Genomic DNA, 107838 nt, shown 5'->3' on the forward strand with positions numbered 1-107838 from the left:
CAAAGAGGAGGAGAAATACTACTAACATATTTAAAAAGTTAGCCTGTTGCATACAGTATATGTTGTTACTACTCCCTAATGCCAAACTATATTCTTTCCCCTGTTTCCCAACATAGGACCCACATCAACCCACTGGATCTTGGCAATCTCCTAAAGAATACTCAAAACCTTAGCAACATCTCCAAGAACACTCAGTGGTGGATTAAATATTACACAGGTCCAAAGTCCACGGCTTGCTCCAATACTTTATGTTAAATCTTGGATTAGTGCCAAAATTGCACTGCTTGTCTGAGGGGTAGCAAAATAATAATAATACTTAGCACTTTTATGGTACTTTGCAACCATCTATCTCAAAGTGCTTTTCCAAGAAGGATAAGCATCTTTATATCTATTTTACATCTGGGGAAATGAAGGCACAGAGAGGCAAATTAACTTGCCTAAGGTCACATGTAGTCAGTGGCACAAAGGTAATGGAACCCAGATCTCCAGACTTCAGAGGCCATTTTAATTTCCATTATCTTGAAATTTCAGGGTCAGAAATCACAACTTTGCAAGGATATAGCATTCAGATTTAGATCTACTGATTCATGGGATACCTGGCCTTAAGTAAGATCATTCTGATTACCATCTTGCCTTTGCCCCTCCACATCCTCTTCTTCAGTTCTAACCTGATTTGCACAGCCTGGAATCCCCAGCTTTCCGATGGTGAAAGTCATTAATCTCTAGCTCCCAACATTCAGGAGACTATCACTGTTAAAACCATACAATTCAGGAGACTATCACTGTTAAAACCATACAACAATTTAGGGATTGGGAGGGAGTGGGGGAAAGAAATTGAGAAGTTAATTCTTGTACTTCCATTGTGGTTCCTTCTCTCAGCAATGCCTATGAAATTACTTAAGACTCAACTAGCTGCTGACTTCATAATCAGCTCTTGTTTCCAAACTCAAGAGAAGCTACAATCCAATTAAGTGAAACAGAGAAAGTATCAATTTTTAAAGTCCAGTATTTTTTTTCATGTAATTAGACCCATAACGATGCATTTGTTTAGTCCAATAAATTAAAAACCAGCAGGATCTTATTTTAGGGGAAAAGGCAAAATACCACATTTATTGTGAATACAGAAAGAATCATAGTAAGCAGTTAGTTATAGCTATAACATTCCATTCAATCTCATATTTATTCATGCATTCATTCATACAAACACACACACAGAGGTTCTGCAAGGTTGTTATCATAGTTACCAGCCTTAGAGTTGCTCATGCCAAGCCACTGGCCAGGTGGCCTGGACATGAGGAGGGAGCAGGGCCTTGTCAGATGCACATCTGATGCTCCTGGAAGTTGGTTTGCAGAATCGGACCCCAAAGTTCTCACTTTTTAGAGTCCATTTTTATAGGACTTTCTTCCTATGCCAATCTATGGGATTTGCTTCATCATGCTGTTGCTGAATCAATCAGCAGATAGCACACTCTTGATGGCTCCGTGCTGCTAGATGTTATCTTGTTCTTTGGTTCTCCCATTCTTGAGGTTGTTGGGTGGATTCCAGTCTGCCCTCCGGGGGCCCTCTGGTTATTTCCACTTGCCGCTTTCGTCAGCCGATGGACACTGGATTCTTAGACTGGCACCTCCCTGATCATTCAGTTATTATCCACACCAAGCATCCATCCACATACATCCTCTATCTCTATTTTAATCACAATTGTTAATACAACAAAAGGGCGGGGAGTCTCTGGGTGCTGTTTCTGTTGTTACAGAGTATTGCTTTGAGTCTCTCTCTGTGTGAATTGCTTTAAGAACAGACTCTGTCTTAGAATGTACTAACGCAATTAGCAGCTTGCAAGTTTCACACATAGAGAGAGAGAAACAGTACCAAAAACCAAGAGACCTCTTAATTAGTAATACCCTGGAATTTAAACTATGGGGAATCAAATTCATTTGTGATTTTAATACAGAACTTCTTTAATATGATCCAACACATTAAGCATGGAAACTGGAACTGCTTAAGAAGTCAGCAGTAGCATCATGGACTCAACCTTCCCCTTAACTTTGCTAGGAGAACAAACCATAGCCGCAGTACAATTTTTTTCCTAATGTTTTGCAAAACTATTGAAAAGTTTTATACAGTTGGCTTTCAATACACAATACAATATGTTAATAAATGAAGGTCCAATCCAGCAATCCAGGAGGAAAAGCAGAAAAAAATGTTATAATTCAGAATTATGTTAGCCAAGTGCAGATATCGGGCTGTTCAGTTCCTTTCCAGTATGATGCAACTGTGCAACTGGCTATGAGATTAATTTCCCCCATTTACTCTGTATAGATTCTTAACAGGAAGGTTGAAGAAGAAGCTGGATGAATTCCATTGAAGGCCTGCAGAAGTTATTAGATATATAGGAAAGGAAAAGAATCCAGAAGGCCTGAATTTTGGGATATCCCATTCAAAAGCCCAGTCCTGCAAGGTTCTGAGCATCCTAAACTATCACTGAATCCCATGGGAGTTAAGGTTGTTTGGCATCTTGCAGGATTGGGCCCCAAATAAGAAGACATGACTCCAAGTATTTCATAGCGGGTTCCATGTGTCTTTGTACAATTCAAGGATGCTGGATTGGGGATTTTGGCTTGAATCTATAAAGACAGGATGTATTTAAGATCTAGATCCTGATTCAGACTTCAGCTGAAAGGCTCTGAGAGGGTGTGGAGTAGTCACACTGATGTGAAATCCTTGCTATGCTGAAGTTAATAGGAGTTTTGCCATTTACTTCACTGGAGCCAGGATTGCATTCTAGGAGTCTGGGTTTCACAGCACTTTTAATATTTTCTTGATGTTCCTCCTCCATAGTTTTTCTATTTACTAAACTTTCCTATATCTATATAGTCTTTTCAGACTACTATATATAGCTAGAAAGCTTTCAAGTAATAATAAACTTATTGATCAAGGTTTGTTTCTTTTCTTAGTAGAATAGTGTACAAGTTGATTGCATAGTTATAGCAAGGGTGTTTTGACATAAATATAACAAGGTATTCTATTACATTTGCAGACAATACAAGGCACAGATACCTTAGCAAAATAATATTTCTATAGTGCAAGCAATAGTTCAATGCAATTCTGTTTTTTCTCTATGCCCTAAACACAGAAATAATACTTTGTCCTAACATAAAGTTTCAGCAGCATTCACTTGAGGCTGAGGGAGGTGAGAAGAAAAGGGAACAGCAGGAGAAAGCTAAAAGTAAACTTATGACCCCAGATACCGCGATATTCCAGAGCCTCATTACAACATCCAGTCAGGTGCAACGGAAATGCAGCTGCACAGATTCAGTGAAAGCTGCTTGTTATAAATTAAAAATATGTCACATCAGGAACTTAAACCTTATTAAAACATGTGATCCGATTTTTGTTTTCAAAGACAAAAATAAATCTAAATGTCACAATACCATGTGATCACCCATTTTCATACTTTTCTAAGCACACGTAGCTCATGGTTTACCAATTTTAGATTTTTCATTAGAATGAAACAGCTAACTCATTTTAAGGTTTGTTGATTTTGTGGGGGGAGGGATTAAATCCAAGACTCAGCTACTGAAAGAAATATAATTTGTTCTCCAGGACATTTCAAGGTTGAACGGCTCTTGTCTTTGAAGGAGAGTCTGGGAGATCTGTTGTTTGTAATCTTGCAGCCTTGCAAGTATCTGAACTTCAGCAACCCATTAACACTATGGCACATAATCAAACCTCTGGGTTGGAGAATAGGCTACCAGTTTTCAGCACTTGGTTTAACGTTTTTTTCCAAAACTGCCATGTCCAAAGTATTACTCACCATATGAACCCTCTTCTTCCTGTTTTTCCTAGGTCTACTAATGGGCCTGATTCCAACTGGGTTGTTTTTTTTTTTTTTTGGTGTTTGTTTGGTTGTGCTAACTTTAGACCCAACTCGAAGTCCACTCTAAAGTCAAAGGAAAGACTCCCATTGACTTCAATGGGCTTTGGATGAGGCCCTTTTTCTGCTTTTGAATTGTTAATAGCTACTTAACACATTTTCATGAAATATAAATGATCCTGAAACTGACAGCATGCAGGAGCACAGATGTGTTCAGTAAGGACCCCAGTGGGGGGCATAGATCTGGATTCATAGCGCACTCCCCACCAGTACCTGGCCTGGGCTGGAGAAGCTAATGATCCAACCAGTGGTGGACCAAATTCGGTGATGAATCCTGGTCACGTGCCGTCTGAGGTACATTGTGCATACACTAAGAAGGACACCACTGAAGTTAATGGGGCTCTTGGTGGTGGTGGCAGTTCACCTGTGTGCCATCAATAGCAGGATTAGGGATTAAACCATTTGTTATTAACTAAAATTATGTTTTATATAACTTTTGCCAAGACAAAGCCATGACTTTTCCCATGACAAACAATCAGCCTCGACCATAATCAATTAATGTGTTAATCTGCTTCCATGTCATGTTTTACTAACTAAATGGCAGATGTCTGTCCCCTTCTCACTCGTTTGCTTTTTAATGTTCTTTAATTTATTTCATTTCCGTATATCTCATTTCATTAGGTCTTATTTTATTTTCTCTTTTCTACATTGTTTGTATTAAGAAAATGATTTTTCCACCAGTGCCTGTCATGAACTGTTAGATAATTCCTGTGAGGAAATGCTTAGTGAGGAGAAAGTCCTCAGGGCTCTTTGACGAGCATCCAGCCATCTCTTTCTTGGATCAATAATAGTCTGCCTCCATAGTCCTAAACTATTGATTAGTGTCAAAACTGTTTCAAGTCTCTCATTTTGATTTATGGCATTTGCCTCATTCCTAACACGCACTATTTCAGGCATGAGCAAAATCAGCTTTGCTTTTCCTACCATAAGCTGCAGCCCTGTACTCACAAAAATGTGAAGTTGCTTCTTAGAATCCAGGTGGTTAGCACAAACAAATGCAGTTTATTAAAACATATATAAATAAAATACGTGAGCATGTAATCTCAGGCAAAAGCTATCTAGTCCTGTGAGATATGGTGTGTTTTATATAAGCGGGGTGTACATGGAAAATAGCTCACTTAAAAATATTTGTATTTGTCAATACAGCTTTTGAAAGTCCGTAAATGATACCTGTCTAGGAAGAGCAGTCATACAAATAAAATAGTGGCATTTCCATTTCTTTTTGTGTGGAACTTGTCCCTCTATTTTATTTTATTCCCAAAACCCAAAGCAGATTAATTAATTTATTTTATTCCCAAAGCAGATTAATTTAAACAGTCACAGATCAGAGAATTGCTCGTCAAATTTGAGAGGCAGCTGACAGGAGGGAGTCACTGCAGATTCTGTGCTTGGAGGTAGCAGGACTTGATGAGGGATGTGTTTGATCCATCTATGGGTTAGTTGTTGATTGTTTGTTCTCTGTGTATGGGCTGAGTAGCTGAGCCATGGGCCCCTGAGTAAGCACAGTATCCTGCTAAAGGCCACAAGGCTTTAACCTTGGGAACTTCGATTAGTGCCTTGCTAAAGCCTGTGAGGCTCTAACCCTTGGACTTGTGAGGCTATTTGAGGCCTCTGAGTGGTGAGGGGACAGAGTTGAGTAGAGCAAAGCAGGCAAGACTTAGTTTAAAAAGTCACTTGCTAGGCAAACTTGAGAGCCACAAACAAGAGGCAGCCAACAGGAGAGTTTCAGAGGGAGTTCAGACAGGGAGTGTGAGTGATTTTCCTTCCATGTTCAGCACTACATGTGATATCAAGATGCCAGCACTGGTGGTGACTTGCAATGGTTGTACCATGTTCTCCTTCCTGCCTAATGTCAGAAGGGATTCCCTGTGCACTGGGTGCAAATTGGTGGCTGTACTGGAGGAAAAGATTCTTGCACTGGAGGGACAAGTGGAGATGCTACTGAGAATTGGAGAAGCTGAGGAGTTCCTAGAAAGCCAGATTCAGGAAACACCAGTACCTGAGGAATAATGGAGCTGGCTGCCAAGGAACTGGAGAGGGAGGAGGCCTGGCAGTTCATAACCACCAGATATAAGAGGTCACGGTGGCATTCTACACAGGTGGAGACAGATGAGGACAGGCAGGCTGTGGCCACTAGCGAGAAGAAAAGCAAGAAGAATTCCACATAGCTAGAAGTTTCAAAGCAAAACCAGATCCTCAACATGGAAACTATGAAAGATACCTCTCAAGATCCAGTAGGTCCAAGGAAATGGAGAGATGCAAGGGACACACATGTGAATGGCAGCTTGGTCCAACTGTAAGTAAATCAAGCTTGCCCTTAAAGAGTTCTCTCACCATCCAAGAAAGACAGATGATCTGTGTTGGAGATTCAATACTCAGAAGAATCAAAAGAACATTCTTCAAGGGACAGGCGGACAACAGGACAGTGTGCTGCCTTCCCAGAGCAAAGACACATGACATCACTCTAAGACTGGACAGGCTTCTGAAGTTAACAGGCAAGGATCCACTGGTGATGATTCACAAGATATCTCACAGATAACAGATGACTTCAGGGAACTCAGAAGTGTGCTGAAGAAGAAAGTTCAAGAGATCTTTTCTGAGATACTTCCTGTCCTATGAGCAAAGGAAGACAGAAGGCAGAAGATTCTGGAAGTGACGAGGTAAACTAAAGGGCAAAGGGTTTCATTTTCCAGAGCTGATCCAGAAAATAGGAGGGTGTGCTGTCTTCCGGGTGCTAAGATACGGGATGTAGACCTGAGGTTGAAAAGGATTCTAAAGGGAGCGGGAAAGAATCCCCTAATTATCCTTCATGTGGGAACAAATGATACGGCTAGATTCTCGCTGGAAAGTATTAAGGGAGACTATGCTAGGCTGGGGAGGACACTTAAGGAAATTGAGGCTCAGGTGATCTTTAGTGGGATTCTGCCTGTTCCTAGAGAAGGGCAACAAAGGTGTGACAAGATTATGACTATCAATAGATGGCTTAGGCAGTGGTGCTATAAGGAGGGCTTTGGGATGTATGGCCATTGGGAGGCATTCATGGATAGAGGACAGTTCTCTCGGGATGGACTTCATCTGAGTAGGGAAGGAAATAGACTTCTAGGATGGAGGCTGGCACAACTGATTAAGAGAGCTTTAAACTAGGAATTTGGGGGAGATGGTTGGGAGATGTCCAGGTAATCTCCACGCCAGAATTCAGCATAGAGTGGAAAGAAAATGAAGTAAGAGTGGATACAGCTGTAGGTAGGAGGAAGGGCAGTGTAGATACAAGTCTAATAGGTTATACTGGTAGTAAAATAACCGTGCCTAATAGGGTACAGAATGTGAGTGAGGCTAAACAGCAAAAATTAAGATGTTTGTACACTAATGCAAGGAGCCTAGGTAACAAAATGGAGGAACTAGAGTTACTGGTGCAGGAAGTGAAACCAGATATCATAGGTATAACAGAGACCTGGTGGAATAGTAGTCATGACTGGGCTACAGGTATTGAAGGGTATGTGCTGTTTAGGAAAGACCGAAATAAAGGTAAAGGTGGTGGAGTAGCACTGTATATCAATGATAAGATAGAATGTAAAGAAATAAGAAGCGATGAAATGGGTATGACTGAGTCTGTCTGGGCAAAAATTAAATTGGGGAAGAAAACTATTAGAGCCTCCCCTGGGATAGTGCTTGGGGTGTGCTATAGACCGCCGGGATCTAATTTGGATATGGATAGAGCCCTTTTTAATGTTTTTAATAAAGTAAATACTAATGGAAACTGTGTGATCATGGGAGACTTTAACTTCCCAGATATAGACTGGAGGACGAGTGCTAGTAATAATAATAGGGCTCAGATTTTCCTAGATGCGATAGCTGATGGATTCCTTCAGCAAGTAGTTGCTGAACCGACTAGAGGGGATGCCATTTTAGATTTGGTCTAGGTGAGTAATGAGGACCTCATAGAGGAAATGGTTGTAGGGGATAATCTTGGCTCAAGTGATCATGAGCTAATTCAGTTCAAACTGAATGGAAGGATTAACAAAAATAAATCTGCGACTAGGGTTTTTGATTTCAAAAGGGCTGACTTTCAAAAATTAAGGAAATTAGTTAGGGAAGTGGATTGGACTGAAGAATTTATGGGTTTAAAGGTAGAGCAGGCCTGGGATTATTTTAAATTAAAGCTGCAGAAGCTATCGGAAGCCTGCATCCCAAGAAAGGGGAAAAAATTCATAGGCAGGAGTTGTAGACCAAGCTGGATGAGCAAGCATCTTAGAGAGGTAATTAAGAAAAAGCAGAAAGCATATAGGGAGTGGAAGAAGGGAGGGATCAGTAAGGCAAGCTACCTTATTGAGGTCAGAATATGTAGGGATAAAGTGAGACAGGCTAAAAGTCAAGTAGAGTTGGACCTTGCAAAGGGAATTAAAACCAATAGTAAAAGGTTCTATAGTCATATAAATAGGAAGAAAACAAAGAAAGAGGAAGTGGGACCGCTAAAAACTGAGGATGGAGTGGAGGTCAAGGATAATCTAGGCATGGCCCAATATCTAAACAAATACTTTGCCTCAGTCTTTAATAAGACTAAAGAGGATCTTAGGGATAATGGTAGCATGATAAATGGGAATGAGGATATGGAGGTAGACATCACCATATCTGAGGTAGAAGCGAAACTCAAACAGCTTAATGGGACTAAATCGGGGGGCCCAGATAATCTTCATCCAAGAATATTAAAGGAATTGGCACAAGAAATTGCAAGCCCATTAGCAAGAATTTTTAATGAATCTGTAAACTCAGGGGTTGTACCGTATGATTGGAGAATTGCTAACATAGTTCCTATTTTTAAGAAAGGGAAAAAAAGTGATCCAAGTAATTATAGGCCTGTTAGTTTGACATCTGTAGTATGCAAGGTCTTGGAAAAAATTTTGAAGGAGAAGGTAGTTAAGGACATTGAAGTCAATGGTAAATGGGACAAAATACAACATGGTTTTACAAAAGGTAGATCGTGCCAAACCAACCTGATCTCCTTCTTTGAGAAAGTAACAGATTTTTTAGATAAAGGAAACGCAGTGGATCTAATTTACTTAGATTTTAGTAAGGCGTTTGATACGGTGCCACATGGGGAATTATTAGTTAAATTGGATAAGATGGGCATCAATAGGAAAATTGAAAGGTGGATAGGGAATTGGTTAAAGGGGAGACTACAACGGGTCCTACTGAAAGGTGAACTGTCAAGTTGGAGGGAGGTTACCAGTGGAGTTCCTCAGGGATCGGTTTTGGGACCAATCTTATTTAATCTTTTTATTACTGACCTGGGCACAAAAAGTGGGAGTGTGCTAATAAAGTTTGCAGATGATACAAAGCTGGGAGGTATTGCTAATTTAGAGAAGGATAGGGATACCCTACAGGAGGATCTGGATGACCTTGTAAACTGGAGTAATAGGAATAGGATGAAATTTAATAGTGAGAAGTGTAAGGTCATGCATTTAGGGATTAATAACAAGAATTTTAGTTATAAGCTAGGGACGCATCAACTAGAAGTAACGGAGGAGGAAAAGGACCTTGGAGTATTGGTTGATCATAGGATGACTATGAGCTGCCAATGTGATATGGCTGTGAAAAAAGCTAATGTCGTCTTGGGATGCATCAGGAGAGGTATTTCCAGTAGGGATAAGGAGGTCTTAGTACCGTTATATAAGGCACTGGTGAGACCTCACCTGGAGTACTGTGTGCAGTTCTGGTCTCCCATGTTTAAGAAGGATGAATTCAAACTGGAACAGGTACAGAGAAGGGCTACTAGGATGATCCGAGGAATGGAAAACTTGTCTTATGAAAGGAGACTCAGGGAGCTTGGCTTGTTTAGCCTAACTAAAAGAAGGTTGAGGGGAGATATGATTGCTCTCTATAAATATATCAGAGGGATAAATACCAGAGAGGGAGAGGAATTATTTAAACTCAGTACCAATGTGGACACAAGAACAAATGGATATAAACTGGCCACTAGGAAATTTAGATTAGAAATTAGACGAAGGTTTCTAACCATCAGAGGAGTGAAGTTTTGGAATAGCCTACCGAGGGAAGTAGTGGGGGCAAAAGATCTATCTTGCTTTAAGATTAAACTCGATAAGTTTATGGAGGAGATGGTATGATGGGATAACATGGCTTTGGTAATTAAATATTCATGGTAAATAGGCCCAATGGCCTGTGATGGGTTTTAGATGGGGTAAGATCCAAGTTACCTGGGAAAGAATTTTCTGTAGTATCTGGCTGATGAATCTTGCCCATATGCTCAGGGTTTAGCTGATCGCTATATTTGGGGTCGGGAAGGAATTTTCCTCCAGGGCAGATTGGAAGGCCCTGGAGGTTTTTCGCCTTCCTCTGTAGCATGGGGCACGGATCACTTGCTGGAGGATTCTCTGCTCCTTGAGGTCTTTAAACTACAATTTGAGGACTTCAATAGCACAGATATAGGTGTGAGGTTTTTTTGTGGGAGTGGTGGGTGAAATTCTGTGGCCTGCGTTGTGCAGGAGGTCAGACTAGATGATCATAATGGTCCCTTCTGACCTAAATATCTATGAATCTATGAAACATTGGTCCATCTTCTGTGGGGAGAGAGGGCTGTATAGTTTGGATGGCCTCCACCTCAGCAGAAAGGAAGCCAATCTCCATGGGGACAGGCTGGCTAGAGTAGTCAGGAGGGCATTAAACTAATAGAAAAAAGGGAGAGGGAAAAAAGCAGAACGATATAAGCACTCAGCATAAAATCGAGAAGTTGAGAATAAAATTAATCAAGGAACCAAAGGACATGAAGAGAAGAGATTCTTGAATTGTCTATCCACCAGTGCTAGGAGCCTGGGTAACAAACAAGATGAACTGGGATTGCTCAGTTATGAGCATAAAATTTGATTTAGTTGGCATTACTGAAACCTGGTAGGATGATTCCTATGATTGGAATGTTAAAATAAGTGGTTATCATCTATTTAGGAAGGATCAAGTAAGCAAACGGGGAGAGGGAGTGGCATTACCTGTTTCCCAGTCACTGATAACTCAGAAAAAAACAATCTTGAATGCTTATGGATTAATGTCCTAACAGATAAAGCACAAGATGGGGGTATTAGTTGGTGTCTGCTAACGATCACCAAATCATACTACGGAACAAGATGACCAGCTCCTTACACACCTATCTATAATGTGTAGGAAAAAAAGCGGTATGACCACTGGGGACTTCAATTTGAGTGACATATGCTGGAGGTCTCATGTTGCCAGTATGAAAACATCCTTGGAATTTCTAAACATAGATGACACTTTCCTAACTCAAAAAGTGATGCAGCCAACTCAGGGGAATTCTTTATTAAACCTTGTTTTAGCAGTTAAAGAGGAACTGATCACAGAACTAAAAATCAGTGATGGCTTAGGTACAAATGAAAGTGACTTGATCACATTTATAGTATGCAAGCAGAATAAAGTCCAGACCAGTAAAAAAAATATATATATATTTTACTGTGTATGTGTACACACATACATATACTTGATGCTTTTATAGGGCCAATTGCACAAAGGTGAAAACAATTATGAGCCCATCAGCTTAGCTTGGAGGAAGAATGTAATCAAAAAATATTAATGACAATTGGGATAATTTAAGAACATCTTACTAGATACCTAAAAAAACATAATCCCACAATCAAGGAAGAAGGCGGTACTGGTTAGAAAATAAACTACTTGGATTAGCAGGGAAGTGAAGGCAGCTATAAAAAACAAACAAAAATATATATAACAAATGGAAGAAAGGGGAAGTTGACATAAATGAATATAAATCAGAAGTTCAGAATTATAGAAAAATGATAAGGGAAGCAAAGGAACACTAAGAGAAATCTATGGCCAGCAAAGTTGTTAACAAAAAAGAGGAGTTTTAAAAATATATTGGCAATTAAAAGAATCCTGACTATGGTACTGGTCCATTACTAGATAGAAAAGGTAGAATTATCAATAATAATGCAGAAAAGGCAGAAGTGTTCAATAAAAATTTCTGTTCTGTAATGGGGTGGGCGGACAGATTATATAGTTTCATCATATGGAATCTTTCCATTCCACTAGTATTTCATGAGGATGTCAAAGAACAGCTACTAAAGTTAAACATTTTTAAATCAGCAGGTCCAGATAACTTGCATCCAAGAATTTTAAAAGAGCTTGCTTAGGAATGCACTGGACAATGAATGTTGATTTTCAATAAGTCTTAAAGCACTGCGGAAGTTTCAGAAGACTGAAAGAAAGCTAATGTTTTGCCAATTTTTAAAAGGGGTAAATGGGATGACCCAAGTAATTATAGGCCCATCAATCTGACTTTGATCCTGGGCAAGATAATGGAGCTGCTGATATTTGACTCGATTAATAAAGAATTTAAGGAGGGTAATGTAAATTAGTGCAAATCAACATGGGTTTATGGAAATAGAGCCTATCAAATTAACTTGATATCCTTTTTGATAAGACTACAAATATGGTTGATAAAGGTAATAGTGATGACATAACATACTTTGACTTGGTATCTCATGACATTTTGATTAAAAAACTAGAATGTATAAAATTAACATAGAATACATTAAATGGATTAAAAATTGGCTAACTGATAGGTCTCAAAATGTAATCAGAAATGGGGAATCATCATCAAGTGGGCATGGTTCCAGTGGGGTCCTTCAGGGATTAGTTCTTGGCCCTACACTATTTAATATTTTTATCAAATGACCTGGAAGAAAACAGAAGCTCACCACTGACACAGTCTGCAGATAACACAAAAATTGGGCAAGTGGTAAATAATAAATTGATTCTTTGATTCAGCATGATCAGTATGACTTGATAAACTGGGGACAAGCAAGCAGTATGAATTTTAATACAGCTAAATGTAAATGTCAGGGGCGGCTCTTCCAATTTTGCCACCCCACGTAGTAGCTGCTGAATTGCCGCCGAGCCCTGAAGAGCCCAAAAGCCGCCGTGGCGGGAAGAGCGGTTGAGCTGCTGCCAAATTGCGGCCGCGGGACATGGACTGCTGCCCCATTCTGAATGCCGCCCCAAGCACCTGCTTAGAAAGCTGGTGCCTGGAGCTGGCACTGGTAAATGTATACATCTGGGAGCAAAGGAGATAGGTCATATTGACAGGATGGGAGACTCAATCCTGGGGAGCAGTGACTGAAAAAGATTTGGGGGTGTGTGGTGGAGAATCAGCTGAACATGAGATCCCAATGTGACACTGTGGCCAAAAGACCTCGTGCAATCCTGGCATGCATAAGCAGGGGAATCTTGAGTAGGAGTAAAGAGGTTATTTTACCTCTATATTTGGCACTGGTGCGATTTAAGAAGATCAGTCTATTTAGTTCTACAAAGAGAAGGTTAAGGAGAGACTTGATTTAATAATGGGCTCTTCAGTCTAACAGAGAAAGGTATAACACAATCCAATGACTGGAAGTTGAGGCATAAATTCTTAACGATGAAAGCAATGAACGACTGGAACAATTTACCAAGGTTCGTGGTGGATTCTCCATCACTGACAATTTTTAAATCAAGATTGGATGTTTTTCTAAAAGATCTACTCTAAGAATATGTTGGGGAAGTTCTATGAGCTGTGTTATACAGGCGGTCAAACTAGATGATCACAATGATCCATTCTGGCCTGGAATCTATGAATTTGTCCCCAATCTACAACTGGCTTTGATGGGCAGACCCTTGTGCGTACAACAACACAGTTGCAGAATTAGGGGTTTTTTTAAAACAAAAGACAAAAAACCAAGGATGCACTTCAGCTGAAAGTTGCAACAGGGCACAAGAAAGTTGTTGAGTCCACCTCAAGTGGGATTGAAAGCTATGCGTAAGTGATGTCAGGTTAAAACTGTTGTCTTCTGCAGTAAGCAGTAGTAGTTCTCAAACCTCCTGCTTGCCTGTTCCATTCCTGGCATGTACTCAGGGTGCAGAATGGTTAGCTGTGGGTGGGAAATAGCTGGATGAGGAGACATTGGTTTAAAAACAATCCACCTCCTCCTTCAAAGCTAGATATTTTCTTCTTTGGCCTTACTCTACTCCTAGGCAAAAAAGTAGTTTGCTCCCATAAACGCAGGATTCACTCCATTGCTCTCTCTTTCTTGCCCATCATCACTTTTTATCTTGCATTTGTATGATATGTGCAATACTGCACCTGCAACTTACACAGGATCAAGCTTTATGTGGAAAAAGGGCACAACTAGTATTCAGCCATTTTAATTTCCTCCTCCTCCTCTCTGGTTGCCTCATTTGGTAAAGTTTAAAAAAGTTAGGAACCATGTTTAACTTTTTAATTAAATTCTTCAAAAATATGTCGATGCAGAACGCACGTGAACATGAGACTGTGTTGAATTTCTTTTTCTCACTTAAAATTGTGCCTAAGCTCTTGCCAAAGTACTTTTGAAAACAATTGCTCTTGCTAGAATAGCACAACACTTAGAACAGTTACAGTTTCAACTGATTTATTATTTTTAAGAGGAAAAAGACTTTCTAATATTTAATCTCACTCTCCAAAAAACATGAAGAGAAAAATCAAATGAGTGTAGATACCGTCAGTGATACTGCTATTCACAAAATGAGTAATAACAACACCTAATCAGCGTTCCATGATAAACTCAATCAGAACACTAAATTACTGGGGAAAATCCTCTGCTGTAGGAAATGTCTCTGTCAAGGCAGAAGCTGGGAGTAGTGACATCAGCATGCACTTAATAAAAAAAATTTACTTTAGTCTGTTGTCAGAACATCTCATGGCCCTAAAAATGTTGCCAGAAAATACTGTCGTTTTTTTTTATTTTGAAAATCTTATCTTACTGCACAGACTCAGAGTATGGAGCTGGTAGATTAGTGAGTGGGGATGATTAGAGATATTGGGAGGGGGATATAAGTTTTGCAAGGGACATGTGTGTGGGTGGGAGCAGGAGGACTCAAGAGGAAATTGAAGGCTCTTAGGACTTTCTGTTATCGGGAACTCATTCTCTAACTGCTGTTCTTCACATTTGGCCTTGGAAGTACATCTCATTGAAGACTATTTACATGCTAAGTTTCAGAATTCAGCTTTAGTGTGAGCTAACTGCATCAAAAACTGGCAATATGGCAATAACTTCTTATACTGGAAAGAGTGCCATTTTTTTCAGTCTCACATAAATTGAAAATGGCTAAATGGATTTTCCTTAAATCTTCATGGAGACTTTTTTCACCTTTGGGCCACAATCAAGCATGGAAAATTTCAAACACAAAGAAAAGCCCTCCAGAAAGTTTTGAGTGCGTGAAATCGTGGAGTTATAAATGAAATTTTAAGTACAACATTCACTGCAATTAATACAACATATATTACACTGTTGTCAATATGAATCATATTGACATAGTACCTTTCATCCCTAAAGATATTACATATTGAGGCCAGATCCTATGTTATACCAATAAAATAAAAACCAGCAGGATCTTATTAAAGGGAAAAAGGCAAAATACCACATTTATTGTGAATACAGAAAGAATCATAGTAAGCAGTTAGTTATAGCTATAACATTCCATTCAATCTCATATTTATTCATACATTCATACACACACACACACACACAGAGGTTGTGCAAGGTTGTTATCATAGTTACCAGCCTTAGAGTTGCTCATGCCAAGCCACTGGCCAGGTGGCCTGGACATGAGGAGGGAGCAGGGCCTTGTCAGATGCTCATCTGATGCTCCTGGAAGTTGGTTTGCAGAATCAGACCCCAAAGTTCTCACTTTTTAGAGTCCATTTTTATAGGAATTTCTTCCTATAAAACACTATGCAAACACTAGTTTCATTCTCTCATGTTTTGGACAGCGCATATCACACATTATATTAATTACTGCACATGGCAAAAATGTTCAGATTTGCTGCTGGAAAATACAATTTAGCTTATATTTACAATACATAGGCTACAGATTGGTATTTCCCTTATCATGACTCACTGTATTGAAAATCTAATACTTCTGGTTCTGATGATATTATTAGTTAGGCTGCGATTTAATCACGGAGGTCACGGAAATCACGGAATCCGTGACTTCCAAAGACCTCCATGACTTCAGCTAGCACCAGCTGGGAGCTGCAGGGTCCCCTGCCGCTTGTGGAGGCAAGGAGCTGTGGGGTACCCGCCCTGCAGCTTCCGGCATGGGTGGCAGGCAGACCCCCGCAGCTCCCAGCCACTGCAGGCAGTAGGGGGACACCCCCACAGCTCACAGCCACCAGTGGTGTGAGACCCTGGAGCTCCAGCCCACCGGCAGATGTCCAGGCTCCCTATTTTGTCATGGATATTTTTAGTCAGGGACAGGTCATGGGCTTCCATGAATTTTCATTATTGCCTGTGATCTGTCCGTGACTTTTACTAAAAAATATCTGTGACAAAAAACTTAGCCTTAATTATTAGGAATAATTCTCTCTCTGTTAAGGCCAGCACCGTCACAAATTCTCAACACTTCTGAGGGTGGAATATTTCTTACTAGTCTAGTCTTCCTGTTTGTTTCCAGTCATCTGCTGCTGGGTTCAGTTTTCATTCATCAGCAGCACTTTCACATTTAAGAACTGCAGATGTTCGCCTCTTCCTGTTGCACAATTTGGCCAAATCAGAGGAGCTGTGGGGTGACGAATAATGGTGGAGCAGGGAAGTGGCACTCTTACTATACATGTTCTATGGTCAAACAGAACTTCAGGGCTGCCATTCTGGCACTTTTTGTGAGCATTACAGTCCCTTAAATGTAAAAAAATCCAAGTCAAAATGCTGGGATCGCAGCAGCCAATTTGATCTCATATTAAGGTCCTCTGAGTGAAAGAGTCTTATTTGTTTGTGCAACAACCAAGGGCAGAGCCCAGAGCTTGGAAGAATGGCAGAAGGCTGTTCCATCCTTGTAAATCTCAACAATGCTACTTTCATAAGGGCAGACTTTTCGTCATTGCAAGTCAGTGGATTGTTTTCTCACTTCCTCAGAACTAGCTGGGTGTTTCGTATTTAATTTTGGTGTATTTGACTCAGTGGTGATTTATGTCTTATTCAGGCATTCAAGAAATTTGTTTGAGTAAGCTGGTCTATAAATTGAGATTTCCCTGAAGTGTATCCAAACCACCTGGAAGAAAACTAAAGGTCCTCACATTTTCCAAATACACAGCTGTTACATGACCAACAACAAAATTACCTAAGAACTGGTTAGTGAGATATTCTATGCTGCTTGTAGTGCTAGGAAGAACAACTGTTAGCAACAATATACTCTTCCTTTGTATAACATATGGAATTTCACATCTCAGTTGCAGATAATTTAATATTTTAATTTTCACCAGTGGCATAGTATCATTTTAGGAACTATCATCTGTTTCATGCAACTTGCTTCTTTCTGAAAAGGGTTTAAGTTCCTAATATGAGATGTGGAATTGTACTGTCTCAATGATTTTCATAAGTTAATCATGAATTAGAGATGATCCCAAGTGGAATAATGTTAGCATGTCTTTGGCCTCTTAAGAAAGTACACTCTTCAGACATTGCTCTAGCTTATTTCTCTTTGCATTCAGAGAATCATAGAATATCAGGGTTGGAAGGGACCTCAGGAGGTCATCTAGTCCAACCCCCTGCTCAAAGCAGGACCAATCCCCAACTAAATCATCCCAGCCAGGGCTTTGTCAAGCCTGACCTTAAAAACTTCTAAGGAAGGAGATTCCACCACCTCTCTAGGTAACACATTCCAGTGTTTCACCACCCGCCTAGTGAAAAAGTTTTTTCCTAATATCCAACCTAAACTCCCCCACTGCAACTTGAGACCATTACTCCTCGTTCTGTCATCTGCTACCACTGAGAACAGTCTAGATCCATCCTCTTTGGAACCCCCTTTCAGGTAGTTGAAAGCAGCTATCAAATCCCCCCTCATTCTTCTCTTCCGCAGCCTAAACAATCCCAGTTCCCTCAGCCTTCCTCATAAGTCATGTGATCCAGTCCCCTAATCATTTTTGTTGCCCGCCGCTGGACGTTTTCCAATTTTTCCACATTCTTCTTGTAGTGTGGAGCCCAAAACTGGACACAGTACTCCAGATGAGGCCTCACCAATGTCGAACAAAGGGGAACGATCACGTCCCTCGATCTGCTGGCAATGCCCCTACTTATACATCCCAAAATGCCATTGGCCTTCTTGGCAACAATGGCACACTGTTGACTCATATCCAGCTTCTCGTCCACTGTAACGCCTAGGTCCTCTTCTGCAGAACTGCTGCCTAGCCATTCGGTCCCTAGTCTGTAGCGGTGCATGGGATTCTTCCGTCCTAAGTGCAGGACTTGGCACTTGTCCTTGTTGAACCTCATCAGATTTCTTTTGGCCCAATCCTCTAATTTGTCTAGGTCCCTCTGTATCCTATCCCTACCTTCCAGCATATCTACTACTCCTCCCAGGTTAGTGTCATCTGCAAACTTGCTGAGGGTGCAATCCACACCATCCTCCAGATCATTAATGAAGATATTGAACAAAACCAGCCCCAGGACCGACCCTGGGGGCACTCCACTTGATACCAGCTGCCAACTAGACATCGAGCCATTGATCACTACCCGTTGAGCCTGATAATCTAGCCAGCTTTCTATCCACCTTATCGTCCATTCATCCAGCCCATACTTCTTTAACTTACTGGCAAGAATACTGTGGGAGACCGTGTCAAAACCTTTGCTAAAGTCAAGGAACAACACGTCCACTGCTTTCCCCTCATCCTCAGAGCCAGTTATCTCGTCATAGAAGGCAATTAGATTGGTCAGGTATGACTTGCCCTTGGTGAATCCATGCTGACTGTTCCTAATCACTTTCCTCTCCTCTAAGTGCTTCAGAATTGATTCCTTGAGGACCTGCTCCATGATTTTTCCAGGGACTGAGGTGAGGCTGACTGGCCTGTAGTTCCCAGGATCCTCCTTCTTCCCTTTTTTAAAGATGGGCACTACATTAGCCTTTACATTGTAAACTTAGACATTCTGCTATTAGTGCCTTATGTTTTAGAGATCTCTGGTACGAGCTCATCTCACTTTTACAAATTTAACCTTCCACCTACAAGCCAAGGATATACCAGGACTGTATCCACTCTGTGTATTTCAGACCAGCTCACAGTGAAGCTCTCCCTTCTTCTACAGGAAACAAGAGATGCTCGCATCTTACCATGTCTTCTGTCAGTGTGTACACCTGATATTCTACAAGTATTAAGAAACTAATGAGAGTTGTAAAGATGGTGGTTCTTAAGTTTGTGACCATTTCCTAAGGCAATTACCTGTAAATGTGGCACTGATACGAAGTATACCCCCACAAAAAATTCACTAAATTACTGGGGAAAATCCTCTGCTGTAGGAAATGTCTCTGTCAAGGCAGAAGCTGGGAGTAGTGACATCAGCATGCACTTAATAAAAAAAATTTACTTTAGTCTGTTGTCAGAACATCTCATGGCCCTAAAAATGTTGCCAGAAAATACTGTCGTTTTTTTTTATTTTGAAAATCTTATCTTACTGCATAGACTCACAGAGTATGGAGCTGGTAGATTATGAGTGGGGATGATTAGAGATATTGGGAGGGGGATATAAGTTTTGCAAGGGACATGTGTGTGGGTGGGAGCAGGAGGACTCAAGAGGAAATTGAAGGCTCTTAGGACTTTCTATTATCGGGAACTCATTCTCTAACTGCTGTTCTTCACATTTGGCCTTGGAAGTACATCTCATTGAAGACTATTTACATGCTAAGTTTCAGAATTCAGCTTTAGTTTGAGCTAACTGCATCAAAAACTGGCAATATGGCAATAACTTCTTATACTGGAAAGAGTGCCATTTTTTTCAGTCTCACATAAATTGAAAATGGCTAAATGGATTTTCCTTAAATCTTCATGGAGATTTTTTTCACCTTTGGGCCACAATCAAGCATGGAAAATTTCAAACACAAAGAAAAGCCCTCCAGAAAGTTTTGAGTGCGTGAAATCATGGAGTTATAAATGAAATTTTAAGTACAACATTCACTGCAATTAATACAACATATATTACACTGTTGTCAATATGAATCATATTGACATAGCACCTTTCATCCCTAAAGATATTACATATTGAGGCCAGATCCTATGTTATACCAATAAAATAAAAACCAGCAGGATCTTATTAAAGGGAAAAAGGCAAAATACCACATTTATTGTGAATACAGAAAGAATCATAGTAAGCAGTTAGTTATAGCTATAACATTCCATTCAATCTCATATTTATTCACACATTCATACACACACACACACAGAGGTTGTGCAAGGTTGTTATCATAGTTACCAGCCTTAGAGTTGCTCATGCCAAGCCACTGGCCAGGTGGCCTGGACATGAGGAGGGAGCAGGGCCTTGTCAGATGCTCATCTGATGCTCCTGGAAGTTGGTTTGCAGAATCAGACCCCAAAGTTCTCACTTTTTAGAGTCCATTTTTATAGGAATTTCTTCCTATGCCAGTCTATGGGAATTGCTTCATCATGTTGTTGCTGAATCAGTCAGCAGATAGCACATTCCTGACGGCTCCGTGCTGCCAGATGTTATCTTGTTCTTTGGTTCTCCCATTCTTGAGGCTGTTGGGTGGATTCCAGTCTGCCCTCTGGGGGTCCTCTGGTTATTTCCACTTGACGCCTTCTTCAGCCGATGGGCACTGGATTCTTAGGCTGGCACCTCCCTGATCATTCAGTTATTATGCACACCAAGCATCCATCCACATACATCCTCTATCTCTATTTTAATCACAATTGTTAACAAAGCAAGATGAATACAACAAAAGGGCGGGGAGTTTCTGTTGTTACAGAGTATTGCTTTGAGTCTCTCTCTGTGCGAGTAGTTGTTATTACAAAGAATTGCTTTGAGAACAGACTCTGTCTTAGAATGTACTAACGCAATTAGCAGCTTGCAAGTTTCACACATAGAGGGAGAGAAACAGTACCAAAAATCAAGAGACCTCTTAATTAGTAATACCCTGGAATTTAAACTATTGGGAATCAAACTCATTTGTGATTTTAATACAGAACTTCTTTAATATGATCCAACACCTAAACTCACTTAAGGCAATGCGAGTCTTGCCATTAACTTTAGTTGGAGTAGGACCAGGCTCTTGAACTGATATACCCATTGATCATTTCATTCACTATGGTGAAGCAGCTACCTCCATACATAGCAACACTATATAATAAGCACAATATACCAAGAAGGTAATGGAAAACTGGAATGCCCCATACTGAACTTTGGGCAGGATGTAGGGATAATGCCACTACCAAGAGTCTTCTTCTTCTAGTCTTAGTCCTATCTGTATGGGCTTGGCTCTTTTGAGTCCCTCTTCTCCATTTCAGTCTGTCTTGAAGCAGTTCCTTGGAAAGTCAGAAGTTAATCTGACTTTTTTGTATGACATCCATCCAGCTACCTTTGGGTCTTCTAACTCTTCTCTTAACCTTAGAAGTAGAGAGTAACACAGTTTCCTACATATTTTTTTGATCTTCTTTTCACATCTTTTCTGTAATTGGTACCATTTTCATACTTCCCCTAATTTGTTCATTCTGAATATGGTTCATCCTTGTAACTCCAAGCATCTATTTTAACATTTTCGTTTTCACTGTATTCAAGATCTGCGCCTGTCTTTTCCTCATGTGCCCAGCATTCAGAGCCATACGAAGTACAGGCCTAACTACCATCTTGTAGATTTTGCTTACTAAAAAATAACAACTGCAAACAATCCAGACCTCAAATATACATTTTACCTCAAAAACCACCTCTCAGTAAACATAATGAGCCCTGTCACATGCAGGGAGGTTGCCTCCATACTCAGGAAAATGCCCAGTAACACTTCTTGAAACAACTTCTCTGGTGGTCTCTCATCCAAGTACTGATCAGGCCCAAGCCTATTTGGTATGTGAATACTTATATGCCAAGATTTTTCCGCGAGGTAGATTTCACTGTAGTAATAAACACCATGAAAACTCTGCCACCCACGAAAGCTTATGCCCAAATAAATTTGTTAGTCTCTAAGGTGCCATAAGGACTCCTCGTTGTTTTTGCTGATACAGACTTACACGGCTACCCCTCTGAAACCTGTCAACATGAGAAGGGGTGACACTGATGTGATTTGGGGGCGGGTAGAAAGAAGAAACATTTCCTGAAAAACTTCAGTTCATTGTAAGACATTCTGATTCTGTTGAACTTTTAAAAGCAAAAGAGAAGTTTGTATACAGCTGAAGCTCATTGCCATTGAGTGATGTAAACATGAGAGCAGAAGAGCCAAAAAAGAAATGGAAAATGGCTTTTGCTATTGGGAGAGTTTGTAAAACATGTTCAGACATTGCGTCATTCCATGGACCACATATAAAGATTGATCAGAAAACCCTCTGATCAGAAATGTTTCTGAGCCCACATTAAGACACAGGCTTTCATTGTTAATGTATTAGTGTCAGCATGAGAAACAAAGAGCTGCCAATTTAAAATGTCAAATTTGCATCTCTGAACTATAAAATATTAATCTGGTTCCTGCCGTAGTTGCATTTCCTTAAAGACTCTCGAGGGTATCAAACCCAAATCCTTCACATTTCAGTTTTATTTAGTGAAACAGCAGAACAATTTGTCAGACCACATTGTATCCTCTGTTGAAAGGAACTTAACTAATGAATTAGCTGCATTTTGTTGGTGATAGCACCAACAAATGTTTGGAAGGGCTGCTTGCCAGCTTAAAAATAATGTGTTCTACTAATTGCAGGCGGAACCTGGCGACAACCAATGTGCACTGGCTGCAGTGCACAGATTGTGCACAATGTTGTCTGGCTGGGGCCCAGGGCTGCCAACGAAAATGTAGAAGCAACTGTCAACAAGATTTACAGTGATGCTTCCATTTATGCAGCAGTAATGGGAGTTCTGTGATTTTTGTTGAAGGTTGGCACAAACAACTACCGATCCGTAGCAACACGCTGATCATTGCCAGAGAAAAAAATTTACATTGATTTAACATCATCCTTCCTGACAGTAAAATGCCCAAACCTAGCAACCCTCTGGCAAGTAAAATGAGAGATCAGTTCACAGACACACACACAAATCTGAAAAATTAGAAACGTATGAACAAATTGGAGTTTATGCTTAACTTACATGTTTGATACACAGTCGAGCTCCAGACAAGAACTAAAGCATGGTGTCTATATGTCATTAAACAATTCCCATTTTTATCTGATCCATTTCTATGAGAAGTTTTTAATATAAAGAGCAAATGTTAAAAGAATGCAAACACTAGTTTCATTCTCTCATGTTTTGGACAGCGCATATCACACATTATATTAATTACTGCACATAGCAAAAATGTTCAGATTTGCTGCTGGAAAATACAATTTAGCCTATATTTACAATACATAGGCTACAGACTGGTATTTCCCTTATCATGACTCACTGTATTGAAAATCTAATACTTCTGGTTCTGATGATATTATTAGTTAGGCTGCGATTTAATCACGGAGGTCACGGAAATCACGGAATCCGTGACTTCCAAAGACCTCCATGACTTCAGCTAGCACCAGCTGGGAGCTGCAGGGTCCCCTGCCGCTTGTGGAGGCAAGGAGCTGTGGGGTACCCGCCCTGCAGCTTCCGGCATGGGTGGCAGGCAGACCCCCGCAGCTCCCAGCCACTGCAGGCAGTAGGGGGACACCCCCACAGCTCACAGCCACCAGTGGTGTGAGACCCTGGAGCTCCAGCCCACCGGCAGATGTCCAGGCTCCCTATTTTGTCATGGATATTTTTAGTCAGGGACAGGTCATGGGCTTCCATGAATTTTCATTATTGCCTGTGATCTGTCCGTGACTTTTACTAAAAAATATCTGTGACAAAAAACTTAGCCTTAATTATTAGGAATAATTCTCTCTCTGTTAAGGCCAGCACCGTCACAAATTCTCAACACTTCTGAGGGTGGAATATTTCTTACTAGTCTAGTCTTCCTGTTTGTTTCCAGTCATCTGCTGCTGGGTTCAGTTTTCATTCATCAGCAGCACTTTCACATTTAAGAACTGCAGATGTTCGCCTCTTCCTGTTGCACAATTTGGCCAAATCAGAGGAGCTGTGGGGTGACGAATAATGGTGGAGCAGGGAAGTGGCACTCTTACTATACATGTTCTATGGTCAAACAGAACTTCAGAGCTGCCATTCTGGCACTTTTTGTGAGCATTACAGTCCCTTAAATGTAAAAAAATCCAAGTCAAAATGCTGGGATCGCAGCAGCCAATTTGATCTCATATTAAGGTCCTCTGAGTGAAAGAGTCTTATTTGTTTGTGCAACAACCAAGGGCAGAGCCCAGAGCTTGGAAGAATGGCAGAAGGCTGTTCCATCCTTGTAAATCTCAACAATGCTACTTTCATAAGGGCAGACTTTTCGTCATTGCAAGTCAGTGGATTGTTTTCTCACTTCCTCAGAACTAGCTGGGTGTTTCGTATTTAATTTTGGTGTATTTGACTCAGTGGTGATTTATGTCTTATTCAGGCATTCAAGAAATTTGTTTGAGTAAGCTGGTCTATAAATTGAGATTTCCCTGAAGTGTATCCAAACCACCTGGAAGAAAACTAAAGGTCCTCACATTTTCCAAATACACAGCTGTTACATGACCAACAACAAAATTACCTAAGAACTGGTTAGTGAGATATTCTATGCTGCTTGTAGTGCTAGGAAGAACAACTGTTAGCAACAATATACTCTTCCTTTGTATAACATATGGAATTTCACATCTCAGTTGCAGATAATTTAATATTTTAATTTTCACCAGTGGCATAGTATCATTTTAGGAACTATCATCTGTTTCATGCAACTTGCTTCTTTCTGAAAAGGGTTTAAGTTCCTAATATGAGATGTGGAATTGTACTGTCTCAATGATTTTCATAAGTTAATCATGAATTAGAGATGATCCCAAGTGGAATAATGTTAGCATGTCTTTGGCCTCTTAAGAAAGTACACTCTTCAGACATTGCTCTAGCTTATTTCTCTTTGCATTCAGAGAATCATAGAATATCAGGGTTGGAAGGGACCTCAGGAGGTCATCTAGTCCAACCCCCTGCTCAAAGCAGGACCAATCCCCAACTAAATCATCCCAGCCAGGGCTTTGTCAAGCCTGACCTTAAAAACTTCTAAGGAAGGAGATTCCACCACCTCTCTAGGTAACACATTCCAGTGTTTCACCACCCGCCTAGTGAAAAAGTTTTTTCCTAATATCCAACCTAAACTCCCCCACTGCAACTTGAGACCATTACTCCTCGTTCTGTCATCTGCTACCACTGAGAACAGTCTAGATCCATCCTCTTTGGAACCCCCTTTCAGGTAGTTGAAAGCAGCTATCAAATCCCCCCTCATTCTTCTCTTCCGCAGCCTAAACAATCCCAGTTCCCTCAGCCTCTCCTCATAAGTCATGTGATCCAGTCCCCTAATCATTTTTGTTGCCCGCCGCTGGACGTTTTCCAATTTTTCCACATTCTTCTTGTAGTGTGGAGCCCAAAACTGGACACAGTACTCCAGATGAGGCCTCACCAATGTCGAACAGAGGGGAACGATCACGTCCCTCGATCTGCTGGCAATGCCCCTACTTATACATCCCAAAATGCCATTGGCCTTCTTGGCAACAATGGCACACTGTTGACTCATATCCAGCTTCTCGTCCACTGTAACGCCTAGGTCCTTTTCTGCAGAACTGCTGCCTAGCCATTCGGTCCCTAGTCTGTAGCGGTGCATGCACTAATTAGTACATGCACTAATTAGTACATGCACTAATTAGTACATGCACTAATCTGGAGTTTTAAAAGATTCTTTTTTGTGGGGGTATACTTCGTATCAGTGCCACATTTACAGGTAACTGCCTTAGGAAATGGTCACTAACTTAAGAACCACCATCTTTACAACTCTCATTAGTTTCTTAATACTTGTAGAATATCAGGTGTACACACTGACAGAAGACATGGTAAGATGCGAGCATCTCTTGTTTCCTGTAAATGTGGCACTGATACGAAGTATACCCCCACAAAAAAGAATCTTTTAAAACTCCAGATTAGTGCATGTACTGAATTAGTAATCTTGAAACAGTAAATATGCTATCCAAGGGTAGACAAACAATTTCATTCTGAACTCCACCACTAGGATACGGTCTCATTATTAAACAAACAGGGAAACTGACCCCAAATTACATACATATAGCATAACCAGAACTGACACTAAAAGGGCTTATATTGTGATCGCTGTTTAATATATTTATTAACTTTTTGGAGGATGAAAGGAAACACTGAGTTTGTTAAATCAGCTGACTCCACTAAAACTCTGATCCTGTGTGAATAACTTTTTGCATGTTAGTAGTCTCGTTGAGTTCACACAGTTACTCATGGGCTTCAGTGTTTGCAGGCTCAGGACCACTGTTTTTATTCATCAAAACTAAAGTAGATTGGACAGCACAAGGGCAGATTAAAAGTTATGCACACTGACAAATATAGTTAGATTTCTTATCGATACGTACTGCCTCTGAACTAGCAGGATCCTCTGAGGAAAAAAGATCAGAAGTCCTCATGGATAATTCAATGGAGAAGTTTTCCCAATGTGCAGCAGCAGTTAAAAGACTTCTCTGAAGCCTAATCATGACATTTTCAATTTCACTGAAAGCTGGAATAATTTTAAAAGGGATATAAAATACAGAAAATATTATAATGAGATATCAATCAATTGTATATCTTCATATGAATGACTGTGTCTAATTTTGGTCCACTCACCACTAACACGCAGCAGAACCTGAGAAGGTTCAGTACTGGCAATCTGGGCCATCTCTCTTAGCCTGTCCATTAAGACAAGAACAAGGGGAAGCACAATTATGTTAAAGGGCAGTAAATTTAGAGCCAATAAAAAGTTAAATAATTATTTATGCAATATATATTCAACCTATGAAATTCACTGCTACAAAAGATCATTGAGACACAGTACTGTAGAGTTTTTTCTTCAGACCAAAAAAGTTTTTATTGCCATAGAAGATACTGACAGTTTACATAAACTTACATCCAAGTTTACATTACATATAATTTATACACACATGGTATCTTGGCTAATGCAGAAGTATCATCCACACAGCATTATGAGCTCTCTGAACTTACAAAGAGAATTTCAAAATCCTGTTTCTGCTCATTGCCTGACCTTGACCATTCCATAACATATTATTTACAGAGACCAAGAGGGCATTTACTGGAAGTCTATTTGCAAATATATTCCCAGATTTCTTGAAGCAGGAAATGCACTTAAGATCATATTACACAGTGTTATTTTGTGAACAGATTCAAAAATATTTATGCTTCAAAATCAGGAAGGTAGTGTATTGTCTCACATGCCAGAAACACGTTCTTTCTGCCAAAATGGTTGGTAACAAAGGGTGGACCTTGCATTTTCCTGTACAGACACTGGTACTGCTGGATTCTAACAGATATCTGTTTTCTTTGTTCCCAAAGCCCTTTAAGGAGAAGTAGCTGGATCTCAAATCAGATAGAGCTCTGAATAATAAAAAAGGGAACCTCTATTGCATCGCATTGGCTTATTGCATTGCTTTGTTTTGTTTTGTTGCATAGATCACCCTGTGAGTGGAATGAATAGGTCTGAATGCAAAATACTGGAAGTTTTTCTGCCTCCTTGTAAGCCAAGCAGATTCAAAAGCATCTTCATAATATATACCCAAGTGTTATGCTCAGCTACACAAATTTTCAGTTCACTAGAATACATTTTACAGTGCTACCAACTCACCACCACTTTCTTCCTTCAGAAGCCTGAGCTAGTGCCGTTCTGCCCTACTCACTGGACATTAAAACCAACTGGATTAGGTGCAGACTGTCATTATATAACTGTCAAAGGGAAATGAAGTGTTCATGGTTGGATTTAATAATGAATTGGATAGTTTTCTGAACACTAACATTTATAACTATAAAAGCTATTGCAAGTGTACAATCAAATCTCATGCTTAAGGGCCTAATCTGACCATGACAGAGGTCAGGAAGGAATTTCTCCCCTTCTCTGTGTACAAACACTGCATGACTAACTAACTAGGTCATCAGTAAAATCTGAACTTACCCTAAGCAAGTTCAGCCTTGAATAATTAAAAAGATCAACTCTTCAGAACTTGATTTATCCAATAACAAATTTTGTAGACTATAAAAATTTTTTAAAACTCCCTCTATGAATAATCGTTGAAAATAAAAATAAGCAGACCATAGTTATTGATGGATAAAACAAAATGCCACGCTTTATTTACTTGAAAACACGCAATGGGGCCATAAAGAACTTGTTTTGTAAACTACCGTGAAATGCCAAAGTCAGAACTGAACTGGAAAAGTTGTAAAAGAAAATAAACACAATTTTGTCCAAATTCATTCCATTCCATTGCAAAGGTATCTATTAGTGATTATGAGCCCATGTGGTCTGTTGTAAAAGCTTTATACAGGTTATAGCCAATATTCTTCAAATATGACATAACTTAAAATAACTGGTTGCTAAACAAATATTTGATGCATGAGAAACAGCTGTAAGAAAAAGAAAATCTCAGATTGCTTTGTACACGAACAGTTCAATAAGTCCAAAACACTTCCTGCTTCCATTTCAATTATAAGAAACCCTAAGGGGATAGAGTCAGAGATGATACAAAATTGTGGTGTAAGTTGTACAATGGTAAATAGAGGATAAATGTGTGGAATTTACAGGTTGTAGAAGGAAAGTGGTCAATAGAAGGGTGAAAACAAAACAGGCCATGAGCCCTCACCTTTATCTTAGTTTTTCTCACACCATCCTTGTGTCTGTTTTTCAACACACCCTTGACTTATAAATTATCCTTGTTTCAGTGCCCTGGAAGGTTCTCTACCTTGTTACATAACACACACTTACTCCCATTTATTAGCATGTAACTTACATCACCATTTATGTTACCTCTACATTTGGTCAAAGTTGTGTGAACTGAGGTAAACGTACTCTAAAAAGATACAAAATTGCATATTCCAGCCTCTAATCATCTTGTATAAATATGTAGAGGGAATTTTTTTTATTTTGACAACTAATCTTTTTCCTACTATCAGTCATTAGACATTAAACAGATTTCCTTGTTATCTCCACCATATGAGCAGAGTATAGGTACCTTCAGAACCTGCTGCTACAGAATGCTCCCTCAGTTCTCAAGGACCACTCATTGGCAACCAGATTTTAAGTGAGTATATTTGTCTCAGTCTTGTGGAAGGAGCAAATGCCTTTGCTTCGATGTACGAAAGAGGCCTTCCCTAACCCAGCCCCAGACCAGTGAATGAGCTCAGCATTCAAGCTTTGTATTCCCCAAATCAAAACACTTTGTTAATTTAGAATCAAGGTTGCTCAAGTGCAAATGTTACCTTTGTAATCTCTAAAAATCTAGGAAATCAGCACTGCAAGTCCTCCTTCTTCCCACTTCACAGTATAGGTTCTCTATCCTTGTCATACTCACGCATAACCATCCACTACTCACAATGTACATACCTTCTCCGCCATACTTGGGAGCAAGTGAGTAGCCTTAACTCTGACAATGATGATGGTAAAGAGAGCAGGGGCTGGGGAAGAGCACAGTAGCGTATAGTGGTCAAGGGTCGAACAGGATGCTTGGGTGGAGGTGAGCCTAGTGGCATCAGTGATTGTAGGGCTTCCCAGTGTTGGTGATTTAGAGCCTCTGGTGTACGAGGTAGCTGCACTACGGGGACCCTTGATGCACCAGTATCCTGGACTGGGACCCCAGGGTCCCTGCAAAGCCCTGATTCCCTACCACTTTAGGGTCTCCCTTACACAAAATCCTCTTCCCACCAGACCATCCCTGCTCAACCTCCCTTCCTGTCCAAAACCTTCCTCAACCCCTAATGCCCTTATTGGCCTTGACTTCCTTCACCTGCTTGGCTTTGCAGAGCCCATCTCCTTAGCTGCTGCAGCCCATCCTGCCTCCAAGGGTGTCTGTGCAGAGTGGAGCAGGTGAGGCAAGAAGGTAGCATCAGGAAACACCTGACATAGCTCAGATCACTTATGCCAGATAAGGGGAATCACATTTTGTATTTAATTTTTAAAGTGGCCTATATCAAGATGTTATCAGAGTATGCATGTGAGAGAGAAGGTTGGAGTTTGTGGGAGTGGGGCTGTTTAGCTAGAGGAAATCAAAGGGAATGTGAGCCAAACATCAAAAACATTTAAAAGGGAGCATTTTAGAATAAAAACATACATGGAAGACTCCATTGTTCCCTGAAAAATTATGATGCCAATTTGGACACAAATTTAAATAAGTGATTAGGTTGTGAAACAGAGGGACTTTAGTCAAATATCCAGTCTCTACTGACACCTCCAGAAGTATAAACTTTCCATCCAGTTTATTTAGGTAACTCCAGGGTTAGCTGAGAGGTTTGACCCTTGTAACAGATGCAAGGGACTTAGTCCACTGCATGAGTTAATAAACAAACATGCATAAAATTCAAAGATATTCTTAATGGAACATGGTAACTTTGAAGCCTAAAGGCAAAATACTGCTGTAATCTATAGCTTCTAGAATGAAGCTTTGCTTTACCAAAAGTAATAGAAATAAAATGGTGGAGTGTCTTCACTTAAAACAGGCATTTTCATAAGCTACAATTCACCCACTTGTGGTGACTGTCCCCTCATCTGTTGGAAAAGGCTTAAATGTATCATACCTGCTCAGGTGGGATAACTGGGTTACTATTGGGTAGGCGAAGCAAGTTGCCCTTCCTCATTACTCTCTTAAAAGGATTCTGCACATAATTAAAAAGAACAGTAATATCATGATAACTGGAAATACATACAAGCCACATAATTATCCTTTACCACTGACTGATGAATTTATTGAAGTCTCACAGCAGAGTTAATAATTGGTGTCAAATTAACTTTTCCTGATAAATGCACAAGTTCTGGCTAGGGTGGGGAAATTCCCAGGGACAGATGGGCCTTTGAGGGGGTGTCAGAATGGGTAAAGGTGGAAAAGCTAGGAAGGGGAGGCAAAGTGAGAAGAGAGCAGAATAGCTCATTGTTTGGATGTGGAGTAGACCAGGATTTTCAGAGGAAGGGCTGCAACTGGAAGAGGGGACACACTGAAGGGAAGGCAGAGTGAGAAAGGGATGGAACAATGCAATATCAGTGGGTTTTATTTGTCTGAATTCCACATGGAAAATACTTCCATTTTGCACAGTATCATTTCACATACACAGGTTTCAGAGAAGCAGCCGTGTTAGTCTGTATTCGCAAAAATAAAAATAAAAAAAAAATTTGCATAAGCTCAAATAAATTTGTTAGTCTCTAAGGTGCCACAAGTACTCCTTTCCATTTCACATACACATATCTCACTTTAGCATGATTTTGAGAAAATGACTGTTCTTGCACCAAAAAATCCCAAAAGTGCACATTTTTGCAGGTTTGGATTGTAAAAGCCATCTTTGCTTATAAAATTTTCCCCCAGGAACATGCCAGTTTGGTTTGGGGGGGAAGTGCTATTTTCTTGAAAAATTTTCGAGTTTGCAACAAAATGTTTGCACGAGATGTACTTGTGGGGGGACACAGCGGTGAGAAGAGGAGGTTTAAGAAGAGATGCAGGAAATGGGATTAGGAAGGCTACAAAGAATATATAGATTTACCTTTGCAAAATAAAAATAAAATGCTGAAAAGTCCTCTGCTGTATACGAGTATTTCATGTTTGCGTGCTTCAGTTGTGTGTGAGTGGGACATACTTGCCCCAAGCCGTCTAAGTGACTTTCCACAAAATCAGAGCCATTTTTATTTAGCTTTGGAAGATGCAGATCTAACGCTCACCTGATGTTGGTTTTTTTGGTCTATTTGCTATCTTGTGATTATTTATATCTACTGTGGTCTTTGACATTAACTTTAGTTTTGAGCAAGGCAATTGATCACCACTCCAACAGCATTTGCACTTTTGAGTCACATTCTCGTATTGAAGGATTTCTATATTCTACGGTATTTCTTCCAAGCAGCCTCTTATGCACAGGAGGACCTACCCATAAACAGCTGCAAAACCACCTCATTGTTCTCTTGCTAATACCTCCTAAAGACTTTGCTGTGATGCTTACAAAAAACTCAACAAGGGTTAGGCATTGGGTGTTAATGACTGCCACTTCTCATGCTGACTAGACTTGTCTCCTTACCTGGTGCTCTCCCAGGACCAGCTCTAGGCACCAGCAAAGCAAGCACGTACCTGGGGCGGCACAATTCCAGGGGCGGCATTCCGGCCACCCCCACCCCCCCTTTTTTTTTTTGCTTGGGCAGTTGCATTCTTGGAGCTTGGGGGGGGCAGCACATTTTTTGCTTGGGGCGGCAAAAAACCTAGAGCCGGCCCTGTGCTCTCGCCACCGGTTTGTTAAAGCCACCTGTTGTCTCCTATTTTATACTCTGATTATAATTTCTTCAGAGCTGGACAAGGCCCATCTTTCTGTTAGATGTCTGTACAGTGCCTGGCACAATGAGGGTCTCATCCCTGATTGGGGCTCCTATGCACTACAGCTGTACAAATAGTAATAGTAACTTTAAGAGAGGGAATCTTCCCTCCAAACCCTCGCCTTCTCTAGTAACCAACATTGGAAGCCTGCTGGTGCCAGGGTATTGACCTGATTTTCAGTGGAGCTAAATGCTCAGAACTTTGAACGCCAGTAGATGCTCTGCCCCTCGGGAAATCAGACCAAAAAAGTGTTCATAAACATGGGTTTTACTTTTCTCCCCATTGTCACACAAGACTTTTGAATTCCTTATTTATAAACCATAGTCCATGATTGTCCAATGCCTCTGCTATTACACTGTGGTTCATTTTTGTCTGGTTTTATCTGGTGCCGTACAGCTGTGTGTTGCCACAACTGAGCCTACACGGCTTTTAGTGTTCCATGTTTCCTGTGTTGTTTGACTAATGATCTGTGGCAACTCCTATTTCCTTGGGAACAAGACTGCTCCCAGACTCAGGGAAGTGTGCCGTGGATTTGCATTCCCCTTGGCATTTGTAATTCCTCCTCTGTTTAAATCCAGGACTGTGCAGATTCCTCATTCATACTCATCATAAGCTTTGACAGGTCTAGATTTACACTCAGCCAGACTCCTGGTGATCTCAAACACTGTGTGTAAGACACTTTGGTCGGAAGGAATGAAAACGTTAACCTAACAAAATTGTATGCAGGGTAGTTGTAGCCCGGTCAGTCACAGGATATCAGAGAGACAAGGTGGGTGAGGCGATATCTCTTCTTGGAGAAGTTGGTGCAATAAAAGATATTACCTCACCCACTTGTCTCTTTAACCTACCAAGGTGTCTGTAGCTCATCAAAAGATATGAGACAATTGTGAGGGAGAAAGAGACTAGCCAGAGAGTGAGAATAGAAGAGGAAAGGCTGTGGGAACTCTACAGAGCACCAGGGCTGGCTTCCATGAGCTGCTCTCTTACCTCCCAGCACCCGAAAGCCTTTGGGAGTGCAAACTGGGCGAGTTGAGATCTGCCTCCCTCCCAAGCAGGCTGGGCGCTCTGGGGGTGAAGGCTGAGCAGAGGAAGGAAAGGGGGAAGAATGAGAGGCAGAAGGCAGGGAGGAGAGAAAAGGAGGGAGGGTTGGAGAAGAGACAGAGAAGAGGCAAGAAACAGGGGAAGGGTTTAAGGTGAAGGGGGGAAGGAGAAAGGTTCTGGGGGCAAGGAGAGAGGGACAGGCGGGAGGACTCACGGAAGGAGCTCGGGCAGGAGGGAAGGAAAGGGAGGGAGGCCGGGGGCGGGAAAAGGGGAAGGCAAGAAGTCGCCACCGGAGACTGGACGGAGCCTCCTTGGTGGTGCTCGAGCGCTTCCCGGCACTGACAGCCGGGGCAGGAGGGGCGGGGAGCCGGCCCTACCCTCGCTATTTGTACTGGCGCTTGCGGGCTCAGTGCGGAGCAGCTTCTGGACGCGCAGCACCTCGAGCAGCCGGCATAGCTGAGCATGCAGCGGCGAAGCGCAGCCCGGCTCGGCCCCCTTCTGCTCCTGCTCCTGCTGCCTCTGGCGTGGGGTGAGGGCCCCTCGCCGCCCCGGGCAGACGGAGAGCTGCAAGTCTCCAACCGCCTGGCCGGGCAGGCGGCCCGGGTGGCGCTGCACTATCTCAACTACCGCCTGGGGTCGCCCAGCGCGCTGCGGGCGCTGGGACAGGTCCGGAAAGCCACACTCAAGGTAAGGGACGGCCGGGCAGCGCGGCGCGCCGAGCCGGGGAGCGTCGGGTACCGCACCGAGCAAAGCGCAGCGTTCGGGTACCGCACCGAGCACAGGGCAGCGCCCCGAGCTGGGGAGTGCCCGGGTACCGCACCGAGCACAGGGCAGCGCCCCGAGCTGGGGAGTGCCCGGGTACCGCACCGAGCACAGGGCAGCGCCCCGAGCCCTCTTGTTCCCTGGGTACCGCACCGAGTAAAGGGCAACTCCAGAGCCTGCTGGTGCCTGGGTACTGCACAGAACAAAGGGCAGAGCCCCGAGCCGGGGAGTATCCAGGTACCGCCCGGAGCAAAGGGCAATGCACCGAGCCAGCTGGTGCCCGGGTACCGCACCGAGCAAAGGGCAATGCACCGAGCCCGCTGGTGCCCGGGTACCGCACCGAGCAAAGGGCAATGCACCGAGCCAGCTGGTGCCCGGGTACCGCACCGAGCAAAGGGCAATGCACCGAGCCCGCTGGTGCCCGGGTACCGCACCGAGCAAAGGGCAATGCACCGAGCCAGCTGGTGCCCGGGTACCGCACCGAGCAAAGGGCAATGCACCGAGCCCGCTGGTGCCCGGGTACCGCACCGAGCAAAGGGCAATGCACCGAGCCCGCTGGTGCCCGGGTACCGCACCGAGCAAAGGGCAATGCACCGAGCCCGCTGGTGCCCGGGTACCGCACCGAGCAAAGGGCAATGCACCGAGCCCGCTGGTGCCCGGGTACCGCACCGAGCACAGGGCAATGCACCGAGCCCGCTGGTGCCCGGGTACCGCACCGAGCAAAGGGCAATGCCGGAGCCCGCTGGTGCCCGGGTACCGCACCGAGCAAAGGGCAATGCACCGAGCCCGCTGGTGCCCGGGTACCGCACCGAGCAAAGGGCAATGCACCGAGCCAGCTGGTGCCCGGGTACCGCACCGAGCAAAGGGCAATGCACCGAGCCCGCTGGTGCCCGGGTACCGCACCGAGCAAAGGGCAATGCACCGAGCCAGCTGGTGCCCGGGTACCGCACCGAGCAAAGGGCAATGCACCGAGCCCGCTGGTGCCCGGGTACCGCACCGAGCAAAGGGCAATGCACCGAGCCCGCTGGTGCCCGGGTACCGCACCGAGCAAAGGGCAATGCACCGAGCCCGCTGGTGCCCGGGGACCGCACCGAGCAAAGGGCAATGCACCGAGCCCGCTGGTGCCCGGGTACCGCACCGAGCAAAGGGCAATGCACCGAGCCCGCTGGTGCCCGGGTACCGCACCGAGCAAAGGGCAATGCCGGAGCCCGCTGGTGCCCGGGTACCGCACCGAGCAAAGGGCAATGCACCGAGCCCGCTGGTGCCCGGGTACCGCACCGAGCAAAGGGCAATGCACCGAGCCAGCTGGTGCCCGGGTACCGCACCGAGCAAAGGGCAATGCACCGAGCCAGCTGGTGCACAGGTACCGCACCGAGCAAAGGGCAATGCACCGAGCCCGCTGGTGCCCGGGTACCGAACCGAGCAAAGGGCAATGCCGGAGCCCGGGTACTGCACTGAGCAAAAGGCAGAGCCCTGACCCAGGGAGTGCCTGGGTACTGCACCGAGCCCACATACCACACCGAGCAAAGGGCAGTGCCTGGAGCCTGCTGGTGCCTGGACAACGCACAGAGCAAAGGGCAATACCCGACTCTGGAGCCCACTTGTTCCCTGGTAACACACCGAGCAAAGGGTATTACACAGAGTCCGCTGGTGCTCAGGGTAACACACAGAGGCAATGCCGCTAGCCCACTTGTTCCCTGGATAATACACAGAGAAAAAGGCATTGCACCGAGTGTGTGGTACTGGGATAATGCACACAGCAAAGAGTAATACACTGAGCCCACTTGCAAATAGCACAATGCACACATTTCAGACCCTGACACCTCAGCTGTTTTCATAGGGAGACGATGGAAAAAGACTTGGATTTAGTATTCTTGTGTGTCAGGGGCTGGATGGTGTAAAGGAGACAAGCAAAGGGAGACAGGAGGGCCGGAGGAACCACTTCCAAAGGAAAGGTGAAAGAAGGGCTATGAGAGGGACCAATATACCCCCCTCAAATGTGCCCACTGGTACTCCCAAGCAGCAAATCTTCTAATAAATTACGAATTACACTCCTGGCCACGGGCTCCTGAGCGAGCTGCTAGAATAGCAGCCATTTCCCAAATGGTCAGTGCTAGCCCCTGAATATGTCTAGAAGCACTTCAATAGCCAGTACATACAGAGTTAAACTATTCATCAACTCTGTGACCAAACCAGCCCAGAAAAACAAAGGCAGGCAGTCTACTACACACTTCATTAACATTAAAACAGCTCTTAAAATGCCCTGGTCCCTAGTGAAATAGTCTATTTGTCACGGCAACTGTGAATTCTCTTCAGATTTAGCAAACCTCATGCTAATTTTTATGCTAACGCTTAATTTTTAACAAAAAAAAAATACCTAAACTGCTTCCAAACTCCATGTTTCCAAAGAATTTTCTGCTGGAAAGTACAATGGCCTCTTGTGTTGCTTCAATCTTCATCTTGCAAACATAGAATACTAAGGCTGCTAAATGAGTAACTGCACTGGCAGAAAGGGTTTACAGTGTATATGTGATTATAGTATCTTTTGCTATGACTGCAAGAGAGAAAAATCATCTACTTCCTTAAACTTGTAGAGTTTAGATTATATTTTGGATTAAATGAACAATTTCAGTATCCTGTAAGAGAATAAAAGGTGCAACAAAGGAGAACACCTATTGCCCTATGGCCATTAATCGTACTGAAATCAATGGTGTCTGATAGAAATGGGCGTAGCCCCTGGGCATGCTTTTACGTTCTAGCGTGTTATGGGCTAACCAAGAAATCTAGGTCAGTGCTTCCAGCCTTAGCTCTTATTTCTCCATTTATGTTAAATAGATATTACCTTGGTGTCAGCCTCTTCTGGAACATACATAAAATGACATTTTGCACACAACGAAAGTCCTATGCTTAAAGCTAGTGGAAGGTGAGCAGAGTGACTCTTCAGTGTAACACGTTTGTGCCTTGAAAGAAATCTAAAGTCAAGGGGTGGGGATGTGGTAGGATTTTAGATCATCTGAAATTAAATTGGTGCTGGTTCTTGGCAGCTTTCAAGACTTTGTAAATAGGCTGGGACAATCCTCAAGCTACCATGTAGCTCAAAACACTAACCGTCCTATGTGCCTTACATTTTTACCTCTTGATGCTGTTTCTTAGTTGCCAATCATAAAACAGACAGGCCTAAGAGAGCATGCAGACAGGTTAAAGGTTCCAGCTCTGGGACTCTGTCAAAAGCAAGGTTTTGAAATTGACAAAGTTTGGTCTGAGACCACTATGTTGAGAGAAACCAGTGCTTTGAAAACACAGGTATGTTTCGTTCCCCTCGGTGGGTCATCTTTTCCTTCCTAGAGGCTGGCCACAGCCTGAATCACTTCAAGTTTAAAATTCTGCCCTCACAATCCACCATATCAGGTACAACACTGAAGCAATATCCAAAAACACTGACACTCAGGAGCAGCTTTGAGTGGATTTTACAGAGAATCGCTCTAGCCCGCCTGGCCAGAGAAAAGCAAATTAATAAGGAGACATGTAAACAGGGCTAATACATTCTAATACACTTAGTTAAATGACCTCCCTGCTTCTTTTGATAGCAATATTTGTAACAGAATTTGATATGGATACACTAAATGTATGTTATGAATTAATTGATTTCCTACTTAAAAACCTTGAAATCTTATCTCCGTTTCATTTTGTGCTCCTGGCTTAAACAAACACTTAAGTAGTTTATGTCCAAAATATAGTAGAAAAAAGTTTTATAAAACCTATGATTAGATTCCAGCCCTGCCCCATAATTTTAGAAAGTTGTATTTGAATGGGAAAAGGGAAACTGACAACAAAGGTAAAACTTCCTAATCTTTTGACCAAGCCGCAGCACTTGCTCAAATTCCAGTGTCATGCATTATTAGAGCGTATAGTTCTAAGGGTTGAGCTGTCTCTCCAGAAATGTATCAGGATGCTGAACAGTATAATTTCCTGTGTTAGAAATCTTTACTCTAAATGAAAGACAACGGAAGAAAAGTTAACTCTTTAGGGGCTACAAAGAAACATACATTTCCTGGCCCGAGAAGAACAAGTATTTTTTAATTTTCTTACAATTATAAGAATGATGATCATTGTGTATGACTGATACTTTGTTTTAATTAAGTCTGGGCCTGATCCAGAACCCACTGAAGTCAGTGCAAAGATTGGGGGAAACCTGGGGCCAATATTATGCCCCTTTCACCTTCTGTTCCCATAGTTGCTGCTGCCATTATTGCTGGCTGCTCCTTCCCAGCGGGGAGTCGGCCGTGGGAGCAGCGTGACAGAGCCAGGAGTAACAGTTGCTGGCTATCCCCACAGCCCAGCAGAACACTTGACATCTCAGTTAGTTTGCAGGGATAATGACAGGGCTGGTAGGTGTATGTATGTCACACAAGGTGCATGATACTTGGCAGTCCTGTCTAGAACCTTTCTAAAGCAGCTATTCTAGTATATTGAGAACTGAAAATCTATCATGGAAGTTGGATGAAGTTTATCCCAACAATAAGCTAGGTATCCCTCAGCCCAGACATTCAGCAGAGAAATGTCAACTTAAACCGTTAAATTATTTTCTTTCCTCTTCTGAAATCCTTCAGAGACTTCCTGGTTGGCTGACAATAACCCAGCATACATTGTTTGATGTCCTATATCCTGGAGGTCTCATTTAGACCCATGGTCTTGGGGTCATGTAATAATGCATTCTGGGATATCATCAGCTAACCTTGAAGTGAGAGTGAAAGTGAAGACAGTGAAAATCTTTTCATAGAAGGCAGGAAAGGAAGAATTTTAAAAAGGCTAGTTAAATAAAAACTTATTTCTGTGCCAGATGCTGCCCCCGTTGTGTTGATAGGGAAATCTTTCAACACATCTTTCTTTACTTAAGTCAGTTTGTACTTTAGCTTTGCAGCTCACCCTTGAAAATTTTCTAAAAACCCATGTACCAGATGGCATAGTTACAAATAAAGAGATTACATCCATTTCAAAGAAGCATATAATTCTATATTTACATAACAGATATATACAAAATTATGATAGATTTTATTTCTTTCATTAATATTTATTTTAAACAAGTAAAATGAAACTACTGCAGTTTTTGTCATGAAATTTGATTGTCATACTTAAAGTTATCTCAGTAGTAATAATAATACAATGAAAATGTTTCTCAAAAGACAGAAAGGGATGAGGCCACCATTAAGGATAAGCATCGTGGAAGGAAAAACACAGCATTTATTATATGACTTAGGACATTTCTGATAGGGAAGTTTTGGATTAACTACATAGTGGCTACTGCAAGTATTTTAAGCTTCAAAGCATGCAGGCAGACTGCTGCATCTCTGCAAGGCTGCAGTGACTTTAACGAGGTTCCCCAAGGGTTCAGAAGTCCCCCCCACTCACTGTCAATGGCAGTCTCAAACCCCCATTTCTTCTATTTTAAAAGTATTATAATCCCCTTGGTGGTAATTATTTCATGTTATCTGTGTTAACACAGGACCCTAAAATATTTTTTCTGCTATGCAATATATGGAAATAATTCCCTGTGTCCCTTTAAGGCTAAATTGCAAGCTGACATAGGGCCCATCTCTCCTTAGTGCTGAGTGCCTCCCACAGGGTGCTCAATCCCTCCCAATACTGGGTCTTGGTTTCCATGCCACAAACACTTATAACACCTTCATAAGTCGCTCATAAAACTCCAGGCAGCTACTTTGTTACTATACTAAGAATGCCTGTTCATTTAATAGCCTTTGTCATTTTGACTTGATGGTTGAGTAGATCAAAAGGACAACACTTTGTTAGCTAGGGCTCAAAGTGGAAGGGAAAAAGAAAAGAAAAGCAGATTATGAGGGTCAACATTCAGTCTCCCTGCCCTTTGAGGCCAAACAAGCTTATTTTAAAGTTGTGTAAGTGGCTAATCCACTGTCGCCTCTTATCTGAAATATATAACCACATGTATATACATAGGGCAGATGCCAGGCCCACAGCTTTGCTCTCCTAGTAAACTTTTACAAACATTTGATAGTAATAGTTGCCTGGAGAAAAAAAAGTGTGTGTGTGTGTGTGTGTAAAAGGAGAGCCAAGTTTGGATAAGTAAAATATGTGCACACCTGCTCAAGGTTCTAACCTCTAACACTGTACAAACAGCCAGAATTCTTTTCACTGTTCACTTGGAGAGGATCACATGCAAAACAAATATAAGATTAACAAATTGTAGTAATTTTTGCTATCATACAGTAATTTACCTTTACATTTAAACACACACATTTGGTAAACAACTAGCACTCTCAAATAAAATAATTAGGCACTGCAATATAGACAACCCCTTAAGGGAAAATCTGTATGACAACATCCAAATAGATTTATTTGGTTTGATTTTCTTATAATTGATTTTATCAAAGAAAAATGTGCAAACATGCCAGCCATTTAACTGATGCAAAATATTAATTGACAAACAAGACTTCAACAGATAACTAATTTGTAAACACCCTTTACCTGTATATGTTCACTAGGTCCCAAACCATTCCAACTCCCTGCTTGCAAAAAATGAAAAAGACAAAAGTTGGTGGGAGGATAAGTGATTAACTAGCAAAGGAAGGAGCAGATCCTGCAAATACTTCTTACCAGGCTTAGTACTTACTACTTTGAGTGGTACAATGGGACTATTCATGATAGCGTTTTTCAGAATCTGACCCTAAAATATTTGTTTCTGTGCAACTTCAGTGCACTTTGTCCCAAATATTCTGTGGTTAAGCAGACCACATCAGAATTAGAGCTTGTTAGTTGAAGTGTTTCTGTAAAGATCCACTGAGGAATCTTACTGAACCATTTCAGTCAGCAATCATCATCATGAAGGACTGCAATGTTAAACCACGGTGACAAGATTTGCAGATCTGAAAAATGCCACAATTTCAGATGTGTACACTCAGACATAGGTGATGGAAGTAGGGGTGCTGCAGTGCCCTCTGGCTTGAAGTGATTTCCATCATATACAGGGTTCACAGTTTGGTTCATTGGCTTTCAGCACCCCCACTTTACAAATAATTCCAGCTCCTCTGTGCTCAAATTTTCCAGTTTTCAAAAGTCTCCTGAACCTGTGTGGTAACTGTGGTACCATCGGTTATTTCCACTCCGCAAGAATTGAATCTTTTTTGTTTCAGTCATAGCTTTTAGGAACTGAAACTTCTGATGAGATTTGAGAGTCTCTTACCTGCTAGCATCTTCAGGGATGACAGCCTCAGTCTTCACTTGTAAATCAGTGTGCAACATGACAGACATCTAAACTGTATGTAATTAAGGGAACCCCTGTTGCCTATGTTTAAAAACTCCACCTGGTCTTTCCAGCACTGATCTGAAGATGTGAGTTTCATTCTTTTGAATCTAGACTATCAGCCTCTTCAGAACAGAATCTTAATCTGTACTACCTTGGCTTTAGAACATTCCTTAATCTAAGCTCCAAAGTTTGGGATGGAATGCTGTGCCCAGTATTGTACTCCCATACCGTCTTCAGACCAATGTTTTGTTTTTTCTAACTTTTCAGTAAAATATATAAGCTACATGATACACACTCTGAATTAATTTTGGAGACTACACACAGCCAGGCAGAATGATTCATGAACATACTTGCATCTTTCTTCATCACCTCTCTAAGGCCCAGATCCTGCAAAGACTTATACATGTGCTTAATCTTATGCACCATGAGCAGAACCCGACTGATGTCAATGAGACTACTGGTGGGTGCATAAAGTTAAGTACATACACAAGTCTTTGCAGGACTGCTGCAAAGACAGCTCTTAGGCTGTATGCACTTTCAATGTGAATCAGCCTGATGTCCATATCTAACAGTTGTTTCGGAAGGTTTCTGCTTTTATCTTTGTCAAACATGTCCTTTTTAGTTATCTATCACATGAAAAACCATAATCAAATGGAAGTCTGGGTTACATTTTTAGAGAACATTATTTCTGATAAAGTGACGGAAGTAGTCTTTGCACACTCTACTTTGCTACTCTGTGATCACAGTATTATCAGTAATAATTGATTATAATTCAGAGTGGACTCACACTGATTTGGCATTCAGTATAATGAGAAGGGAAGAATCTTCTGTCCAGTGATCATCACCTCTTCCTGACAGAGATCCATCTGAAAGTCAGCCGAGGAAGAACTCACCTGGTTTCTAGGTCATTGGGAATGCAGCGACCATGTATGACTGTGCCCTGGGAATAGAACAGACAAAGGCAGGCACAAAGTTGAAATTGGTTTCCATGGCCCTTCAGAATAAGCAGCAGAGTCAATGACTGTAGGTTAGCAGAAACATTTGCAGACTGGCAGGGCCTTTGCAGACTTGAAGCTGCATAGATGTCTTTGGGCCGGATAGGGTCCTTAGTAGCAATTTGTATTGTTCTGTAACAAATGTATATACATATTTGTGCTCCCCCTGACTGCATCTGGTTTCCATTGCTCATAGCTGGGACTAAAATAGAACCTATTTTCATAGTAGAAGTGGTGCTACTATTAAGTTTTGTTTCTGATAGGTTGAACAAATTCAATGGAGAAAGAACAGCAGAATTTAGTTTCACACTATGCTGATTTTTAAAGCTGGCTCAGTTGGCACAGTTTTGCTTCGAGTAGAAATGGGGAATAACTAAATTTCTGAAGCACGGAGGGAGAATCAAACATCTTTCTAAAAATATATGCACCAAATTACACCCCTTTCAAAGCTAGTTCAAGCTCCATGTTTAAATAAAAATGGGTCTTATGCAGTGAAGAACTGCCAAAATCTTAACAACGGGTTCCCACCTCACCCCACAAGGGGGTCGTTGCCCACCTCCGCCCCCCAAGACTCCTGCCCCATCCAACCCCCCCGTGTTCCTTGACGCCCCCGCCCCAGGACCCCTGCCCCATCCACCCCCCTCCCCTGTCTGCCCCCAGAACCAGGCAGGAGGGTCTCGTGGGCCACCGTAGTGGGTGCCCACCCCACCCCTAAGAGCCAGAGGCACCTGCCAGGGAGGGCAAGGAGGGGGGGGGAGTCCCAGCGGTGCTTACCTGGGGCAGCTCCCAGGAAGCATCCAGCAGGTCCCTCTGGCTCCTAGGGGCAGGGGAGCATAGCTTGGGGGGGGAGCAGGGGGAGCAGCCGCTCCCCCCACTGATCACATCAAAAGTGGCGCCTTAGGCGCCGACTCCACGGGGAAAATTTGGTGGGTGCAGAGCACCCACCAGCAGCCCCCCACCCCGCACTCGGCCCCAGCTCACCTCCGTCTCCTCCCCGAACCCACCGCCCCACTCTGCTTCTCCGCCCCCTCCCCTGGCTTCCCGCAAATCAGCTGTTCAGCGGGAAGCTGGGGAGGACTGAGCAGCAAGCCGCGGCTTCCTGCTCAGGCCGAGGGTGGCGGAGGTGAGCTGGGGCGGGGAGCGGTTCCCCTGCGCCGCCGCCCCCTCCCCCCGGTTACCTGCTGCGGTGCAGGCGGCCCTCCTCGTGTCCCCCCTTCCCCCCGCCCCAGCTCACCTCCGCCTCCCTGGGCCTGAGTGGGAAGCCACGGCTTGCTTCTCAGCCCGCCCTGGCTTCCCGCGCGAACAGCTGATTCGCGGTAAGCCTGGTGGGGGGCGGAGAAGCAGAGCGGGGTGGCGCGTTCAGGAGAGGAGGCGGAGTGGAGGTGAGGTGAGCTGGGGCCGGGCGGGGAGCTGCCGGTGGGTGCTCTGCACCCACTAAATTTTCCCCTTGGGTGCTCCAGGGCTGGAGCACCCGTGGAGTCGGTGCCTAAGGCGCCACTTTTGGCCGGTTAAATTTAGAAGCCCTTTTAGAACCGGTTGTCCCTTGCAGAACAACTGGTTCTAAAAGGGCTTCTAAATTTAACACCGGTTCTAGCAAACTGGTGCGAACCGGCTCCAGCTCACCTCTGGTCTTATGAGCAGTGTCTGGGCATTGGTGTTAGTAATGTAGATGGTGCCTTTCTCTGTAATGCTTTATATCTAAATCTTTTAAAGAGTTAAGCGTAGTAGTTATTGTGTAAGCAAATAAAACAGCCATTTATGGATCAGCTGCTGCTGTTATTGAAGTCAATGTGAATCTTTCTATTTCCATTACTGGGAGCTGGATCAGGTCCTGTGTGCTAATTCGTAGCATGGACATTATAAAACTGGTTTTAATAAGAGCAGAAATAGTCATTAGGGCACTCAGGTTATCCCCTCATCATTTCAAGTAGTACCATGCGATCTTTAATTTCAGATTGGACAGTCAAAGCAAGGCAAAAGTGACCCCAGACACCACCTCTAATAATGCATCGCTGTCTTGTCCATAATATCATATTGTAGTGCCCACACTGGATACAAGGGTAAGCCACAGCATGGGTTTCCCTGCTATCACCTGAATACTGTATTTAGCAATAATCAGTAAATATTTTAATGATGACCTACCTACGCAACCAGAACAATCTGTGCTAAAATACAATCTGAACTTCCCCTTTTATAAAGATCCTGTTTCTTTCACTTCTAGACTATCCCAGGAATTGGCCATAAGTACTACCTGCAGTTCACTACAGAAGACTACAAAAGCAGCGTAAGTTTGTAATGTAAGATGGTCCTTCCTACACAAAGTACAATACTTACCCCTAAAAATACAGCTCATTTCAATGCTTTTGTGAGTGGACCCTTCATAGGGTTTATTTGGCTCAATGCCTGAGGAGGATAATCCTGACCTGGAGCTATATTGTCCCATCAAGCTTTTAAGTCAAACTTCCTACTGATGTCAAAATCAATGGCACAGTATGGCCCTCATTATCCAAATGTATCTCCTGTGGTGTCCACGCTCCAAAATCTGAATACGTACCTGATGAATTTGTTGAAATTATAACCCTCACTGCACTTACACTCCACTGGGGACTTATCATTACTGATTTCACCATATGCATCTGGGATTCCATTACAGGCAGATCTACACCATACAGAATGATTTTTAAAATGAATCCCTGGCTCTTCTCTGAATAAAGTCCATGTTTATGATACAGGGAAAACCTGTCCAAAAGACCTCTCTTATCAGTTAATCTCCTGTTCTGAGAGAGATGATCCCAAAGTATCCCCAAGGGTACCGTGGACAGCTCTGCTCCCCTGTACTAGAAGACCAGCTCTGTTAAGCAACTAATTTCTGTCTGTTGCTCAGGACAGGTCTGATTGTATTTTTTCTGAACACTGTTTACTTCAAGAGATGCAAAAGCAATAACTGATAAATCATAGGTGTTTTGCCCCAATACTCCTAACCCTATACACATCCTATATAGTTTCACATAACATGCCAACCGTATATGCTTTGCCTCAGAGATTAACACAATGGAGTTTTTTTGTTTTGTTTTGAAAACATGCTGCATGCACATAAAGACATGGAGTGAAAGATAATAGCTTTGATATTTATGTTTTTAGCAAAACGTTGGGACTTGCCTTGCTACAGTGTTCTACCTGAAGAGGAAACCTCGACCTGCCGTTAATATAAACTGCACATATACCAAAGATCAGAAGCAAACCCGAGAAGATGACTACAGCTTTTACAAAAAAATGAGGCAACAAACCAAACCACTCATTGGAAATGATATTCCCGGTACATTCCCTTTCAGTCATTATTTTAAATTTTTGTGCTAAACAGTTTTTGTAACCACTACAAAAATCAAGCAAATATGCACAAACTTCTTTTAAAGATATTTATTTTGACAATAGCAGCTTTAAAACAAAGAGATTTTAAAAAGGGGCCAACATTCCAGAAGATTTCTGAAAAAATTTGCTGGGGCTTTGCAGGATGAAGACAACATGATGGACTAGAGATATCTGTACAATTCGACGACACATAATTCTGTACAAAATTCTGCAATGAAAGACCCACTCTTTCGCTGCTTTTAGGGAAGTCATAGAGTATTAACAAGTGTCTCTTAGGCCACTGGTGTTCCCTCAACTGAGAGGAGGCACATAGGGGACTGACTAGTAGAATATTTGTATACTGGAAATAGAGTGATAATGTGCCTCAGTTATTCACCCACTCTGGATAGGCGCATCCTAACTCTGTCATCATGGAGATTGGGTTTCCCATTTCACTCTACACTGTGGGGACCCAGTGGATAATGTTGCTTGCTAAACTCAACTCCACCAGGGTCAGCCCATGCTTTTGTATTTCTATATCTACAATAAGCTTATTATCAGTTCATTACCCTCTCCATTCAATATTGCAAAACAGACATGGAGGAAAGAGTTACTTCCTGGGAATAATTCAATGTCAGTGCAAAAGTGGTTTCCGGTGTGTCTGATGTAAAAGCAGAATTATTTTTACATCACTGTCTTTTACTTCCCCTCTCAGACAGCTATGGAAATATTGAACCAGCCTTGGAGCCAGCGTGGGCTTTGGCAGTTGCTGGCAGCAGCTACCTAATGTGGGAAAAGTCAACAGAGAACTTAGGCTATTTCATGGCACAAGTCAAGAATGTGAAGCAGTGGGTAAGTGAAGCTGAAATTAAATCTGCATTACAAGGTTAACACATCATCTCACAATAAGCAATACATAACAGACCAACAATCAGGAACTCATAATCACTATCAAATATCAGATTCATACAAGATCTCAGTATCCAAAGTGAAAGTATTTCAATCAGAAATGACTTATTTTGTCCAAGAATTTATCTGAAAAATGTTAGTACAAAGTGTGAGCCAAATCCTGCTTGCCTTACTTATGCAAATACCTCCACTGATTTCTGTAAGACTAAACATGAGAGTGAGGATTTGACCCCGTGTTAGTATAAAGTCAGCATATTACAGTAACTCATTCCAGTTGTCTTTTGGCCTTTTAGCTAAGCTTAAGTATAATGCCAGTTGAATATTTGACCTGCCCTCTCTCAGGGGACTATATCTTGTATCTGGAGGGTATGGAATCTGTGATCTAATAGGTTTTTTCCATCTCTAATTTCTATGATCAGTATGCACACTGTGTTTAGTTTTTGGTCCTGGGTGTTTAGGGTCAGATTTTCAGAAGAAAAGGCTATGGGAAGGCTTCCCAAACTATGGGAAGATGAAAGATCCTTTTTTCGGTGGCACCCTCAAGTGGTTGATGAGGTAGAATTCTTGAACCTGGAGTAAGTCTTTATTGCCAAGTTAACTCAGGTGAGCAGCATCCAGCTCTGAGCATCTTGGATTCACCTAGCCCAGGTGTGATCAGCCAAACTGCAAAGCCATGTCCAAGTTACTGTGTCCTCACTGGTGCTGCACTCCGCCATGTATATCACTAGGAGTTCTTGGGGCACATGCCATGGTTCTTTGTGCTGAAGTAAGATGAGCTGCCGTGGTGCTTTCCCAGTGAATTGTGGGAGAAACTGTCATTCCTTCTGGTTACATGGGAGAAATTGTGGGAGCGCACTGGAGGACCATCAGCATTGGAGTGATTTAGCTGATGTCATCATTTCAAAGTGAGGTTACCAGCTCAAGTGAAAACAGCATCTGAGCTTTAACCGACAGCCCCAGCAGGGACAGCCAGCTCAGGCTGAAAACACACCACCACACTTGGGTGAGAGGGTTTTATGTGTGGATGGAGGGGAGTTAGCAGCAAACCCCAAGTTAACTCTCCAGTGGAGACATAGCCTTCAGCATCTATGGCCATAGTTAGCCATTTCAACAGGTGGTACTTGGTGCCTGCAGCTCCAGAGGCAATCCTGGCAATTACAGAACAGCAAGCCTAACTCCAGTATCAGGCAAATTGGTTGATACTATAGTAAAGAACAGAATTATCAGACACATTTATTGGGGAGAAGTCAACACAGCTTTTGTAAAGGGAAATCATGCCTCACCAATCTATTTGGAGTCTTTAAGAGGGTCAATAAACATGTGGACAAGAGTGACCCAGTGAATACAGTGTACCTGGACTTTCACAAAGCCTTTGACAAGGTCCCTCACTAAAGGCTCTTAAGCAAGGTAAGCACTCACGGGATAAAAGGAAAGGTCCTCTCATGGACTGTTAACTGATTAAAAGACAGGAAACAAAGGGCAGGAATAAATGTTCAGTTTTCAGAATGGGGAGAGGTAAATAGTACTGTCCCCCAGTGATCTGTACTGGGCCCAGTGCTGTTCAATATATTCATAACTGATGTGGAAAAAGGGGTAAACAGTGAGCTGGCAAAATTTGCAGAACATACAAAATTACTCATGATAGTTAAGTCCAGAGCAGACTGTGAAGAGTTACAAGAGGATCTCACAAGGTGGGATCTAAATTAGCTTTTGCCACTCAAGAAATAGATCTTGGAGTTGTGGACAGTCCTCTGAAAACATCAGCTGAACGAGCAGCAGCAGTCAAAAAAGCTAACAGAATGTTTGGAACCATTAGGAAAAGGATAGATAATGAAACAGAAAATATCATAATACCATTATATAAATCCATGGTATGCCTTGAATACTGCATACAATTCTGGTTGCCCCATCTTAAAAGAGATATATTAGAATTGGAAACGATACAGAGAAGGGCAACAAAAATTATTAAGTGTACGGAACAGCTTTCGTATGACAAGAGATTAAAAATACTGGATCTAGTCAACTTGGAAAAGAAACAATTAAGGGGGACATGACAGGTCTATAAAATCATGAATGGCTTAGCTAAAGTGAATAAGGAAGTGTTATTTACTCCTTCACATAAACACACGAACCAGGGGTCACCCAATGAAATTAATAGGCAGCAGGTTTAAAACAAACCAAAGGAAGTATTTATTTACACAACACAGTCAACCTGTGGAACTCATTGCCAGTGGATGTAGTGAAGGCCAAAACTATAATGGTGTTCAAAAGAGAAGTAAATAAGTTCATGGAGGATAGGTCCATCAACAGCTATTAGCCAAGATGGTCAGGGATGCAACCCCTCACTCTGGGTGTCCCTAGCCTCTGACTGCCAGAAGCTGCGAGTGGGTAACAGGGGATGGATCACTCGATGTTTGCCTGTTCTGTTCATTCCCTCTGAAGCACCAGGCATTGGCCACTGTCAGAAGACAGGATACTGGGCTAGATGGACTATTGCTCTGACCTAGTATGGCCATTATGTTCTTATGACAAGTCATGTTTAGCATCATGTCAACTATTAAACAAAGAGCTACGTTTTACATCATGTTTTTACCACAACTCTCAACGTCATATTTCATCATGACCTAATTTGCTAGTAAAGAAAAACCTTCCTAGAGATAACTCAAGAACAATGGATCTTTGAGCTGGATAGATCTCAGGGATGGTGCAGCCCCACTGCTTTGGGAAGGTGACAAGTCTGGGGCTCAAGGGAGAGGATAGTAGGATATCCCCTACTATATGAGAGGAAGAAAGGGCAAGGCTGAAAGTCTCAAGGAGGGTTATGCTTTTGCTTAGGTGTGTGTTATATGCTGGTCTAGGAGGGGGCACAGGAAGTGATGGGAAAACACACAGATCCTGTTGGGCGTGTTCCTTAGTTCAGAGCTTGAGATGGAGAGTCCATCCATAGCTGTGTGAAAAGCCCACACAATGAATCAAAAAGCTACAGCATGTATTAAATATCTAACTGGCCGTACTAATGGAGCCAGGAAGAATTGCTTCTGAACATTAGTCTCATTTTGGTTGACCCTCTTCATTGTCTTTTGTGTGCATCCAGATAACTAAAGATGATTCGATTGACTTTGACTACTCGGTTGTACTACATGAAATTCCAACACAGGTACAAAAACACATATTGTCTGAAATCTCTTTTCATCAACAAAAAAGACAATGTAGAGATAACCTTGGTTTTGTCTGCTCTCCAGGAAATGATTTCATGCCACCTCCGTGTCATTTGGACTCCTGGTCATCCCCTGAAAGTGAAGTACTTCTGCTTGTCAGAGAATCAATGGTCAGAATCTGGAGAAGGATCTGGAACAGAATCTGGGTCTACTAATGGAATTTTCAATGAGAAAGAAGCAAATATTTAAAAAGATTAATGTTGGCTTTTATATAAAGATTTGAAATGGAAAAAAATATTGCATTAATAGTTCCAATCAGTATTGTGATAACTCTTCTACACAAACTGTATTGCAATGAATTCGAAGCCTTTTAACTAGTCAACCTTCACCAAAAATAAATCTCTGTAGAATTTTTTAAATGAAAGAAATCACACATTATATCTATCTACCTAAAAATGTTCTTATAAAATAAATATATACACACACACCCCTGATTTTATTTCACTAAGTTACTTAGTTGTAACTCAGAATGTGAACAAAGTTAATATATTTGGATGAAAGTCTTGAGAAAAGTGTTAATTTTCCATCTCCGTAAGAAAAATATTTGTCTACTAATTTTTTAAATTTTTGAACAGAAATATGATGTTAGCTTTTAATTTATATCTACAGTAAAATAAATACCATTACATTTGGAGGAAGTTGTGTTTTATTTTTGCATGACACTGCTGATTCATTCCTTATCCTCAGCAACTCCACGCAATCTCCATTGTGGGCATTGGTTCCAAATCCATGGCCATTACAGGCTGCAGACCAGCCTAGGCAGCACTTCTGGAAAGAGCAGCAGGCAAGGCAGAGAAAACATTCTCTATCACAAACTAAAATAAACATAAGCCAAGAAGAAGAACCTGGTGTATTCCACTGTTCTGTGACCACAACATTTTTAGTGCACAAGCTACTCCTTGACACAAAATTGTGCTCCATTATCTAAGATTTCATTTAAAAAAAAAAAGTTTCTAGCCCTCATGGTTAGGAAGGCAACTGTAAAAATAAGGACAGAGCAAAAACTGATGTAGTGTCATCTTCCTCAGCGTGCAGACAGCCTGGAACAATTTGCTTGGAGAAGTACAAATTTTTCAGAAGAAAAATGAGGACAAAGACCCAGGATGGTCATTCCTAGTCTATTTTTGTTTACAATATGCACAGAGTTCCTGTTATTACCTTGAACAAAGATAGATAGAACAAAAAAAGCTTTGTACAGATGTATCCCCACAGCAGGGCTCCAGCAAACATTTTCAATTTACCCAGCTAGTACTCTCAGACTGTCTTTTCTACTGCTGCCTTTTTGCCCCATCCCATACATATTAAAGTCCTTTTGTAAAAACATTCATAGTTTTTCACTCAAAATTCCTTGCCCTAAGCCACGTGTTCTAGGTTTAGGGCAATTGGGGTGTCCCCTCACCTCCAACTCTTAAATCTATGCCAATCTATCTGGGATTGTCTTAATACCAAGGAAAACAGCATTTTTACTTATAACAAGTTAAAGGAATTCCTTGCAATAGGTGAACTACTATGGTCTAAATTCTCAGCTAAATTCTCCCAGTCAAATGTTTTAATCAGAGTCATCAAGCTCAGTCTGTATGCGGGGGGGGGGGGGGGGGGGGGGGGGGGGGGGGGGGGGGGGGGGGGGAGGGGGGGGGCAACTTAAATAACAGTATTTCAATCAGTAAGCCCAGATTCAACAAAGTATTTATTTTCAAAGCTTTGCCACTTTAGAATGTTTTGGTCCTTTCTGTTCTTTCTCCCTGAGAGGACAGCTGCCTCACAAACCCATGAACAGCTGAAATTCACCCACCTGATGCAATGGACTATTCATTTACTGAAAGTAGGAGCACTGCCTCTTTTTCCATAAAAATTGAGATTGGTGACAGATACAAAGATAGAAGTGACCCCTCAAAATTCTTGAACAAACTAATGGTTACTACCCAAAGAGAAAACAATGGAGCGGTCTGGACTGTTACCGAAACTCCTTATTACAGGATGTGTTACCATGTTACAGATCCAACAAAACCTGTGCAAGACACCATCCTTCCCCACCAAACCACCAAAAATCTATAGGGTCTGATTCTTATTCACTCACGTAGGTTTATATTGGTGTAATTCCACTGACAAACATGGAGTTTCTCCAATTAACACTAGTGTGAGATCAGAATTAGGGCCTAAATTCTATCTGACCGTTATTCTAAGGCCACTTGTATTGAGCAACCAGCTTTTGTCAGTCCCTTCAATAACCATATCACACTGTATTCCTGTAGAGAGATTTCTGACCTAAATTCAGGAAACTCTTGTGACCTTTACATTGATAAATCTGGGTCTATGTAAGCTATTTGTTAAAAAAAAAAAAAAGTGATCCTCTGATAAGAGGACAAAATGAGGGCCACAAATATATGGAAAATAAGTGACAATTACCCAGTTTTTACTTTCTCAAATATATCCTTATTACTTTTATGAGGGGGTTTATCTGTTTATGGCAAAGGAAGATCCTGCTAGAACAATTATTTTACTGGATTACAAAGGAATAAGCAATGTGTGGGGCACTTTTAAAGGCCAAATCCAGTTGATCTTATTCACAAGAGTACTCCAGCTGAGAATTGCTACATACACGAGCCGGGCAAGCAGGATTTGATCCTATGAGGTTTAGTGGGCATGGAGCTAGATGCATCTGTTTTGTGTCTATGTGCACCTGGCAAATCCTTGAAATTGTATTTGTTTACAATAGTTATTTAAAAATAACCATCTTCGCTATCTTTTTGTGAATGCTAATGCAAAGCACGTCACTACAGTTCTGTTCTGTGTCTGGATAACCAGAACAAGGTGCCAGGAACGTTGTCCCAAAACGCTTTCTTGCTTTTGAACTTCACACCCCATCCCCACCCCATGGCCTGTTAACTGAAAATCTGCAGAGAATGTTGTAAGCATAGCAGGAGTTGCAGTGGTCAGGGATGAACAAATGTGCATGTGAAAATCAAACGTTTCAGAGTAGCACCCGTGTTAGTCTGTATCCGCAAAAAGAAAAGGAGTACTTGTGGCACCTTAGAGACTAACAAATTTATTTGAGCATAAGCTTTCGCGAGCTATGATGAAGTGAGCTGTAGCTCACGAAAGCTTATGCTTAAATAAATTGGTTAGTCTCTAAGGTGCCACAAGTACTCCTTTTCTTTTTGTGAAAATCAAAGTTATTCTTTTGGTTAGGTAATAAAAACTCTAATTAAAGCACATGAACAATAGCCTGCCCAATTATAATAGCCTGGCTTTTACTCTGTGCAACCACCTAATGGGAACTAATTGATTCTGAGGATCACTGTTGATGCCAATTTCAATGGTAGATAAAACTACCTTCTTCAATATGAGATTTGAGGAAGAATTAGCACAGCTTGTTTGTTTGTTTTTGTCTGTTTGTTTTGCAGTCACAAAAAGATCCCATTGGAAAGGCAGAGAACCTGATGATAGGCAAGCAAATGAAATAGTAGCTAAATCCATAAAACATTACAGTTTATGAAGGATATTCACTTTAATTCTATTTAGGGCTGGTATAATCCTAAATCCTGGGCAGTTTTTTTCAAATTTGCTATAGTGGGCTCCTCTGTCCTGAGCAGCGCTGGTGAGCAGCAAACTGCATTAACAGATAAATTTGGCCAGTGGATTATTTATGACTTTGGAAGATCTTACAATTTTGTTTTGGAATCAGAGTAAAATAAATATCTATGTTCACTTCCTGAAATCACATATTGCTAATGAGTGACTTATAGAAGCAAAGGGATCTGTTTGGGAACAGCCTTCAAGGACACATTTTCATTCTATTGGATAAGAATTCATCCACCTGATGCCCATCAAGCTGTGTAAATTTAGTCCTCTGAATTGGGATCCTAGAAGATTCAAAATTGAGGCACAATAGTCACAGTATCGTATTTTCCCAAGTAACAAAATAAAATAATTACCATATCACCATTTTAATACAAGTGCTTTAAAACAAAAAATTCAAAGACAAATTATTATTATAATTAAACAGATTTTTTTGCTAATGAATGGAATTTGTATGTGACCATTTCAGCTGTGATTGCCAGGTAACTTCTGAATGTATCATAAAGGAAGGAGCTTTTAATAAAGATTAGGTCCTGATACAGTCTGAATTCATCTATTCACCCTGGAGGTGTTGAGTCACTGAGGTTACAGAGCTTTGCAGGAGAAAGAGTTTGTCGGAAGATTGTGAAAAGCTGCTAATTAACACTCAGGAGGAGGCAAGTCAGCTCTTGGCCTTGCCCTTTTTCACGGGAAGTTGTCCTGTTGCTTCTAGGTATTTGTGAATTAGGTCTTCTTGAATACTAGGTAAACATGGCTGGTATCTACTGTATTCCATTGTATATTCACCCTTTCCCTGAAGGGGGGGAAAAAAATCAAAGTTAGGGACACTGTAAACACACACATACTTGACAGTTAGATTGCACAATGTTCTGCAAAGCAGTATGCAGTAATAACTGCCAGTAAAGCATGAAGAGCCACGCAATGAAGTGTTCTGTAATGTAAGTCCAGATTTATTTCACATACAATATATTTTTCTTGGAAAGGAGCCGAGACAAATAGTTTTATAACAACCAACTGACCATCACTGGGTTATAATTTTGCTTCCTCTTTTTTTGGAAAAGAATGATGCTGGTGTTAATAATGACCCACTCAACACCTCACAGGTAGAAGTACCTGCATGTAACAGAATGTTGAGCTGCTATTTGTGAGTGACTTATGTACAGAAAATCTCACTTGGGAAGAGTACTCTAGTAATTGAGTCAACATACAGTCTTAAAAATTCATATTGTTAAAGATGGAGATCTTGCTTGCTGAAGTGCTGCTTTCAAAGATCTCCATTACCTACACAGAAATTCAAAATGGGCAACACGTATTGGACTTGGAAAGTAGCTTCTATGCCCAAGCTTTTCCATTCTGACAGACACTAAGAAGAGTGTTAAATTCATGCCTTATATTATCACTTAAGATTAGGGAAGACTTTTTTTTTCCCAAAGCATGTGAAAATCATTAGTCTGCAACAACATAGCAAGTATTTAGGAGGTATCCAAATTTAGATTTTCATTTTCAGTGTATCAATATTTATTATTTGTCTTTTGTAGAAGACATAAGTGAAAGCCCACCCATCCATAAACACATTTTAAATATGGAGGTGTCCTCCTGTTTAACATATCTTCCTGTCTCCCACCAAACATACATTTATACAGCAACACCTGCTGGGGGCAATGACTCCAGCTACGTAGACAATGTAGGTTTCTGCACAAAATACTAGTGCTCTGGGGTTCAAAAGTGGCAGTATTATTCTCCTCAATTCTCACTTGCCCTACCCTGACAACTGTCTCCCCGCCCTTTCCCCATATTCCCCCTTCTTGATACCCTGCATCCTGGGCATAGAGTGGAATTGGGAGCAGTACTCTATTAGCTCTATTTTAAAAAAAAAACATTTTTTTGGACCATGCTTAAGCACTTCCAGAATAAGGATGGACTTATACACATGCATAAATCCTATTGACTTCAATGGAATAGGGATGCTTTCTTGAACCAGGGCCATCAGAACTTAACTGGGAGAAAAAATGGCAGAATTCTCCAAATTTCAGTCCTGCCAATACTGTTCCATTAACTGTTTGTTCCAAGTACTCTCCATTCCTTTCTAAAAGAAAAAAGTGCCCTAGAAAGATTAGGCTTCTCATTCAGAATGTATGAAATATGTTGCTTTGATTCCTTCAGTACTCTATGGTACCCCTACCTGACTCTCTTCCTCAAAGGAGACAATACCTGTACATTTACTGTATATTCTAATCAGCTGAAAACTATGGGCCAGAGTCTCAGGTGGTATAAATTACATAGCTCCACTGACTTCAAAATAACTGTTGTTGTTGTTACATCAGCTGAAGATCTGGCCCTTTATTTCAACCATCCAACAATACCAACATTTTTTGCTTAGAAGAGAGAAATTTCCATCCCCTAGAACTCCAAGAATCTGCAGTTTGAATATCAGCCAATTTGTAAACATTTAAAGTTTCTAAAATCATTAATTATTATTGTTAAAAGAATGTAATGCTACAGGAAGTTTACATGCAATGAAACTCTGGCAAGAACATAGCAGCCTGGGATGATAACTATTTTAAGTACAAATGCATTATACAAGGATCTAGTCTTTCACCTCCTTTCTAAACTTCTCAACAGACATTGCTTCTAAGAGTTACTGGTACTATTAATTACTGGCATACAATTGCCAGCAGGTTGTATTGTTTTCTGTGGAAACTACCTTCGACCCAGACAGACCAATGGGCACAGGCCTTTCTAAATTTGGTTACTCTGGGGAGGTCTCCCCTTTTAGAAGACCTGGCTTCAGTTGAATCTGGAGCCCTTCTCCAGAATGGTGTCAAGTTAGATATTGCCATGATATGCCACAGTGTACATGATGTGTAACTCCTTTTGGACCTTCACAGTGAACTGGACACCCTAGGGGACTGGCTGTTTGTATGGCTAAGCCATTCCCCTTATACCCCGATGCAAGGCAGTGCAATTTGCTTCCATCTCTGTACCTTTTTCCATGAATGAAACTCCTCCCATTCTATTCTTCTATGCCTCTACCTGTCTTAATTCAAACTACTACTTAAGAGTCATAGAATATCAGGGTTGGAAGGGACCTCAGGAGGTCATCTAGTCCAACCCCTTCCTCAAAGCAGGATCAATCCCCTATTTCTGCCCCAGATCCCTAAATGGCTCCCTCAGGGATTGAACTCACAACCCTGGGTTTAGCAGACCAATGCTCAAACCACTGAGCTATCCCTCCCCCTACCCCAAAAGTCCTTCTTCTGTGTTGCCCTAATAGTAATTGAAAAACCCAACTATACTATCAAAATGTGCATGTGCTCAACTGTAGATCACTTTGCCATAACCCACATCTTCCTTTTCTCCATCCCCTCTCTACCAATTATTACTCTCACTCACAATTGTTGTGTCTAATATTAAATAAATAATTTATCGCAGGCATCTTTGGCCCATTTTTGTCCTAAAGTGTCTAACACCTGTACAGCTTCTGACTGCTGTAGAAATTAATAAAATTGAGTACTCTTAAGTAAACTACATTAGTGATGCACATGTTTATATTATGACTCTACTCCCTATTTGGATTCTCTTTTCTACTGTTGCTGTCACCATTGTGACCCACTGATAAACACAACTTCAGATGCTTATTTCTGCAAATCCAATATTCTTCAATAAAAAGTATCCAGAGTTTATTTGCTGACTTACCTCTGTGAAGGATCTCAGTTCTGTGGCGTATCCAAACATATTATTCAGTGGCACCTGAAATCCAATTGAAATTGTATTATACATGTTATTCTTGTGCAAGCAAGAAATTTTTCAATGTAATTTTGAATTAAAGGCTCCATTCTCCTACTCTTTACTATGACATCAAAAAAGCCAGTTGGTAACACTTTAAAAATTATGCTTTGCGTTTAGTATTGATTTTCTTATATGGTTTTATAAATGTTGTTTATTTCAAAGCATTTATTTTCATTATGCTCAGCAGGAAAACAAGGACATTCTCAGTTTAAGGACATCTCAGCTAGCTTAATGGCACAACCTCAGTACGCTGTAGTACCACATAAGAGGTCCCAGTTGGAAATATCTCTGGGCTGCAGGTTTTAACCACAATTTCTGTAACAGCACTGAGAAGGTTCGTCCTTGGCTGTAGTTGCATTTAAACCATGTTCAGCAGTGATCTGGCTGCACATGTTACTGACACTCACTGTCAGCAATGGATTATTTTTCCTTAGGTAGACAAAGCTATAGATGGAGATAAAGTACTGCCACGGTGGTTAAAAAATGCTTTTTGGGGGGTAAGAGATGAAAATGAATGACCAGGCAGCCAGAGATAAGGAGTTGTGCTGAGGTATTTTAACCTCCTACAACTGTTCAGAAATAAATTTAACCTGAACTAGCAAGACAATTAAATGTAAAAAAGGGACACTAATCAGCTTGAAAAAAAATCTCATTTGTCTGTAAATCTGCAATTGTTACTTGTAACACTACAGATTACTATAACTGGAAGAAGTTAGAGGAAGAAATATTTCTTCTACTTTTTAGGTAGTTTACTCTGCTTCTTCCAGGACTTTGTGTATAATTTGGTTTCACTGCTTCCACTGTATAGTTAGTTGGTCAGACCCTTCTCTTGGCTGAAAAGACCTTTGTAAACAACAGAGGAGAGGAAAAATCCTTTTAAAAACAAACAAAATAATAAAAAAAGACGTCTGGACATATTATTTAAAGTGTGCTCTACTAGAAAACTTAATTATTAGTTTTAAAAAGTAGAGCGTGTCCCTTTCAGTGAAGAGCTTTTCATCTATACCTCTCAATGCACAAAGCAGGGGAAGTATCAATATCCTTGTTTTTAAGATGGGACTGCTGGGCATAGAGAGTTACCCAAGATCATATAATGGCAGGGCAGGTAACAGAACTCAGGTCTCCCAAGTCCCAGTCTAATGCTCTATCCACTGCATGAAACTGCTTTGCTAAAATAGCGGAGACTTACAATAGGTTTAATAGTACTGTTCTACATGTTGCTATACAATGACATTTAACTTCTTCCACCAGGTCACACTTAGTCCTTTACTTATCAGACTAATATGGGCAAATTTGGAGCTCAGAAAAAGCAGCCATAGACTTAATAATAATGCAGAAGAGGAAACAAGAAATTGCTTCTGTTCATAACATAATTGTCTAAATATTAAAATAAAGTTTCTTGTAAATCAGCTTTAGGTCTGTCATTGAAAGGGGAAACAGGTTTAGGCACATTGAACAGCACATACATCAGCATACAGAGTGAAATAGCCATCTACTCCATCTTGTCCTGTGATCACTCCATGACGACGATTCACTCCAGCAATCACAGCTCCTTGGAATTCATTCGGTGCTACAATTTCCACAGACATAATGGGCTCAAGTATACACAGAGTTGCATTTTCCATAGCTGGATAAAAAGGAAAATGAAGTAGAATAGTCACATCCTTATGTTTCCCTCATCCATACATATTACACATTCTTCAAAAATGATCTAACTCAGGCATGCAAAATTATATTCAACCACTAGCCCACCGGACCTGATCCAAAGCCCATTGAAATCAATGCAAGTTTTTCAAAGTGCTTTGGATAAGGCCAAAAGTGACAGACAAGTGTGTCCATTTCCCATTATAATCATCATGACAGTAAAGGGTCAGAAAACAGATATTGCACCTGGGCTTGAAGATTTCCATGGCAGTTTTGAAAGGTAACACTTAGCTATAAGTTATACTTGTGCATGGACCATCATAGGAACTAGTGGAGAATCCTGGCTGTGATGACTTGATATTCATAATATTCTGGCGCACAACAATGTCAAGGGCTTTCATGATTAATGTTAAGTGTATTTCTTACATTACTGGAGAAGAATGTCTTGACTTCCAACCTCCCACAGTGAGGACTTGCACTCTTTATATCACAGATTTTAAGGCCAGAAGGGGTCATTATGATAATCTAGTCCAGTGGTGCCCAAACTTTTCCTCTCACGCCCCCCCTTATCAGTAATGGAATGTGTCCGAGACCGCCCCCTGCCCCCCAGGCCAGGAGCAGAGTCATAGCTGGGGACTGGGAGTGGAGCCAGAGCCGGAGCCAGGGGATGATGCCGCAGCTAGGGCCAGGGGGTGAGCCACAACCTGGAGCTGCAGCCAGGGCCAGGGGCCAAGCCGCAGCCACAGGCCAGGAGCGGGGCTGTGACAGAGGGCCAGCAGCGGAACTGGGGGGATCACAACTGCAGCTGGGGCTGGAGAGGGGCTGGGGGCAGAGCAGGGCCGTGTAGTACTCCCTCCCCGCCCCCTGTGGGGGCTGGCTCAGGCCCCCCCAGTCCCTCCAGACATTCCTCCGTGCCTCCTTAGGGGGCTTGGGGACCACTGGTCTAGTCTGTATAATACTGGCCTCAGAACCTGCTGCATAATACAGGCAACAGAACTGCACCCAGTTATTACTCCATCATGTCTATAACTTCAGTTTGAACTACAGCATATCTTTTAGTCTTGAAATACTTGATTTAGAAGCTTGAGTTACAGTGCCATCAGATATTTCCTACTTCTAAAATAATCATTATATGGATAAGGGAATCTATTCTTTATGGAAAATGCCCTTTGACTCATGCTCTCTTTCAAATAATAGCTATGTGTACACCTAAACCAGCTTGACATGACTTGTTACTTGAGAATTAATAATAAAATACTGAAAATATATTAGTTCAAGAAGATGCAAGCAGAACGTCAAAACCTCTGAGGGCATAATGTAACTTCATATGATTCAGTGCACGTTACAGACCCATAATGTGAATTTTTTGGCAACTGTTGCTAATAGGAGAAAGAAAAGGAGTACTTGTGGCACCTTAGAGACTAACCAATTTATTTGAGCATAAGCTTTCGTGAGCTACAGCTCACTTCATCCGATGAAGTGAGCTGTAGCTCACGAAAGCTTATGCTCAAATAAATTGGTTAGTCTCTAAGGTGCCACAAGTACTCCTTTTCTTTTTGCAAATACAGACTAACACGGCTGTTACTCTGAAACCAGCTAATAGGAAAATGCCTTGAAAACACAGGATTGTCCTACAGTCTCTACACAATATGACAAACTTTTATTCTAGAGGCAGATGATTAGAAAATGCTGGTGCAGATTCAATGGTAAGGTTTACCCCATATGAATAATTAATTTGGGGTATTTTGCTGAATTGGCATTAGGAGTGGGGAAAGAGGAACCATTTCCTCAAGATGCCTTCTCTTCTAAATAACCTGACTTTACTTTAGGCTCAGCCAAATACCATCTCAGATACTCTTAAGAAAAAATTTACTTCTCTGTTTCCTTGGGGAATTAACAACTCCCTACAGAGGTCTGACACACAGATCATACTTTCTAAGTTTTACTTAGAAGGGGCTTCTATTTGCTGTTTCGGCTTGACAGATTCAGAAAACATTTGGCAGCATCATTTAGAACTTCTTCAACAAGAATTTGAAATTGTTAGTTTTAGGGATGGGGACGAGGCATGATCACAATTTGTAGTATAAAAAGCAGAGACATAAACCCATCTTAAAAGAGATCAGTGTAGAGATGTTGTATTTGACTTTGAAATTAAATCTAATCAATTACAATTGCTTGGAACTGAGTGATCAGGGCAGGTTCCTATGACAAGTGTTTTATTATTTCTGCAGAGTTTAAATGCTATGAAAACTTTACATCCCTTCTAACCCAAGTGCTATTTAGAATCAACAGCTTCTTAGTACTCTTGGAAGACCAGCTTCTAGAAGAAACCCTTTTCTGATTTCTCAAAAGTTGCCAATCCCCTACCCTAGCTGGTATGTCATGTGTGTTCACTAATTTGTGACATTTTATACAAGGGAAGATTAAGTTTACCATTACAATATCAGAGTACATGTTCTTTCAAATATAACTGTACAATCTAAATTTGTTCGTGATGAATATAAGCCCAGATGGAGCCATTCAGGGAGTATGAATTAGGATGTAAATGAACAAACACTGGGCCAGATTTTGATTTCAGTTTCACTACCACAAACAAGATCAGAATCTGGCCCATTGTCTAGGTAGGAGCTTCTGAGTTTTCTGTTCTTCAATTCTGTGAATCATTCTGATAAAGTCTATTATCAGCTAATGATAGCACTTCTAAAGCATCAATTTTTATACCATTAAAGGAACCAATGTTCCACTGTAGCAGCTACCTACTCTACATGACATTCCAGGAGAGACTGTCCAAACATAATTACTCTTACAGGTGTCTATGATTACGGAAGGGGTGGTTCCCACAAAGATCTATGAAAAAAGCGTCCATTGTCTCTTTCCTACAGCTTCAGGAGTGAGGTCACATTCCTCAGAATGACTGTTTGGAATTTCTACAAATCTTACACATCCATTATTCAACACAGGTTACATTTGGCTGACTGCCTCTGAATGGGAAAGGTGTATGAGTAGGGAAGCAAGAAAGGAGCATAAAAATGAAATCAATAGCTTAATTTGGTTTGAACAAAGATTCAATTATGAACATGTAAAACAGCACATCTTCAAAGATACCTTGTTTGAGGGCCCCTTCTCCTGCTCGGATGAAAGAGAATTCATTAGAATCCACCATGTGATGTGCACCGTCTTCTAGGACAAACCGGACTCCAGAAATCTTGTGACCTATCAGAGGACCCTTTTCACATGCTTCATGGAATCCCTGTGGAGAAGTGTCTCAAAGTTAGCAATTTTCACCCCAAAATATAGCTTTAAAAAAGGATAATGTTAATGGTAGTGTGTAAGGAACAGTAAACTGCCTCCAGAGACTAAGCATCAAGTCTTTTGCTAAGAGAAAGAAAGCTTCACAGCAAGCATAATCCTAAACTAATTCTAGTCCTATTACTTGACAAGAAGAAAAAACAAGACCCAAAAACATAATACAGTAAAGGAAAAAATGTTTCTCCCTCAGAAGAGTTTGAAAGCTCTTTACTGGCATTTTCTTAGACTTTGGTTTGCTGTCACGTTGGAAGACGGATCAGGTGAGGAATTCAGGGCAAGTTTTATTTTTTTAAAATAATCTATTTACGTTTTTATAAGATTGCCCACGATTGTGGTATCTGAAGTATCATCCTGAGTAGAAAGAGAATGGCTTGACGAGGCACACTATCAGTAAAGATGTCACCTTCATTTTTGATAGCATCCTTTTTTTTTTTCTTGGCAGTGGTTGACCAAAATCCTTCTTTTGTTGTGCGACTGAAGTTAGGGGTGCAAAACAGAAGTGTCCAAGAATGATCTCTTTGCATAATCAACAAGAGATTCAGAAATACAGCAACATAAAATGGTGCAGCAGTGCTATGATGGAGACATTGCCATTAACATGCTAATATTAAAAGTTATATGTACTAAACTATACAGCCACATAAAAACAGACACACACAGTGGAGCAATTTGGGAAATTATTCAGGAAATTTAACTTAGCTGGAGTTTCCTGCACAAAAAGATCTCAGATATATCACACACAATACATTTTTTCAGAATTTGCTGCTGGTTAGACATAGCCAAAAGCAGGTACATTCAGGAAAGGGGTTGTTCAAAAACCAGTCTCAATGGAAGTAGGATTGTTTTATTAAAACATTTGAAAAACAACTTGTTCTTTTTTGTTTGTTTCTTGTCTTACACTGAATATCACATGCCAAAGATGAGGAAACTGATCTGTTTACATTGTCTTTAGTAATATAAGTAACAAAACCTTCTCAATTACATAGAAAACTGGAAATCTTAGGAATTGGGCGAAACACAGCAAAATCACTTTTAGGCTTTGATCCTGCCTGAACTTGAATCAACAGTAAAACTCTCATTCCCTCCAATGGGGCAAGATTGGTCTCCTCAGGGATGACAACAGAAGGAAGGTAAGAATTGTGCAATTGTTATGTCATAAATACAAAATATTAGAAAATATTTGTCACCTTTTCAACAGCAGGTATAAACTGCTTTGGGATGTTTGTTCCAATAGTTCTGTCTTCAAACTCCAACTGCGTGTAGTTCTCTGGATCCAGAGGCTGTAGACACCCTATTACTTTACCATACTGGCCTGCCCCACCAGACTGTCTCTTGTGAGTATAGTCAAACCTAAAAAGACAAAGAACTGTGTTATCTATCATAGAAGCTATGCTCTAGTCAGAATTCCAAAGGAATATGTCCCTTTACTGATATTTTGCCTTATCCTATTTAGTTATACATAACCAAAATGGCTACACATTTCTATTAATCATTGAAACAATAGCCAAAAATATTCAAGGACCCACATGAGAGTAAAAACAGACTTTTTTATCCCAGTAGACCAGGATACTACTTTATAGGTCACTGCAGTCCAAATGCTCCAAAATAGTCTATATTAAAAAACAAAACATAGCTGACAGACACCCATATGGGATATTAGCACAAAAATCAGAACTCTTTTGCGGCCCCAAATTCATTTTCTTTCGCTGTCTAATCTCCACTTGAAGTCATAATCCTCAACTGTGACATCAGTTTTTTTGGATGCAAAAACTGGGTTGTCAATAAATGTCTGAGATGCTCAGATAGGTAAAGAAAACCTTGATAGGATTAACTTGTTAGACAGCTGTCATGCAAATGACACTTATAACAGAGAATGAAGAAAAATATAGACATTTCTGTGAAACAGAAATTCGAATTTTTCATAAAGCACTAGCTGTTTAAGCATGGATGATCCAGGTAGTCCCTCATGCTAACAAGGATGCACTGGTGGGGCTTCTAGTGGCAGAATAAGCTCCAAAAGTGAATCTGCGTAATAAAATGTATTAACAAGAAAGAATGTAACAGCAGAGACTGGATTTATGAAACAGACACTCCAGGGGAAGCTGAGACAGGGCTGATCACAGACGTGCCTAGTCCCACTACTAGAAGCCCCCCCAGCAGGGTTCATTTTAGGGGCAGTATTTGCGAAGGACTGTGATGTATAGTGTCTTACATACACACACACACACAACTTCCAGCCTCCCGCATCAGCCTGTCCCAGCGGCTGCGGCTCCTCACTCCTCCTCCGCAAAAGCGAAAGCAGAACACAGCTGCTCCCGTTCCCACGAAACAAGGTGACTAGCCGCTGATCCGCAGTGCCCAGTGCTGCACACGCATCAGCCGGGCCCCTCGGCGCGGAGGCTGCAGCGGCTGCTTCCTGCTTTCGCGGGAGCGGCAGCTGAAGGGATCGTACGCTCGCAACCGCTGCGCCTTGCGCGGTCCTTGCTCCGGCCTCAGCCTTCCCGCTTGTGCTAGCAAGTCAAGCGCCCTGCGCCATGGAGATCCCCCCGACCCACTACCCGGCGACCAGAGCGGCCGCCGTCGCTGTGAACTACATCAACTACCAGCACGGCAGCCCCAGTAAGATTTTTATGGTGCAGAAGGTGACCAAAGCCAGCAGGGAGGTGAGTGTGTGAGGAGGGGGAAAGCACTGCGACGAGGGGCTGGCTAGAAACGCCCTGGCACATGAACTAGAACGAATTAGTCCGGGTCTGGAAAGCTGGACACGGCCCAGCGCATTTAGGGCATGTAGGGCGGAGCTAGGCTAGTTTCCGTGCTGCCCGTGCTGTAAGGAATTGCCCCAGAGCCACTCCCCACTCCTCTGCTCAGTGCTGATTTAGTGCTGATACAGAGCCTGGGCAGGGAGAGTCCTGCTTCCCGCCCCGGGGGAGTCTCGCAGCAGCGTCACGCTCCTACCACAGGTGTTCCTTTGCAGAAGTGCTGTAACTGAGTATTTACCAGCCGGCGGCAGCTATGCTACCAAATAGCCAAATTATAGTCTCCTTTAGTCTTTCTTGTCTGTCAGGACATTAAAATATATCTTTAAATCACATAGACGTAATCTTCTAATGTTAAAATATTGATCCCACATAAGACCACGTTTTAACCCAGGAAGATTTAGGCTAAATTATGGTTCTCTGCTATGGTTTAAAAAAAAAAGTGTCTACACAGGTAAAACTACTGTTACCCTGGCTCCTGCTTTTACCCTGAGTATTGCTGTATTTGGTGTTTTGCCTAAAGCCTCAGTTCCTGGAGTCACACAGTTCTCAGCTTTCTTTAAAAAAAAACAACACAGCCCTCATGGTTGCAAAGAAAAGCCTGGAAACATAAGCCATTACTACCACCACAAGACAAATAAAAAGAATGCCAAATTTATAATTTAAAATCTCATGGATTTCAGTGAGGCTTGGCTCAGGATTTTTCAATGCTTGGCCTTGTCAGTACTGAAAATAAGCCAAGCTATTGTCCTGTTTGGGTCACAACAATGAAGAGGGCCTAAGAATTTAGGAGACTTGGTTTCAAGCTCTCCACTGAGGTCAGCTCCCCTATTCATTCTACCTGTCACCATAAAGCACTGACAAATGATTAAGTCATTGTTCAAGAGTTTCTTCCTGCCATATAGAAATTCTGTAGCTCTCCTCAATCCAGAAAGGATCATTGTTGATACTTGTAGTTATTCCAGGTCTGGCTCCACAAGTAACAGAACTTTGCATTCTTTCCAGATTGAATTGCATTAACCCTTAATTTGCCATACTCTCTCTCATTCTCAATTCAACTCTACTCTTTAGGAGACTACTATGCATGGATGAAAGTCACCTTTGAGACTGTGCCTTTAGTAACTTGAGTTACAGATTAATTTACATATCAATAACCAAAACTGCTGCTTTATGCTGCACAAACATCTATTTGATAAGTAGGCTGAATTGTCTACTGGATTGAGCACATCAGGAAGCCAGGAGCTCCCAAATTCCAATCCTGACTCTTGATAACGATGTTGCCTTGGACAAGTGACTTGACTAACACTGAAACAATTCTCCACAAGAGTGTAGTGAGGATTAGTCACCGTTCGTGCATTTTGAAAATGGGCCACAATATAAATGCTAAGTATTAATAAACCTGTTTGTCACAGCTTTGAGCTTTTTCTTCATTGTTCTTACAGATAATAGCTGGGACAGATCTGCTCAAATGTCCCACGCACCAGTTGCTCAAAGATTTCTTAAGTGGCCTTGCCCCCACTACTGGCACAGTCTGAAGAATAAGAATTAGCTTGTGCCCATTTTCTTTTTTGTAGTTCTGAAGTATGGAGATAAAGCTGTTTTTACATCTGCACTGCCCTCTCCCCAGACAACGTCCTTTTATATCAGCTCAAAGCAGCAGAGAAAGCATAAATAACCTGGTGGTGATAACTTCTTGCAAAGATTGTTCTCCAGTTCAACACTTCCTGTACTATACCATTTATTGTGTTGAGATACCTGGTTACGTGATTAAAACAGGGTTTAGTCTTGCAGTGTAGGTAAGAATGAACTATGTTCCAACCTGTGCAGCAGACTTGCTAGTGCCCAAGGAGGTAGCACGGTTCAGGAACATTGTTTTATTCCACCTATAAGGCTAGTATGAAACATGTTTAATACAGTTGGGGAGAGGGAAAGGACTGCTGTGTAGTAACTGTGCCCCCAACACTTCTGCTACTGTACTGATGGGATTTTAGGCTCTCTCTGTATTGGCCAAGGAATCAGTTACCATCTTTCCACCAAGAACCTCATTTAAGCAGCTTCGCTGGAAAGATAGTGTCATGGTTACAATCAGAACAGCTAGGACTCTCTCAGCACAGAGCTGTCCTTGATTGAGACTGTACCATGTTCCAGAACACAAACAGCTTAGACTTGAGGATAAGTCTATGATATTCTGTAGTGTTTTCATTCTACAGCTCAAATACTTTAAGACCATATACAGTTCTTAATTCCTGGAGGGTGAAAGTCACCCAATGCACGTGGTCCTCACAAGGCTATTATTATTTGTAATACTGTAGTGCTTAAGAGCAGTGAGAATGGGTTTTATGTGACAGATAGGACCTCTGAACTTGATGTATTTCACCCGATAGGACTTTAAATAAGCTGGACCATGGATAACTAACCAGATGTGACATCAGGAACGATGGTGCTGTGTATTAAATGACTAACCTTTAAGTCTGGTCACATGTACACAAAAGATAAGAGTTAAATATATACTGTACAGAGTGGTACTGTGCATTGTCATACTTCACAGGAATAACCTGAACAATCTCCATCAGGTACAGAAATGAGGAGGATTAAAGACAGAACAGTTTAACTTTTAAAAAAATATTTCCTCACTTTAGGACATTCCTGATGTTGGGCACAAATACCACCTTAAATTTTTAATAGAAGATCTCCTCCTCAAGGTGAGTTCTGCTTTATATACTTGAATTGTGGATTCTTTAGGGCAAGAATCATCTTTTAATTATACATGTAGACAGCACGTAGATTAATGGAGCTCTGCTCTCTGTTGGGGCTTCTAGACAGTACCAGTAAATAATCATTTGAAAGTGATCTGATTGTAAAATTGGAGCACAATACACAAATTTCAGAGCTCCCTTCACTGCTAATGAGGCCATAGGACTGGATTTAACCAAAATATGAAACATCCAGTTTTTGCACCATGAAAGCCCTGAAAAGTCACTTTTTGCTGTACAATACCATGGTATGGCAATTGGTTGAGAAAGGCAATTAGCATATTAAAAACAAGGATGACTTAGTGTCAGCCACTGTGAGTTAGATAACATCTTCAAATTGCAGACCTCATTTGAATAGATTTCTCTAGCTAAATAACAAGCAAAATACTGTGTCAAATTGATATAAAAGGGAAAGCATCATCACTAAATATATAGCTTTGACATGTTCTATATAAACTACACAGAAAGTTGGTGAATATATTTTAAGGGTAATTATGATTTTGACCCTGCATTAATCTTAATGAAATAGTCTACACATCCTCACATAACATCAGACTTGCAGAAAAAATAGCTAATACATAAAACAATAAAATAGATGCATTGTGGAGTTTTCTACATATTAACTGTATTTTACTTTATTAAAATGGATTAAATCCATATAACTATTTCTGTAACAGGACAACGCCATTAACTGCACTGCTGAAATTCTTTATCTTCTGGGCAACCAACGTACTGCACCACAAGTGCATTTTACAGTGGAAGGAGAACTTGGGAAGAACACAAATGAAGCAGATAACAAATTTTACAACAGAATCAAGAGCCTTCAAGAACCGTTGGTTGCACAAAATATTCCAGGTATGAAGATGGGGGGGAAGGATTTTGGCAGAAACGTTCACTTCCTTCATTCAAACTCTAGTGTCAAGCATAGCAGCAGCAAGCATTCATTTGTTTTGAATGTGCTGAGATTGACTCAATTTTTTTTTTAAATTGCTCTTTCCCTGAATATTTATTAGGCTAGTTGCTTTGCTTTAAAAACGTATGGCTCACTACTGTTGTTAACCATTACAGTAGCTGCTGGAGGCCCCAACTGAGACCAGGCCATCATTGTGCAAAGCTCTGTACTTAAACACTGGAATAGATAATCCCTGTTCTGAACAGTTTACCATCTAAATAGAAACGGGTAGAAGGAGAAACAGACCTTGCTCAAGGTCACACAGCAGGTGTGCAGTAGAGCAAAGAATAGAACCCAGGTCTCCTGCCTCCTAGTCCAGTATCCTACCCACTAGGGTGAGATTGAATGAGTTTCAATTTGTCAGATTTTCACACATTTAATACAGATTATTTGCTTTGGTTCTCAGACAGTTATGGCAACATGTCACCAGAAATGGAGCCCATCAGCCATCTAGCCCGGGTGGCCTGTGGTTATATAATATGGCAGAACTCAACTGAAAACACATTGTACAATTTGGTTCATATCAGAGATGTCAGGCAGGTGGTAAGTAATGCACCTATCAATGCACTGGGATGATGATGATAATTAGGAATAAATTCAGAGAAGCTGCTATGTAAGGATACTCCATTGTTAAAACTATAGATTGCTGGAGAATAAGTAGAAACATATACATTCAGATTTAAGGTCTACAGGGGAACAGATTCTGTGAATCCGACAGATTTGGACGATATCAAGATTTTAAATGGGTTCTTTGCTCACCATTCACAAAACTGTGTAGACAATTTCCTACCCTGATTAGGTATAAGATAGCAGTCTTATATGTACATACTGACTGACCTATTACTTATTTTCTCTATCCTTTGCACCTCAAAGTTGATATGCATTTACATATCAATACCTAAAAAAAATTCAGGACACTGAACATAACAGGACAGCTTGCTCTCTCTAGGTATGCCACAATCATCATGGTATTAGTACCAAGGTGTTTCTGGAATTTAATATTCAGTGTCCCAATTTTTGAATTCACGCACATGCATGTGATTGCATGTTTTTTCGACCCTGTTACAGGAGCACTCATACAATGGATGCAATTAGATATCACTATCAAAGAGTGCATCAATAAAGAAGCAAACCTGCCCACTCCTAATCCCCCCAAATAGCTAGTATGTCAAAGGACATGCTCCAGGCAGAAAATTGAACTGCTTTATGGCACGGGCCAACCTACACCTGTGATCCACACCCCTCATATGAAAAGCATACCTCTAGGATTGAGTCAAAGCAAAAGTAATTAAAAAGATTTCTATTTTAAACCATTCCTATGAATTTCTTGGTCTGTTGCACTTTTAACCAGTAAATATTGTTTCTGCTCTAGCAAAACAGTGCACCTGCTTGATGACTGGAATGTTCTCCTAGATCTTCTCTTCATTAATTTAATTTTGCTCCATTTCTCATACAGTTTCTTGGTACTTACAGCATTGCAAGTTTATTAGTTATAAGTCTTTTGACATTTTATCTCTGGTCTAATCACTTCATTTGATTAGGGGTTTCTATTACTTTTCTTTCCTTCCCTTCATTTATATTCTTGGTAGGTCCAATTTACAGTCGTCTTACATCTGTACAATATCAAAATACTCTCCTTTATCTTTCAGTCTACACTACAGTCTCACAGTCAGTCACAGTAATATTGTTTGACATCTCTATACTATCTGAGTTTGGACAAATAGCAATGGGCTTCATCTCAACTCCAATAAGATCAAAATCCATCTATGTTTGTACTGGTTTGTAACACTCCGGTCTTCAACCATTGTTAATTTACCTAAAAGGATATTCAAAGAAGGGATCAAGTCTCAGTTTAATTCTTAATTTAATATCACCAAATATTATTTTTAACCTTGCTCTTGCTATATTTGCTTTTATTAATTTCTGTACGTTTCATTTCACTAAAGCACGTGTCTTAAAAGAATACTCAAGCAGCCCATACCTTGAAAGAGTTATATAGTTGGGATATGCCCTCTGAATTCTTCTCTTTTAAAACTATATAATTGAAAGAGGGCCATTATTAATATGATTCATATTATAATTACTTCTGCTGCAGAAGCAGCCATCCAGCTCATTAAAGCAGTACATTATTAGCTAGTTAATGATCACAGGATTATATGGTATAGTGATCACTGATTAAGTTTGACAAGAAAATAAATGCAGGAAAAGCAAGGTGATGGTCCCTAAGGGAAGGGCCAAAACATGTAGATGTTATTTCATGTTTTATCCTTATTACTCTGATTGCCCATTGAAAGTCTCTTCTTACTGAATTGATCTTGATGTGCCATAAACCATTTAGAAGTACATGACCTGTGGCTGCCAAAACAAATTAGAGCTTTTCAAGTTAGTCAAAAGTAATGCATCTGCCACAGCCAAAAGACCCTGTGGATTTCTTACCAGAAAGAGACTTCACTCAATTTGTCTGAGTATAAGTTTCCTTAAGAAAACCATAGATGGTGTTTAGGCAAGTGGAAATCTGTTGACTCCCTGCTTCTATTGTCTGCTTGCTGAGAAGAAATATGGATTCTTTTTTGCAATTACTGAGAGACAACTTAAAATTCAAACACATTAATCCTGGACACTGAAATGCAGAATAGGACCTGACATTCAGAAAAACCACAACTGGCATATCATTTAGGATCACGCCGTTGTACAATGGTCCCTTAGTTGTTTAGACTACATTTTCAAAGCCCAGCCTTGGATATTCAATATGTCCAATTAACTCAGCTGGGGTTGTATGTGCGAAAGGAATGCAGTCACAAACTCACTTTGGGAATGAAAAACTGTCACAGAATGGGAATAAAGACTAATCACCTGAGCATCATCACTTCAGTGATGTTTGTATCATTCTGGGAACAGAATTTGTTAGTTAGTTTTTCTCCTTCTGATGGCTGACTTGGAGCAGGAGTGGATTATGTGTGGATTTTAACACAACTGTCTGCAACAGATAAATTTTAGAACAGGGAAAAGCAGACACTATATAACACTTAAATTAGATTAAATTTCAGATCTGTGCTGTGTTCCTTTCATACAGAGATAAGAAATTATTGGCAAATTATCAGGTTTCACTTTATCCTTAGATTTTAGTCTGTTTTTGTGTATTCTGCTGTCCACACCCATCTCTTATAACATGTTACCATGGTGAGACTTCCTGCAGTGCCTGGCATGTCTTACCCTATTAACATAATTTCATTTACAAGTTAATTTCCTTGTTAGCACACCTTACAGACTTGAGATCTTGAAATCAGTGGGATTTGTGCTCCTAACTCATTTAGGCGCTTTTGAAAAGTCCCACTCTATTCACCACTATTAGGTGCAAAAATGCATCTGTACAGAAGGAGTAATAAAGAGACCGGGGCCCTACTGTCTCTTCTTGCAAGCAGAAGAGATCCTTATTGAGTGTGTGGAATGCCAACACCGAAGTATCATTTCCCTCTTCCTTGGAAACCTGCAGAAATGCACGTGCTGTAGGGATTGGTCTTAGAGGCTGATGACAGGCCACAGGAGCAGCAACGAGGGAGTTACCTTTCGCACAGATCCCTGGAGTTGGGAGGCTACACCCCCGTGCTTCCTCTAACCTCTTCACCTAAGGGAACAATTTTTTCATATCTCTGCATGGTGACGTTCAAACACCTATACTCAACATTTATGCAAGAGGATACAATTTCTCTGAATTCCAACATCTTTCAGATTAGATCTGGCCTTGAAATATTCATATATTATGGACATAGTGATTAACTGCCCCAATTGACTGGACCATGGCACGTGCAAATATTTGCTACGCTTGAAACAAGACGTATGGTTTTAAAAGTGTTTAGTATCAACAGAAACAGAACTTCTATGGGATTCCATCCAGCATAGTGTTCTCCCATCCGGCATAGTGTTCTCCCATCCAAGATTACATTATGAACAGCAATATCTGTGGTTGGAGGACTAATCCAACTGATTGCAGCTGCTAGTTTCCCAAATCAGGTATTTTTATAGCAAGATTTGCTTTCCCTAAAATATGTACTAGCTTCTGCTGCTTACCATTTCCATGTCACTTTGGATTTTCTTAAATGACCAATTGCTCTACTTTGCTTCTTCGTCCAAACCCTAAATTATTCACAGTCAAAAAAATCTAAACACAACCAAAGGAAAGAGTCTCTATAGCAACATAAGTAAATGGAAAATGAGTCAACACTAAAAAAGTTAAGTTGTTTTGGAAAATAAACCCAATATTTCCCCTGAAAGAGAACATTAGTCATGCCTGACTTTGTAAACAGAGCTGTTTGAGCAATCAGTGTGGAGTTAAACTTTGTGTTCTGCCTTTCAGATGTTATTCTGTCGTTAAATGAAGTACGCATAGAGCAAAACTACGTTTCATCTGTTTTATTCATTACTCTTTTGTAATATTTTGGGCATTTTATTGCTGCCAAGTACAACTAAATGACTGTTTTTATTAATGAAAAGGTAACTTAAAATCTCAGTCCTTATTGTCTTGTCTTTACGTGGTTCTAGAAAAGAAACGATGATTACTTGGAATTTGACTACACAGTCCTACTTCATGATATTGTGTCACAGGTAAAAGTTTTATCATCAAGCAAAAGGGAAAATAAGATTACTACCTATGAATTGTCTTTCTAGAACCCTCCACATTAGACAGACTGACAGTGACGTGTTCCCCCTTCGCCCTGGTGGTTGGACCAGTAGATTGGCTGCATGACAGGGCTAGACCACTCTTTCCACTCTGTATTCTCCAGAGTACTCCGCCTCGATTTGTATGCAGGTAGCAGACCAAGGGTCTCCGCTTATGTCAGGGCTTCAGGGATCTTAAATTCTTTGGTTATAATTCTAATTGACTACAAAAACTAAAGAGAAAAAGGTGAAATTCCTGGGCCTTTCCTGTGAGGTGGAGGAGGTTCTTTGAGCAGCTTCTCTCATATCTCTCCATCAAGGGGAAATTATTGCTAGGGTGGACCCGTTCCCCTTTATGGCCATGTCTGAAGGAGCCAAAAACATCCTAATCTGCTTTAACGCCCTCACAAGGACCAAAATGCTCATGTGTTGGAGCAATTTGGGCACAGAACAAGATGACCAGAGACATGAGGGAGAGGCTAGGTCCTCCATAGCCTGGAGGAATGAAAGCAGTGTACCCAACCAGCATAAGGGCAAGGTCCACAAAGAGCTTTTGGATCAGGCCATGGAGCTACCCTCCACACTGGGCATGGCACTGGCAGCAGCACCTTAGGTTCCCAAAATGGCACCATCTTACACCTGGCACCATCTTACTACACAGTACTGTGTCCCAGATAAATCTTTTTTTACAAAGAAAATAATTTGCATTTGATTTAGGGAAAAAGTTTTAGACTCAAAGCTTTAGATACTGCAATTCAGTATTAAATCATATACAGATAACAAGAGATTCCCCTCTCATTACAAATATTACCATTCAGACACCCACTGCATCTCCATTAATATTTGCATCGCGTGTACATACCATACTTTAGTCACCTGCGGGGAGGGAAGGTCCTGAAAAGAATTAGCCAACTAACTGCAGTACAAAACACAGTTTTTGTTTCTTTTGCAGTCCTGCAATTGTTTTTGTTTCTTCAACAGCAATTGGTATTCTAGTTCAGTATTGTTCTAAGAAAATTTCCAGTCTTCTCCAGTATGTTATGTATTTTTTTATTCACAGGAAATTATTCCTTGGCAAATGCAAGTTCTTTGGCATCCACAGCATGGAGTTAAAGTAATAAAGAACAGCTGTCAGCCAAAACATGCTGAGCAGGACTAGAAGCATATCCAGATGGCAATAATAGATGCTCAGAAGCTATGGTGACGGAGAAGTCATATAAGCAGGCAGCTATATAGACAGACTAAGAGATGAACAATAGCCTCACTCACTCAGTGAAACCCTCTATTCCTACCGTGTGTATTTACTTCATGCCCAACCAAATCAAAATAAGTGTTATGTATTTGTTCTCTGTAGTGTAAATGTTGTGATGAAGGTATAATAAAATGTCTCAGTGCTTGGCTAATTTGGTGTATTATACTGGAAAGAGAAAATACTTACAGTACAGGTGCTGTTATGCTCTCTCTAAAGGCAACTTTAGGCTTTCCCATGGTACAAAGACAAGCATATTCTTTTTCCATTCGCTGCAGAGAAAGCAGAAAAAATTCAGGACTGTTCCTGTCAGTGACAATGTCTTTGATCACAGTCATTAAAGTAGTTTGAAAAAACAAACTGCGTGTCACTGTCATTCTGATATAATCCCGGTTTAGGAACAGTAACTTCTGAACTAGAAGTGTTCCGCAATACAGGTAACAGCAACATTCTTATTCAGATTTAAGCTGTACAAGATTTTCTATGTTCTTTAAAATGCCAGCTCCATTTATTGTTATATAAAATTGTTAAAGGGACACTATCATCTTGAAATATCATACTTTTTTTTCAAGTCAAAACTAGTTTTAAGGGAATAACCCCATACAGACTCCAGATCTTCCTGCCAATTAGTTTTACAACCCATTTTCCTTTATAATTTTTAGAGCTTTTTCTTCTTTCTGTTGCTAAACAGGGGAAACTGACTATGGTGACATTCACTGTAAACAAAAGGCTGTCAAATGTACAAAATGAGGAAATAGGGAAGAAAGTGCTCTTCTGAAATTTTAATTATAGGAATCTTAGGTGGTGTTTGTACTAATAAGTAAAAAATTTCAGACCAAAGTCTGATTTTTAAGATGATAGAAAGCCTTCAACTAAAACTATTAACGCCAATAAAAGGTTACTAAGAAATGTACAAATATCTATATCTAGACATTTATTAAATCCTGACCTTAAGCAGCCAATAATTATTTACATTAATATTTTAGTGCTTTTCATTCTGGAGATCCAAAAATCCTTTATGAACTGTGGCCCCAACCCTCCACTGGATCTAAACAAGTGGAATCGTGCACTTTTGCAGAGCACTGGTAGTACAGCTTGTCAGGAATTTTTCAATGAAATGTTTTTTCATTGGAAAATGCCGATTCACCAAAATGGATGTTTTCACAGGAAAAGGTCAGTTTTGACGATACTTTCATCAAGGTTTCTCAAATCCAGGATGGGTGTGATTGGAACTCTCACCCAGAATGTGAAAAAGACCTTGGTTCAAATCCCTGCTCTGCCTAATTCACGCCATGAATTTAGACTTATGCCCAAGTCATCCCAGGTGACTGCCCCAACTACTAGGCTACTGGCTGCTGACTTTTTTTTGGCAACACACGTCAAAAGATGTGTTTCATCCCAATGTGCAGTGGGAAATCTTTGAAATCTCAAAACAGCTTTCCACCCAAACTCTACCTGTTAGCACCACACAAGCATAGTGATTCACAACTGCAGAATCAGGGCCTATATTTTGTGATTACTTAGCCCACCTACAAGAAAGATTGTTGCAGATGTTTTTAAAAGCACATAGCAACACTACACAATATTCTAGGGCAGAACATAAAGAGCAATACTTTCCCCAGCCAAGACTCAACTGCATGTGTCTCAGATTCAGTTTTTATAATCACCTGAGCATAGATTTCCAAGTGCAGTTCTCCCATTCCAGAAACGATGGTCTCTTTGCTCTCATTGTCAAAGTGGACTCTAAAGGTAGGATCTTCTCTTGTAAACCGGTTCAGGCCTTTTGAAAATTTATCTAGGTCATTCTAAAAAAAAAAAAAAAAAAAAAATTACACACATGCAAAATAAATTAACCACTTTATTCAACATTCTATAAACAGCAGATGATAGAAAGGTCTGAAAAGTTCATCTTAACTAGCTAGCACTGTTTCCTCCCAATAAGAGGTCTACGGATTTGCCATCCCAAACAGATCCATAAACTTACAATCAGGTTCATTCTCCAAACTCTTGCAAGTGTGCCTGCATGTGCCATACCACAAAGCAGGAACACCTCCAGAGTAGGAAAAGAGGTCATGATTGGGTCAGCGTTAGTTAACCCCAATCTTTTTCTTCGTGAACATGCAGGTTATCACCTTTTACCTTGATTTAGCGGATAGCCTTTTCTTAATGAATATATATCCCTACAGTTAATCAGGGCCAGCTAACATTTAATTCATATGTTAAACAATTTGAGTAGCAAATAAATGTTGATAAATGCATCAGCTAACATGTTTTAAGACACCACTCATTTTCACAGCATAGACAAATCCAGAGTGTTTCCCTCAATAAACTGCAAAATGACAAGAGTAGAATGATAGGGGAGGGGAACTCAGACAGAAAGTTTTATATTATTGGCTATAAATTTGATTGACAGCTCTTACCTTGTTGGAAGGCTTCATGGCTACTGAAATGACAGGTTCAGGGACATGAATCGATTCCTGTAGTAGTTAAAAAGGAACAGTTACCAAATAAACAAGTTTCAGTACAGCTGGCAATGCAATCATAGCAGAAAACTGAAGTTTTGGTCTCAGGGACTATGCGTTCCAAACAAAAGTGACTATTTTTATAACATGGTTTTGTTCAGATTTACATCTAACATGGTAAAAGTAGGGATGCAAAATACTAAATGGTTAACTGGTAAGCATTAGTCTTCCTGGTTAACCGACCCTAACTGTAAATCTCCAGCCCCATCCCAGCAGTGCCGGCCGGAGCAGCCCCAGCTGCAGCAGCCCTAGCCTCTCTCCCTTTAATCAGTTAAGTGGTTAAACAATATAATTTTAATCATTTAAACGTTTAACTTTTTAAACAGGTATTCATATCCCTAGGTAAAAGTTAAATTAAAATAATGTTATGTTCTTACAATCACAAAGCCAGGAAAATTCAGATTTAAGGCTGTCACTCTGTCCTTGACCCACTCTCTATTGTGTGTAGTTTGGGCTCAAGCTTTACGGCATTGGGAATGAAGGGTGTGCATGGAAGCAATCTAAATCTATACTAGAATACTACCCTGATCACCACCAACCCTCCTAAGGAAGGAAGGAAGGAAGGAAGGAAGAGTACTAAGGTGGAAGGAAAGGGATAAGAACTTGCCCATTTGCCAAGCTCAAACCTTATGCAATAACTGCTGAAGGACAGTGGGATGAGGTAAGCATGACACATTCGTATATACAATGTATTCAAATATTTTTGCACGTATGAGTGAGTGATATTTGTACAGGTTTATGTTTCGGGTGATGGGGAGGATTTTTTTTTTAATTGAATTATAAAACTGGAAAAACATTGCCACAAGTGGATATGTATTAGAACCAAGAATCCTTCTGACCCAACATCATTTCAAACACAGTAAAGAAAACTGACTAGTTACAATTCTTGTATGTATATCAAAAAGGTTTTAAAATCTGAAGCTAATGATTTAATGGTTGATTGCTCATCAGTGATAGTGCCTCAACGACCAATGCGGTTATGGGAGTGATGATGATGATAAATGATTTTATATATTGTACATGACAAACCAGCAACATATCTGCATTAGTTTTACAGCTCTCTTTAAAGCACTTTGCCTTATCAGATATTTTCAAAGCACTATAACTCCTTCCCCATTTTCTTACTAAATTCTGTTAGTTCCTCTCAAGACCATGACAAAACCGTACTCTAATATATATAGTAATTATAAGAAAAATATTTCTAATACTAGGTTTCAGAGTAACAGCCGTGTTAGTCTGTATTCGCAAAAAGAAAAGGAGTACTTGTGGCACCTTAGAGACTAACCAATTTATTTGAGCATGAGCTTTCGTGCTCAAATAAGTTGGTTAGTCTCTAAGGTGCCACAAGTACTCCTTTTCTTATTTCTAATACTGTTGCTTGAATGTGAAATTACCTTTTTTCTGGACAGTGGGCCTCCTAGTTAGTTAAATGGTTTGGCTTCCATGTTTTTAACTCCAAATTTTATATGTACATTGACACACACAACATTTTACCTATTATACCTAACTTTTACTCCTGAGAGCTGACATTTGGTATTATGTGTGTATAATATCTTGTATACATGCCTACATATATATACACACCACAATTTTACGTTTGTATCATTTTTACGGAATCTAAACTGGCATCAGAAATGTTTCTAAAAGTTATTTTCAGTTAGATATCCTTTGTCTGAATAAACAGAGCATTTAAATTAAGAAAAAGTGGCTTAAAAACCCAATAAAGTCCCAAGGCATGATGGATCAGGTCCATGAAAAGAGTTATACTTACCATGGAAATGTCAGTACTGGTTTTATCAGTGAATGTATCCCCACTAGCACAGTCAACTCCAAACAATGCACATATGTCTCCTGCATAAACTTCATCTACATCCTAAGAGGAGAAAATCAGGTTAGCTATGTACATGGTATTGAAAAGAAATGGCAAAGAATATCTAATATATACACACACAGCTACATCTGGTTTCAAGTGGAAAGAACTACGATAAAAAGGACTGGGTTGGAATTTGCAAAAGGGGCTTAAGAGTCTAGCCATTTTAACATTCCAGCTTTGACAAAAAATGTGCTGTAAACAGCTGGATACAAACTTGACACGAAGATCTTCAGTGCAAATTCATAAAGGGGTCTTAGTTTCAATATTAGCTAGCCCAAGAGAAAGGGTGCTAAGCATGTCGCTTGCTAACTTTCATGCAATCTTGACTTGCCCATAGTATCACAGTTGCAAGAACTCTAGAAGCAAACCTACTTGCTTTCCACAGCTGCATGTTTTCTGGATGGGGTAGTTTTTGTAGCATTTTGGGAGGTAATTTTTAGTTTGAGAATTATATTAAAAACCTCACAGCAGAGCTATTTTATTGGGAGAGAGAGGAAATAGCCTTTGAAAAACAGACATGAGTAAAGAAGCTGAAAAGGAGAAAGTGACATCTAGCCTTCTTCAGCCAGAAGGCGAAGAGCCATGTTGTAAGGCATCAGGGGTAGAGAACAGACATATGTGGAGAATCGTCCAACTCAATGGGGAAAAAAAATACAATGGAGTAGATTTTAATTTCCAGTTCTACCTTTAGAACTCTACTAAAGGAAATAGGGTAACATGGGCCAAGTGAGAGCAGAATTTTGCCATGTGTTGCTTTATTTTGAGATGCTGAACAAGCACCTCAACTTTTCAAAAAAGCTTGAAGGACAGATAACAGCATCCAAATATTTTCCTCTAGTTCTAGTTCCTACACTTACCTCCATCAAGTCTGCATGCATGCGAACCAGTCTCTGCACTCGCACCTTTTTCCCTGTCCTGGTGTTGTAAATGTATTCACTTTTCCTCAACATCCCCTGATAAACTCGAATGTACGTTAGCTGCCCAAAACGGCCAGCCTGCAAATGGCATTAAAAAATGGAGATAAAGGTTAGAACCACTATGAGAGTCAACAGCACTGCTACTCTACATGCACTCTACTCTGGCTGTTGCTAAAGGACCATTAATTTGGGTTTATTAGTTTGAAATTATACATCAAAAAGAATTTCATCTAAATTTCTAAAACAGTCAAACCTTCTCTCAACTCTGGGGTAGAATTTGGCATCTCCTGACGAGTTTCCTACCTCCCCAACTCACCATTCCAAAAGCTTGCCCGCTAAAACGTATGCCACAGCATCCTAGCAACAATCCAGATGGTAATGTCTCATATGACACAGGTGTCTGTCACTACTCTAATTAAAGATGCAACCATGTTTTCATTTTAAGCCTTATTTTCCCTCTCACACATGCACAAACCCATCCCCTTTTCCAGCTTTTCACAGGAACATAACATTTCCCTCTGAAAATATCGGTGATAAATCAAAGGAATGCAAAACTTTTCAGCTACAGTTCCGTTCCAACTGGTGACAACTGGTGGGAAAAGTGGGATGTACTGCACCCCGTGGACGGCACTTCCTGCAGTAAGTGACTGGGGGGCAGTAAAACGAAGGAGGATTGACGGGGACCAGGCATGCTGAAGATTCAGAGAGAGACAGTTTCAGGGGGCAGTTAACCCCTGGGAGTGCGTGACCAGAGAGAAGGACTTTTGCAGTAGCAGGGTCCCCCGGGGGATTGCAGCGAGCGGTCCCAGGGGCGGAGGAGTCTGCAGCTTGACCCTGGCAAAGAGATGGTGACCTCAAGAAGGACTGGCACCCTAGGGGTTCTTCCTGGAAGGAAGAGAAGGAAGGTAACACCTTTCAACCCAGAAAAAGTGGAAAAATCAAATCCTTTTGAAAAAAACATGATGTGTATCAGGAATGCAATTGTTTTAAAATTTCCAAATTCACCCATGTTTAGATGCATTCAGACACAGCAGGATGAAAAAAGGTTATTAAAATAAAGAAATGTATTGTCTAACAGTCATTATTAACTAGATCTCTGATAGTAAGATCTCCATTTAAAAGATTTACTTGTCAGTCTGTGGCAACAGGCACAGACATCAAAGGAGCACTGAGACCAGAGCTCAGCAGCTCCATGGGGCTTTGGGAGCCGGGATAGCTGCTGACCCCACAAATATGTTACAACACAGCTATTTTTAAGATAAGAAGTCTTGCTGAGCCAAAATAGAAGAAAGGGGGAAGGATAAAAATGGAGGTTGAAAGACAGCACAGAATGGAGTCAAAGAAATGGGCTAAATGAGTTTGTCTGGACTAAAAGAACTGATTAGGGGTTTTCAAGCCTTCTGTTGAAGCTACAAAATTGTTACTGCAATAAACCAGAATCATCTTAAGATGAGAAGCAATGAGAAGCGAGAGCTATCTGGAATAAAAAACAATTGTTCTGTGCATTTTTCTGTGGAAAAACTTAACTCAATGGGCAGCAGCATCACCACGTGGGCTATTGTCAGCATCCTATTCATGGTCATCACCATGTACCAGGACCTGCCATTTACCAATACACCACTATCCCTTTTTCCAGACAGTAAAAATTTTCTAACTGGACAAAATGAGATGTCATCACCACCTCCTTGGCCTGTCCTAAGAAACAACCAATGTCCTGGCTATTCTCCTCCTAGTGTATCAGCTTCATTGCCACTTTATTCCTACCTCCTGATCATGTCTCTCTTATTTTTTGCCTTCTATCTCATAAGATCTACCAGTTCTGGTAAGATACAGTAGTACACATTAGAGGCCATCCATGTTTTCACCCTCAATTAGAATCACAGAAATTTAGGGCTGAGGACCTCAAGAGGTCATCTAGTCCATAAACCACCCCAATTCTGAGGCAAGATTAATTATACCTGCACCATCTCACCCCATCCTACATCCATTTGTTAATGCTTTTTCCTGGCAATTCATCTTGAGATCAAAGCTATGCTCATGAAATGAAAACCTGGTTTAAAAGTCATTCCCCAGAATTCAGTGCACACTGAATGTTAGAGTCAAATTCTTTTGCTAGCCAACCAGAGTACATGTGGTGCCTTACACAGGGTGCTAATATTAACAGCATTAAAGATCTACCTCGTACAGAATGGAAGAATTCTTATTCCTCTGCCCCTTTTGAGAGATTTGAGCTATATACATTATGGCAGATCCCTTTGGTTTTGTTTGCTCTGTTCTCTACCCAGGTCACAAATAATGAATGTGGGTACAGTATGTCTTTAAGGTGATTAATAGAAGCTGTATTCAACACTCTAAGTCAGTCAGCTGGGATCAGATGTTGGCAGCATGAAAAAGATAAATGAAAAACTCAAACAATTAAAGCAAGTCAACTGGCTAATGTACCAGACATCCATCTGCTAGAAATCCTTAGCTCAGCCACGTAACAAACGCGTCATATGCACAAATAGGCATATTTACCAGAAAACTTTTAAACAAAACTCTAGTATGTTTCATTTACAAAACCAATAACCATCCCTGCCTAGGACATTTCCTGGGGATTAATGACAAGCTGCCATTAATGGTCCAGTGCAGATAAATCTTACTTAATCCAGCAGTTCTCCCAGGAAATGCCCTGTGCCTCAATTGTTCTTGCTGAACTAGAAATTCCTCTCAAATGAAAAAGAAACATTAATAACCCACCTCCAGTTTGAAAGCCAGACCTACAAAGGGCTCAGAGTCATCTCTGACTGAGTTCAGCAGCAGTTTGGTTTTATCCTCAGAATCCCTTAAAAAAAAAAGGGGGGGGGGGTGTTAAGGTGATTAGACAATACATAGCAACTTCTCCTGAATGTGTGCTCAATCCTGCTAGGTGCTGCAGTGCCCTACACTTCCACTGAATTTGTTTGGGAATTGCAAAGTGCTGCTCAGCACCTCCCAGTAGGATCTGTGCACCTCTGGAGACAGGCTCTCTGGAGACAACTTCAGACAAACTACAGCCATCACTGAAGTGGAGGTCCATAGCACTGACACATTTATCACCAGCATTCACATCATCTCACTAAAATTCCACTGGAAGAAGTGGCTAGCACAACGCTTTATTAGATATAATTCATTCTACATGGAAGATGGCCCTTTTAAAGCACTAGGGACAGAAATCCTAGAGTGAAATCCTGGCCCCCTTAAAGTCAATGGCAAAACCCCTGTTGACTTCAAAGGGGCCAGGATTTCACCTGATCCCAAAAGCAAGTATCATTAGAGAGAGGTGTGCGTCAGGCACAGAATTGGGAGCCAGAAAGTCTCAAGTACAAATCCAAACTCTAACAGTGACTCCCTTTGTGATCTTGGGCAAAACTGGCTTAACCTCCCAAGTTCTAGTCTCCTCATAACACTACTGCCTCTTCCAGGTATTTTGAAGACTGGTTAATATTACCGAAGTGTAATTCTACTCTGAAAGGAGACCTACAGTCTTTCCACATTTAAAATGCTACAGCTGCGCCACAGTAGCGCTTTAGTGTAGACAATTCCTACACCAATGGGAGGGACTCCCCTGTCGGCGTAGATAATCCACCTCCCTGAGAGGCCGTAGCTAGGGTGATGGAAGAATTCTTCCATTGACCTCATGCAGTCTACATGGGGACTTATGTCAGCTTCACTACGCTACTCAGGAGAGTGAATTTTTCACACTCTGACCGATGTAGTTAAACTGACCTAATTTTCTAGAGTAGACCAGGGCCTAGTAAGAAAGACAGTGCAGAACATTTCTCTTTACACTGGAAAAAAACAAAAGCAAATGTGGCAGAGAGTCTCAGAGCCTGAGTCTACAGACCAGGCTTGCACTATGGTGCTAGAAATAGCCATGTAGATGCTCCCATTCAGGGTCTGATAGTATGGGGGTAGGTGGGTTGTGGATTTCAGAGCCTGAACTCCAGCTTGAGCAGGAATGTCTATACAGCTGTTTTTAGTACCATAGCACGAGTACAAGACCTGAGCTCTAAGACTCACTGCTGCGGGTGTTTTTTTTGCAGTGTGGACATGGATTTTGCAGCCAAGTGCGCCCTCCACGTCATGCTCTTCCTGCACATGCAGCAGAGACGCGTACTTATAAATGTCAACATAGGGAGTATTCATGAAACAGAACAGAGAGGGAAAGCGCATGACTACCTCAGCTACAGCTGGCTGGTCAAAAACTCAACTTGTCAGTACCAATAAGGGTACAAGAATGGGTTAGCTTGGCTGTTGCACTATATGCTACTATTCAATTCAGGGGCTCTAACCTCAGAGCCTCTGGGTTTGGTCTTACAATTGTGGAATGGAAGTATTATAAAGAAAACATTCCAACCTGGATGCTAGAAGAGCAGAGAGAACCCTCAGTAGCAACTGCTCTCACAAGTTCAGAAGTAACACTGATGGGTCACATAAGAAACTTTATCTAACCTTTCTAACACAGAAGGATGGTCATGACAGGGAAGGGGTGAGGAGTCAGATGAAAAATACTGGTGCTCGGGTGTGGTGGTGGTAAACAACATTTACTAGTATAATTTCTAGGTATAAAGGTTTTACACTGTACCTATCACTGCATTATCTGAGCAACTCAAATACAGCAAGAGAAACCTGATCATCCTTCTAAGATTTATTTCTACATGAAGAGATGTCTGAAAATATGCACATATGTACAGATTACTCAAACCACCATTTATACACAAAAGGATATATGCTAGCACTGAAGATTTGGCTGGGTTTTTTTTGTTTTGTTTTGTTTTTAAACTATGAGGGCATAACTATAGTAAGAAATAGCAAATACTTTTTAAAACATGCCCTGACATTTTTAAATATGACCTATTTCCTAGTCTAGATACAACCTAAGATGTTAATATAAATTTATCCTTACAAATAAGACCTGACCAGATCACTATTTGTCAGTTTTAATATTTAAGAGCAAGTAAAACAATGTTATACTTCAAGTAAAAAGAATGCCCCATTGATGGAGGGATCTGTCATCTTTTAATGATCATGCAAGGCTACTACACCACACTACTATAAATGTTTTTCTTTAAAATGACTGATGAATTGTATTATTCATGCATTTTGTTAAAATTTCCGGCTCTGTTTTGAAACTGCTTGAAATCCTGATTCTATAAGCACTTTATATTTATAAAAATAGATCTGTCCTCCCCACCCTCTTCCCTCTGGCACTCACTCCTGGTTGAGAATAGCATAGTTCTGGACTTCAGATGGATTTGGGAGATAGTCTAAAACAGCATCCAGAAGGGGTTGTACTCCTTTGTTCTTCAAAGCACTTCCCACAAGTACAGGCGTAAAGGACTTTTTCAATGTTGCTCTTCTGATTGCAAGCTAGAAAAACATTTATGAATTACTTAAATTTTGTAGCAATTCCAATATTATACATAGAACCAAAGGTAGTCGCCTTTAACACTGTAGCAGTTCAGACTGGCAGCTTTGCTGGGTAGGGATTGTGTCTTTACTTATCCCTTGCAAGGTGCCAAGCAAACGGTTAACAAGAACAAAAAATGATAATCATTCATAAAGGGACAGGGTTGGACCGGAAGCATTGTTATAGCATTAATGATGTATGTAGCACAGTGGTCTCCAACTTTTTTACGCCCAAGATCACTTTTTGAATTTAAGGGCAACCCAGGATCAACCCCGCCCCTTCCCTAAAGTCCCGCCCCTTCCCCAAAGCAAATTATACTCTACACACCACCACTGAAGGCCATTTTGGGCTCCATTCACTTAAGGTCAATTATGGAAAATATAGTCTAGTGATTTGATTGCCCAATTTAAATAAATTACTGAGTACTCATATTAAGGCACCCCAAAATCAAGAGTCAGTTTTGAAAATTTAGACCTGAAGTTTAGGCTTGAGGTTCAAGCTCTCTTAAATGAAGGGCTGGAGTCAATTTGCCCTGAGGTCAGGCCAAAGCATGAGGCATTATAGATACACATGGCACTTCCATGTAATCAGGACTTTTATAAAATATGCTAAAACTCAAACTACTTGCAAAAAAGGATTGTTGGCCCCTACGTTAAATAATTTTACTTGCCTTTTCCATTAGCACAAATTCTTAGCCATCCACCTTGCAGTTTATTTTTAAGCTCTCCTGATTGAAAGAATATTTTGAAATAGCAAGATGGTTCATAAGGAGGATACTGGAAAAAAACTTAACAGTTCTTGAACTGGAAAAAAATCTTGCTGGATGCTTTTTTTAAAAAATATTTGAAGATCTAACAAAATTATGCACAAAAATACAAGATTCCATTGTCATCTTTTCTGCTTAACTAGTCATCGAGTGTGTGTGTTTTGGAAACCTATTTAATTATGTTAATGCCTATTATTTCTATTTTGACAGCCTAATAAAACACGGGAAATGTATGGCTCCATTCAATTCTCATCAGCAATAATTTTTTTAGAGATACAGAAGTAATTTTATTTCTTTTTTTGTGAAGATTATTTTCATTCCATTAAGGAGCTGGGGCACATTGGACAACATTTCTTGTAAATAATGTTTTGGTGCCAGAGAACCAGGTATTTATTTAAGCACTTGATCCTTAACGATCATCCACTAACACTGACCTTCAGGATTGATAGCTAACATGTTTTCCAAGAAAAAATATGTTAAACAAGAACTTGGCTGTCTGCCACTGAAAAAAAATTAGCATAAGTAAACCTGCTTTGTCACAGCTATTAAATAACTAATTAATTTGCTTTCAGGAAAGGTGATAAGAGCAAGGCCACTCTGAATAGACAAATTTACTTTTGTAACAGACTGCCTTCCCAGACATCCCACTGGGTACTATCAACAACAAACTCTTAGAATCTCTTACAGCAAATCACAACAGGAACAGAGTGCACAGACTACTGCAACACTCCCTCCTCTGGCTGGAAGAGCTTTGCAGTTCTCTAAGGCCACTATTAAGGACTGTCTTAGTCACTCAGCAGAGGGGGTGCTTTATGAGTGGGCCAGTTAGTTTTTCTTGCCTTTACATCTCATCAAATAAAGCACAGTGGACTGGATTTTCAAATGTACAGAGCACCCAGAATTCCCACTGAAGTCAGTGGGAGCAACAGCTACTTAGCACCTCTGAAAAATCAGGCCTTTTGCCATCATGGCACATGCTTTAATAGCATCTTGAGGTATAAACTTTGAGTGCTCCTGAAGCCAGAGCACTTGCTGGACAACAAGATTCATCACTAAAGTTCCATGGAGCCAAAAATCAATATTCTTTCAATCCTAATACGCATTACATACATAAAAGGATCAAACAAATCACTTACTCAAATCAAAAGTTAGGGGCCCAGAGTATCCAAGTAAAGTTTACAATGGAACCCTCAATGCATCCAACTTTGAGTGACTATTGTGCCTCCGTAATACACCATTAATAGCAGGTATAGGGGGCTGCTTCCTATGGTAATGAGTGCAGTATAAGAACATGAATAGAACAGGAAAGCATTACAAAATGGCAATCCCACATGACTCTGATACCAAGGGAGTCAAAAAGATGCTGACAAAGGCACTTTTAAATCTAAAGCTATGTTTTAAAGTTATGATTTCCATGATCAAGTCTGAGTCAAATTCAGTCTAGCCTAAGTGAGTTCAATTCAGTGAAACAGTGCCCACTTATCCCATCCGGGCACAGCTTTGGCCACTTTCCTGGAATACTGAAAATACATTCAAACCTGGAACCCTGGTATTCTTGAGGGAATTCTGCACCAAAAAATTAAAGAATTTAAAATTCTGCAAAGTTCTGCATATTTTAATTGTCAAAATAAGACAAACACAACAACAATATAATCATACCATTTTCAATTATTTTGGTAATTTATTTCAAAATACTTGTCAGCAAATAATTGAAAATGGTGTGATTATATTATTGTGTTTGTCTTATTTTGACAATTAAAATATGCAGAATTTTAAAATATTGTGCACAGAATCTTTTGGTGCAGAATTCCCTCCTCAGGACTACGTATATAATCTCAGCACTGCTACTGGATAGCTGTGTGACTTTGAGCAAGTCACAATCTCTGTGCCTCAATATCAGTATGGCCATCTGTAACAGTGATAGACTAATGCTTAAAGAACCTGGGTGACTCAATAAATGGCTCAAGGATTCAGAAGGGCATAAAGAATATGTTTTCACTGAACACCAAACCTAGGGTCTGACTCACGTTTGAGCCCAGACCTCCCTTCTGTCCACACACAAATCAGTTTGACGCAGGTCAGGAAGTACTCAGGACCTAGGAACCTGCTAGAAGGTGGGTCAGAACGGGAGTCCTGCTGTAACTCAGGTCCAAGCCCTGTCATTATGCAATGTGGAAGCAGGTCACATCAAGAGACCTGAGTCACAAGTTCTGTGTAGTGCAGTATGGCCATGTTAGCACAGCTGAGACAATTGGGTCAGCAATTGGAAATCCAGGTTTACCATGCAGTGTGGACACTCAAGCATTGTGACTTGAAACACTGACTCCACAAGCCTGAGTCCCACAGACCTGGATTTAGTGTGAAGTGTGGACATACTTATACAGACTATCAGAGTTATGAAGGGCACATAAAAGTTCAAATCCACTCCAGACCTCATGGCCTTTTGGGGGTGTCAGTCCAGTTCCCTGTCCACATTACAAAACCCACCAACATATCTGGCAGCCTTGTTAGCCATCTGAGCTGGTATAGGGAGCGAAGGTGCCTCTCACCCAAGGGAGGCTGTGCCTCTAGGTAAAGGCACACTTACAAGGTAACGGTGGCCCTGCAATATGTGGCACTTGGCACACTTTGGGTGACATAAAGAACAACTGTAATGGTATTTAGGCACCCGAATCCCTTAGGAGGCTTTGAAAAAAATCTCACCGCTAATAAATAATACATGTTCCACAAGAATTATCATTTACCTTTAAATCAGTGACTGTAGGGATTTTCTCTTCCAGAAACAGCTCCCCAAGTTGTTCATCTGAGTTAGCAACACATTCAATCAGTTCCTGGCGTCTTTCTGTAGCCTCTGTCCTAAATTCAGCTGGGATTTCATCATATCTAATGGTCTCGCTACAAAGGCAAAAAAAAACGCAGTAAGTTTTGTGGACAGCTACGTGAGTGGAGCTTTCAACAATGTGGGCACCACAGTGGCCATGAAATTCTGAGTCAGTTCAACAGGCTCGGCATGTAGGCAAGTAATAAACTTCCTGAGGTCTACCAATGTTGCATCTCCAACACCACAGCAGAGAGGAACTTCAACAGCTCATGCTGGGGCTTTGCAGTGCAGCGGAACAATCTGTACATCAGCCTCAATTCCACCTTACCTTTAGTTTATCCCAAGACTCACATGCCAAACAGGTACTGTTGGACCTTGTTTCAGAGCAGGAGATCTCTTACTCTTTAGGGTGGATTCAACCAGCCTGGCCACTAGAGCTAATCCAAACATTTTCGACTACATGAAATTTTGTCAAAATATCCTGTTCTGTCAAAGCCAAAACATTTTGCAGAGACATATTGGTTTTGACTGGGAAGGTTGAGAGAGAGACTGCCATGTTCTCCAGCCCGGTGGTTAGGGCACTTGCCTGGGATGTGGTTCAAGTCATTGCTCTGCCTGATTCAGAGTGGTCTGGGATGAAAAGCTCTATTCTGAATCACACGGACACACACAGACACACACTTTTCTTCCCAAATCAAAAAGCTACGGTTTTAGTCTGAAAACTGACATTTCAACCAACTTTTTTTTTTGTGAAAATATTTGAAAGGTCTTGTTTTGTTTCCAATGGGGAACAAAAATTATTTTCAAAACTTCCCACAAAACAGAATTGTTCTCTTCTAGACAGCTGTAATGTCAGATCGCTTTGATTTATGCTGCACCAAGTTTCCGGCAGCTATCACTGCACCCTTAACTGGCCCTACTGGCATCTCAACAGGTTTTAAATAAAGATACAGAATTAGGGGCCTCATCCCCCATTACGTCATGGATGGATGCTTTTTATTCACAGCCAATATAAAGTGAAGAATGGGATCCTTGCCTGTCTACCCCACCCTCATGAGAGAGAATGGGTGAAATCCAGGTGCACTGAAGTAAATGGGAGTCTTGCTGCTGTGTTGAATAGGGACAGGATTTCACCCAACAAGCTTAACCAATGGCCACAAGAATAAAAATCTTGCTCCAGATTTCTGCCAGATACGTGATATAACGCTGTGTTGTCTTCCCACCTTGCCCACAATCACAGAGACTGCAAAGATTTGGGCTCCTCAATCAAATTGCATTCCCTATATTCTTAGTGAACAGTGCTGTTTTACCTTCTCAGCCATATTCAGGTGGCCATCAAAGGGATGCAGCTACCAAAGCTGGGCAACCAAACACGTACCTCCCAGTCAAGCCACTAACTACCTCTCTCACTACCAAGAAATTTTTTTTTTTTTTTACTTTTTTTTTGGGGGGGTGGGGGGGAGACGGACAGGAACAATTGTCTACTCAGTTTCAGCATTCACCTACAGGGAGTAGCCTCAACAAATAAGAAATGCCTTCAACCACTTACCCAAAGTCACCATCAAAGTATATGGCCCTTTGCTCAAGAAGATCAATAAGCCCCCTGAAGTTTCCCTCCAGGCCAATGGGAATCTGCATAAAGGCTGCATTGTGATTTAACTTAGATCTGAAAAGTTTAAAAATACAAATCAGTTCTCAGTACAAGACAAGGCAGCATTTTAACTCATCTGTCTTACCTGGGTTCTTCAATAGTGTCCCCGGGACCAATAACCTAGCCTTCCTTCACTCAAGTGAAAAGCCTCACTGGCTCATGTCATAGTATCAGAGCCCTAGTGAAATCAAAACGCTAGCAGATCATCAAAGTTTGCTTTCACCCATGTTAGTTGTTTTCAATAGTAATTTTAATCCAGGAAGTTACTTCTCCCTCATGTGTGTTAGTACTTTGGAGCCAGCTTGTTCTTCTACTACGAACGAATCTATGTACAGACTTGGAGGATGGAAGAGGATGGGGGAAAAGAAGGTAGTACCTGCATGAGATACAAGGCTAAAGTCAACCGCCTGCCCCACGTTTAGGTCCCTACTCCTCCTCCCTGGGATACTGGAACAACGCACTGCAGCACTACTATCTTATTATTAAACCTTTATACATAACTCCAGAAACATCTCCATTATCATAATGAGTCCAAATGAGCCGCAGACCTAACTCACTAGTCATGAAAAGGACTTCTTTTGGGGAAATGGAAGTTTCATAACCTAAGCTGGCATTGACAGCTGTTTTATGAATGGGAGCGTTATTTTGGTACCACCTTATGGCGACGTTAAAGAAGAGTTGTTTCTGTTACCCTGCTACCATCTGATGTAACCTGAAGCTACGCATTATTCTCTGAATTGTTATCTCAGACCATACAAGCTAAGCTCATTAACATCTACTCAGAACATCAAGAAACATCACATGAACAGTTTGAAACTGCACTGCAAACAAGCTAAGCACATTAGTTACCTCAATTGTTGCACAGCTCTGGTTGGATTTGAGCCCATTCTGTCCAGTTTATTGATGAATGTTAAACATGGGACATTGTAACGCTTCATTTGCCTGTTCACGGTCATTGTTTGGCACTGGACTCCTCCAACAGCACAGAGCACCAGGATAGCTCCATCAAGAACTCTTAACGCTCGTTCCACTTCAATTGTGAAATCCACATGCCCTGAATGAGAAAAACAATTTTCTGTGTTGGTTTAAGTTGCAGCAAGGAATTACACTCTATTGGGTTGTTTTCTCTTCTGTACCCACATGAATAAATCTTTAGCTATGCTGAAAGGGACACTGTCAAGTCAAATTCTGTCCAAGAATTAGATTTTGAAAAAAATAAATGTTTCTGAGAAATTGTTTTTAAAGGAATTCCACTGGACAGCGTTTTGATTTTAATCACATAGAAATCCCCATACAGTGACTACAACTCAAACACAACATTATACTAGTGCAAAAAAGCCAGAAAGGAAAACTGATTTGAAGCAGACTACTGTATATCAATAATGAAACAGAAAACCACTGATACCACTGCTGATCGTAATGACTAATAGTGTTTCACTGTTTTCTTGTGCTCCCCATCTCCCTCTGTATCTGCTGACTCTCGCCCAACACTTAAGATTGTAAGCTGTTGGGGCAGAGGTTGTCTTTTTGTTCTGTGTACAGCACCTAGCACAGAGGTGGGTAAACTCCGGCCCGTGGGACCCTCCTACCTGGCCCCTGAGCTCCTGGCCCGAGAGGCTAGCCCCAGGCCCCTCCCGTGCTGTCCCCCCTCCCCCACAGCCTCACCTCACCTCACCTCGCCGCACCGCCAGCACAATGCTCTGGGTGGCGAGCTCCTGGGGCAGTGCAGCTGCAGAGCGCAGCCTGACTCGGTGTGCTGAGCTGCACTGTGCGTGGCTGGCTCTAGCTGGGCGGTGCAGCTGTAGCGCCGCCAACCACCGGTGCTCCACACAGTAAGGGGGCAGTGAGCAGTGGGGTTGGACAGAGGGCAGGAGAGTTCAGGGGTCGGGGTGTGGATAGGGGTCGGTGCAGTCAGAGGGCGGGGAACGGGGGAGGGGGTTGAATGAGTGCAGTCAGGAAGATGGGGGGGGGGGGGGGGGTTGGATGGGGTGGCGGGGGGCAGTCAGGGACAGGGGTTCCTGGGGCGGTCAGGGGAGAACGGGTGGTTGGATTGGGCAGACAGAAACAAACACATGGAAGTCTCTGTTCAGTGCAACACTTTGTGTGATCAGCTCAGATAAACAGCTACATTACTGTTATCAGATTGGTAACACAGTGGTGGGGGAGAATCGATGTCTTCTTTGGACACAAGATATTTTGGTTAGGATAGCACTTGCAAAGTTCTCAGAGTTCACGTTACCTGGTGTATCTATGATGTTGATGTTGGTGTCCTTCCATATGGTATATGTTGCTGCAGACTGAATTGTGATACCACGCTGTCGTTCCAGCTCCATAGAATCCATGACAGCCCCGACTCCATCTTTACCTTTTACCTAAACACAAAAAGTAAAGAATTTACTTAAGAAAATCTCCCACTGGCTTGAATGAGAATTTTGCCTGAATAAACACAGACTAAGCATCTTTCACACAGGCAACAAAATTCAGCTGAGTTAGTGGCACAAGTCTACAATCCTAACTAGCTTTGCTCTTTCCTTTGCATATCATTCCTGAAGAAGACCTGATGGTCAAAAAGCCATTGCAAACAATTTCTATTTCACTATGAATCTGATAAGCCAACATATCCGGAGCCAGTGAGCGTTCACCTTTGACTGTATGGAGAAGTTCTCCATTTATGTTGGTGGTGGGTCTGTTGGGGTTTTTTTTTGGGGTGGGGGGGTGGGGAGTATGTGACAGCAGATGTGTGTGACTTTAGGGAGGAGTCAGAGAGCACCATGAGAAAGCTGTCTCTAGGATTCCCCATTTGGCTTGTACTTCAAACAGGGTCACTAAGCCTTTAAGCACAACCTTCTTATTCCATTCAGTGCTCTTTGTGGTTCAACAATTCTGGACAATTCAATAGCTGAATCATTGCATGTAACGTTCAAAATCCCCTCACCACCAAAATGAGTGTCATACCAGTATTGCAGAGACAAACCTCATGCATCTGTGCTATCCTCCCAGTGTAAAAAAGGACTCGTTCTGTTAATGTCGTTTTCCCAGAGTCAATGTGAGCAGAGATTCCAATATTGCGGATCTTTTCATTGGCAATGATTCCTGAAGAACACTGTCTGCAGCTGTTCAAGAGAAACTGAAAAACAAGAGCAGAAGGCAGTTCAGCCAGTTTTGTCCATGTCAGAACAACAATGGCTCACCATAAACATGTCTCAAGGAAGGTTTCAGAGTAGCAGCCGTGTTAGTCTGTATTCGCAAAAAGAAAAGGAGTACTTGTGGCACCTTAGAGACTAACAAATTTATTTGAGCATAAGTTTTCGTGAGCTGTAGCTCATGAAAGCTTATGCTCAAATACATTTGTTAGTCTCTAAGGTGCCACAAGTACTCCTTTTCTTTATGCCTCAAGGAAGGTAACTTGTGACCAATAAAGTGATTCTTTCCTCTGTTTCATTGTGATAGGAAATAAATCAGTTAATCTGAGCTCTCCAAACATCCTTAAGCATATTCCAGAACCCCCACCTCCAACCCAAAGCTCAATCAACCCTGCACTTAGCCTGCCATCCTTTGGGCAAGCAGAGAGAGATGCTGCAATGAGGTTTCAGATAAACTTGCTCCCTGCACCCTCTTGCTTTCTGGGATACCAGGGAAGATACTGTACACATTCAAAGACATTGTGTGAAGTAGCAGTCTTATTTTTCCCTGCATTTACCAGCTATTAGTTCAGTCAAGCCACCTCCTAGCTCTTCTGTTCTGAGGAGGGCCATAGTGTGGATTTAAGGGGTTTTTGGACAATGTATGAAAGCAAACTCCCTTTATGCCTAAAGGGAGCAGCAGAAAGACAGTAGGTCACAAGGTGACAGGAGAGATCAGGAACATCTGAAAATGAGCAGACAAGATAGCCATTATTGGTGAGTTCATCCCTAAAAGTGTTGTGTGTGAGAAACTGAGGACTTGGACACTTATAGACTCACCCCGTCTCCCTTCATTCCACACTCTGTTCTCCATGTCTACCTACTACTTCCCTCAGTCTTACCTTCCACGCTCTAAGATATTGTCCTCCATTTAGTTTTCTTTTTTCCATTCATCCCCTCTTAATTTCTAGTCAATGACAATGTGGCCATGGTAGTGCTCCCACCATTACTGACATCGCTATTACAATAATGGTAAGAGGCTTAAATAAAAAATGTAATCTCTGTACAGATGAAGTCCCATGCCAGTAACCTGCAGGTGAGAGGCAAAACCTATACGGAGGGCAAATCTGGGCAAAGGTGAATAAGCATAGAGCAGCTCTGTGCAGAGGCAAGTCAGTAACAAGAGGGGACTAGGAATACAATTAACAGCACTTACAGAGCCCTAAGGAATACGAACCACAACTGCAGGAAGAAGGGACCTGTTCCTCAATTTAGAGCCCTCAACTAAAGCAGAGCGGGGTTAAGCATTGCATAGTAACATTGTATTATAGTAGAAGAGAAGCAGCAACATTCGGTATCCAAGTGAGACTAGGGGAGTACTGAGTTGGTAGAATGTAATTATCAAGATATTAGGAAGCTTTGTCTGGTGATTAGAGCTGAGGTACAGAAGCCAAAATTCTTTAATTCTGTTTCCAGCTCCACCACGGAGTCTGCATGGCCTTTAAATCAGTCAAGTCACACTCTTATGTCTATAAAATTGAGATAATATTTACCTGCCTCACCAGGATGTATGTAAGGTCTACAGGGACACTTTCAGATCACTTCAGACATAAGTTTAAGTTTTGTGAACAAAGACTTAAATATATATTAAGTGCATTTTTATTCCAACAAAAGCTTTTATTCTTTGTTTGGATTTATACATTATCCTGTGGTGTTTGCAACCCAATCATTGCAGGATTGTTCTAGTGCTCGAGAGCCACAAAGGATCACTGACTAAACTACTTACGCCTGCAAAACTACAAGAAATGAAAAAAAATAAGCAGTAAGCATTAGCAGTGAAAAGTGCATTAGAATAAGAGATGATGGGTTTTAAATAAGATAACATGGTGTTAAGAATACAGGCAAGGAATCTGGCTTTTAAGGTAAGATTTTTAGCTTGTCCACTTTAGTGGATGTTTAGAAAGTGCACTGAAATCTTTGAAAGAGTCATTAGCATGTAATTTGGTCAATATGCAAAGATTAATCCCATACTCTTGCCAAGAGGCCCACAAGTTTAAGGTTTGTCTACATTGCACACTAAAGCTTGGCTCTGACTCAGGTTTGAGCCCTAACCCCCCCTTCCATCCACACACATCAGTCTAACTGAAATCATTGAGCACTTAGGACCGGAGTCTTAGGACTCTAAGGGGCGGGGGAGGTTGAGTCAGAGTTCCACTGTGATTCAGGCCCAAGCCCTGTCGGTTTGCAATGTGGACGCATCTCAAAACGCAGACCTGAGTCTGACGGTCTGTGTAGGGCAGTATGGATGTATTTACACCTAGGGGCAGAGGGATCGCGGTATCTCCTACTACCCGCAGCCCGGACAGCCCTCGCCCCCGGCGCGACGGCAACAGCCCCGCGCGGCCGGGCAGAAACTGGCCCTTTGCCGACACTCCCCGGGCCGGGAGCTGCTCTCCCACCCAGAGGGGCTCCGGCCCCCTGGCCAGCTTGGCCCCGCGGAAACAAGCGAGGCTGCTCGCCTAGCCCAGTACCTGCTGCCACAGCAGCGCCGAGCCCTGACGCCGCCAGGGCCCCAGCACCAGCCCGGCTCTCAGCAGCTGCAGCATGGCGCATTCAGACAAGGCGCGGCGCACCGCTCCCCCTCCGGCTCTGACCGCCAAGGTCCTGTTGCCCGCACGCTTCCGGCCCGGCTTGGGAACACTTCCGGGGCACTGAGGGGACCAGCCCGACCATGCACTTGGCAGGCTCCTGACAGCGCCACCTGCAGGGCGGGAGGCGGCGGGGCTCGGCGATGAGGGGCTGTGTGGATGGGAGCCAGGCCCTTCCGCTTCACGTGGCGCTTCCCACTGGCGGGAGCAGTCATAATAATTCATGCGTGCCTCGCACTGTCCTGGTACGCACCATCGATGGAGTGCGCGGAGCTTTACAAAGAGACCAGTATCCTTAGCGTCCTTTTACAGCTGGGGAAACTGAGGCAGGAGGCGGTGAAGAGCCCAGTGGCAGCATAAGGAAAGGTGTCCTCAGGCTTGCCAACCCCAAGGATTCGATGCTGATGAAACTGCCTTAAAAATCACAATTTTTTAAATAATAAAATATATATTAATTATTAGTAGTATTAATAAAATAACAATAAAGGTTGGTTTCTGTGTATTTTCCTTCTGGCTTTTGAGCCTTAGGGTGCCCGTGAATCACATTTTTCAAGCTTCCTTTTCCTCAACCATGAAGGTTAGAAAATTATAATTTTTAAAAATGAAAGTTGTGATTCTCATGTAATCACTTGATTCCAGGAGCTGGAGCTTAAGAACTACACCAAATATCATGCGAGTTGACAGAGTGGACCACATTGAGAAAATTCCCTTTGCTGTCCACCAGCACTTTCCAGACTAGTGAGGGCTGTGTTTCAGTGGTACTGTAGGTGCGTAGTATATGAAGTGCTTTGTATAAAATATATTTTTAATAGAGTGTCCTTTCCCACCCCAGACACACTGATTGCAATATCGAGATTAATCCAGCAAACAATGTCTTAACCCAAAATCTAGGCACAGCAATAATGAGATGCAGTGTTTATACTTAAAAAGAAAAGGAGTACTTGTGGCACCTTAGAAACTAACAAATTTATTTGAGCATAAGCTTTCGTGAGCTACAGCTCGCTTCATCGGATGCATTCATTTTTTCCACTGAATGCACCCGATGAAGCGAGCTGTAGCTCACGAAAGCTTATGCTCAAATAAATTTGTTAGTCTCTAAGGTGCCACAAGTACTCCTTTTCTTTTTGTGGATACAGACTAACATGGCTGCTACTCTGAAACCAGTGTTTATACTTGTTATTTTATTTATATTACAGTACCCCCTAGAAACCGTATCATGTTTGGCCCCTTTGTGATATGAGTGGAATGGTACAAAAAATAGTTAGATCAATAGGACTTTTCTGGAATATTAAAGACTATTCAGTGGCGGCAGAGCAGTTCTCAGTAATAGGAAGAATGCAGTCCCAAAAATGAACAGGAGGGAATGGCTTAAAGGTATAAGCCAGCTATGAAGACTTAAGAGACCCTGGAATCATAATTTCAAATCGCAACAAACTCCACTTACTGTCTTTCTAAAGTAGGAGAATATCATACCATACCATGCACTATAAATGTGCGTGAAAGAGAGGAGAATGGGACTTGTGTGTCTTTCTGACAAAATCTTAAAAATTAAAGCTGTCAGTTCTTTGTAGATAGTTAAGGTCTATTGCACTGATTAAGAAACATGTATACCTGAGAGTACGTTACTGAATACCCCTCCTGCAATACTGCAGTGTATGTTGGGTGCATTTCAGTGGCACTGCTTCGTAGATCATTTGGGATGAACTGTGCTATAAATATGTTATAGAAGACTTGAAAAATATACCAAACATCTGCTCACCAGAGCCTGATGTACTAAGGATGGATCATAGGTGCCAACTTTTTGTGGTGCTGGTAGGTGCTCGCCCCAGGCCCCACGCGGACTCCACCCCTGTACTGCCCCCTCCTGCCCTTCCCCCTCCCCCCTTCCAACCCCTTCCCCAAAGTCCCCACCCTAACTCCGCCCCCTCCCTGCCCCTGTTGGACTCCTTCCCCAAATTTTCCCCCCAGCCCCGCCTCCTCCCAGAGTGCGCTGTGTTCCCCCTCCTCCCTGGGCTTGCCGCCATGAAACAGCTGTTTTGCAGCAGCAAGCACTGGGAGCGAGGGGGAGAAGCAGGGGCTTGGCTCGCTCAGGGGAGGAGGCCGAGTGGAGGTGAGCTGGGGCTGCGGGGGCGGAGCGCTGCCGGTGGGTGCAGAGCACCCACCAGTTTTCCCCCATGGGTGTTCCAGCCCTGGAGCACCCACAGAGTCGGAGCCTATGCCTGCACACTTGCATCACCGCAACCCCCATGGTGACTTCGCAACTCCAAACTTTTTTGTGATGGACTGGTAGAGCGTTGTGTGAACATGCACAAGCAATGTAATTACAGCGGCTTATCATCATGGACGTAACCTAAATCGACTTAAGTACGTAGTGTAGACATGGCCTAATAAATGGACTATACCTGGAAAAAGAGGGGGATAAAATTTAAATTTGCCATCTGAACGTCACAGGTGAAAGTAAGCCAGTACAGCGTACTGGTAAGAAAGTGGCTGCGAGTATGGGCCGGTACACAGCCGACATTAAAGCGCTGCCATGGCTGCGCTTTAAACACCATACCAGCAGGGCCCACTGATGGGGGTGGGGGCAAAAGGGGCAGTTGCCCCAGGGCCCGGTGATTTAAAAGGGCCCGAGGCTCCCAGCAGTGGCTGGAGCCCTGGGCCCTTTAAATTGCCGCCGGAGCCCTGGTGGAGCAGGCCGGGCAGTGCTGAAGGGCTGACTGGGGGAGTCTGGCCCCAACCCCGCCCAAGGCCCTGCCCTTTCTGGGAGCCCAGAGCCTCCCCACCCCACACCTTGCCCAGGAGCCCAGCCACCCTATGCACCAGTAAGTCCTTCAAGTTACCATCACCCCTACTGAAGGCTCAGCTTTTTTTTTCTTTTTTTAGGGTATTTAAATCTTGAGAGGTTAAGAAGATTATCCACCGGAAAAAATTCTCACCAGAAGACAGCACTAAAGCTAGTGAACTCCTCCATTTCAGCTTTTTCACTGTCTCACTTTCATCTTCCTGTTTTACATTTCATATACAGCTATCATGTAGTTATTTTGATATGAAAATAATCAACACAAAAATCCTTTTTTTGTTGTTTCTTGTTAATTTACCTAAATCTCCAAGATAGATTCAGCCTTGATGTGAGTAAGTAAAACTTCTTCCACGTAAGTGGCTCTGTAGGATTTGAAGAAAAGGTTTGCAGGTATAAACTTGTTGCCGGCACAGAGTGCCCGAGGCAAGCAACAGTTGTGCCAATGACCACAACGGGGTGGAGAAGCAGAGAGATTTATTTGAAGCTTCAAATAGGGCGCAGGGAGACTGAGCTGTCTCAAATCCTGCAGCCTCGAATGCAGATTACAGTATACAATTTATACCTTTGCCTGTTTCACTACACAAGCTTATACAACCAATTACCTGTTGCCCCGTACAATACCGTAGCCAATCAGCTAAAGCAGCCAGTTGTGTTTTTCCTCAGTAGCAGTGCCCGAACCTTGCCTTATTTGGGTCTATTTGTTACTAGTTTTTGCTAAACATTTCTGCCTTATCTATACGTTTCCCAGGCCGAAGCTGGCCTTGGCTAGCGAGCCGTGTGCAAACCTGTCTGTTTGTGTGCTAGCTTCCTCATAGTTGTGCAGGGTCACAGAAAGTTCAAGGAGCAGAGGGGCTTCAGTTTGCCTGGGCCTAGAGCAAGAGGGCTTCATCAACACTCGTGGTCTTCCACCCTCCCGAGCTACCTAGAGTAGTGCCCAGCGTCACCAACAAACTCACAGTAGATCTTTGTGGACTATTGGCAACATTGCAAAGTACACCACAAATCCAAAAATCTGTGCTAAAAAGAGGCGTAGGCCCCACTGACACCATATACATGAGTACTGTAGCAACTAGAAGCTCTGAGGCAACTTTTAGTTAAGCTAGTATGGTACTTGGACTGGGAAGTTTGTGTAGAAGTACCGTTTTTAAATGAAAGGGTGTGTGTGTGTGTGTGTGTGTGCGCTTTGAGGGTAATTCTTTAGGGGAAGAAGGCAGAGAAGAAATTCTGTATGAGATTGTGGAAGCTCAGTAATATATTTTTCAAGTTCTAGATATCCTTGCTGGACTGGATGAGCAGACTATCTGAAAAAAAATCTGGCCCTGTTCGAAGGTTAGCCTTTCAAATCAGGGTTAGGGGAAACAGGTGGAACAGTGCAGCAAAGCCAGCATTTGTCTCCAGCCAGGTACTTGGTTCCTGGATAAATACCAGAGTTTAGCCTCCTCAGTTTTCAGGATCTCCATCACTCTGAGAAACACTAGCTTCATTCTTTATAAAAAGACATTTTTTTTCCCTGTAGTTTCTCTGAGTTACACGTCTCTCAAAAACATCACAGGTGTTGTACCAATAAAATAAAAACCAGCAGGATCTTATTAAAGGGAAAAAGGCAAAATACCACATTTATTGTGAATACAGAAAGAATCATAGTAAGCAGTTAGTTACAGCTGTAACATTCCATTCAATCTCATCTTTATTCACACATTCATTCATACACACACACACAGGTTCTGCAAGGTTGTTATCATAGTAAGCAGTTAGTTATAGCTATAACATTCCATTCAATCTCATATTTATTCACACATTCATACACACACACACACACACAGGTTCTGCAAAGTTGTTATCATAGTTACCAGCCTTAGAGTTGCTCATGCCAAGCCACTGGCCAGGTGGCCTGGACATGAGGAGGGAGCAGGGCCTTGTCAGATGCTCATCTAATGCTCCTGGAAGTTGGTTTGCAGAATCAGACCCCAAAGTTCTGACTTTTTAGAGTCTATTTTTATAGGAATTTCTTCCTATGCCAGTCTATGGGAATTGCTGCATCATGCTGTTGCTGAATCAATCAGCAGATAGCACATTCCTGACGGCTCCAAGATGTTATCTTGTTCTTTGGTTCTCCCATTCTTGAGGCTGTTGGGTGGATTCCAGTCTGCCCTCCGGGGGTCCTCTGGTTATTTCCACTTGACGCCTTCTTCAGCCGATGGACACTGGATTCTTAGGCTGGCACCTCCCTGATCATTTAGTTATTATCCACACCAAGCATCCATCCACATACATCCTCCATCTCTATTTTAAATCACAATTGTTAATACAGCAAAAGGGCGGGGAGTCTCTGGGTGCTGTTTCTGTTGTTAGAGTATTGCTTTGAGTCTCTGTGAATTGCTTTGAGAACAGACTCTGTCTTAGAATGTACTAACACAATTAGCAGCTTGCAAGTTTCACACACAGAGGGAGAGAAACAGTACCAAAAACCAAGAGACCTCTTAATTAGTAATACCCTGGAATTTAAACTATGGGGAATCAAACTCATTTGTGATTTTAATACAGAACTTCTTTAATATGATCCAACATAATGAGTTACACGTCTCTCAAAAACATCACAGGCAGATATTAAAAGTAGTAAGTGATACCACACAATGGTGTTTTCAAAAGAAAAACAGCCCAGAGACTAACTTAAACAATGTCATTTTTAATACAAGTGGAATTTCATATTAACTGCCTCTCATCCATTCAAATTTATATTCTTGGCATGAAAGCCTGGCCCCATTGACTTTGGTGGGACCAGGATTTCACCTTGATCTTGTCCTTCAGACAACACTATCAGCCACCTTCTGACTCATCTATCCTAACTTGTCCTGGTGAATTTGGCAGACAGCATCAAGGGGCATTTACAATACATCACTGGATGGATTTCTCTTTCAAAGGCTGCATGCCTTGCCATATTTGCCACCTTCTTTGGTTTAATGAGACAAAAGCTGAACCCTAATAATGTACATTTCAGAGGTGGTGGTTTGTATTCTTGAACTGAAACAAAAATTTGCATAGAAACAAAAATACATAAATAATAATATAATAAATAATATTTTGCACTTGTCAAGTGGCTTCCATCTGAGGATCTCCAAAAAAAAATCTCTACAAATATCCATTAACTAGGCAGTGTTGTATTATCCCCATTTTACAATTAAGGAAAATGAGCTACAGAGAAGTGAATTGCCTTGCTCAGAGTTCCACACAAAATCCAGGACCAGATCCCAGGTCTCCAGACAGCTCGTTGTGCTTTAATCACAAGAATATTTTTACTAAAGATGGCGGACATCAGACAACACACCAGAATACACAATGTATATAGACATTCAGTATCAAAGTATGTCCTGCAGTGATTCAACATGTTTAACATTTTTTATCCATGTCTTTTTTTAAACATATACTACCATTTGTTTATTATATTGTTGATTAATACCTCATATTTCTGCAGAACATTACATTTTTCAAAGTGTTGTACAAATATTAATGAGCTAATCTTCACTATGGTTTGATTATGGTTTTAAACATGTGAAAACAGAGACAGAATTTAAACAACTTTCGTAAGGCCCCACCGCAATTCAAGGGTGGAGCCAAGATCACAACTTCTAGCCTCATGCACAGTCCTCTAGACAATGCTCCCTCTGATATACAACATTCTAATTTTTTACATATCAGCCAAATGTGAGAGGCCTGGCCTACGGGTGTCAGCACAGGACTAGAAGCCAGGAGCTCTTGAATTGTACTCAGGTTTTTGACACTGAGGATGAAGGTAGGCACCAGACAGGTCCAAGGACAACATCCTGGTAAGAAGCCTGCTGCAACAAAAGGGCTGGAGGGTTCTGAGATTTTTACTAGGGTGCTGGCCCAGAAACTGCTTGTGGCCTTAATCTTCCATATGTCACTGACTGGTATATGTAGCAAATGTTAAGCTTCCTCCTGGTTCTAACTGCTGAAAGAGAAAAGGAACCTCATTATCTGTTCTCTTCCCAAGAGAGGCTCTTTTCTACTGCAAGTGTGGAGAATCCCACCTATTCTTCTGTACACAAAGTTTCCTGGATGTTATAAGAAGGCAGGATATCTGTCTCTGATGTTCTATTCCCCTCCCCTAGCCTCCTGACTGAGGGAAGGACAGAAAGAAGTCTCCATCTACTACTATCTTTCCCCAAAAGCATCCTGCGTGCTGTGAGAGGGCAGTCTCCATTATTCTGTTTCTCCCCTCCCCTCTCCGCATCTTCTCCGGACTCCTGGCTGTTGTGCAGGGAGAGAGAAGGAGGGCAAGGGATTGTGGATGGATGGAGGGAAAGATGTCACCAGTGCATACCTTTTATTTTAGTAACTCCAAGGTCTGCCTCTGCAGCTGCTCAGAACTTGCCACACAGGAGGAGGATGTTGGACAGAGAGGTGCTCTGCAACTGTGGGGCCTATTTCTGCTCCTCCCTCAGATCAGGTATCCGGGAAAAGTTCCTCTGGGCTGCATCCACTGGCTTCCCGGACTCCTTCGAGGAGCAGTGGGTGCTGTCCAGGGTTCTCTGCTCAGTGTCCTTTTCTGGATCCCTGATTCTGACCCTGTAACCCTCACTCCTGTTTTCCATTATTTGTTTCCCAATGTCAGTTGAGACCTCCTCCTTAGGCTGGGAGAGGAAAATGTAGATGTAGGAGGCATCCCCATCTCCTTCCTTGGAATTCAAGAGGTTCTGAGAACTTTGTCTTGCAGTGGAGAAGTAAAACTGACATATTTGTCAGTTTCACTGCTCCATCTTTGTGTGTCACTGCTTACACTGAGCAGCAGCAGGGGCACTAGAGCACTAGCAGCAGGAAGACAGCTCTGAACTAGTTGACATTCATATAGCTGTCTTCACAATATAGGAAATGATTTTTTCTAAATGAAAAATACATTCGCCAGTAATTTATTTCTTATGCAACCTCCTTCACCAAGAAAAGTTCCCCACTTGCCAATGGTAGATTGATTTTCCAAGCCCCAGTGTAAATTATTAAACCATTTTCAAAGAGGGCAGAGGGAAATTAAAAGCTAGGCTGTGCTAAATTCTAATAATTATTTTATCAGGGGACATGATTGTGGGGGCCTCTTGGCAGCAAGGAAGCAGAAACATTCAGAATGCTTGTGCTGTCACGGCCATACAGTTCTTGATTGTACTATGTATTGGTGCATAAGCACAACACATGCATTACCTTCTGCTTTATTCTGCTACCTCTTATAAGCTGTTATCACACCCTGAACACAAATCATAAATATGTGCCGAAGTGGAAGATTTAAAACTTTAATTTGGTACTTCAGAGCAGGGCTTAATGATGGCAAGGAGAGATGTATAAACATTTCTAATGCAGTATGTTGCGCTGGGGTGGGCAGACAGACGTGTTTGATGCAATAAGACTGCAATTTGAACATCTAGTGAGCTAAATTGGTTAAAACATTGTCACAATAGCTATCCTATAAGTACCATCCCTTAATTCACTGCTATTCACCAATGCAAAAGGTTATCATATTGCACTTTTCCTTTTTTTGGAATTTTCAGCCTTACAACCATCATGGAAGTCTGCTAAAATGGATCACTACTTCATAAGCAGTTCGTTCCAAATAACCTTAGATCATTCTAGTAATAACAGGAACTCTACTCACAACTTGAACTTCAGCAAGTTGAACAGTCTTTTTCCAAAGGAATGCAGAAAATCCCTGTTTGGTTCTTTGGATAGGAATACATATTCTCCAGTTATTTTAGTTCAACTTTTAATTCTTTAGTATGTTTGGAGGTCAGAGTTATTAAAAGAACCAACTCTGGCCTTTAGCCAAATAATTCATACATTTGTGTAGCCTCACCTCTCTGTACTGTACTTCTATGTTTGGCATTCCTAAATTGATTGGTAATTTTAGATACGTACAAAATGTATATGCCATGGCACATACAACACAAAGCTTGCAAGCAGCATCCATGTCTGGGAAATTCCTTTTTGATTGAAGCCTTCGTCAGCTGTTCTACCATAGATGTCAATTCCATGATTTATTGTCCTTGAAGTTTAACATATGCTTGGCGGGGGGAAGGAGGGTAGAGGAACTACTGGAGCACTTACTGCTTAATTGTCAGGTGCACATTAATGTACAGCTAGGAAGCTAAAACACCTTGATGGAAATTAAATAAGCCATAAAATTCTGCCCTTAATTATACTCTTGTATCCCCACAAGTCAATGGAGCTGAACCGGCAGAATTTGACTAAGTTTGTTTATATTACTGTTAAGGAAACAGAACTTCATCTACCACGTGCGCTGATACATTTTGAGAAAAATTTGCAGAGCAGCTGTGTGACACTGTACAAGTCACTTCACTTCTCTTGCAAATTTCCCCTCCCACTCCTTGTCTTTCTATTTGTCAACTCATCAGGGCAGGGACTGTCTCATGTGTTTGTGCAATGCTTAGCATAATGTGGTTTTTGATCTTAGTTGACACCTCTAAGTGCTACTGTAATACAAATAATATGGACCTTCATCTAGTCAAACAGGTATATTGTGTCTTTAGAATTTGTGATCTAATTTGGTGTCATCTTAATCCTGCAAGAAGATCTACTGACTCCAACTGGATTGCTTTTATGAGTAGGGCAGGTGTAATTTGGCCTTCCAATAATAAGCTTCTTGGCTAATGCTTAAGTGCTTTGCTAAATCAGGGCCTGAGCATTCAGTTGCACGAATACATCTGAGGACTCAAAATTCAATGTGATGTAAAATTCAAATTTAGATGCACAAGTGTCACAGATGTCTACCTAGGTTAATGGTATATGCAAATATACACGTAAATTGAATGTTGGGCACAAAAGCTCAGACACCAGACTGAGGCCACTTTGAAAATTAGGCACTAAGTATTGAGTTTTAATAACAGAATACTGTAGGGTTGTCACAGGCTCTGGAATCACTACACAGGGAAAATGAACTCCTACATATCCCAACCATTGCAGCTTCAACCATAAATCTTTCATCAGGCAGGTAGAAGAACAGGTTATTTCCCTAGTGAAACTTATTTCCGGTGTGTCATATTTTATTCTGCCAGGGTAGATTTCACTAGTCAAGGATGGGTTTAGGATGGGGTGTGTAACCTCATCTGATGAGAACCATAACCTCATGTAGAGCACTTTACACCTAAGTGGACTCCTACTCAAAGGAATAGTCTTCAACCATCCTACCTTCAAGAGCACAGAATTATTTAAAAGTATGCAAAGAATGGGATAAGTATCAGATTTATAAGTTTAAGTAACTACAGACAGATGTTGCTCTTGAAATTTGTTACTTCACCAGGGAATTTTTCTTTTTAAATATCCAACAAGAGTTTCTCAATATGGCTAAATAGTTCAGAACGAAACCCTCCAAAAGACAGAGATTCACTTTGGGTGAATGCTAGTGTTCAGCTAATAAACATGTTTTTCCTGCCTCACTGCTCCTCTCTATTCCTGCAGCATCACTCCATCTCTAGGTGTGTACATTTTAAAATATTGCTTTGGTTAGTCACTTCAGGAAAACGTTTAAGAGCAAAAGATTCTAGTGTCATGGACAAAAGACTTTTTATACAATGAAACATTCATTTATACCACATCCTTGAGCAAAGTGTTCTTTCAATCCTAGCACTAGTCAGGAAATTCTCATCACCCAGCAGGGTGTTCATGATCAGAGGCTTACTTCCTTTGCTAGTGGGGCAAACTGGATTTCGGTGTGGACTTCAATTTATCTTCTGAGGCTTTGAAACTTTGAGATGACCTCCTCAAACAGCTTTCACACGGAGTGAAAACAAGACCTATGGCACAAGAACTTGTTGGAATATGTAATTTTATTCTAGCACCTCTCTGCACATGACAACATTAACTGAATTAAAGTTTCTGACACATTCAGTGTGTCTACCCCTGAGAATATTTAAAAAATGAAAAATAGTACAGGGAATCACCCCCAGGAAAATTTGTGGAAGAGTTGGCCCTTTTGCTGGTATATTTTAAATACACACAAAGGTATCTGCTCATTTTCTTTTTTAGAGTCCTCATGAAAGTTGCTAAATTGAACTGCAGTAACATGTAGAGCCCAATACAAAGTGTTTGAATCATGATCTATGAGCGAGGGGTCCCAGCAACAGGGAAGGACAAGGCTGGAAAGGAGGAGGGCTGAAGGCAGCCCTCCCAAGAGGTGGAAACTTAAGGAAACAATGCCCTGCACTGTATAGTTCATTGCCAGATATTTCCCAAATGAACTAATGAAGTTGCAATCTAAATAAAACTATACTCCTCATATCTTGTCTTTGTTCCTGCATGGCTAGGACAAGGCAGTAATTCAATGTCCATGTTTATGCAATCCCTGGCCTCTGCTGAGTACTGCATTTGGCACTAATGCAATTGTGGTTGGGGAACTGTATAGATAAGGGTATTGTTGATACGAGAATACGGAGCCTGCCTTTCACATAGAGGCTACAAATTCAAGTTCAGGTCAGTAATGCCCAAATGTTACAACCATTTGAAAGCCATTCAGTGGTTGCTGCAAAAAGAGTTAATGGTCTCTGTGCTAATGCATAAGCATCTATATAATAAAAATAGATGGTTAGAAACCAGACAACCTGGTGAAGTCAGAAAGAAAAATACAAAACAAA

General features: G+C 41.4%; 3 protein-coding genes and 1 long non-coding RNA gene across 7 annotated transcripts; 2 read left to right on the forward strand and 2 right to left on the reverse strand.

Moving 5' to 3' along the window:
• Positions 1-26325: 26325 nt before the first annotated feature.
• Positions 26326-32161, reverse strand: LOC122461676. Its single transcript, XR_006283763.1, has 3 exons — positions 30629-32161; positions 26681-26742; positions 26326-26573 (listed from the first exon to the last, which is right to left on the reverse strand). It is a non-coding gene; the product is annotated as an uncharacterized LOC122461676 (long non-coding RNA).
• Positions 32162-33493: 1332 nt separating this feature from the next.
• Positions 33494-50583, forward strand: RARRES1 (retinoic acid receptor responder 1). Its single transcript, XM_007063099.4, has 6 exons — positions 33494-34125; positions 44696-44758; positions 45616-45790; positions 46538-46674; positions 49826-49888; positions 49974-50583. The coding sequence occupies exons 1-6, from the start codon at positions 33901-33903 to the stop codon at positions 50136-50138; spliced, it is 828 nt and encodes a 275-aa protein (XP_007063161.1). The 5' UTR covers positions 33494-33900; the 3' UTR covers positions 50139-50583.
• Positions 50584-53880: 3297 nt separating this feature from the next.
• GFM1 (G elongation factor mitochondrial 1) lies at positions 53881-96567 on the reverse strand. Of its 2 annotated transcripts, XM_037908100.2 has the most exons (19): positions 96271-96410; positions 94318-94484; positions 93592-93744; positions 92857-92989; positions 91467-91671; positions 90516-90632; positions 88890-89040; positions 85185-85339; positions 82688-82772; positions 79889-80026; positions 78930-79031; positions 77057-77113; positions 76304-76441; positions 74826-74908; positions 63458-63620; positions 62067-62211; positions 58784-58944; positions 57225-57278; positions 53881-54321 (listed from the first exon to the last, which is right to left on the reverse strand). In XM_037908100.2, exons 3-19 carry the CDS (start codon positions 93598-93600, stop codon positions 54190-54192), a joined length of 2028 nt encoding a protein of 675 aa, XP_037764028.1. In that variant the 5' UTR covers positions 93601-93744; positions 94318-94484; positions 96271-96410; the 3' UTR covers positions 53881-54189. The 2 variants fall into 2 exon arrangements, with proteins under 2 accessions (XP_037764028.1, XP_007063152.2); XM_007063090.4 differs by lacking the exon at positions 94318-94484 and having other exon boundaries at positions 96271-96567.
• LXN (latexin) lies at positions 64548-74790 on the forward strand. Of its 3 annotated transcripts, XM_027825500.3 has the most exons (6): positions 64554-64933; positions 67666-67728; positions 68457-68634; positions 69138-69274; positions 73271-73333; positions 74448-74790. In XM_027825500.3, the coding sequence occupies exons 1-6, from the start codon at positions 64805-64807 to the stop codon at positions 74544-74546; spliced, it is 669 nt and encodes a 222-aa protein (XP_027681301.1). In that variant the 5' UTR covers positions 64554-64804; the 3' UTR covers positions 74547-74790. The 3 variants fall into 3 exon arrangements, with proteins under 3 accessions (XP_037764029.1, XP_043377897.1, XP_027681301.1); XM_037908101.2 differs by lacking the exon at positions 67666-67728 and having other exon boundaries at positions 64548-64933; XM_043521962.1 differs by lacking the exon at positions 73271-73333 and having other exon boundaries at positions 64549-64933.
• Positions 96568-107838: the final 11271 nt, after the last annotated feature.

Source organism: Chelonia mydas, chromosome 9 (genome assembly GCF_015237465.2).
Source record: "Chelonia mydas isolate rCheMyd1 chromosome 9, rCheMyd1.pri.v2, whole genome shotgun sequence".
Taxonomy (NCBI): Eukaryota; Metazoa; Chordata; order Testudines; family Cheloniidae; genus Chelonia; species Chelonia mydas.

Excerpts from the sequence above, each read along its gene's own strand:
- GFM1 (XM_007063090.4), bottom strand. The coding sequence starts at position 96,345 with ATGCTGCAGCTGCTGAGAGCCGGGCTGGTGCTGGGGCCCTGGCGGCGT. Across the intron at positions 80,027-82,687 it reads GTCTGGCTTTCAAACTGGAG|GCTGGCCGTTTTGGGCAGCT; the intron begins GTGGGTTATTAA and ends TGCCATTTGCAG. Across the intron at positions 57,279-58,783 it reads ATTTCACTCTGTATGCTGAT|GTGCCACTGAATAATATGTT; the intron begins GTATGTGCTGTT and ends ATTGGATTTCAG.
- LXN (XM_027825500.3), top strand. The coding sequence starts at position 64,805 with ATGGAGATCCCCCCGACCCACTACCCGGCGACCAGAGCGGCCGCCGTC. Across the intron at positions 67,729-68,456 it reads TAGAAGATCTCCTCCTCAAG|GACAACGCCATTAACTGCAC; the intron begins GTGAGTTCTGCT and ends TTTCTGTAACAG. Across the intron at positions 68,635-69,137 it reads GGTTGCACAAAATATTCCAG|ACAGTTATGGCAACATGTCA; the intron begins GTATGAAGATGG and ends TTTGGTTCTCAG.
- RARRES1 (XM_007063099.4), top strand. The coding sequence starts at position 33,901 with ATGCAGCGGCGAAGCGCAGCCCGGCTCGGCCCCCTTCTGCTCCTGCTC. Across the intron at positions 34,126-44,695 it reads TCCGGAAAGCCACACTCAAG|ACTATCCCAGGAATTGGCCA; the intron begins GTAAGGGACGGC and ends TTTCACTTCTAG. Across the intron at positions 45,791-46,537 it reads CATTGGAAATGATATTCCCG|ACAGCTATGGAAATATTGAA; the intron begins GTACATTCCCTT and ends TTCCCCTCTCAG.